This window comes from Salvelinus fontinalis, chromosome 37 (assembly GCF_029448725.1).
Source record: "Salvelinus fontinalis isolate EN_2023a chromosome 37, ASM2944872v1, whole genome shotgun sequence".
Classification (NCBI taxonomy): Eukaryota; Metazoa; Chordata; class Actinopteri; order Salmoniformes; family Salmonidae; genus Salvelinus; species Salvelinus fontinalis.
In genome coordinates this window covers 20,432,065-20,547,750 of record NC_074701.1, presented here as the reverse complement: position 1 = coordinate 20,547,750, position 115,686 = coordinate 20,432,065, and the positions used below count along the sequence as shown (strand labels likewise).

The 115,686-nt window shown below is 43.3% G+C and overlaps 3 protein-coding genes across 4 annotated transcripts; all 3 read left to right on the top strand.

Moving 5' to 3' along the window:
* The first annotated feature begins 39,558 nt into the window (after positions 1-39,558).
* Positions 39,559-78,599, top strand: LOC129835933 (uncharacterized). Its single transcript, XM_055901631.1, has 11 exons — positions 39,559-39,655; positions 39,863-39,998; positions 58,402-58,545; positions 60,806-60,825; positions 61,507-61,857; positions 62,249-62,384; positions 63,133-63,221; positions 63,375-63,415; positions 77,730-77,798; positions 78,021-78,088; positions 78,259-78,599. Exons 1-10 carry the CDS (start codon positions 39,559-39,561, stop codon positions 78,057-78,059), a joined length of 1,122 nt encoding a protein of 373 aa, XP_055757606.1. The 3' UTR covers positions 78,060-78,088; positions 78,259-78,599.
* Positions 78,600-81,061: 2,462 nt separating this feature from the next.
* Positions 81,062-84,907, top strand: LOC129836339 (CMRF35-like molecule 1). 2 transcript variants are annotated; one of them, XM_055902381.1, is made up of 8 exons: positions 81,062-81,740; positions 82,132-82,267; positions 83,339-83,427; positions 83,582-83,622; positions 84,005-84,073; positions 84,250-84,321; positions 84,492-84,560; positions 84,657-84,907. In XM_055902381.1, the coding sequence occupies exons 1-8, from the start codon at positions 81,443-81,445 to the stop codon at positions 84,780-84,782; spliced, it is 900 nt and encodes a 299-aa protein (XP_055758356.1). In that variant the 5' UTR covers positions 81,062-81,442; the 3' UTR covers positions 84,783-84,907. The 2 variants fall into 2 exon arrangements, with proteins under 2 accessions (XP_055758356.1, XP_055758355.1); XM_055902380.1 differs by having other exon boundaries at positions 84,654-84,907.
* Positions 84,908-97,979: 13,072 nt separating this feature from the next.
* Positions 97,980-101,742, top strand: LOC129836338 (CMRF35-like molecule 1). The gene is made up of 9 exons (XM_055902379.1): positions 97,980-98,162; positions 98,540-98,884; positions 99,276-99,411; positions 100,163-100,251; positions 100,408-100,448; positions 100,838-100,906; positions 101,087-101,158; positions 101,321-101,389; positions 101,485-101,742. Exons 1-9 carry the CDS (start codon positions 98,060-98,062, stop codon positions 101,617-101,619), a joined length of 1,059 nt encoding a protein of 352 aa, XP_055758354.1. The 5' UTR covers positions 97,980-98,059; the 3' UTR covers positions 101,620-101,742.
* The last annotated feature ends 13,944 nt before the right edge of the window (positions 101,743-115,686 follow it).

Genomic DNA, 115,686 nt, shown 5'->3' with positions numbered 1-115,686 from the left:
TAGTCCAAGGGAGGGTCATGTAATTTGTAATTGATCAAATTTCAATATTTCAGTTTTTAAAATGAGTTGCTTATTAGTCTATATATTCATGTGTGCCCAATGCCACCCCTCATCTCAGATTTTCTGCTGGGCGCACAATATCAAGTACCCTTATAGGCTATTTTGTGTGGTCTCAATTAAATCCAAAGCCTGTAAGCTATAGGCTACGAAGTACATGCACGGAGAAGCACAGAGCAAAGTTATATTTCTAAGATACCATAGCTGCTGGAATGGTGTAAATAAAACTAGGCTGCATTAAAACCAAAACTCGAATTGAGGGGGCATGAGAGGGTATGCCATAGACCTACCTTTAATTAAATAAAATGGCAACAACCACAGGCCTAGCCCTTGCTAGCTTAAGGTTTTGAAGAAAATAAAATGGATCAGATTATTTAAAGTGATCTATAACATCGCTTTGGTCCGCAATGCTTTATCCTAGAAACAAGCTGTAAAATATGCGGGAAAGATGTGCCTCTGATGCATATGGGGATACTGTATCATTGTCTAATTTCCATGACCTTGAGAGTCTGAGCTACAACCTGTAGCCGAGGAGGCTTTGCTTGGGAAGTAATTTAATTCTATCACTATATATTGATTAAGCTATTCACTTTCTGTACAATAGAAGATGTTTAAACCCAGACAGATTTTAAGGAAATACTTGTAACCTTCTCTCATTGGGTTAACCCACAGAAGAGGAGTAGCCAGCAGTTAAATCTTAATTATTTCTGCGTTTGTACACACTTAGAAAAAAGGGTTCCAAAGGGGTTCTTTGGCTGTCTACATAAGAGAAACCTTTCTGGCTCCAGGTAGAACTATTTTGGGTTCCATGTAGAAACCTCTGGGTAAAGGGTTCTACTTTGAACCCAAAACATTTTTTCAAAGGATTCCCCTATGGGGACAACCGAATAACACTTTTAGGTTCCAGATAGGCCTACTTTGTCTATGGTGGAAAGGTAGGCCTAACTTTTGAAAGTACCATTCTCAGAATTCTGATTTTAATTATTTTGCAAACAGGGACAGTTTCGTTGCAAACAAGACACACTGATTTGGCATTGGAGAATGATAAGATGAACACATTGGCCTATCTGTCCATTCTTAGCCTGTAATTTAGATACTTTGTGTGGCATTAAATATTCTGCTAATATGTAAAATGACATAGAATAGCATGACATTTATGTAGAAGGCGATTTTTTCCAGGGACCTGAAAATGCCATGATTGATTCATGCAATACTTTTACTCTAAAGGAGATCTTTCCACCTCTACACTTGTGGCCTGTGAACCCATATCCTTATGGCCCGCAGACCTTTACTCTATCAGAATTCCTGTGTTGCCATGTAATGCTTACAATACGAAGAACAGTTTCTAAAACTGGATATCTAAGGCTCTGGTCTGTCCAACAATTGAGGGTAAACGGTAGACATGATCTTTGTTGTTCACTTTGTTTTAATTATTATGTGGGGCATAGAGGGTCACTTGTTTTCTTTCTAGGGTTTAGGTAAAATATATTTTGGTGAAGCGAGGGCAGATTTTTTCTATGTAACTCTTATTGTAATTAATGTTCACTCCCTAATATTTTATAGACTGAACATTTTGTACTTGTATTAAACTGTCACAATTATGCCCATGTAGACACTTAACTGTACATGTGTGTTTATTCAATAAAAACGAAATAAATGCAATTGCTGCTATCTGCCACTGAGGGGGGCATTGGCAACCCAAAAAAAGCAGGAAGAGAATAACAGATAATCAGTGATGTCTATGAAGATTACGAAATAGAGTCATTTTATTCGGTGCCTCAGATCTTGACACAGGAGTCGGCATAATTAACACAAGACATACAGACTCCAAACCCACAAATGGTTCTTATACATCCCTCTCCTTCCAACTGGCTTCACCAGACTGGCTTCTCAGGTTAAACTGTTTATATCATTAAGAAGCAGTAGTGTTTTGCGTCTCTCTTCTTTTTTCAATGCATTTACTCTATACAGTTGAAGATGGACATTTACATAAACGAGTTTTAATGACTACAACATAAGTGTTTCAACCACTCCACAAATTTCTTGTTAACAAACTATAGTTTTGGCAAGTCGGTTAGGACATCTACTTTATACATGACACAAGTAAGTTTTCCAACAATTGTTTACAGACAGATTAATTCACGTATAATTCACTGTATCACAATTCCAGTGGGACAGCCTTTAAACAGCTTGGAAAATTCTAGAAAATAATGTCATGGCTATAGAAACTTCTGATAGGCTAATTGACATAATTTTAGTCAATTGGAGATGTACCTGTGGATGTATTACAAGGTTTACCTTCAAACTCAGTGCCTCTTTGCTTGACATCATGGAAAAATCTAAAGAAATCAGCCAAGACCTCAGAAAAGAAATTGCAGACCTCCACAAGTAAGGTTCTTCCTTGGGAGGAATTTCCAAATGCCTGAAGGTATCTTGAGGTGAAAAAAGTGGTGGAAAAAGCTGTGGAAAAGTACCCAATTGTCATAATTTGAGTAAAAGTAAAGATGCCTTAAAACTTCTTCAGGGTTGGTGGGTCCCCTGCGGGACGGTTGAGCTAACGTAGGCTAATGCGATTAGCATGAGGTTGTAAGTAAGAAGAACATTTCCCAGGACATAGACATATCTGATATTGGCAGAAAGCTTAAATTCATGTTAATCTAACTGCACTGTCCAATTTACAGTAGCTATTACAGTGAAAGAATAACATGCTATTGTTTGAGGAGAGTGCACAGTTTTGAACATGAAAAGTTATTAATAAACAAATTAGGCACATTTGGGCAGTCTTGATACAAAATTTTGAACAGAAATGCAATGGTTCATTGGATCAGTCTAAAACTTTGCACATACACTGCTGTCATCTATTGGCCAAAATCTAAATTGTGCATGGGCTGGAATAATACATTATGGACTTTCTCTTCTCTTCATTTCAAAGATGATGGTACAAAAAAAACTTCTTTTTTTCTTTGAATTATCTTTTACCAGATCTAATGTGTTATATTCTCCAACATTCCTTTCACATTTCCACAAACATGAACGTGTTTCCTTTCAAATGCTACCAATAATATGCATATCCTCACTTCAGGGCCTGAGCTACAGGCAGTTAGATTTGGGTATGTAATTTTAGGTAAAAATTGAAAGGGGCCGATCGTTAAAACTTCTTTAGGATAGGGTGCAGAGTTTTCACTTATGGAAAAATAGCGTGCCCAATTTCAACTTCGTTCTACTCATCCCCAGAATATAAGATATGCATATTATTAGTAGATTTGGATAGAAAACGCTCTGAAATTTTGAAAAGTACCGTGAGTTTGTTTATCTCCTATATTGAAAACAGATTGACCCGTCTTCAATTTGATCGATTATTAACGTTTACAAATACCATAGGTTGTATTACAAAAGTACTTTGAAATGTTTTGGCAAAGTTTAGAGGTAATTTTTTTGATATTTTGTCATGACTTTCTGCAAATTGAACGCTGTTTTTTTCTGGTACAACGGCGCAAAATAAATGGACAATTTGGATATATATGGACGGAATTAATCAAACAAAAGGACCATTTGTGATGTTTATGGGACATATTGGAGTGCCAACAAAATAATCTCGTCAAAGGTAATGCATGTTTTATATTTTATATCTGCGCTTTGAGTAGCGCCAGCATGGTTGAATAGGCTACACTCTCTTGTTGACATTTTGCTATCATCAGATAATAGCATCTTATGTTTTCGCCGAAAAGCCTTTTTGAAATCTGACATGTTGGCTGGATTCACAACAAGTGTAGCTTTAATTTGGTATCTTATATGTGTGATTTAATAAAGTTTGATTTTATATAATTTTTTAAAATCTGGCGCTCTACATTTTAACATGGCTGTTGGGACGCTAGCGTCCCGCTATCCCAGAGAGGTTTTAAGAGAAAATGACTCAAGTAAAAGTGAAAGTGTAACGGTCCTGACCTGTTTTATGTTGTTTTTTGTATGTGTTTAGGTCAGGGCATGTGTTTTTGGGTGGGCAGTCTATGTTATCTGTTTCTATGTTGGTTTTGGTTGCCTGGTATGGCTCTTAATTAGAGGCAGGTGTTTTGCGTTCTCCTCTAATTAAGAGTCATATTTAGGTAGGGTGTTCTCACTGTTTGTTTGTGGGTGATTGTCTCCTGTGTCGTCATATGTATGTACCATACGGGACTGTTTGGCTGTTCGTTTATTTTGATGTCGTCTGTTTCCTGTCCGTGAGTTTACGTTTAGTTATGTAAGTTTATGTTCAGGTTTCGTCAACGTCGTTTTCTTGTTTTGTATTTTTGAAAGTGTTTTGGTTTTTCGTGTTGCCATCATAGTTTTTTTCAAATAAAGAGATGGCCTATTTCCCTACTGCTGCATTTTGGTCTGATGATCCTTCTCTCCTCTCCTCGTCCGAGGATGAGGAGAGAGATAGCCCTTACAGAATCACCCACCAAATTAGGACCAAGCTGCAAGGGAAAGCTCGACAGGGCAACAAGGACTCCTGGACTTGGGACGAAATATTGGACGGGAGAGGTCCATGGGCACAGCCGGGAGAATATCGCCGTCCCAAAGCTGAGCTGGAGGCACTGAGGAGAGTAGAGGCTACCGGAGAGAGGAACCGGAGTTATGAGGGAACGCGTCTGGCACGGAAGCCCAAAAAGCCCGTAAGTAACACCCAAAAATTTCTTGGGGGGAGGCTAAGAGGTAGTGGGCCAAGGGCAGGTAGGAGACCTGCGCCCACTTCCCAGGCTTACCGTGGAGAGCGGGAGTACGGGCAGGCGCCGTGTTACGCAGTAGAGCGCACGGTGTCTCCTGTACGAGTGCATAGCCCAGTGCGGGTTATTCCACCTCCCCGCACTGGCAGGGCTAGATTGGGTATTGAGCCAGGTGTCATGAGGCCGGCTCAACGCGTCTGGTCTCCAGTGCGTCTCCTCGGGCCGGCATACATGGCACCTGCCTTACGCATGGTTTCCCCGGTTCGCCTACATAGGCCGGTGCGGGTTATTCCACCTCCCCGCACTGGTCGGGCGACCGGGAGCATTCAACCAGGTAAGGTTGGGCAGGCTCAATGCTCAAGAGTGCCAGTACGCCTCCACGGTCCGGTATTTCCGGCGCCACCTCCCCGCCCCAGCCTAGTACCTACAGTGCCTATACTACGCACTAGGCTACCAGTGCGTCTCCTGAGCCCAGTTCCTCCTCCACGCACTCTCTCTGTAGTGCGTGTATCCAGTTCGGTGCCTCCAGTTCCGGCACCACGCACAAAGCCTCCTGTGCGTCTCCAGAGCCCTGTACACACTGTATCTTCTCCCCCTACTAATCCTGATGTGCTTGTCCTCAGCCCGGTGTCACCAGTGCCGGTACCTCGCATCAGGTATAGAGTGGGCTTTGAGAGTACAGTGTGCCCTGTTCCTGCTCCCCGCAATAGTAGGAAGGTGCTTATCCTTAGCCCGGTGCCTCCAGTTCCGGCACCACGCACCAGGTCTACAGTACGCCGTATCCGGCCAGAGCCATCCGTCTCCCCAGCGCCATCTGAGCCATCCGTCTCCCCAGCGCCATTTGAGCCATCCGTCTCCCCAGCGCCATCTGAGCCATCCGTCTCCCCAGCGCCGTCTGAGCCATCCGTCTGCCATGAGCCTGCAAAGCCGCCCGTCTGCCATGAGCCTGCAAAGCCGCCCGTCTGCCATGAGCCTACAGAGCCGTCCGCCAGACAGGAGCCGCTAGAGCCGCCCGCCAGACAGGAGCCGCTAGAGCCGCCCGCCAGACAGGATCTGCCAGAGCCGCCAACCAGACAGGATCTGCCAGAGCCGCCAACCAGACAGGATCTGCCAGAGCCGCCAACCAGACAGGATCTGCCAGAGCCGCCAACCAGACAGGATCTGCCAGAGCCGCCAACCAGACAGGATCTGCCAGAGCCGCCAACCAGACAGGATCTGCCAGAGCCGCCAACCAGACAGGATCTGCCAGAGCCGCCAACCAGACATGAGCAGCCAGAGCCGTCAGCCCGCCATGAGCGTCGAGAGCCGTCAGCCCGCCATGAGCGTCGAGAGCCGTCAGCCCGCCATGAGCGTCGAGAGCCGTCAGCCCGCCATGAGCGTCGAGAGCCGTCAGCCCGCCATGAGCGTCGAGAGCCGTCAGCCCGCCATGAGCGTCGAGAGCCGTCAGCCCGCCATGAGCGTCGAGAGCCGTCAGCCTGCCATGAGCGTCTAGAGCCGTCAGCCTGCCATGAGCGTCGAGAGCCGTCAGCCAGCCATGAGCGTCGAGAGCCGTTCAGTCAGGATCTGCCTGAGTATATCAGCCGGGACCTGCCCCTTGTCCCGGTGTTGCCCCTTGTCCCGGTGCTGCCCCTTATCCCGGTGCTGCCCCTTGTACCGGTGCTGCCCCTTGTTCCGGTGCTGCCCCTTATCCCGGTGCTGCCCCTTATCTCGGTGCTGCCCCTTATCCCGGTGCTGCCCCTTGTCCCGGTGCTGCCCCTTGTCCCGGTGCTGCCCCTTGTCCCGGTGCTGCTCCTTGTCCTGGTGCTGCCCCTTGTCCCGGTGCTGCCCCTTGTCCCGGTGCTGCCCCTTGTCCCGGTGCTGCCCCTTGTCCCGGTGCTGCCCCTTGTCCCGGTGCTGCCCCTTGTCCCGGTGCTGCCCCTTGTCCCGGTGCTGCCCCTTGTCCCGGTGCTGCCCCTTCTCCCGGTGCTGCCCCTTCTCCCGGTGCTGGCCATTCATTTAGGGGATGTTAGTTTTAGGGTGGTCATTGGGAGGGAAGACAGAAGCGGGGAGTGACTATGGTGGTGTGGGGACAGCATCCAGAGCCGGAGCCACCACCGTGGTCAACTGCCCACCCAGACCCTCCCCTGGACTTTGTGCTGGTGCGCCCGGCGTTCGCACCTTGAGGGGGGGGTTCTGTAACGGTCATGACCTGTTTTATGTTGTTTTTTGTATGTGTTTAGGTCAGGGCATGTGTTTTTGGGTGGGCAGTCTATGTTATCTGTTTCTATGTTGGTTTTGGTTGCCTGGTATGGCTCTTAATTAGAGGCAGGTGTTTTGCGTTCTCCTCTAATTAAGAGTCATATTTAGGTAGGGTGTTCTCACTGTTTGTTTGTGGGTGATTGTCTCCTGTGTCGTCATATGTATGTACCATACGGGACTGTTTGGCTGTTCGTTTATTTTGATGTCGTCTGTTTCCTGTCCGTGAGTTTACGTTTAGTTATGTAAGTTTATGTTCAGGTTTCGTCAATGTCGTTTTCTTGTTTTGTATTTTTGAAAGTGTTTTGGTTTTTCGTGTTGCCATCATAGTTTTTTTCAAATAAAGAGATGGCCTATTTCCCTACTGCTGCATTTTGGTCTGATGATCCTTCTCTCCTCTCCTCGTCCGAGGATGAGGAGAGAGACAGCCCTTACAGAAAGTCACCCAGTAAAAAGTAAATGTAATTGCTAAAATATACTGAAGTATCAAAGTATAAATCATTTCAAATTCCTTATATTAAACAAAGCAGATTTAATTTTATTTACAGATAGCCAGGGGCACACACTAACACTCAGACACCATTTACAAACGAAGCATGTGTTCAGTGAGTCTGCCAGATCAGAGGCAGTAGGGATGGCCAGGGATGTTTTCTTGATAATTGTGTAAATTATACAACTTTCCTGTCCTGCTAAGCATTTAAAATGTAACGAGTATTTTTGGCTGTCAGGGGAAATATAAAGAGTAAAAAGTACATTATTTTCTTTAGGAATGTAGTTAAGTAAAAGTTGTCAAAAATATAAATAGTAAACTACATATACTTTTATTGTAAATCAGAATAATATGTTTGTGATCACAAAATATATACATTGTTTTTGTCAAAATTGCTCATACTTAGTCAATATGGTTGGGAATCATTGATGGACAGCAATATTCAAACCTTTTATATATTTTGTTGGTTTTTGCGAAAGCTATCTTTGCGGTGAATAAATGCGTTTGTGTGTTTGGCTATTGTGGTGAGCTAATATAATTGTATATTGTGTTTTCGCTGTAAAACACTTAAAAAATCTGAAATATTTGCTGGATTCACAAGATGTTTATCTTTCATTTGCTGTACACCATGTATTTTTCATAAATGTTTTATGATGAGTATTTAGGTATTTCACGTTACTCTCTGTAATTATTCTGGCTGCTTTGGTGATATTTTTGATGGTAGCTGCAATGTAAAACTATGATTTGTACCTCAAATATGCACATTTTCGAACTAAACATACATTTATTGTATAACATGTTATAAGACTGTCATCTGATGAAGTTGTTTCTTGGTTAGTGACTAATTCTATCTCTATTTTGACGGTTTTGTGAAAGCTACCTATGCGGTAGAAACATGGTGAAAATATGCGGTTGTGTGTTTGGCTTTTGTGGTTAGCTAATATAAATACATATTGTGTTTTCGCTGTAAAACATTTTAAAAATCAGAAATGATGGCTGGATTCACAAGTTGTTTATCTTTCATTTGCTGTATTGGACTTGTGATTTCATGAAAATTATATTATATGATATCCCTGTCCCGTTAGGCTAGGCTATGCTAGTCAGCTTTTTTGATGAGGAGGATCCCGGATCCGGGAGAGAGAAGCGGTAGAGGTTTTTAAGTGGCAGTTCAATTCACAAAAGTTACCCACTCGGCCTTAGATTTAGCTCGACGGAGCGAGTGAACAACTTTGCAGGGTTGTAATTCAATGAAAAGTGTAGTGACGTGTCAAACTCAAGTGACTGTAAGAGAAAATTACTATGCTTGTGTATAGATAACATTAATTTTAGCGGTGGCAAATGGGAATATGACGCTCAAAGTTACTCACACTCATAGTGAGGACCATAGATAGCTAATAGCTACATAAACATTTAAAAAAAATTATTGGAATAAATAACCAAACTATAAAGCTAGCTAGCTATGGGTAACTGCAACTAGCTACCTTACAAGAGTGCAATGTTAGCTTGCTAGGTGCATAAATAGCTTTAGGTTGGTTGTTATTAGGCAGAACGTCCAAGGTTTCTACCAAGGACATTGCCTATCAAATCATCATTCTCCCTCGCTTGGGCAAGGGAATTTGAAGGTACACTCGGATGTGACAATGTAAATCGGCATTCAAGGGCTGAGGGTTGAGTGCTGAGGGTTCTCTACTTCACGTTTGGATGGGGCTGCGTTTCAAACTCATAAAAGACACACCCTATCCCCCCAGCCCTCAAATTAAGTGGACACTTCTGATGACATATGTAGTGACGTCTGACGAGTATACACTTGCAGGGCAAGAGGTGAAGGAGGAAGGAATGATTTTTAAATGGACCGCCCTTGCCCGGAAAGTCGTTCATCCAGCGATGATTGTGTTTTCAGCCACCTGTAGCTTGTGGGTGCTTTTTATGCGCTACAGTCAAAATTGAACGGTTCAATAGTTACTTTTGGTGAGTTATTTTATGCAAATAGTTATAGTTGATAAAGATTTTAAAGATTTTTATCCTGAATGTTTTAAAGTTGGTCTTCTATCTTAATTGGCCAATAGCTACCTCTGTATTCCCATAGTTCTCATTCAAACCCATGTTGATTTATCAATATGCTAAATGGTTGTAGTTCAAAAAGTATATAAAGTATAACAAATATTTTGACCATCAATCTAAGTAAGGTCAGTCTGAACAGCTCAACATTGGTTTGGAGTTGTGGCTTAAATGGTGAAAGAGGAGATTTTTATTTATTTTACCTTTACCAATGAAAATTTCAGATGAAATAGCAGAGATGTAGCCCAAGATGTCATACCCTCTAATGTTTTGTCTAATCTGTTGGAAAAGTGGTAAACATTTCAGTTGTTTATAAGAAGTTAGAGGAAATGTCGTTGTTAGTAAAACAGCTGTATTGTTTGATTGGTAGACAATATTTTTGTTTCCAATTTCCAATTTGAATAATAGAGAAGTAGAGGAAGATTTCATGCGCTCTAGCTTTTTGTCTCAGTTGTTGGAAAAGTGGTCAAATCCACACTAATCGTACAGTATATGAGACAATGATTGTGAAAGATACAAACACAGGACATCAGTGAAGGACAGTTGGTGTTTACAGTGAATAGAATAGAATGTTGGAAGTTATGACAGCACAATGGCGCCTTTGGAATGTTGAGGAAATCCCATGAAAGTGGATGGAGGACAAAAAGATGAATAGTTTAAAAAGTATAAAATATAGAAACAAGTTGTGGCTTTTATTATGTATGAGGAGTAGAGGAGTATAAAAATAATAAGAAGCATGTTGAAGATTTAAAGAGAGGACTCCATGAATTACTGAGTTTGTCAGTGAATTGAAGATGGGGAATAAACCACATACAAATTCAGATGTTAAATGCAGTTGTATCATATTTATATATTTTACCATTAATTAAGCAGGGAGTTACCATTGAGACCAGGCTTTATTTTACAAGCCCTACGTATACAATTGCATATGAACCAACGTGCATTTGCATCATTATAGAAAGTAATGCCCTATCTTTGTTTGATGCTCCCAACCGAAATAAAGTTATTTACAACGTTTTGACCATGTTGAACGCCGTCAGGTTCAACCTCTATTTCACCAGGATGTTGCGCAGGGCACGGAGTTGCGTTAAAGACAGTGATGTCTATGTGTGAATCGGGAAGTAGAAGACACACACCAGGTCACCATTACATAAACACACACGCTTTCTCTCATCCACTCATGGCTCCACATCTCCTCCTTGTCCTGCACATCCTTTTCTTCCTCACTGGACTTTCAGGTAAGAGAGGGTACACCGTTTCTTGAATGATGTTAGTTTCAGGGCTCAGTTCCTCCAAATCAGACACTGAGTACATTCTGACATTCATTGGACTTGTAGCGTTCTGTCTACTTTGCCCAAGGACATGGTAGTCACATTGTGTCATATTTGGTCTGATGTGTTGATGAGAGCTGTTTTTAATGACAGGTCTCCACATTCAACATATGTCTTTTTCAGTCAAAAAATGAAGAAATAGAAAAGGGAAAAGCTCCCATGTATACAAATATATTTGTAGATTACAAATATTCATACTTATGTGTTTTCTAACAAATGTATAGTAACATATTATACAGTAACATATAAAAAATGTATGTTCAAGGTTGTACTTCAGTAGTACAGTATCAGAACAACCATCAAGAGTATGTTACAATATACAAAATGTTACAACAACTTCAACTCATTATTCTTTTCAAACAGCACGATGAATTAATTAAAACTAGAGATGTCTTCTTAGTTTAGGGGTGTGGTATGTCAAAGATAAGTATGATTTTTATGGTCAAAGTGTTGCCTCTGATCATGGCTTGACTTGGGTGTGACAACATCAGCACTTAAAGTAGATATCTCAGTCATTATCTGCAGTCACAACCACATTTGGCCAAATTTCCAAAGTCATTTGGTTGATCAGCTGGTGGGACTTGTTGAGTAAAATGTTTTAATTCAAAACTGTTTGTTGTTTGTTGTTGTGTCTACAGATACGCAGAGTGTGTCCACAGTGAGTCATATTTCTGTAAAGCAAGGAGGCTCCATCACCATCCCATGTCTCCATGATCAGAGCTATAGAAACAATGTGAAATTCTGGTGTAGGGGAAATGATTGGTTACGTTGCTCTACTGTTGTACGCACTGACCATCCTAAGACCAGTGGTAAGACCTCAATTTCTGATGACATCAACCAGCGAATCTTCACTGTGACCATGGCAAGTCTTAGTTCTAGTGATTCTGATTATTACTGGTGTAGTGTGGAGAGGAAGAACAAGGCAGATGATGGGGCTAGACTGCAGATATCTGTTACTCCAGGTAAGATGCACTGCTTGCATATCCAGTAATGGAGGATGAATAGTGCTCAGTAATGTTGCATGGACAACCTGATGATGAGTGTGTTACTTTTCCCTGTGTAGCTGTAGGAGGCAATCACAAATGCTTTCACCAATTAAATCCATAGAGGAATAATGCTGAATTATAAAATAGGATTGAACATACCAAACACTGCTGGTTTTTCCAATGATACAGCAAAATATGCTTTATCAAACATAGTCTGTTCTGACTCAGGAGGCGTAAACAAATAATTAATTTAATTTCATCTTGAATATATTATTTGATTATTGAAAATGGCTTCAATGCAAAAAGGCACAAAATAAGTACATTTGTCTTACAAATTTCATTCAGTATTTGATTGAAATCCATAGACAGTTGGTTGCATATTGTTATTATGAGATCATTCACTTCTGTGTTATTTTATTAGGGGCTAGTGTATCTTTGACAATATTTCTAACATTGGTGACTTTAGGAAATCTCCCAATCTTATCGGTGTGGGCTTTCATCTGACTCATCATATCACAACTTATCTCCATTGTGTTCAGATACTCCAGCACTCTATGTGGATCAACAAGAAGTGGCTGGAGTTGTAGGACAGAATGTCACTGTGCGTTGTTACTATAGTGAAGCTGGAGCCAGAGGGAGGTGGTGCAGGATGGGTGGGGGTGGGAAATGTCTGCAGAATTCTGGAATTCTAGGTAGAACATCAGTGACATTACACCAGCAGACCAATATTGTCACCAATGGCAATGTTTTAACGGTGACTATGAGTGCACTGAAGATGGTGGACACTGGCTGGTACAGGTGTGCAAATGGAGACTATCAGATGCCTGTTCATATCATTGTCAATCAGCAAACCACAAAGCAGCATACCACCACCTTCAGTAAGTACTGAGTGACAATTATTGGTAATGTGACATGTGACCATTTTCCCTGCACTCAGCCCCTCCTAAGCTTCATTATGGCACCCCTCATGTCTCTTTTTTAACTAATGATTAACAATAGTTAAAGCTCAGAAACCAAACCTATCAGTAAATAATGCTTTACTTCCCCACTTAGAAGCTAGTTTGAGAAATGCTGAAAGTACTGTATTTTTCCTCTACCTTGACACTGACAACCTTTACAATGCCAACAGCCCAAGACATCTCTGCTTGTAAATCCGGAGAATCTGCAGTCTCTTGTCAGCCGCCAGTCAACAACATCCAGACGTAAGTGTACACAAACACCCCTCATAGATCACCACTCAATTTAAATGTAAATGGCTGATATTTGGATTGATGAAAAACGTTGTTCTAGCCTACAAAAGGTCTGTGGATGACTTTACAGCAAATGTTGACACTTCTACATTGACATATGAAAACTAAGATGTTGACTGGTTATGAAATAGCTGCCAATATTCTGAGGAAGGAAAGAAAAAGTGTGATGTGTATGTTATCTCTATTAAAAAGAAAATAAGGAAGTATCCCCGGGACTGTCTAACTGTGCAATTTCCAACAGGCCAATATTCTACACAGTTTAGCGCATAAAACTTGGTAATTAACAACAATGACCATAATCCATTGTGCATCTACTTGTCCGGTCTGTGTTTCTTTTACGCCTGCTACAGAAATGGCAAAAGAATGCACAATCGTGAGGTGATATAGAGAGCAGATGTTGCTTTGCAAGGTATCTCTACCTGAAAATGCATGATCTAAGTGATTTAATAGCTGGTATTCAGCAGTCATAAAAGTATAACTTATTTACTTTGAAGATTTACAAAATAGTGATTTTGTCACACAGCACATGCAGCAGCTCTACAGAGATGAGATGTTGACTTGGAATAAAAATTTGTAATATACACAAAACTGAAATATTATTTTAAAGTAAAGTAATGTGAATAAATTGTTAATAAGTGATGAGCAGTAATGGGCAGTCACTACCATCATGGGACTTTAATGAATTGTTTTATTCTGTGTTGTTACAGCATTCAAACCAAATAATAGAAAACAAAATCGAAAACTGTGATATTTTTTAAAGGATTGAACCGAAACCGACCGGCCTCAAAAAGCACTAATTGCTCAGCACTAACTCTTCTACAGATTGGAACGTACATTCTTCTACCTGCTGAAAGTTGGTAATGCACTGCTCTTCCTCCTGTGCAACATCATTGGAGTGGTGAAGTTTAGGAAAAACCGACATCAAGCTGATACCAACGATGTATAGAAAGCAAAGAGGTCTGTCTGGAGTGATCAAGGGTCACATTTACCAACCATTTGCACCAAATGCAAGGCGTGCACCTTTTTTCTAAGTACAGGGAGGAAAAAAACTCAAATATGCCGCTGTCATTAGGCTTAACCTTTTTTCTTTACCACAACCTTCATTTGACATATTTGCATACCTTTAATGTTTAATTCCCTTAGAATAAGACTAAGGTATCAGATTATATTCCAACAACACGTTCTATTTTCTTTATCCAGCTTTATCTGTATGATTCATTTTATTCAAATGATTCTATTATTATGTACATGTGTTGTGGAATTAAATTATTGTCCGATGTGTCTCTAACCCTTTTCCTGATGGTTATTTCTCATGGTTTAATGTAACAAATCACAGCCTGGTTGATCTGTTCCATTAATAATTCCTCTAGCTTTATAAATGAAAAATATCCATGCTAATAGACTAACTTGTTGATAAACGTTGTTAATAAAGAAACTAGACCAACACAGGACTCAGGAGTTAATGCATGACTGAGGTTATCAGTGTGTTGAGGATGGGGAATAAACCACAAATAATCATCAAATTAATCAGTATATGTAGTAGCATCATTTTGACTATATCACCATTGGTCAGGTCCAACAGTTCAACACCAGTTTTACACAAGGTCTTTCACGGGGCACATAGTTGTGTTGTGTCATTAAAACAGGAAGAGCCTTAAAGAAGTGATGGATCAGGGAGTAGTGCCAGTTGCTTGGGTTTCTTGGTCCCTGACACACACCAGTGTGCCCATAAAACATAAATACTCACAGACACTCTCTCTCATCCATGGCCGGCTCCAGGTATAAGTGACATAAGCGGTCGCTTAGTGCCCAAGGCCTCTAGGGAGCCCCCAACCACCCCAAAAAACTCAGTCAAGGTCTCATCCAATTTTTCGAGAGTGAAAATAATAGAATACACAAGGCGCAAGTTCAAAATGTGGCTGTACATCAACAGTTTTTCTCTTGTTTTGTCAGTCACTTGACAGTCACTCAATTAGCCATGTCAGCTAACAATTTTTAGCTTGGTAAATTAGTCTAGCCAGCTATCTAAACTTTTACTGTATTAATCATGATCGAATATCAACCGGTCACGCAGGGCATGTCCCTAGGGGCCCTGACTTCCAGGGAGCCCCCATTGATTTAGCCTGGTAAGGAAACTGCTCGGCCTCCGACATCAAGGCACTACAGAGGGTAGTGTGTACGGCCCAGTACATCACTGGGGCCAAGCTTCCTGCCATCCAGGACCTCTATACCAGTTGGTGTCAGAGGAAGGCCCTAAAAATTGTGAAAGACTCCAGCCACCCTAGTCATAGACTGTTCTCTCTGCTACCGCACGGCAAGAGGTACCGGAGTGCCAAGTCTAGGTCCAAAAGGCTTCTTAACAGCTTCTACCCCCAAGCCATAAGACTCCTGAACAGATAGTCAAATGGCTACCCAGACTATTTGTGTTGTCCACCCCCCCCCCCCCCTTGTACGCTGCTGCTACTCTCTGTTTATTACCTATGCATAGTCACTTTAACTCTACCTCCATGTACATACAGTATTACCTCAACTACCTCGACTAACCTGTGCCCCCGCACATTGACTATGTACCCCTTGTATATAGCCTAGCTACTGTTATTTTACTGCTGCTCTTTAATTATTTTTTATTTTAATTTGTTATTTTTTACTTATCTATTTTTTACTAAAAACATATTTTTCTTAAAACAGCATTGTCATTAACATGGCATAAGTCACGGCAAAACTTGTATAAACTTAGAAAACGTAATATAAAAAATTCCAAATAATTTACAACTTTTTTCAAACTTCTGTTGAGAATTAGAATAGTACAATACACAATGTGCAATTTCGAAATTTGGTTAGTCATCAGCAAATTGTGCTACAACCAAATATCTTAGGACCCCCAAAAAGCTAGTGCCGGCCCTGCTCTCATCCACTCATGGTTCCTCATCACCTCCTTGTCCTGCGCATCCTTTTCTTCCTCACTGGACTCAGGTAAGTGAGGGAAGACATTTAGTTTTTTGATATTATTAGGCTCACTTCCTCCAAGTCAGACACTGAGACTGAATACACGCTGAACGTTATAACACTTGTAATGTCCTATTTACTTTTTCCATGGACATTTTAGTCACATTATTTTTGAGGGACTCAATATTGTACAAAATAATCCATTCAGTGTTTCAGTATCTAATAAACATGCCAGTAACTTCTTTTTTTCAAATATAACTTTGATTTGATTGAAACTAGAGATTGTCACCAAGGTTTAGGGGTGCAGTAAATGTCAAAGCTACACTATAGATACAAAAGTATGTGGGCACCACTTCATAATAGTGTGTTTGGCTATTTCAGCCACAGCCGTTGCTGACAGGTGTATAAAATCGAGCACGCAGCCATGCAATCTGGAGTAGTGGAAATGCCTTCTGTGGAGTGATGAATCACGCTTCACCATATGGCAATTCGAAGGGTGAATGTGAGTGTGAAGGATGCCAGAAGAACGCTACCTCTACCAATGCATAGTGCCAACTGTAAAGTTTGGTGGAGGAGGAATAATGGTCTGGGGCTGTTTTTTATGGTTTGGGCTAGGCCCCTTAGTTCCAGTGAAGGGAAATCTTAACGCTACAGCATAAAATTACATTCGTGATGATTCTGTGGCAAGAGTTTGGGGAAGGCCGTTTCCTGTTTCAGCATGACAATACCCCCGTTCACAAAGCGAGGTCCATACATGGTTTGTCGAGATCGGTGTGGAAGAACTTAACTGGCCTGCACAAAACCCTGATCTCAACCACATTGAACACCTTCGGGATGAATTGGAACGCCAACTGCTAGCCAGGCAATGTTCCAACATCTAGTAGAAAGCTTTCCCAGAAGAGTGAAGGCTGATATAGCAGAAAAGGGGGGACGAACTCCTTCTTAATTCCCATGATTTTGGAATGAGATGTTCAACAAGTGTCCACATACTTTTGGTCATGTAGTGGAAATATGAGTTCAATGGTAGAAGTGTTGTCTCTGTTCTCATGGTTTGACTTGTGACAACATCAGCACTTTCTGAGTCAATAACTGATGTCACAAACACATGGTGTGGCAACCAACAACAGTTTGCCTCATTTTTCTCCAGATGTCACAAGATCATTCATGCATTATGTTTGGCTAATGGGACACTAACAGTTTAGCAGACACTCTTATACAGAGCAACTTACAGTTGTGACTGCATATGTTTTTGTACTGGTCCCCTGGGAATCAAACTATCAACCCTGGTGTTGCAAGCCCCATGCTCTACCAACTGAGCCACACAGAACTCTTGAGCAGCTGCGTAAAATTAAACTGTCAAATTGTGTTTTATATTGATGTGTCTGCGGGTACACAGAGTGCATCCACAGTGAGTCATGTGTCTGCAGGTACGCAGAGTGCATCCACAGTGAGTCATGTGTCTGCAGGTACGCAGAGTGCATCCACAGTGAGTCATGTGTCTGCAGGTACGCAGAGTGCATCCACAGTGAGTCATGTGTCTGCAGGTACGCAGAGTGCATCCACAGTGAGTCATGTGTCTGCAGGTACGTAGAGTGCATCCACAGTGAGTCATGTGTCTGCAGGTACGCAGAGTGCATCCACAGTGAGTCATGTGTCTGCAGGTACGCAGAGTGCATCCACAGTGAGTCATGTGTCTGCAGGTACGCAGAGTGCATCCACAGTGAGTCGTGTGTCTGCAGGTACGCAGAGTGCATCCACAGTGAGTCATGTGTCTGCAGGTACGCAGAGTGCATCCAAAGTGAGTCGTGTGTCTGCAGGTACGCAGAGTGCATCCACAGTGAGTCATGTGTCTGCAGGTACGCAGAGTGCATCCACAGTGAGTCATGTGTCTGTGAGGAAAGGAAGCTCCATCTCCATCCCATGACTTTATGATCAGAGTGACCATGCAAAATACTGTTGCAGAGGATCTGATTGGTTTGGTTTCTCTACTGTAGAACTCACAGACCATCCTAAGAGCAATGCTACAAGCTCAATTTTGTGTGACCATGACAAGTCTAAGTGATTCTGATTAATATTGGTGTATTGTGGAGATGACGGATTGGGTAGATGATGGGGTTGGACTCCAGCTATCTCTTACTCCAGGTGAGATCCATGCACTGCTGGAATTAATTGTAGTGCTCAGTAATGTCCCATAAAGTAATGGGACATTACTGAGTTTGATGGTAGGCCTTGAAATACATCCACAGGTACACCTCCAATTGACTCAAATTATGTCAATTAGCCTATCAGAAACTTCTAAAGCCATGACATAATTTTCAGGAATTTTCCAAGCTGTGTAAAGGCACAGTTAACTTAGTGTATGTAAACCTCTGACCCACTGGAATTGTGATACAGTGAATTATAAGTGAAATAATTTATCTGTAAACAGTTGTTGGAAAAAATACTTGTGTCGTGCACAAAGTAGATGTCCTAACCGACTTGCCAAAACTATAGTTTGTTAACAAGATATTTGTGGAGTGATAGAAAAACAAGTTTTAATGACAACCTAAGTCTATGTAAACTTCTGACTTCAACTGTGGTAAAACAATTGATTGGATTGTTCTTGACATCTACTGTAGTACATTGAATGATGAGGGTATTACTTGTAAGCAGTCATGCACATATTCACCACATTAATAAATTGGTAGATTACAAACATTCCTGTGCACCTCCTGGGTCAGAACAGTCTGTCATCCACTCATGGTTCCTCATCACCTCCTTGTCCTGGACATCCTTTTCTTCCTCACTGGACTCTCAGGTAAGTGAGGGAAGACATTTTGTTTTTTGATATTATTAGGCTCACTTCCTCCAAGTCAGACACTGAGACTGAATACATGTTGAAAGTCATAACACTTGTAATGTTCTGTCTACTTTGTCCATAGTCACATTATGTATTTTCAGTACTTTGTCGTCAGGGTATTGATTCATTTTATATGATTGTATAGTGATAGTGTCCATAATATATGCTTTATCTGATACATTGCATTAGTATTTTCTGTCTCTATGAGTTCAGGTTTTCCAGGCCTTTATGTTGACCAAAAACAGGTGACTGGAATTGTACGGGGGAGTCTCACTGTCAATTATTACTATGGTAATTCTGGAGCTATGATGTGGTGCTATGAGGTGCTATGGTTCTGGTGCAGTGTTGTGATAGTGACTATGAGTGGACTATAATGAAGAACACAGGCTGGTACTAGTGTGCATTGAGAGACCTACTGATAACTGTTCATATGACTGTCAGTCAACAAACTACAAAACAGAATCCCAACACCATAATTAAAAACTGAGTGACTATGTATAACAAACCACACTTGAATCCATGCTTTACTTCCCACAAAGACAAAAATGTGGTGAAGACAGACCTCAGTGCAGTGCCTCTGAAAGCCAGTGAATGGCTAGCTGACAATAAGAGTCTATCTTGTTCGGGTCCAAAGTTCAACTGAGGAAATCCCCTAGCTTTAAGGTGGTAGTAGGTGACACAGTAGTCACAGCAAAAGAGTCAGTTCTTGGATGTGTTCTAGATAACCATCTGACAGGGGGGAATATGGTACAAATAGTTATCTCCAAATTGAATCATAAAATCCTGTTTCTGGCAAGAACTTCCACATTTTTGTTAGAAAGGAAAGCAATGGTCAAATCAAATCAAATGTATTTATATAGCCCTTCTTACATCAGCTTATATCTCAAAGTGCTGTACAGAAACCCACCCTAAAACCACAAACAGCAAGCAATGCAGATGTAGAAGCACGGTGGCTAGGAAAAACTCCCTAGAAAGGCCAGAACCTAGGAAGAAACCTAGAGAGGAACCAGGCTATGAGGGGTGGCCAGTCCTCTTCTGGCTGTGCCGGGTGGAGATTATAACCGAACATGGCCAAGATGTTCAAATGTTCATAGATGATCAGCTGGGTCAAATAATAATAATCACAGTAGTTGTTGAGGGTGCAGCAAGTCAGCACCTCAGGAGTAAATGTCAGTTGGCTTTTCATAGCCGATTATTAAGAGTATCTCTACCGCTGCTGCGGTCTCTAGAGAGTTAAAAACAGCAGGTCTGGGACAGATAGCACATCCGGTGAACAGGTCAGGGTTCCATAGCCACAGGCAGAACAGTTGAAACTGGAGCAGCAGCACGGCCAGGTGGACTGGGGACAGCAAGGAGTCATCATGCCAGGTAGTCCTGCGGCATGGTCCTAGGGCTCAGGTCCCTCGAGAGAGAGAAAGAGAGAAAGAGAGAATTAGAGAGAGCATACTTAAATTCACACAGGACACCGGATAAGACAGGAGAAGTTCTCCAGATATAACAAACTGATCCTAGCCCCCCGACACATAAACTACTGCAGCATAAATACTGGATGCTGAGACAGGAGGGGTCAGGAGACACTGTGGCCCCATCCGATGATACCCCCGGACAGGGCAAAACAGGAAGGATATAACCACACCCACTTTGCCAAAGCACAGCCCCCACACCACTAGAGGGATATCTTCAACACCAACTTACCATCCTGAGACAAGGCCGAGTATAGCCCAGAAAGATCTCCGCCATGGCACAACCCAAGGGGGGGCGCCAACCCAGACAGGAAGATTACGTCAGTGACTCAAGCCACTCAAGTGACGCACCCCTCCTAGGGACGGCATGAAAGAGCACCAGTAAGCCAGTGACTCAGCCCCTGTAATAGGGTTAGAGGCAGAGAATCCCAGAGAATCCCAGACAGCAAGGGCGGTTCGTTGCTCCAGATCCTTTCCGTTCACCTTCACACTCCTGGGCCAGACTACACTCAATCATATGACCCACTGAAGAGATGAGTCTTCAGTAAAGACTTAAAGGTTGACACCGAGTCTGCGTCTCTCACATGGGTAGGCAGACCATTCCATAAAAATGGAGCTCTATAGGAGAAAGCCCTGCCTCCAGCTGTTTGCTTAGAAATTCTAGGGACAATTAGGAGGCCTGCGTCTTGTGACCGTAGCGTACGTGTAGGTATGTACGGCAGGACCAAATCGGAAAGATAGGTAGGAGCAAGCCCATGTAATGCTTTGTAGGTTAGCAGTAAAACCTTGAAATCAGCCATTGTCTTAACAGGAAGCCAGTGTAGGGAGGCTAGCACTGGAGTAATATGATCAAATTCTTTGGTTCTAGTCAGGATTCTAGCAGCCGTAGTTAGCACTAACTGAAGTTTATTTAGTGCTTTATCCGGGTAGCCGGAAAGTAGAGCATTGCAGTAGTCTAACCTAGAAGTAACAAAAGCATGGATTAATTGTTCTGCATCATTGTTGGACAGAAAGTTTCTGATTTTTGCAATGTTACGTAAATGGAAAAAAGCTGTCCTTGAAACAGTCTTGATGTGTTTGTCAAAAGAGAGATCAGGGTCCAGAGTAACGCCGAGGTCCTTCACAGTTTTATTTAAGACGACTTTACAACCATCAAGATTAATTGTCAGATTCAACAGAAGATCTCTTTTGTTTCTTGGGACCTAGAACAAGCATCTCTGTTTTGTCCGAGTTTAAAAGTAGAACGTTTTCAGCCATCCACTTCCTTATGTCTGAAACACAGGCTTCTAGCGAGGGCAATTTTGGGGCTTCACCATGTTTCATTGAAATGGACAGCTGTGTGTCATCCACATAGCAGTGAAAGTTAACATTATGTTTTTGAATGACATCCCCAAGAGGTAAAATATATAGTGAAAACAGTAGTGGTTCTAAAACTGAACTTTGAGGAACACCGAAATGTACAGTTGATTTGTCAGAGGACAAACCATTCACAGAGACAAACTGATATCTTTCCGACAGATAAGATCTAAACCAGGCTAGAACTTGTCCGTGTAGACCAATTTGGGTTTACAATCTCTCCAAGAATGTGGTGATCGATGGTATCAAAGGCAGCACTAAGGTCTAGTAGCACGAGTACAGATGCAGAGCCTCGGTCTGACGCCATTAAAAGGTAATTTACCACCTTCACAAGTGCAGTCTCAGTTCTATGATGGGGTCTAAAACCAGACTGAAACATTTCGTATACATTGTTTGTCTTCAGGAAGGCAGTGAGTTGCTTTTTCATTTTTTTTTGAGAGGAATGGAAGATTCGATATAGGCCGCTAGTTTTTTATATTTTCTGGTCAAGGTTTGGCTTTTTCAAGAGTGGCTTTATTACTGACACTTTTAGTTAGTTTGGTACACATCCGGTGGATAGAGAGACGTTTATTATGTTCAACATAGGAGGGCCAAGCACATGAAGCAGCTCTTTAAGTAGTTTAGTTGGAATAGGGAAGTATGCAGCTTGAAGGTTTAGAAGCCATGATTATTTTCATCATTCTGTCAAGAGATATAGTACTAAAACACTTGAGTGTCTCTCTTGATCCTAGGTCCTGGCAGAGTTGTGCAGACTCAGGACAGCTGAGCTTTGGAGGAATACGCAGATTTAAAGAGGAGTCCGTAATTTGCTTTCTAATGATCATGATCTTTTCCTCAAAGAAGTTCATGAATTTATTACTGCTGAAGTGAAAGCCATCCTCACTTGGGGAATGCTGCTTTTTAGTTAGCTTTGCGACAGTATCAAAAATAAATTTTGGATTGTTCTTATTTTCCTCAATTAAGTTGGAAAAATAGGATGATCGAGCAGCAGTGAGGGCTCTTCGATACTGCACTGTACTGCCTTTCCAAGCTAGTCGGAAGACTTCCAGTTTGGCGTGGCGCCATTTCCGTTCCAATTTTCTGGAAGCTTGCTTCAGAGCTCGGGTATTTTCTGTATACCAGGGAGCTAGTTTCTTATGACAAATGTTTTTCGTTTTTAGGGGTGCAACTGCATCTAGGGTATTGCGCAAGGTTAAATTGAGTTCCTCAGTTAGGTGGTTAACTTCTCTAGGTTATGTGGGACGCTACCGTCAAACTTTCATGAAATCACAAATGAAAGACACCAAATTAAAGCTACACTTGTTGTGAAACCAGCCAACATGTCTGATTTCAAAAAGGATTTACGGCGAAAGCACACCAAATGATTATGTTAGGTCAGTAGATAGCCACAGAAAACACAGCCATTTTTCCAGCCAAAGAAGGGAGTAACAAAAAGCAGAAATAGAGATAAAATTAATCACTAACCTTTGATGATCTTCATCAGATGACACTCATAGGACTTCATGTTACACAATACATGTATGTTTTGTTCGGTAAAGTTCATATTTATATCCAAAAATCTGAGTTTAGGCGGGACGCTACTGTCTCACTTTGCAAAAAGCCAGAGAAAATGCAGAGCGCCAAATTCAAATTAATTACTATGAAAATTACTATAAAAATCTAACTTTCATTAAATCACAGATGAAAGTTACCAAATTAAAGCTACACCGGTTGTAAATCAAGCCAACATGTCAGAATTCCAATAGGCTTTTCGGCGAAAGCAAACAATGCTATTCTTTGAGGATAGCACAATAGTAAACCGAAAAGCATATTTCAACCCTGCAGGCGCGACACAAAACACAGAAAAAAATATATAATTCATGCCTTACCTTTGACGAGCTTCTGTTGTTGGCACTATAATATGTCCCATAAACATCACAAATGGTCCTTTTGTTCGATTAATTTAGTTGATATATATCCAAAATGTCAATTTATTTGGCGTGTTTGATCCAGAAAAACACCGCTTCCAAATTGCTCAAACGTGACTACAACATATCTCAAAGGTTACCTGTAAACTTTGCCCAAAAAATTCGAAACTACCTTTGTAATACAACTTTACGTATTTTTTAACGTTATTAATCGATAAAATTGAAGACGGGATGAGCTGTGTTCAATACAGGATTAAAACCAACTATAGCCAGTGTTCTGCTCACGCGCTCTATCTATCAGGACGCTTAATGTGACTCTCATTCAAGATGGCCGTACTTCTTCATTACACAAAGAAATAACCTCAACCAATTTCTCAAGACTGTTGACATCCAGTGGAAGCGGTAGGAACTGTAAGCAGGTCGATTAGAAATCTGGTTTCCCAATGAAATGTCATTGAAAAGAGAGTGACCTCAAAAAATAAAAATCTGAATGGTTGGTCCTGGGGGTTTCGCCTGCTAAATAAGTTCTGTTAAACTCACAGACATAATTCAAACTGTTTTAGAAACTTCAGAGTGTTTTCTATCCAGATATACTAACAATATGCATATCTTATCTTCTGGGGATGAGTAGCTGGCAGTTGAATTTGGGTATGCTTTTCATCCAAACGTGAAAATGCTGCCCCCTATACTAGAGAAGTTAACTGATTTTTGTCTTCTGACATCCTTGGATAGGCAGAAGGAGTCTGGAAGGGCATCAAGGAATCTTTGTGTTGTCTGTGAATTTATAGCACAACCTTTGATGCTCCTTGGTTGGGGTCTGAGCAGATTATTTGTTGCGATTGCAAACGTAATAAAATGGCGGCCCGATAGTCCAGGGTTATGAGGAAAAACATTAAGATCTACAACATTTATTCCATGGGACAAAACTAGGTCCAGAGTATGACTGTGGCAGTGAATAGGTCCAGAGACATGTCGGACAAAACCCACTGAGTCAATGATGGCTCCGAAAGCCTTTTGGAGTGGGTCTGTGGACTTTTCCATGTTTATTTATTTTATTTTATTTAACCTTTATTTAACCAGGTAGGCAAATTGAGAACACGTTCTCATTTACAATTGCGACCTGGCCAAGATAAAGCAAAGCAGTTCGACACATACAACAACACATAGTTACACATGGAGTAAAAACAAACATATAGTCAATAATACAGTGAAAAAAAATAAGTCTATATACAATGTGAGCAAGTGAGGTGAGATAAGGGAGGTGAAGGCAAACAGATATATGTATAAATAAATAAAAATATAAAAAGGCCATGGAGGCGAAGTGAGTACAACACAGCAAGTAAAATAAAAACGAAAAAAAAAAAAAAACACTGGGATGGTTGGTTTGCATTGGAAGAAAGTGCAAAGTAGAGACAGAAATAATGGGGTGCAAAGGAGCAAAATAAATTAATTAATAAATACAGTAGGTAAAGAGGTAGTTGTTTGGGCTAAATTGTAGATGGGTTATGTACAGGTGCAGTAATCTATGAGCTGCTCTGACAGCTGGTGCTTAAAGCTAGTGAGGGAGATAGGTGTTTCCAGTTTCAGAGATTTTTGTAGTTCGTTCCAGTCATTGGCAGCAGAGAACTGGAAGGAGAGGCGTCCAAAGGAAGAATTGGTTTTGGGGGTGACTAGAGAGATATACCTGCTGGAGCGCGTGCTACAGGTAGGTGCTGCTATGGTGACCAGCGAGCTGAGATAAGGGGGGACTTTACCTAGCAGGGTCTTGTAGATGACCTGGAACCAGTGGGTTTGGCGACGAGTATGAAGCGAGGGCCAGCCAACGAGAGTGTACAGGTCGCAGTGGTGGGTAGTATATGGGGCTTTGGTGACAAAACGGATGGCACTGTGATAGACTGCATCCAATTTATTGAGTAGGGTTTTGGAGGCTATTTTGTAAATGACATCACCGAAGTCGAGGATTGGTAGGATGGTCAGTTTTACAAGGGTATGTTTGGCAGCATGAGTAAAGGATGCTTTGTTGCGGAATAGGAAGCCAATTCTAGATTTGACTTTGGATTGGAGATGTTTGATGTGGGTCTGGAAGGAGAGTTTACAGTTTACAGTCTAACCAGACACCTAGGTATTTGTAGTTGTCCACAAGTCAGAGCCGTCCAAAGTAGTGATGTTGGACAGGCGGGCAGGAGCAGGCAGCGAATGAATATGTGAATATTAAAATCACCAAAAATTAGAATTTTATCTGCTATGACTACAAGGTCCAATAGGAATTCAGGGAACTCAGTGAGGAACGCTGTATATGGCCCAGGAGGCCTGTAAACAGCAGCTATAAAAAGTGATTGAGTAGGCTGCATAGATTTCATGACTAGAAGCTCAAAAGACGAAAACGTCATTTTTGGGGGGTAAATTTAAATTTGCTATCGTACATGTTAGCAAAACCGCCTTTGCGGGATGCACGGGGGATATGGTCACTAGTCTAACCAGGAGGTGATGCTTCATTTAACACAGTAAATTCATCAGGCCATGTTTCAGTCAGGCCAATCACATCAAGATTATGATCAGTGATTAGATAATTGACTATAACTGCCTTTGAAGTGAGGGATCTAACATTAAGTAGCCCTATTTTGAGATGTGAGGTATCACGATCTCTTTCAATAATGGCAGGAATGGAGGAGGTCTTTATCCTAGTGAGATTGCTAAGGCGAACACCGCCATGTTTAGTTTTGCCCAACCTAGGTCGAGGCACAGACACAGTCTCAATGGGGATAGCTGAGCTGACTACACTGACTATGCTAGAGGCAGACTCCACTAAGCTGGCAGGCTGGCTAACAGCCTGCTGCCTGGCCTGCACCCTATTTCATTGTGGAGCTAGAGGAGTTAGAGCCCTGTCTATGTTGGTAGATAAGATGAGAGCACCCCTCCAGCTAGGGTGGAGTCCGTCACTCCTCAGCAGACCAGGCTTGGTCCTGTTTGTGGGTGAGTCCCAGAAAGAGGGCCAATTATCTACAAATTCTATCTTTTGGGAGGGGCAGAAAACAGTTTTCAACCAGCGATTGAGTTGTGAAACTCTGCTGTAGAGCTCATCACTCCCCCTAACTGGGAGAGGGCCAGAGAAAATTAGTCGATGCCGACACATCTTTCTAGCTGATTTACACACTGAAGCTATGTTGCGCTTGGTGACCTCTGACTGTTTCATCCTAACATCGTTGGTGCCGACGTGGATAACAATATCTCTATACTCTCTACACTCGCCAGTTTTAGCTTTAGCCAGCACCATCTTCAGATTAGCCTTAACGTCGGTAGCCCTCCCCTCTGGTAAACAGTGTATGATCGCTGGATGATTCGTTTTAAGTCTAATACTGCGGGTAATGGGTTTTCAATTTGTCAGAGCTAATGGTGGGAAGCTTCGGTGTCTCAGACCCCGTAACGGGAGGAGTAGAGACAAGAGAAGGCTCGGCCTCAGACTCCGACTCGCTGCTTAATGAGGAAAACCGGTTGAAAGTTTCTGTCGGCTGAATGAGTGACACCGTTTGAACATTCCTACAGCATTTCCCTCCAGAAGCCATGAGAAAGTTCTCCGGCTGCGGGGACTGTGCGAGGGGATTTATACTACTATCTGTACTTACTGGTGGCACAGACGCTGTTTCATCCTTTCCTACACTGAAATTACCCTTGCCTAACGATTGCGTCTGAAGCTGGGCCTGCAGCACAGCTATCCTCGCCGTAAGGCGATCGTTCTCCTGTATATTATGAGTACAGCGACTGCAATTAGAAGGCATCATGTTAATGTTACTACTTAGCTTCGGCTGTTGATGATGCTGACGAACCATGTCCAGATAAAGCATCCGGAGTGAAAAAGTTGAATGAAAAAAAAAGTTGAGGGAAAAACTAAAAATATAAACGGTAATTAAAAAGTAAAAACCGTAACGTTGTCAGGTAGCAAAGTAAGGTTGGCAACAAAACGCACAGCAACACGTCTGCAAGTTGTGACCGGAAATGATGGGGAAAAAGTGTTAAAATGGTGTCATTGGCTGGGGCTCTTGTTCAGTGCCACTTTGATTTCGCATGCTCTTCCTAGTACAATAGTGCCCCCTAGATAATTCAAAACAAACTGCAGACATCTCAGGACAAATTAGGATTATTCGCAGATTTCCAGCACATACTGTACTCATCTTGACCACTCCCACTTTGAAAGCCTCAGAAAGATGAAAGTGGTGGAGAGAGTCCCTCAGATTAAATTGTGTATTTTTCATAAGATTGTCCCCAGTATGGTCCCCAAGTACCTATGTAACTACTCTAACTTGGTCAGAGTCCAGGGATAACCATAACTATTCTAGAGGGAGTGAAACTGACTTAGTTCCTTCAAATGTAGGTATGGGAAAATAAATCCTTTTGTACTCAGTTGTCATTATTTGGAATAGTCTTCCAAAGAACAAAATAATTAATAACCTCCCTGGTTGGTTTCACATTCTCACTGAAAATATTTGCTTAACAGCAGGAAATCTCAAACGTAGGCCTCCAGCACGTGGGTGAGAAGGTAATGCCAGGGATAGCATATGGGTTGGCTTTTGGTGCCTATTTTGTTTAATATTGTGTCAAATGTATTGTGTTAGGGGAAAATGAGACAAGGGTGATGTACCTTTCCCCTTAAAAGGACCACGATGAAAATATATGTTTTCAAGCTTCATTGTGTTATCCTTGATTAATTTTGTTATTGTATGTGGAGACGTCTCCGGCTGGATCACTCTTATGTCTGTTTTTTAAATGGTTTAATGAATTCAAATCAGTCAATCATTAGGCTTTATCTTAATGTATTTTTCTTTATCATAACCTTAATTTGTAATTTTTGTATACCTTCAACGTTTAAGTCCCTCTGGGTCTAAGAATAAACCTAGGGCATCAGATTCTATTCCCAACATTACATTCTATTTATCCAAACTCTGTCCAAACACCACACATTACCAATAACAATATCTATAATTGGTGTGTGTACTGTAGCTTTATCTGTACATGATGTATGATTAATGGGTTTATATAATTATTCTTTTCAAATGTGCATGTGTTGTGAAATAAAACTCTTGACCAATGTCTTGTTGCCAACTGGCAGTATCTTTAACCCGTCTTCTGATGGTTATTTCTTATGGTTTAACGTAACAAATCACAGCCTGGTTGAATTGTTTCATCAATAATTCCTCTAGATTTCTAAATGAAAAATAAACATGCTAAAATACTAACTTGCTGAACATGAAACTCTACTGATCTCATTTGCCTCTTAAGATTACATCTGCTTCTCTGGGACAGGGTCTAGTTTCCTGAATTTCCGCGTGACTGACGTGGCCAAAGTAAACTGCCTGTTACTCAAGCCCAGAAGCCATAATGTCTGAGACTATAACATAATTGATATGGCAGGTGAAAATCCAAAGAAAAACCAACCAGAATTGTTTTTTTAGGTCCCAGGCTCTTATAATGGAAACTTATTGTTCCTACGTAAATCCGTCTCCCAGATTGCAATTGCTTTTTAGAGTTTTAGAGTACCTGAGGATTACATAGAAACGTCGTTTGACTTGTTTGGATGAAGTTTAGCGGTAGCTTTTTGGAATCCTTTGTCTGCATGTTGAACGAGTGGATTACTGAAATCGATGACTCCAACTAAACAGACTTTTTGGGATATAAAGAAGGATTTTATCTAACAAAACGACCATTCATGTTGTAGCTGGGACCATTGGGATTGCAACCAGAGGAAGATCTTCAAAAGTAAGTGATTTATTTAATCACTATTTGTCAATTTGTGAAGCTTGTGCCTGTTGAAAAATATGTTGATGTGGGGCGCCGTCCTCAGACAATCGCATGCTATGCTTTTGCTGTAAAGCCTATTGTAAATCGGACAACACAGTTAGATTAACAAGAATTTAAGCTTTTAAATTATATAAGACACTTGTATGTTCATGAATGTTTGATATTACGATTATTTATTTGAATTGCGCGCCTTCTAATTTCTCCGGATGTTGTCGATAGGTGTCCCGCTAGCGGGACGCCTATCCCTATTAACAACCAGCTCATTCCAATAATCTGGTGACATTTGGACCTCATAAAAAATGATTTCATATGTGTATGTTTTTTTGTATTCTGTTAGAAAAGGACATGTTTGACTTTCAGAAAAACATATAGGTCAAGCTTTTTAGGTGCATTTTCCATCCTGTTAGGTTCCACCCTGTTAGGATTATGCACCTAACAGGATGGACATTTGGAACTTAAATTAGCCATAGCTCTGTGAGTGTGCAATATTGAGCTAGAATAATTTAAACTTCTTTATCAAATATATTTTAAGTGGGACATGCAGACCAACAATATGACATACAGACTAACAACATGACAAATGTAAAAATAGATACAACTGAGTGTTTATATTTATTCAGCTATGCTCCGTTGTTTTCCTATCAATAGAATTATGACACTTTATGAATGTGGTGTAATTGTAAGAAGAGGTTGTTTTCTTAAAGGAGAAAGAAGTACAACAAACTAACAGGGTAGAAAGTGATATCAGGGACACACAGAAATCTTAAATAAGAATAAATAGAATAATCATCAAAAACATTCTACAGAGAATTATTTTAACAAAGACTATGAAATAATGAAGAAAGATTTTAAACATTATTTTTGGCTTATATTTCTCATGGAAGTTGATGAATAACACCCAGGGACATGGTACAAACGTCTACATCAACTGAAAAGAAAGTGCTAAAATGAGTAAAACTTTCTTTCAAGATCCATATTTTTGTGTTTTTAAGGTAAAGGACACCTGACTTTCCATTTAAAACCTTTTGGAAACCACATTTTAAACTATTTTACACTGAATAAGAAGTGATATTTCCTGAGGACAGAAAAGCCACCTCGAAGTAGGAATGCCATTGTAACTCATTCCATGACTATAGCCAGGGTGTAAAGTGGTTATGAGGTTATCAGTGTATTAAGGATGGTGAATATTCCACAAATAATCAACATATAAACAAGCATATGTATTAGCATACATTTTGACACATTTTGACCATATCAGCCTTGGTCAGGTTTTCAACAGTTCAACATCATTGAACACACAAGGTCTGGAACAGGGCAATGGCTGAACTATGTTGTTAAAGCAGGAAGAGAGTTGAAGATAGTGATGTCTATGTGAATCAGGAAGTAGTCAGTTGCCTGGGTGCATTGATTGCTGACACACCAGTACTCCCACACAAACATAAATATTACCAGAGACGTTATCTCTCATCCACTCATGGCTCCACATCTCCTCCTTGTCCTGGACATCCTTTTCTTCCTCACTGGACTCTCAGGTAAGTGAGGGAAGACATTTTATTGTTTGATATTATTAGGCTCACTTCCTCCAAGTCAGACACTGAGACTGAATACATGCTGAAAGTCATAACACTTGTAATGTTCTGTCTACTTTGCCCACAGACATTGTAGTCACATTATGGATTTTGTGGTCAGGTGACAGCATTTTGTGGTCAGGTGATAGATACATGCTGTTTTTAAAAATGTATCTTGTGAAACAGTTGTACTTTTCAACAGTTCTATATTTCTAGTTGTTGCATAACACATTTAAATAAGACTTCAAGTGAAAGAGAACTAACATATTATTAACAAATAGAAGAGAAAAAGTGCCGGTGTCTATCAATATCAATTTTAACAAATGTGCAAGTAACATATTTTGCAGATTTTTTTTGCTGGGTACTACAGTAGATGTCAAGAACAATCCAGTCAATTGTTTTACCACAGTTGAAGTCAGAAGTTTACATACACTTAGGTTGGATTCATTAAAACTTGTTTTTCAGCCACTCCACAAATATCTTGTTAACAAACTATAGTTTTGGCAAGTCGGTTAGGACATCTACTTTGTGCATGACACAAGTAACTGTTCACAGACAGGTTATTTCACTGTATCACAATTCCAGTGGGTCAAAAGTGTACATACACTGAGTTAACTGTGCCTTTTTACAGCTTGGAAAATTCCTGAAAATTTGGTCATGGCTTTAGAAGCTTCTGATAGGCTAATTGACATAATTTGAGTCAATTAGAGGTGTACCTGTGGATGTATTTCAAGGCCTACCTTAAAAAAAAAAACCAGAAAAAAATTGTCATCCTCCACAAGCCTGGTTCATCCTTGGGAGCAATTTCCAAACACCTGAAGGTACCACGTTCATCTGTACAAACAATAGTACGCAAGTATAAACACCATAGGTCCACGCAGCCGCCATACGTATTCTGTCTCCTAGAGATGAACGTGCTTTGGCGCGAAAAGTGCAAATCAACCCCAGAACAACAGCAAAGGACCTTGTGAAGATGCTGGAGGAAACAGGTACAAAAGTATCTACAGTGATCCCTCGCCACTTCGCGGTTCACTTATCGCGGATTCGCTATTTCGCGGATTTTCATAATGCATTTTTTTGGTGCATTGTGCTCTGCATTCTGATTCGCTAAAAACTCACTCCCGCTTCTTGTATCAAAACATGCTACGAATTGTGCTATCATTTTGTCGTCTCGTGCAGTTATGTGTACGTTCATAAAACAGCTTGGCAAATTTACATTAAGTTGGCCAAATTATCTTGTAATTTCGAACATCTCCTAAACCCATAATGTCGACGAAACGCTCTGAAGAGCAGTGAAACGGCCTACACGTGAGTCACTGTATTTGTATACATGTAATAGTTGCTAATTGTAAAAAAAAAAAAAAGTTTTCTATTTCGCGGATTTCACTTATCGCGGGTCATTTTCGGAACGTAACCCCCGCGATAAACGAGGGATTACTGTATATCCACAATAAAACGAGTCCTATATCAACATAACCTGAAAGGACGCTCAGCAAGGAAGACGCCACTGCTCCAAAACCTCCATAAAAAAAGCCAGACTACGGGTTGCAACTGCACATGGGGACAAAGATTGTACTTTTTGGAGAAATGTCCTCTGGTCTGATGAAACAAAAATAGAACTGTTTGGCCACAATGACCGTTCTTATGTTTGGAGGAGAAAGAGAGAGGCTTGCAAGCCAAAGAACACCATCCCAACCCTGAAGCCCGGGGGTGGCAATATCATGTTGTGGGGGTGCTTTGCTGCAGGAGGGACTGGTGCACTTCACAAAATAGATGGCTTCATGAGGATGGAAAATTATGTGGATATATTGAAGCAACATCTCAAGACATCAGTCAGGAAGTTAAAGCTTGGTCGCAAACGGGTCTTCCAAATGGACAATGACCCCAAGCATACTTCCAAAGTTGTGGCAAAATGGCTTAAGGACAACAAAGTCAAGGTATTGGAGTGGCCATCACAAAGCCCTGACTTCAATCCTATAGAACATTTGTGGGCAGAACTGAAAAAGCGTGTGCGAGCAAAGAGGCCTACAAACCTGACTCAGTTTCACCATCTCTGTCAGGAGGAATGGGCCAAAATTCACCCAACTTATTCTGGGAAGCTTGTGGAAGACTACCCGAAACGTTTGACCCAAGTTAAACAATTTAAAGGCAATGCTACCAAATACTAATTGAGTGTATGTAAACTTCTGACCCACTGGGACTGGGATAAATGAAATAAAATCTGAAATAAATCATTCTTTCTACTATTATTCTGACATTTCACATTCTTAAAATCAAGTGGTGATCCTAACTGACCTAAGACAGGGAATTTTTACTAGGATTTAATGTCAGGAATTGTGAAAAACTGAGTTTAAATGTATTTGGCTAAGGTGTATGTAAACTTCCGACTTCAACTGTATATACTAAACATTCCCAAACTTGAAAGTTTTTTTTTAAAATATAGATTTTAGTTGATTAATTAGAGATTGTCTCTATAGTTTAGTAGTGTAGTAATTTCCATGTCAAAGCTAAATATGACTTTAATTGTTTAAGTGTTGCCTCTGTTCTAATGGATGGACATGGGTGTGTCAACATCAGCAGTTACATGTCTCAGTTACTGTCTGGTGTAACAAACACATGGTGTGATCACAGTTTGCCAATTTTTTTACAGAAGTCACAAATTACATTACAGTATGTCAAGTTGTTTGGCTGATCATATGATGGGACTTATGAGGCAGGGCTTTCTGTGGGGTCATTGTCCAAACAGCTGGAGGCAGGGCTTTCTCCTATAGATCTCCATTTTTATGGAATGGTCTGCCTACCCATGTGAGAGACGCAGACCTGGTCTCAACCTTTAAGTCTTTACTGAAGACTCATCTCTTCAGTGGGTCATATGATTGAGTGTAGTCTGGCCCAGGAGTGTGAAGGTGAACAGAAAGGCTCTGGAGCAACGAACCACCCTTGCTGTCTCTGCCTGGCCGGTTCCACTCTCTCCACTGGGATTCTCTGCCTCTAACACTGCTCACCTCTCATACCCTGGTTCCTCTCTAGGTTTCTTCCTAGGTTTTGGCCTTTCTATGGAGTTTTTCCTAGCCACCGTGCTTCTACACCTGCATTACTAGCTGTTTGGGGTTTTAGGCTGGGTTTCTGTACAGCACTTCGAGATATTAGCTGATGTACGAAGGGCTATATAAAATAAACTTGATTTGATTTGATGAGCAGCTGGGTAAAATGAAATAATCTAAATATGTTTTCTGTTGTTGTGTCTACATATACACAGATTGTGTCCGCAGTGAGTCATGTGTCTGTAAAGCAAGGAGGCTCCATCACCATCCCATGTCTCTATGATCAGAGCTATAGAAACAATGTGAAATTTGTGTAAGGAATATTATTGGTTTGGTTGCTCTACTGTTGTACGCACTGATCATACTAAGACCAGTGGAAACACCTCAATCTCTGATGACATCAACCAGCGAATCTTCACTGTGACCATGACAAGTCTTAGTGCTAGTGAATCTGATTATTACTGGTGTATTGTGGAGAGGAAGAGCAAGGCAGATGATGGGGTTAGACTGCAGATATCTGTTACTCCAGGTAAGATCCAAACACTGCTGTGTCCATTAAAGCAGAACTAATAGTAGTGCTCAGTAATGTCTCATATGTTAATGTTCCATAATAGTCCTGTTGATGAGTGTGTTACTTTTCCCTCTACAAAGCAGTCATACATATGTTCACCAAATGAAATCCATAGAGGATATTATATTGGTACATTACATCTCTGTGCACCTCCTGGGTCAGGACAGACAGTGTGTTTGATAGAATCACAAGTTGCTGTTTCATCATCAAACACACTGTATGCTCTAGTCTACATCTATTGTATATACTATCACTGACTGAACCAGTGTTTCAACTTACACTTTCTCAGTGTTATATGAATATCAATGATGACTAGGTAGTCACCAATATATATATTGGTGTATTCTTTGTCAGACTCCTCCAATTCAGGTACTCCAGAACTCTATGTGGACCAACAAGAGATGACTGGAGTTGTAGGAGGGAGCGTCACCGTGCTCTGTTACTATAGTTCATATGGAGGCAGCGGGAGGTGGTGCAGGATGGGAGGCTCTTGTGTGGCTGTGGGAAGTTCTGGAGCTTTCGATGGAACAGTTGTGAAGTTAGTGCAGGAGCAGAGAGAAACCACCAACGGTTTTGTCTTAACGGTGACTATGAGTGGATTGATGATGGAGAACACTGGCTGGTACTGGTGTGAAAAGGGAGACCTACAGATGCCTATTCATATCACTGTCAATCAACCATCCACAACACAGAGCACCACCACAAGTAAGGACAGAGCAATCCCATATAACCAAGTTCGATTCCCTTTTTATTCATCCAGTGTTGTTAGAGATTATAGAACATTGAAAGACCTTTTCTGAAACAAAGTGGAAATCTCTGGACCACACATTCTCTTGAGTTTATCCGGTCATTCATGTTAAATATCATTAAGAAAATGAACATTGTTTATCAAACTTTTCATCATATCAACCACTTATATTTGAAATGAATACTGACAATTCTAAGAATTGGATTTTAATGCATGTCACATTTGATAAGAAAGCATGATAGTGATTAGTTTCAATCAACATCACAATTACCTGATTTTATTCATATCAATCTTAATGATACAACAGTCAGTTTATTGAAGCTACTTTATCTTTTCTGCCTCTCACAGCAACACAAGCTCCAACCTCTCACCAAACCTCACTAACCAGTGCTGAGTCTAACACTTCTCCACCCACAGTTACCCCTTCTGTTACAGACAGGGACAATGTTGTAACTAATGAGAACACAGATGAGAAGCACCAGAGGTCAGTATTCATTCTTCACTATTTCCCTCACTTCTACAGTCATCCAAATAGTTGGTGATGGTGTCAGGGTGTTGGGGATAAGGTTATTATAGTAAATAGAAACGAATAATGAAAAAACTATTTAGTGAACTTCTGAAATAAAAATAATTAACACTCCCGTTTGAAAAATGTTATCTATACTGAAATTCTTTTCTAAGACTACAAAGCGAACTAAAATATAATAGAAACCATTATGATTATGTTCAGTTTTCGTTTTGGGGAAAAAAATGTAACTGTATTTTCAATGTTGTTTTATAGCTTCTGAATCTGACGGGTCACATTGAGACTGACTTTCATTTAAAGGTATACTCAGCGAGATGTTGTTGCCACCATACATTTACATTACATTTAAGTCATTGAGCAGACGCTCTTATCCAGAGCGACTTACAAATTGGAAAGTTCATACATATTCATCCTGGTCCCCCCCGTGGGAATTGAACACTGGTCCCCCCGTGGGAAATGAACCCACAACCCTGGCGTTGCAAGTGCCATGCTCTACCAATTGAGCCACACGCCACCAGCAGAAATGCAGATGTTGGTTGCGTACCCATGCTAAAATGTTGCATGTGTCAACAAACGGAGAAGTTTAGCCTCGCACTTCAACATTCCTGGTTGTTGCGACTATTGACACACTACTACTGTTTACTTTGTGCATCTATGTCATGTCGCTGAGTCTACCTTTAAACCCAATCTAACCTACGACCTGACCCATCACCTTGTGCATTACTGTCCCACAGTTGCAAGAAGTGACATCCCCAAAAACACTATACAACACATAAATGTCTCCTAACCTCCCATGCTGTGGCTACTTTCTGTGCCTAACACTAAAGCTACCGATGAAACTAAATAATATAAAAACGAAATATGAATGTTTTTATAAACTTTAAACTAAATAAAACTAGTAAATAGTAAAACATTCTGAAACTACACTGAATTTCAAATAAAAATATTAAAACCAATATCAAAACACAAAACTATAATAACCTTGGTGGAGACACCTGTGACTAGCAAGGCTGATCAAACCAGAGACCAGTGTCTGGGTTAACAATAATAACTGTAGTTCTCCACATTCCAAAACTGTCTGTTTCATTTTCAGATAAAGAAAAATATATACAAAATGAAACATCTTCCTTAAATATTCTTGCTTAAGCATTTACCACCATGCCTATGGTTATCTATATATTCCATTTTATGTTATATTCCAGTTTACTGGAAGTCCTGTTCATTCCTCTGAGCCTGTTGGTGGTGTTGATAGCTGTTACCTTGGTCACATTGAAGATGTTGAGAAAACATAGTAAGTATTTTTTTTAATTATGTAAAAAAAAAAAAATGTCTATGACTAATGTCATTTGCGGAATATTATAAATACAGGAGTGTTGTTGCTACTACAAATGAAAGGGTTGACATCAGAGTTCATTAGTACCAACATCCTCTTTTGTTTATTTCAGAGGACAAGAAGGCAAAGGACCAACCAACAAACACCTCAGTAGTAAGCTATGGTCATGTTATCTTGTCACTCATCTGTTCCTTTCCCTTCTTGTTATTCTAGGGCTCGCTTTGGTTAGTAGTTACTCATAACTAACACTTTAAATCAAACCGATCGCTTATGTGTAGTATTAAAATAAACAGTTTAAAGATCATTTAATTGTTTTACTGACAATTCAAAGATAACACATGTTCATTGGAAATAAATAATTGAAACTGCTGAAGTGAAAGTCCACACTGTCTGTCTCTCTCTGAGTTGATGTGATCATGTTGCTCTCTCTCCTCCATCACACAGGGCCTAAACTCTGAGAGCCATGGTGACTTGTACAGCACTGTCATTCCTAAGCAGCACAGGACAGCACAAAGGGTACATTTAAAACTAAATTAACACATAAGCACTGCTGGTCTTGAAGGGTTTTTCTGTCTTGAAAAGCAGAACTTATTGATTAGCTGTAATGTATTGTAGAATGTCAAATGGATGTAAATGTTTTCTGAATAACTCCATGTGTACCTGTCTACCAGCCGGACCCATTTCCTGATGATGCAGTTACATACAGAACAATGGTAAATAAAAACAAGACCCAACGAAATGTACAAAGCTAAGGCTGCTTTACTGATGTTATATTCCTTGTTTAGCTGTGTCTTAGCCACAGCTATGCTAATAGTTATCATGAACTAAGTCATGTACTGTGACTGTTTAAGCATGGTAAATATCACCTGTTAAAATATTGATTGGGCTGTCTGTCTATGAGCAGGTTCCATTACCAGATTTTGCAGTGACATACAGCACCGTGGTCACCAAGAACAAGATCCAACCAAATGTAGGCCTACATAAAAAGTTGCTCTACTGCGTTGATGATTTGACTAACTTATTCGTGCCTGTATGTGTCTACTGTGTAATGCATCAATACAGAAGGCACTGTATATCACCATTATAACTGTGTGTGTGACTGTGTGTGTGACTGTGTGTGTGACTGTGTGTGTGACTGTGTGTGTGACTGTGTGTGTGACTGTGTGTGTTACTGTGTGTGTGACTGTGTGTGTGTGTTCCTCCTCTCTTACAGGCAGCAGAACCAGATGCTGTGGTCTACAGCACAGTGGCCCAACACCAGAGATAGGTCTGTGTAAAGCATAAAAATAACATTACTCTTCAGTCATGCAGCATGTTTGCCTTTTCATTTGCTGTCATCCTTTAACTTCGTCTGACAACATGTTGCTATGATTGTGAATCCAGTAGGAAACCACACCGCACACAAATGATGGTTTTAGGTGAGTGGCTGAAGGTTCACTTTCGCTCCAGCAGGGGGTAGCAGCAGAGCAGTGACTGAATTAAATCCTTGGTCCCAAAGAACCAGACAAGCTTTATGGGGGAATATACTTGAGGATCTCAGTGTACTAAGGCATCAGAAGAAAAGTGTCCAGATTGACAGCAAAACATATAATGTTATTTTATTTGTCACCCCCTGCCCCAACCCTTTCTCCTTATTATTTTTTATTGTTCACTTTTTCTTTTTAAAGGATGAATCAAAATGTATGTAAGGGGACAGCCGAATAACCCTTTTTGGTTCGAGATGGCACATCTTTTTCTAAGCGTGTAGGCTGACTGTCTTAAGTGGAAAGGTTGGCCAAACTTTTGAAAGTACCATGCTCAGATTCCTGATATAATTATTTGCAAACAGGGACCTTTTCTTTGCAAACAAGACAAACTGATTTGGCATTGGAGAAATACGAAATATCTAAGGCTCTGGTGTGTACAAGAAGGGAGGGTAAATGGTAGACATGTTCTCTGCATCCACTTTGTTTTAATAATTATTTTGGGTATAGGGGAGGGTCACTTGTTTTCTTTAGAGGGTTTAGGTCAAATATATTTAGCTGAAGAGAGGGCCATCCAATTTAATTTCAGAGAGGTCCGATTTCCTTCATGTAACCCTTATTATAATTAACGTTCACTCCCTAATCTGTATATTTTTTGGACTGATCGTCTTGTATTAAACTGTCACAATTATGTCCATGTGGACACTTAACTGACGTGTGTTTCTTCAATAAAAAGTAAAAGTAATTTTTTACGTATGTACATTGTTCGTGTTTGGAGCATTGTTAAATGGACATTTATTAAAGGTCTCCATTACACTCAGTTTAACTCTCCTGCGCCTGACTTCCCTGCCACCTATACACACGGCTCTGACAGAATCCCTGACCCTAGCTATGAAGTCAGCAGGACGAGACACTTCGTTCATGGAGCTAGAGGAACGCGTCATGGATCAAGCGGAGGAGATTGACAGCCTGAGCGCTGCCATGGATCGCATTGTCCAGAATATGGATCGCTTGGAGAGACAGGGAGTTTTTCCAGCGCCTCTACCACCACAACCGGTATTTCCGTCGAACGCTTTTCCTCCTCCTGAAGATAACAAGATCCATTTATCCCTACCCACCGGATACAATGGAGATACTGCCAGCTGCCAGGGCTTTCTCCTAAAACTGAACTTATATCTGGCCACGGTCTCTCCAGTACCATCTGACCGTGAGAAGAGTTACGCCCTCATCTCATGCCTCACCGGGAAAGCCCTGGAGTGGGCCAGCGCTGTGCGTAGAGAGGAGTATGCGGTGTTGAACCATTTGAGGAGTTCATCCGCCATTTCCGGAAGGTATTCAACCACCCATCCGAAGGCAGATCGGCGGGTGAGCTCCTCTATCATCTGAGGCAGGAGAAGAGGAGTGCACAGGAGTTCGCCTTGGAGTTTAGGACCTTGGCTGCCGGCGCTGGATGGAGCGACAGGGCCCTGATCGACCATTACCATTGTAGTCTACGCGAGGACGTCCGTCGGGAGCTGGCCTGTAGAGACACCACCCTCAACTTCGATCAGCTGGTGGACATGTCCATCAGGCTGGACAACATGCTGGCTACTCGTGGACGTCTAGATCGGGGTCTGGTTGTTCCATCCTCCCGCACCCTCTCTCCCGAACCTATGGAATTGGGAGGGATGGTGCGCAGGGAGACCGGAGGGGGTTCCAGCTCGAGCACCATCTATGATCGCAGAGATCACACTGCTGATCGGTGCCGGGTTGGTTCCTCTGGGAATAGAGAAGGCAGGCAGGGCACTCTCGCATCACCCCAGGTGAGTAGGCACCATTCTCATCCAGAGCCCTCTGTCACACTAATGTTTGTCTCTGTCACTTTTCCGGATTTTTCCCTGCATTCCCAGTATAAGGCGCTAGTAGATTCAGGCGCAGCTGGGAATTTCATTAATAAAGATTTAGCTTATAGTTTAGGGATCCCTATTGTTTCTGTGGATATGCCTTTCCCTATTCATGCCTTAGATAGTCGACCATTAGGTTCAGGGTTTATCAGGGAGGTCACCGCACCTTTGTGTATGATAACGCGGGAGTGTCACAAGGAGAAGATTAGTCTTTTCCTTATTGATTCTCCTGCGTATTCTGTGGTGCTAGGCCTACCCTGGTTAACTTGTCATAACCCCACTGTTTCTTGGCCACAGAGGGCTCTCACAGGGTGGTCGCGAGAGTGCTCAGGCAGGTGTTTAGGGGTTTCCGTTGGTGCTACTACGGTGGAAAGTCCAGACCAGGTCTCCACCGTGCGCATTCCCCCTGAATATGCCGATTTGGCTCTCGCCTTCTGTAAAAAGAAGGCGACTCAATTACCACCTCATCGACGGGGGGATTGTGCGATAGATCTCCTGGTAGACGCTGCATATCCCAGGAGTCACGTGTATCCCCTGTCGCAAGCGGAGACGGTAGCTATGGATACATATATCTCTGAATCCCTGTGTCAGGGGTTCATTCAGCGATCCATTTCACCAGCCTCTTCGAGTTTCTTTTTTGTGAAGAAGGATGGCGGTTTACGCCCGTGCATTGATTATCGAAATCTCAATAAAATCACGGTGAAATATAGTTACCCGTTACCTCTGATAAATACAGTTATTGAGTTAATGAACGGGGCACGCTTCTTCACAAAATTGGATCTCAGGAGTGCGTACAATCTGGTGCGTATTCGGAAGGGTGATGAGTGGAAGACAGCATTTAGCACCACCTCAGGTCATTATGAGTACCTTGTCATGCCATATGGGTTGATGAATGCTCCATCAGTCTTCCAATCATTTGTAGATGAGATCTTTAGGGACCTGCATGGGCAGGGTGTAGTGGTGTATATCGATGATATTCTAATATACTCCGCTACACGCGCCGAGCATGTGTCCCTGGTGCGCAGGGTGCTTGGTCGCCTGTTGGAGCATGATTTATATGTCAAGGCTGAGAAATGCTTGTTCTTCCAACAATCCATCTCCTTCCTAGGGCATCGGATTTCCACTTCAGGAGTGGAAATGGAGAGCGACCGCATTACAGCCGTGTGTAATTGGCCGACTCCAACCACGGTAAAGGAGGTGCAGCGTTTTTTAGGGTTTGCCAATTACTACCGGAGATTTATCCGGGGTTTTGGTCAGGTGGCTGCTCCCATTACCTCACTGCTAAAGGTGGGCCCGGCGCGCTTGCAGTGGTCGGCTGAGGCGAACAGGGCTTTTGGACACCTGAAGACTCTGTTTACCTCGGTGCCTGTGTTGGCTCATCCGGATCCCTCTTTGCCATTCATAGTGGAGGTGGACGCATCCGAAGCTGGGATAGGAGCAGTGCTCTCTCAGCGTTCGGGTGTGCCACTGAAGCTTCGCCCCTGTGCTTTCTTTTCGAAGAAGCTCAGCTCGGCGGAACGAAACTATGATGTGGGGGACCGGGAGCTGTTAGCTGTCGTACAGGCCTTGAAGGCGTGGAGGCATTGGCTTGAGGGGGCTAAATACCCTTTTCTCATCTGGACTGACCACCGCAATCTGGAGTACATCCGGCAGGCGAAAAGACTGAATCCTCGTCAGGCAAGGTGGGCCATGTTTTTCACTCGTTTTGTGTTTACCCTTACTTACAGACCAGGCTCCCAGAACGTCAAGGCAGACGCATTGTCTCGGCTGTATGACACAGAGGAGCGGTCCATGGATCCCACTCCCATACTCCCAGCTTCGTGTTTGGTGGCGCCAGTAGTGTGGGAGCTGGACGCGGACATTGAGCGGGCGTCACGTGCAGAGCCCTCTCCTCCTGAGTGTCCAGCTGGTCGTCTGTACGTTCCGTCTGCTGTCCGCGACCGATTGATCTATTGGGCTCACACGTCACCCTCCTCTGGTCATCCTGGGATAGGTCAGTCGATGCGCTGTCTTGATGGGAGGTACTGGTGGCCCACTTTAGCTAAGGACGTGAGGATTTATGTTTCCTCCTGCTCGGTGTGCGCCCAGTGCAAGGCTCCTAGACACCTGCCCAGAGGTAAGCTTCAACCTTTACCCGTTCCTCAACGGCCATGGTCGCACCTGTCGGTGGATTTTTTGACTGATCTTCCACCTTCACAGGGTTACACCACGATCCTGGTCGTTGTGGATCGGTTTTCGAAGTCCTGTCGTCTCCTCCCGTTGCCCGGTCTCCCAACGGCCTTACAAACTGCAGAGGCCCTGTTTACACACGTTTTCCGGCACTATGGGGTGCCTGAGGATATAGTGTCTGATCGGGGTCCCCAGTTCACATCAAGGGTCTGGAAGGCGTTCATGGAACGTCTGGGGATCTCGGTTAGTCTTACCTCAGGTTTTCACCCCGAGAGTAATGGGCAGGTGGAGAGAGTTAACCAGGATGTGGGCAGGTTTTTGCGGTCCTATTGCCAGGACCGGCCAGGGGAGTGGGGGAAGTTCGTGCCCTGGGCAGAGATGGCCCAGAATTCGCTACGTCACTCTTCCACTAACCTCACTCCTTTTCAATGTGTATTAGGGTATCAGCCGGTTCTGGCTCCTTGGCATCAGAGCCAGACCGAGGCTCCTGCGGTGGACAATTGGTTTCGGCGCGCTGAGGAAACCTGGGAGGCAGCCCACGTCCACCTTCAGCGCGCCATAAGGCGCCAGAAAATTGGCGCAGACCGTCGCCGCAGTGAGGCCCCGGTGTTCGCACCTGGGGACAGGGTCTGGCTCTCGACCCGAAACATGCCCCTCCGCCTGCTCTGCAGGAAGCTGGGTCCGCGGTTTGTGGGGCCGTTTAAAGTCCTGAGGAGAGTGAACGAGGTATGTTATAGGTTACAACTGCCCACTAATTACCGTATTAACCCCTCGTTCCATGTGTCTCTCCTCAGGCCGGTGGTGGCTGGCCCGCTCCAGGAGGCTGAAGTGCGTGAAGTTCCTCCGCTTCCTCTTGACATCGAGGGGGTCCAGGCGTACTCTGTTCGATCCATTTTGGATTCGAGACGTCGGGCGAGGGGCCTTCAGTACCTCGTGGACTGGGAGGGGTACGGGCCGGAGGAGAGATGCTGGGTTCCAGTGGAGGACGTTTTAGATCCTTCCATGTTAAAAGAATTCCACCGCCTCCATCCGGATCGCCCTGCACCTCGCCCTCCGGGTCGTCCCCGAGGCCGGTGTCGACGCGCGGCTGGAGCCGCGCGTCAGGGGGGGGGGATACTGTCACGACTTCTGCCGAAGTCGTTGCCTCTCCTTGTTCGGGCGGTGTTCGGCGGTCGACGTCACCGGTTTTCTAGCCATCATCGATCCATTTTTCATTTTCTATTGCTTTTGTCTTGTCTTCCCACACACCTGTTTTCAATCCCATCCATTACCTCTTGTGTATTTAACCCTCTGTTTCCCCTCATGTCTTTGTCAGGGATTGTTTTATGTCAACTGTTGTCTTTTGATGTATAGGTGTGCGACGGGTCCCCGTACCATGTTGATTTTTTACGTATGTACATTGTTCGTGTTTGGAGCATTGTTAAATGGACATTTATTAAAAGTCTCCATTACACTCAGTTTAACTCTCCTGCGCCTGACTTCCCTGCCACCTATACACACGGCTCTGACACTTCTCCAGACTCTCAGGTTAAACTGTTTATATCATTAAGAAGCAGTAGTGTTTTGATTCTCTCTTCCTTAATCAATGCATTACTCTATATATATATACATTCCCCTACATACTGTAAGTATTTGGACAGTGAAGCTAAAACTTTTATTTTGGCGCTATACACCAGCATTTTGGGTTTGAGAAAAAAAAAAATGTAATCATGAGGCGACAGTAAGGCAGTGGTGGAAAATGTACCCAATTGTCATAACTAAGAGAAAGTAAAGATACCTTAATAGAAAATGACTCAAGTAAAAGGGAAAGTCACCCAGAAAATACTACTTGAGTAAAAGTCTGAAAGTATTCGGTTTTAAATATACTTAAATATCAAAAGTAAATGTAATTGCTAAAATATACTTAAGTATCAAAAGTAAAAGTACAAGTATAAATCATTTCTAATTCTTTATATTAAGCAAAGCAGACGGCCATGTTTTCAAGATTGTATTTTATTTACAGAGAGCCAGGGGCACACTCCAACACTCAGACACCATTTACTGTACAAACAATGCATGTGTTTAGTGAGACTGACAGATCAGAGGCAGTAGGGATGACCAGGGATGTCCTCTTGCTAAGTGTGTGAATTAGACCATTTTCCTGTCCCGCTAAGCATTTAAAATGTAACAAGTCCTTTTGGGTGTCAGGAGTAAAAAGTACATAATTTTCATTAGGAATGTAGTGAAGTTAAAATAAGAGTTGTCAAAAATATAAATAGTAAACTACAGATACCCCCAAAAACTACTTTAAAGTATTTTTACTTAAGTACTTTACATCACTGCAGTACAGCATGTCACCTTTTATTTGAGGTATTTCAGACATATTTATTTTACTGTTAAGAAATGAACAGACTTTAGGTATCTAGTCCCCCCATTTGAAGGTGTCATAATTATTTGGGCAAATTAATTTATATGTGTATTAAAGGCTAAAAGATACATAGACACTGACCCATGCAGGGGAGTAAATAGATAAGAGACAAGTCAGACACACCACTGTAAACCACACGGGAATGGAACATTACTGCTGATCCCTTAGAAAACACTGGACTATTGTTTTCTCCTGCAAGTGTGTATAACTGTATATGCATGGGCTTGGTCTCATGAGTAGAAGATGTTGACGTAGGCAGTTACATCACTAGGGGTTGACTGCAAGTATATTAAAGCAACTTTGACCTTTTTTATTTTGCAGAACTTACTCTGAAACATACATGTTTCCATTGTCAACTTCTGTCTGCAATTGCATTAATAAAGGTTTTATTAATTTACATAACTTCTTATGGGCAGGTGGGATGGTAGCGTCCCACCTGGCCAACATCCAGTGAAATTGCAGAGCGCAAAATTCAAACTACAGTATTATAAATATTTAACTTTTATAAAATCACAAGTGTAATAAATCAAAATAAAGCTTAACTTCTTGTTAATCCAGCCGCTGTGTCAGATTTCAAAAAGCATACCATGCGATTATCTGAGGACAGCGCCCCACATAAAAACACATGAAAAACATATTTCAATCAGGCCGGTGCGACACGAAAGTCAGAAATAGAGATATAAAAAATGCCTTACCTTTGATGATCTTCTTCTGTTGGCACTCCAAAAGGTCCCAGTTAATTTTGCGTCCCAGGGGTCCCAGTTACTTTAGGGTCCCAGGTCCTTTTGTTCGATTATGTCCTTCTTTATATCCATAAAAACTCAGTTTAGCTGGCGCGCTTCAGTCAATAATCCACCCAGTTTCCAGCAAATCTTGACAGTGACCTGGATCCAGGGGACACTGGATATTACTGGTGTGACCTTGGTATCAAAGGAGGAGTGGATGACAACGTAAGAGTGTATACGATCTATATACTGCTAGCATCTCTGATCAGTGAAGCAGAATGAATAGGATGAAGTAATGTTACATGAACAGTCCTATATAATGTGATGAATATGCTACTTTTCCCATTACCCCACACTGTCAACACTTCACAGAAACGATTACTCAACTTGAGTGGGTTGAGTGAATGACGTGATCCTCCTTTTTTGCGATCTTCGGTTTTGCGCTCCCCTCGGGCTAGTGTGGTGGAGGATATCGTTCGTGGGCTATACTCTGCCTTGTCTCAGGGTAGTAAGTTTGTGGTCTGTTGATACCCTCTAGTGGTGTGGGGGCTGTGCTTTGGCAAAGTGGGTGGGGTTATATCCTGCCTGGTTGGCCCTGTCTGGGTGTATCGTGGGACAGGGCAACAGTGTCCCCTGACCCACCCTGTCTCAACCTCCAGTATCTATGCTGGAATAATCTATGTGCCCGGGGGCTAGGGTCAGTCTGTCCTATCTGGTGAAATTCTCCTATTCTATCCTGTGTGAACTTAAGTATGCTCTCTCTAATTCTAGCATTTATCTCTTTCTCTCTCCCCTCCTGGAGGACCTGAGACATAGGACCATGCCTCGGGTCTACCTGACCTGATGACTCCTGGCTGTCCTCATCCCCAGTCCACCTGATCGTGGTGCTGATCTAGTTTTTGCTGTTTTACCTGTGGCTATAGAAACCTGACCTGTTCACCAGATGTGCTACCTTGTACCGGACCTTCTGTTTTCAACCCTCTCTATCCATCTCCCTCCCTCTCGCTCTCCTTCTCTACTGCCGTCTCGACCTATGAATGCTCGGCTAAGAAAAAACACCTGACATTTACTCCTGAGGTGCTGACCTATTGCACCCTCTACAACCACTGTGATTATTTGACCACGCTGGTCATATATGAATGTTTTAACATCTTGAAGAACGATCTGGCCTTAATGGTCATGTACTCTTATAATCTCCACCCGGTACAGCCAGAAGAGCACAGGCCATTCCTCAGAGCCTGGTTCCTCTCTAGGACTATCTTAAATTACAGAGTGATAAAGAGGCCGCATTGACCTACGAGTCCCTCTGAGGGATATCATAACAATCTGTTTAAAACACAGTGCTACTGGACATTTGATTGGAGAGAGGGAAACCTTGACCGAGACAAAACGTCCAAAAAGGCAACATCCTTTATTTTCTAAGGAGAAATGTAATCAAAATGGGGCTAAAAGGAAAGCGAGAACCATAAAACAAAACGATGACAACCTACACATCCTAGGTCCCTGCCTTTCTAGGGAGTTTTTCCTAGCCAGCGTGCTTCTACATCTGCGGTGATTGCTGTTTAGGGTTTTAGGCTGGGTTCTGTATAAGCACTTCCTAACATCTGATGTAAAAAGGACTTTATCAATAAATGTCATTTCAATTTGAAGAAATGTTTGATTGAATAGTTATGGTGTCCATGTCATATAGTTTCTCACACATAACCTGTATTTTTGTCTCTGAGAGTCCAGTTATTCCAGGCCTCTATGTTGACCAACAACAGGTGACTGGAATTGTAGGAGGGAGTCTCACTGTCAATTGTTATGGTAATTCTGGAGTTATAAGTGCATGCTGGGTGAGTCGTGTGGAGAGTAGTAATTGGGAATTTAGATGAAGCATCAGTAGAACTAAAGCGGATCATTGATGCCAATGGTAAAATAGTCGTAACAGTGACTATGAGTGGACTAAAAATGAACACATGCTGGTACTAGTGTGCATTGAGAGATCTACTGATAACTGTCCGTATGACTGTCAGTCAACGAACCACAAAACAGAATCCCAACACCATAAGTAATAACTGAGTGACTATTTACAACAAACCACACTTTAATCCATGCTTTACTTACTATTTTAGAAGCTAGTCACAGAAATGCTGAAAGTAGTGTTAATTTCTTAAAACCTTTCCAGCAATGCAAATTCCAGCAACCCAAGACGTCTCTGCAGTTATGACTGGAGATTCTGGCTTCAGTCAACAACATCTGGAGCCCAGATGTAAGTATCAGGTATCAAGGTAAGACCCAAGTGCAGACTGTGTAAAGTAACAATGTTTATCGTAACAGGGGCAGGAAAACGACAGGTCAAGGCAGGGGTCGATAATCCAGAGGTGGAGCAAAGGTACAGGACGGCAGGCAGGCTCAGGGACAGTGGTCAGACGGGCGGGTACAGGGTCAGGACAGGCAAGATTCCAAAACCAGGAGGACGATAAAAAGAGCGACTGTACAAAGACAGGCGCTGACAGGACAAACGCTGGTAAGCTTGACAAACAAGACGAACTGGCACAGACAGACAGAAAACACAGGTATAAATACCAAGAGGATAAGTAGGGAAGATGGGCGACACCTGGAGGGGGTGGAGACAAGCACAAGGACAGGTGAAACAGATCAGGGTATGACAGTAAGTGTACAAAAACACCCCTAAAAGATCACCACTAATGTTAAACTCAATGTAAAAAATATAGAGGCCTGACAATTGGATTGGTAAAAGTCATGTTTTCTATAGATAAATAAAGTAGTTCTTGCCTGCGCAAGGTCTGTGGATGACACTTCTAAGTAAATACACTTCTGCATTGAAATTATGAAAACTAAGATGTTAGTGGTTCAAAAATAAATAACCAGATATGCAAATATATCCTAAAAAAGGACCCCTGCTAAAATGTTGCATGTGTCAACAAACAGAGAAGTTTAGCCTCGTACTTCAACATTGCGACCTACTGTATCTCTGGTGTTGGGCCACTGTGCTGTAGACCACAAACTGGTTCTGCTGCCAGTAAGAAAAGAGGAAAAGAAACACACACACATTAATAGGTAGTCATATCATCAACACAGTAGAGCAACTTTTTATGTAGGCCTACATTTGGTTGGGTCTTGTTCTTGGTGACCACGGTGCTGTATGTCACTGCATCATCCGGAAATGGGTCCTGCTGGTAGACAGTAACACAGGGAGTTATTCAGAAAACTCTGATATCCATTTTGAATCCATTGTACATTCTACAACACATCAGAGCTGCCAATTCAAGTTCTGCTTTTCAAGACAGAAAACATTTTCTATAAGACTAGCTGTGCTTATGTGTTTATTTAGTTTAATGTTTACCCTTTGTGCTGTCCAGTGCTGCATATGAATCACATTGCTGTATAAGTCACCATGTCTCTCAGGGTTTAGGTCCTGTGTGATGGAGGAGAGAGAGCAACATGATCACATGAACTTAGAGAGAGACAGACAATGTTTACTTTCACTTTGAGTTGGGTTGGAGTGGGCTGGGTTGAGTTTGAGGTGGGTTAAGTTGGTTTGCAGAGGGTTTAGGTTGGGTTGAAGGGGGGTTTGGTCAAAGGGGTTTGGTTTAACCTGTTGTGCTGTTCCTCTGATGTGACTCACAGTGCTGTAGGTAATGTCCTGCTCAGGGTCAGCAGGCTGCTGAAGGAATGGAACCGTGTTAACGTTTAACAGTTTTACAATACAAAGTACCAGACGAGATGTTGGGGAAAATACTGGAGGATCTCAGTGTACTAGGGCATCAGAACAAAAGTCTCCAGATTGAGTAACATATAAAATTATTTTATTTCTCACCTCCTGCCCCAACCCTTTGTCCTCATTACTTTATTGTTCTATCTATCTTGTTAATCTGCATATGTTATAGACTAAAAGTCTTGTACTTATAATAAACTGTGCCCATGTTGACACTTAACTCTTTTTTTTCAATAAAGAATATCAAATAACTAAACAGAATAAACCTGAATGTTTTCCTTTATATAAATATAGAATAAGACCCTTGTGTCAAAACTAGCCCATTAAATGCAAGTGTTGCTATCTGCAGTTGGGGGGGTGTAACGATCGTCCTGGGAAGAATGAGACCAAGGTGCAGCGTTCTTTGAGTTCCACATAATTTTAATCACGAAGTGAAACTACGACACAACAAAACAATAAAGAATACGGCGACCGAACAGCTACGCCGTGCAACCTAGCGGCACACAAACAAAGAACAAGATCCCACACAGAAAGACGGAAAAGGGCAGCCTAAGTATGGTTCTCAATCAGACACAACGATAGACAGCTAACTCTGATTGAGAACCATACCCGCCTAACACATAGAAATAGACCACATAGAACCAAGACATAGAATGCCCACCCAAACTCACGCCCTCACCAAACCCAAAGAGAGACATAAAAAAGTATCTCTAAGGTCATGGCGTATGTAACGTCCTGACCAGAGTTCTTATGTGTTTTGCTTGTTTAGTGTTGGTCAGGACGTGAGCTGGGTGGGAATTCTATGTTGTGTGTCTAGTTCGTCTGTTTCTGTGTCCAGCCTAATATAGTTCTCAATCAGAGGCAGCTGTCAATCGTTGTCCCTGATTGAGAATCATATATAGGTGGCTTGTTTTGTGTTGGGGATTGTGGGTGGTTGTTTCCTGTCTTTGTGTTTTGTCTGCTCCAGCTAGGACTGTGACGGTTAGTTTGTTTTGTCATTTTGTATAGTGTTTTGTGTTAATTAAATCATGGAAAATTACCACGCTGCACATTGGTCCTCAGATCCTTCTCACCTCTCCTCGTCTGAGGAGGAGGACGACTTAGACTGCCGTGACAGGGGGGCATTAGGACCCAAACAACAGCAGGAAGAGAATTACACATAATCAGTTTTGATGGTGACCATAAGTGGACTGAAGATGGAAAACACTGGCTGGTACTGGTGTGCAGTGGTAGACCTACAGATGACTGTTCACATTACTAAAGCAATAAGGGACAAGGGGGTGTGGTATATAGTCAGTATACCATGGCTATGGGCTGTTTTATGCGCAACGTGGAGTGCCTGGTTACTGCCCTTAGCCGTGGTATATTAGACATATACCACAAGCCCCGGAGGTGCCTTATTGCTAATATAAACTGGTTTCCAACGTCATTAGGGAATTAACAATAAATTATTTGTCATACTCGTGGTATGCGCGCTCTGATATATCATGGCTTTCAGCCAATCAGCATTCAGGACTCTAAATACCCAGTTTATAATGTCAAACAACCAATCACAGCACAAAGTACCAAAAGTAAACACAAAAGTAGGTATCATCTTGTTTGGGTTTCATGTGTACCAATCAGATGTTCAAATTGAGTCTTACTATACAGCTTGATTTGAAGGGGCTTTCTTTGCTGAAATAATGTTTTTGTAATTGAAACATGTTACTAATGACGATGATGATCTAATCTATGACGGCTTATTTTTCATACACTACGGTTCATGCTGTCTTTCTGGTATACCAGCTATATAATGTTGCTCCAACCCAGTGGCGGTTCTAGCTTGTATGGCACCCTGGGCAAACATCCCCTTCTTCAAAATGATGTAACAAAGACAACTAGAAACAATTGTGTTGATTTGGCACTCGAGCATCAATACATTACCCATCCCCCAACACTGTCAACCAAGAGTCAAGACTAAACCAATTCACCTTGGTGGTGTGCAGACTGATTTTATATCATTCTTAACGATCCTGCAGTATGTCTGTGAAACTATGTATTCACATATTATGAATGAATTGTGGTTCATTTGGTAGCATTTTGTAGTGTGAATGACTTCGACAAGGTTAATTGACACACAGTCCCACATGGTGACATGATATCATTGACGTGACGTGTAAATGAGCAATAAAAAAACGATTGCGTAATTGTCACCATTCCGAATTCTTTTGTGCGGGCGCCCCGTGCCGCCCCCGGCAAGATGCCGCCCTGGGAGACTGCCCATGTCGTCTGTACCTAAATCCGCTACTGCTCCAACCACTCAGCAACCCTCTGCCACTCCAACTTCTCAGCCTGCAGTCAACCCTTCTATTCTTGAACACAACACTTAGCTAGCTAAGTGTAAGCAGATCTTAGCTAGCTACATAGCCGTCTTTGTATCATAGATAATTGTGTAGTTTAGAGTAATTATCTAGGTTAGCTAGCCAGCTATTTTCGTCCTTCTAACGTAACGTAACGTAGTCAACACTGCTAGCTAGCCAGCTAGCCAGCAAGCCACCGAATAGCAGCACTGTAGAAACTATTACATTCAACGGAACAACGGAACGACTTGATTAGTGTAGTGTTAGCTAGCTACATAGTTGTCTTTGCTGTCTCTGTATCTAAGATAATTGTGTAGTTTAGAGTAATTATCGGTTAGCTAGCCAGCTATTTTCGTCCGCCGCGCTGCCGTTCTCCTACCTAGTCAACACTGCTAGCTAGCCAACTTCTACCGAATAGCAGCACTGTAGAAACTATTACATTACAACGGAACGATTTGATTAGTGTAGTGTTAGCTAGCTACATAGTTGTCTTTGCTGTCCTTGTATCTAAGATAATTGTGTAGTTTAGAGTAATTATCTAGCCAGTTATCGTGGTTACCTAGCCAGCTATCGAGGTTACCTAGCCAGCTACACTTTCAAACAAAGTCAACAATGCAGCCACTGCTAGCTAGCCTACTTCAGCAGTACTGTATCATTTTAATCATTTTAGTCAATAAGATTTTTGCAACGTAAGCTTAACTTTCTGAACATTCGAGACGTGTAGTCCACTTGTCATTCCAATCTCCTTTGCATTAGCGTAGCCTCTTCTTTAGCCTGTCAACTATGTGTCTGTCTATCCCTGTTCTCTCCTCTCTGCACAGACCATACAAACGCTTCACACCGCGTGGCCGCGGCCACCCTAGCCTGGTGGTCCCAGCGCGCACGACCCACGTGGAGTTCCAGGTCTCCGGCAGCCTCTGGAACTGCCGATCTGCGGCCAACAAGGCAGAGTTCATCTCAGCCTATGCTTCCCTCCAGTCCCTCGACTTCTTGGCACTGACGGAAACATGGATCACCACAGATAACACTGCTACTCCTACTGCTCTCTCCTCGTCTGCCCACGTGTTCTCGCACACCCCGAGAGCTTCTGGTCAGCGAGGTGGTGGCACCGGGATCCTCATCTCTCCCAAGTGGTCATTCTCCCTTTCTCCCCTTACCCATCTGTCTATCGCCTCCTTTGAATTCCATGCTGTCACAGTTACCAGCCCTTTCAAGCTTAACATCCTTATCATTTATCGCCCTCCAGGTTCCCTTGGAGAGTTCATCAATGAGCTTGATGCCTTGATAAGCTCCTTTCCTGACGACGGCTCACCTCTCACAGTTCTGGGTGACTTTAACCTCCCCACGTCTACCTTTGACTCATTCCTCTCTGCCTCCTTCTTTCCACTCCTCTCCTCTTTTGACCTCACCCTCTCACCTTCCCCCCTTACTCACAAGGCATGCAATACGCTTGACCTCATCTTTCCTAGATGCTGTTCTTCCACTAACCTCATTGCAACTAACCTCCTAGTCTCCGACCACTACCTTGTATCCTTTTCCCTCTCGCTCTCATCCAACACTTCCCACACTGCCCCTACTCGGATGGTATCGCGCCGTCCCAACCTTCGCTCTCTCTCCCCCGCTACTCTCTCCTCTTCCATCCTATCATCTCTTCCCTCTGCTCAAACCTTCTCCAACCTATCTCCTGATTCTGCCTCCTCAACCCTCCTCTCCTCCCTTTCTGCATCCTTTGACTCTCTATGTCCCCTATCCTCCAGGCCGGCTCGGTCCTCCCCTCCTGCTCCGTGGCTCGACGGCTCATTGCGAGCTCACAGAACAGGGCTCCGGGCAGCCGAGCGGAAATGGAGGAAAACTCGCCTCCCTGCGGACCTGGCATCCTTTCACTCCCTCCTCTCTACATTTTCCTCTTCTGTCTCTGCTGCTAAAGCCACTTTCTACCACTCTAAATTCCAAGCATCTGCCTCTAACCCTAGGAAGCTCTTTGCCACCTTCTCCTCCCTCCTGAATCCTCCTCCCCCCCCCCTCCCTCTCTGCAGATGACTTCGTCAACCATTTTGAAAAGAAGGTCGACGACATCCGATCCTCGTTTGCTAAGTCAAACGACACCGCTGGTTCTGCGCACACTGCCCTACCCTGTGCTCTGACCTCTTTCTCCCCTCTCTCTCCAGATGAAATCTCGCATCTTGTGACGGCCGGCCGCCCAACAACCTGCCCGCTTGACCCTATCCCCTCCTCTCTTCTCCAGACCATTTCCGGAGACCTTCTCCCTTACCTCACCTCGCTCATCAACTCATCCTTGACTGCTGGCTACGTCCCTTCCGTCTTCAAGAGAGCGAGAGTTGCACCCCTTCTGAAAAAACCTACACTCGATCCCTCCGATGTCAACAACTACAGACCAGTATCCCTTCTTTCTTTTCTCTCCAAAACTCTTGAACGTGCCGTCCTTGGCCAGCTCTCCTGCTATCTCTCTCAGAATGACCTTCTTGATCCAAATCAGTCAGGTTTCAAGACGAGTCATTCAACTGAGACTGCTCTTCTCTGTGTCACGGAGGCGCTCCGCACTGCTAAAGCTAACTCTCTCTGCTCTGCTCTTATCCTTCTAGACCTATCGGCTGCCTTTGATACTGTGAACCATCAGATCCTCCTCTCCACCCTCTCCGAGTTGGGCATCTCCGGCGCGGCCCACACTTGGATTGCGTCCTACCTGACAGGTCGCTCCTACCAGGTGGCGTGGCGAGAATCTGTCTCCTCACCACGTGCTCTCACCACTGGTGTCCCCCAGGGCTCTGTTCTAGGCCCTCTCCTATTCTCGCTATACACCAAGTCACTTGGCTCTGTCATAACCTCACATGGTCTCTCCTATCATTGCTATGCAGACGACACACAATTAATCTTCTCCTTTCCCCCTTCTGATAACCAGGTGGCGAATCGCATCTCTGCATGTCTGGCAGACATATCAGTGTGGATGACGGATCACCACCTCAAGCTGAACCTCGGCAAGACGGAGCTGCTCTTCCTCCCGGGGAAGGACTGCCCGTTCCATGATCTCGCCATCACGGTTGACAACTCCATTGTGTCCTCCTCCCAGAGCGCTAAGAACCTTGGCGTGATCCTGGACAACACCCTGTCGTTCTCAACTAACATCAAGGCGGTGGCCCGTTCCTGTAGGTTCATGCTCTACAACATCCGCAGAGTACGACCCTGCCTCACACAGGAAGCGGCGCAGGTCCTAATCCAGGCACTTGTCATCTCCCGTCTGGATTACTGCAACTCGCTGTTGGCTGGGCTCCCTGCCTGTGCCATTAAACCCCTACAACTCATCCAGAACGCTGCAGCCCGTCTGGTGTTCAACCTTCCCAAGTTCTCTCACGTCACCCCGCTCCTCCGCTCTCTCCACTGGCTTCCAGTTGAAGCTCGCATCCGCTACAAGACCATGGTGCTTGCCTACGGAGCTGTGAGGGGAACGGCACCTCAGTACCTTCAGGCTCTGATCCACCTCTGGCCTGCTCGCCTCCCTACCACTGAGGAAGTACAGTTCCCGCTCAGCCCAGTCAAAACTGTTCGCTGCTCTGGCACCCCAATGGTGGAACAAACTCCCTCACGACGCCAGGACAGCGGAGTCAATCACCACCTTCCGGAGACACCTGAAACCCCACCTCTTTAAGGAATACCTAGGATAGGATAAAGTAATCCTTCTGACCCCCCCCCTCCCCCCTTAAAAGATTTAGATGCACATGTAAAGTGGCTGTTCCACTGGATGTCATAAGGTGAATGCACCAATTTGTAAGTCGCTCTGGATAAGAGCGTCTGCTAAATGACTTAAATGTAAATGTAAATGTACAACACAACCCTGGGAGCTAAAGGGGACATAGATGACAACCACCATAGGTCAGCCCGCTCTCAGATACATCTCTCAATTACTAATCCAAACAAATTATATAAAATATATTGATTTCATTTTCAGATACAATTTTTAGAAAAACATCATTTGAAAATGGTATTCTAGTAGCCTATCCATTTGTGACAGCAGCATATCTCATAGACTATACGTACTTTCGCTTCATACAGTTACAAACATTCTTCATTACAGAATATCATTCATGGTAATACTATCATCATAATAAATCATAAAAAAGGTTATGATTCTATTAACGACAGTGAATCTAATTTCATTCATAATCATCATAATAAAGCTGAAATCTACAATCAAAGGTTAGAATCAACGGGAGTGAGTCTATCAAAAACACACACGCAAGGGATCTGTAGATTCAGAGGTGGATAAATCTCTCAATGTTTAACCATTGTTTCCTTAGCTCTTACCACAATTGAGTTGCATTGCACTGTCCCTTGGACATCTACTTAGTCAAAACATAAAAGCTGTTGTTTAACAAATCTGCTAAGACCTTCAAAAAGTTGGTGCTGACTTATCAGCTCAGTGTTCCAAGTAAGAGAAACATATTATTGGTTTAGATGACAACTTTTTAAAGGAAAACAACCTTCAATCATCACTGCTCATCCTTCTCTACAGGGGAAATGGAAGCTCATCCAGAGTAGGCAGCTCATCAGTCTCACCATCCTCTTGAGTAGCATAAAACATGACAGCTGCTGAGATCTTATTAACGAGAGGCACAGACAGCCTTACAGCATGTTAATAACACCATTAGGCAAAATAAGCAAAAAAAACTCACTGCAGCCCATTGGACAATTTGGGATCCCCAACTTCCAATCAGGGATTCCAACCAAGTTGCATGCACCCACTCTGGTTTTGGGGAATTATTCTTAGCAACAGTGGCAATGTATTTGGCAAGATCAGTCACATTAGAAGAGTGATCTCAGACAAAAGTACAAAGTACTCATGCCAGGAGGGTTATAGTCTCTAAACAGAGCCTTCAGATCCCTCTCATTATTTGGAACGGTTCTCATAGCTGTCACCACAAACCCAACAATACAAGTACTTCCCTAGTTCAAGGGAAGGCTATAGTAAGCCATCTTACCAAACAGCCAATAGGTTCCATTCGGAGCTCCTCTTAAAGGGATAATAACACTATAGACTGAAATACCATAAGTAACATTACCAGGTTCCCCATGTCGGCATTGTTAACAGTTAGCTTACACGCATTGGATTCATTGTAATGCATTGTACAATTACATTCTAGTTCACCCAAATGATTACCTCCTTCTCGTCTAATACACCCAGGAGCTGTCATCACTCCTGCTACTGAAATGGGTGGGTGTAAAGTATTTTCTGGCCTAGCAAAATATGGTGGACCTGTGTGTTTGAATAATGCAAAAATCACCATGGGATCAGGGTTACGTAGCATCTTTACTACAAATGGTACACTCATATGCATAGTCAACTGTACCCCTATGGGAACTCCCACAAGAGGTAAACCTGCTCCTACTTAATCTGGCCCCAACCCACACACACAACAGTCTTTTTCTCTGGATGTCAGATTAGCAACCATTACTGCTCTAGATAAGAACAAATTCATGGTTGTGAGGGCCCAACAGGGTTCTCTTTCGACAATGACCATCTGCTTCTGGGCCCCTACTCTGGGCCTGCGTTGGCCCCTTTGGCTTGGGACTTATCTCACCTTCTGTCAGGTTTCCCACAGCGGACAATCTTCCATCTTTTTCTGGATCAGGAACTCGTATGCAGTGCGACACGTGGATCTAGGTATCTCTCTCAGCAACCTTCACCGCAGTGGGGGTGGTCAGAAGAACTAGGCCTGTACGCCTCTCCAACAGGGGTCCTTCCAACTCTTTCTCCTGAAATCTTTCACCTCCACAAAATCCCCTGGCATCAACAGTATTCAGCTCCACCTGCTAGATTTGGCAAAGACGCCTTCACCCAGGGGAAAAGAGTCTTAAGAACACCATTAAGGGTGACACAATACTCAACCATGTCTTCCTCCATTCCTTGCAGGGTCAACCTGTTCTGGGGAAAAGGTGTATTTGTCATCCTCATGGGACGGCCAGTCTGAACCTCGTGTGGAGAAAGACCAGTGACTGTATGGGATCTGCTTATCATACTCATCAGTGCCAATGGAAAAACCAGCATGAAGCGTCACACATGACACAGATTGAACAACTACACACACAGACATGGGGGGAACAGAGGATAATATACACGTAGAGTGATGAGGGGATGTAAAACAGGTGTGCGGAAAAACAAGACAAAACAAAAGGAAAATGAAAGGTGGAGCGGCGATGGCTAGAAGACCGGTGACGTCGACCGCCGAGCGTCGCCCGAATAAGGAGAGGAGCCGACTTTGGCGGGAGTCATGTCACAGTTATTGTTCGCCCAGCTGGTCCAGGAGTGTTTTTTGTTAGTTTTTTGTTTTGTTGGTGACATCGGGGTGGATTCCGCCGCCGATGGAACCGAGGGTGCTTAAGCCAGCCAGTCGGGCTTCTACGCCCTGGCCTGCTCGAGAGGTTTCCTTGCCTCGGTTGGCTCGGCGGCTCCCCATCCCACGTCACTCTCCACCAGATCATCGGGCTCCCACTCTGCAGCGGGATCATCAGGCTCCCATGCCTCAGCCGGCTCGCCAGGCTCTCACGCTCCTACCGGTTCATTGGGCCTCCACCCCCCAACCGGCTTGCCCAGCGCCCATGTCCCGGCCGGATTGCCCAGGTGGGATGCCGGGTGGAGCCCCAAGGGGGGTGGGGGGGTACAGTCATGTCTGCTCCCGCTCTTCCCCCCCTGGAGCTTGAGGGCGCCAGGCTGCCCTGCATCACGCACTCCTGCTATCCATTACACACACCTGCCTTCCCTCGTCACTCGCATCAGCGTTATTGGACTCATTCATCATCTGTTTATTTCCTCCCCTATATTTGTCAGTTGCCCTGCTCTGTTCCCTGCTGCTGCATTGATTGTCATTTGTTTGTATTACTAGTTTGTTGACGCTGTTCCTGTCTTGTGCCATGTCCGTTATTCATTAAATGTTTTACTCCCCGTACCTGCTTCGTCTCTCCAGCGTCATTCCATGTGACAATTGCATTCATGTCTAAAATGTTCTATTTAAATATAGCTTGATTTGATTTGCTATCAGTAATACAGAAAACCTTAAATAAGATTAAATACAATAATCATGAAAAAACGTTATTGATGAGAGAATTTAACTAGGACTATGAAATAATGAATTTTATGGCTTGATTAATGACACTCTGGGACATAGTAAAAACTTCTACTTCCACAGAAGAAAAAAAATGTAAATGCATTTTTGTGCTTTTAAGGTAAAGGACACCTGCCTTTCTATTTAAAGCCTTTTGGAATCCACACTTTTAACTGTTTTGCACTAAATAAGAAGGGATTTTTCCTGAGGACAGAAAAGGCACCGCAATATAGGAATGACCAACTAGCAAAATGACATTTTACATATATCTGTACCATTGTAACTCATTCGATGGCTATAGCAAGGGTGTAATGGGTTGAATCAAGTGATATGACATACACTATTTATAAAGATCTGTGAGAATATGGATCAGCAATACTGACAGGTTCTTCTTAGCAGTAACACCAGTGAAGGCTGCATTCATAGCTCATTACTATCAGACAGGAACAGACCAACACAGGACTCAGGAGTTAATACATGAGATTATCTGTGTATAGAGAATGGGGAATAAACTACAAATAATCATCATATAAACAAGCATTCTGTATGTATTAGCAGACTTTTTATAACATTTTGACCATTTCAGCCTTGGTCAGGTTTTCAACTGTTAAACATCAGTGAACACACGAGATCTTGCTCAGGGCACTGGTTGCATTATGTCTTTAAAACAGGAAGAGTTAAAAAAGTGATATCTATGTGGATAAGGAAGTAGTCAGTTGCCTGGGTGTCTTGGTCCCTGACACAGCAGTTTGCCCATACAAACATAAATACTACCAGAGACGTTATCTCTCATCCACTCATGGCTCCACATCTCCTCCTTGTCCTGGTCATCCTTTTCTTCCTCACTGGACTCTCAGGTAAGTGAGGGAAGACATTTTATTGTTTGATATTATTAGGCTCACTTCCTCCAAGTCAGACACTGAGACTGAATACATGCTGAAAGTCATTACACTTGTAATGTTCTGTCTACTTTGCCCACAGACATTGTAGTCACATTATGGATTGCAGTATTAGGGTGGCAGGTAGCCTAGTGGTTAGAACGTTGGGCCAGTAACTGAAAGAGTTGCTAGATTGAATCCCTGAGCTGACAAGTTAAAAATCTGCCGTTTTTCCCCTGAACAAGGCAGTTTACCCACTGTTCCTAACTGACTTGACTAGTTAAATGAAGGTTACATTTTGTGATCGATGGGTGCTGTTTTTAATGATTTATCTTGTGAAACACTAGTACTTTTCAACAGTTCTACATTTCTAGTTGTTGCAAAACACATTTAAATAAGACTTCAAGTAAAAGAGAACCAACATATTATTAACAAATAGAAAATCAAAAGTTCCTGTGTCTATCAATATCAATTTTAACAAATGTGCTTGTAACTTATTTTGCACAAACATTTTTGTGGGATTCAATGTACTACAGTAGATATCAAGAACAATCCAGTCAAATGTTTTACTATATACAAATGTATTAAACAGAAATGTTATTGAAACCAGAGATTGTCTCCATATTTTAGGGGTGTAATAATTTCCATGTCAAAGCTACTTTAATTGTTGCCTCTGTACTCATGGCTGGACGTTGGTGTGACAACATCAGCACTTACATGTATCAACTACTGTCTGGTGTCACAAACACATGGTGTTACAACCACAGTTTGCCAAATTTTTCTACAAAAGTCACAACTTCAAGAATTATGTCAAATTGTTTGGTTGATCATCTGATGGGACTTATGAGCAGCTGGATAAAATGTAAGTATTTAAATGTGTTTTCTGTTGTTTTGCCTACAGATACACAGAGTGTGTCCACAGTGAGTCATGTGTCTGTAAAGCAAGGAGGCTCCATCACCATCCCATGTCTCTATGGTCAGAGCTATAGAAACAATGTGAAATACTGGTGTAGGGGATCATTTTGGTTAGGTTGCTCTCCTGTAGTACGCACTGATCATCCTAAGACCAGTGGAAACAACTCAATCTCTGATGACATCAACCAGCGAATCTTCACTGTGACCATGACAAGTCTTAGTCCTAGTGATTCTGATTATTACTGGTGTAGTGTGGAGATTAAGAATGAGGGAGATGATAGGGCTAGACTGCAGATATCTGTTACTCCAGGTAAGATGCACTGCTTTCATATCCAGTAATACAGGATGAATAGTGCTCAGTAATGTTGCATAATAGTCCTGTTGATGAGTGTGTTACTTTTCCCTCTACAAAGCAGTCATTCATATGTTCACCAAATGAAATCCATAGAGGATATTATATTGGTACATTACATCTCTGTGCACCTCCTGGGTCAGGACAGACAGTGTGTTTGATAGAATCACAAGTTGCTGTTTCATCATCAAACACACTGTATGCTCTAGTCTACATCTATTGTATATACTATCACTGACTGAACCAGTGTTTCAACTTACACTTTCTCAGTGTTATATGAATATCAATGATGACTAGGTAGTCGCCAATATATATTTTGGTGTATTCTTTGTCAGACTCCTCCAATTCAGGTACTCCAGAACTCTATGTGGACCAACAAGAGATGACTGGAGTTGTAGGAGGGAGCGTCACCGTGCTCTGTTACTATAGTTCATATGGAGGCAGCAGGAGGTGGTGCAGGATGGGAGGCTCTTGTGTGGCTGTGGGAAGTTCTGAAGCTTTCGATGGAACAGTTGTGAAGTTAGTGCAGGAGCAGAGAGAAACCACCAACGGTTTTGTCTTAACGGTGACTATGAGTGGATTGATGATGGAGAACACTGGCTGGTACTGGTGTGAAAAGGGAGACCTACAGATAACTGTTCATATCACTGTCAATCAACCAACCACAACACAGAGCACCACCACAAGTAAGGACAGAGCAATCCCATATAACCAAGTTCGATTCCCTTTTTATTCATCCAGTGTTGTTAGAGATTATAGAACATTGAAAGACCTTTTCTGAAACAAAGTGGAAATCTCTGGACAACACATTCTCTTGACTTTATCCGGTCATTCATGTTAAATATCATTAAGAAAATTAACATTGTTTATCAAACTTTTCATCATATCGACCACTTATATTTGAAATGAATACTGAAAATTCTAAGAATTGGATTTTAATGCATGTCACATTTGATAAGAAAGCATGATAGTGATTAGTTTCAATCAACATCACAATTACCTGATTTTATTCATATCAATCTTAATGATACAACAGTCAGTTTATTGAAGCTACTTTATCTTTTCTGCCTCTCACAGCAACACAAGCTCCAACCTCTCACCAAACCTCACTAACCAGTGCTGAGTCTAACACTTCTCCACCCACAGTTACCCCTTCTGTTACAGACAGGGACAATGTTGTAACTAATGAGAACACAGATGAGAAGCACCAGAGGTCAGTATTCATTATTCACTATTTCCCTCACTTCTACAGTCATCCAAATAGTTGGTGATGGTGTCAGGGTGTTGGGGATAAGGTTATTATAGTAAATAGAAACTAAACGAAGTTTAGCCTCGCACTTCAACATTCCTGGTTGTTGCGACTATTGACACACTACTACTGTTTACTTTGTGCATCTATGTCATCTCACTGAGTCTACCTTTAAACCCAATCTAACCTACGACCTGACCCATCACCTTGTGCATTACTGTCCCACAGCTGCAAGAAGTGACATCCCCAAAAACACTATACAACACATAAATGTCTCCTAACCTCCCATGCTGTGGCTACTTTCTGTGCCTAACACTAAAGCTACCAATGAAACTAAATAATATAAAAACGAAATATGAATGTTTTTATAAACCTTAAACTAAATAAAACTAGTAAATAGTAAAACATTCTGAAACTACACTGAATTTCAAATAAAAATATTAAAACCAATAGAAATAAAAACTAATATCAAAACACAAAACTATAATAACCTTGGTGGAGACACCTGTGACTAGCAAGGCTGATCAAACCAGAGACCAGTGTCTGGGTTAACAATAATAACTGTAGTTCTCCACATTCCAAAACTGTCTGTTTCATTTTCAGATAAAGAAAAATGTATACAAAATGAAACATCTTCCTTAACTATTCTTGCTTAAGCATTTACCACCGTGCATGTGGTTATCTATATATTCCATTTTATTTTATATTCCAGTTTGCTGGAAGTCCTGTTCATTCCTCTGAGCCTGTTGGTGGTGTTGATAGCTGTTACCTTGGTCACATTGAAGATGTTGAGAAAACATAGTAAGTATTTTTTTTAATTATGTAAAAAAAAAAAATGTCTATGACTAATGTCATTTGCGGAATATTATAAATACAGGAGTGTTGTTGCTTCTACAAATGAAAGGTTTGACATCAGAGTTCATTAGTACCAACATCCTCTTTTGTTTATTTCAGAGGACAAGAAGGCAAAGGACCAACCAACAAACACCTCAGTAGTAAGCTATAGTCATGTTATCTTGTCACTCATCTGTTCCTTTCTCTTCTTGATATTCTAGGGCTCGCTTTGGTTAGTAGTTACTCACAACTGTCACGGCTCCTCCTCTGCAGTGCAGGGGGCGGTTCCTCCTGCAGGCAGAGGAGGGTCGTTAGTGATTGGAGCCACCTGGGCTCAGGGTATAAAACTGCTTACTAATCACCTCTCTCTCTCTCTCTCTCTGCTCCTCCAGGTATGCTCATGATTTGTTTGTTCCTTTTTAGTTTTGCATAGTTTTCACTCAGTCATGTTCACACACACATATTCATGCACCCATGCACTTTACATACACCTTACATTATGATACATCCACACCTCATTCCTATTTCTTAGTTTAAGTTAATAGTTTGTTTAATAATAAAGAACACTTTTGAATTGGCCTATACCTGTTGTTCGTGTCCCCTCATTTTTGTCACAGGCTATGAGCCGGCTTGTGACAAGTGGGGACTCGTCCGGGATAGTAGTTAACTTGGGTTAGTTTAGTTCAGATTGACAATTTTTTTTGTTTGAGTGGATGTTTTGGTTGGGCCAATTTTGTTTAAGAGAGAGTTGAGAACCATGTGTTCTTTTGGTTCAGTTAGCTTGGTAGCTAAGCAATTCACTTTGTGTTTTTCTGGGTTTTGTTCAGGTGGGAGTCCTCTCCTGTTCAGGCATATCAGCAAGTGTCCATAGGAGGCTTGTGGTGTTTTTGTTTTAGGTGGCAGTGAACGTGGGTAGAGCATCCCTTTCCCTTTTCCCCTACATCGGCTCGGGAGCACCTCCGTGATTATGGGAGGGCCGCCAGTTTCTGGTTGTCTTTTCCACTCCACTGGTTTTGTGTGCATAAAACCCCACCACATGTGACTGCACGAAGACCAGGGCCAGTTAGTTAGTAGTTTTTGGAGGATAGTGGGGTGTGGCTCCTGTCCTTGAACCCAGATTGACAGCAGGTGAGTTGTGTTTTTTTGGAGCATTTGTAATAGTTGTATTGGTTGAGGAAAATGTCTTCCATTTTGTGTAGTTTTGTTCAAGCTCCTTCAGAGGTAGCCTTAGAGTTGTGTACTAAGGAGCAGTTAATTGAAATTGCTGAACATTATCAGATTGAGATTGTTGATAAAATAAATAAAGAGACTGTTAACTAGCTTAAAGCAGGGTCTTAGGGAAATGGGTGTTTTTGGCGGTCAGTCTGCTAGTAGTGAGGGTGCAAGTTTTCAGTCTAGCCCTTCATTAACCTGTTGGGGATGGGGGCGCTGTTTAGACTACTTATGCTAATTTGGCTAATTTTTTAAACGGCTTCCCACAAAATCCTTGATCGTACAATATGCTTATTATTATTATTGGATAGAAAACAGTCTATAGTTTCTATAGGAGTTGAAATTTTGTCTCTAAGTGGAACAGAGCCCATTCTACAGCAATTTCCCTGACATGGAGTCAGATTTGAGAAATGTTGGCCACTGTTCTGAAGTCATTTAAAAGGGCACTGTCGTTGCTATGACTATACGGACACTTCTTACGTCTTCCCCTGGATGCCTTTACGTGATGACGATTCCAACGGGGTCGATTGCGCGTTCACAGGCCCTACAAATGAAAAAACCCTGAAGCTAGTCATTCTTTGGGAGCTGCGTCATGAGCCAAGAGGACACCGGCGCGCACTTGTTCCAAGCGTTAGTTTAGCCTGTTATATTTCTCCGGTCATCTTTTCACTCGTTATAGGAGTTAAAAACATCATAAGGTAGTTAATTTAAAGCGTTTTATAGCAATTTATATCCGTTTAGTGCGATTTTGGGACATTTATTTTTGCAACGATGTGAAAAGTTGGGCACGCTTTTCAGTTCATCCCGAACTCAGTTGACATTTCCACATGGCAAGAGGACAGCTTTCCACCAAAAGACGATTTCTCCCAAGAAAGGATCCTTTGCCCAAGATACTGATGGAAGAACAGCTCAAGGTAGGACATTTTTATTATGATAAATCGTGTTTCTGTCGAAACATTTTAGTGGCTTAGGACGCCATGTTTTTTGACGTAGCTTCGCTTGGCGCAAACTGTATTGAAAAGTAAGGATAAATTAAATGTAATAACGCAATTGTATTAAGAATTAAATTGTCTATCAATCCCTGTCCACCCTGTATTTTTTAGTCACGTTTATGAGTATTTATGTATAAGAGTAGATCACTGTCTAAGTGGCGCAAGGACATTTTCTGACCAACTGAGCTACATTTCACATTGTCTAACCATGATTTTGGGGGCTAAATATAAACATTTTCGATCAAACTGTATATGCATGTTGTAATGTGATGTTACAGGAGTGTCATCGGAAGAATTCTGAGAAGGTTAGTGAAAAAATTAATATCTTTTGGCGATGTTGACTTTTATCGCTCACTTTGGCTAGAATCAATGCTGGGCTGCTAATTGCTATGTGCTAAGCTAATATAACGATTTATTGTGTTTTCGCTGTAAGACACTTAGAAAATCTGAAATATTGTCTGTATTCACAGGATCTGTGTCTTTCGATTCGTGTATGCTGTGTATTTTTACGAAATGTTTGATGATTAGTAAGTAGGTAAACACGTTGCTCTAAGTAGTTTTTCTATTCCATTTGTGACGGTGGGTGCAATTGTAACCTATGCCATCTACCTGAAATATGCACTTTTTTCTAACAAAACCTATCCCATACCATAAATATGTTATCAGACTGTCATCTAATGAGTTTTTTTGTTGGTTAGGGGCTATAAATATCTTAGTTTAGCCGAATTGGTGATGGCTACTGGTGTTGGTGGACAAATAAAAGATGGTGGATTATGCTAATGTGTTTTTAGGTAATAGATGTACATCTTTACATATTGTGTCTTCCCTGTAAAACATTTTAAAAATCGGAAATGTTGACTGGATTCACAAGATCTGTGTCTTTCATTAGCTGTATTGGACTTTAATGTGTGAAAGTTAAATATTTAAAAAAAAAATTTTTTTTGAATTTCGCGGCACTGGTTTTTCAGTGGGGGGGGGGGGGTGTGCCGCTAGCGCCACGCTGATCCTAGACAGGTTAACCTTTGAGCAGCAGAGGGAACGGTTGCAAATGCAATTAGAGATAGAGCGATTGAGAAATGCTAATAGACCGGAAAGACTACCACAGTTTGATGTTTCACAGAATCTTCGTTTGTTGCCTAAATTTGATGAGTCAGATCCAGACACATACTTTACTTTATTTGAGCGTATTGCGGAAGCTAGAGCTTGGTCAGATTTGGACATGACTATGTTGTTGCAATGTGTACTTACAGGTAAAGCACGTGAGGCTTTTGCAGCACTGAGTGTAGCTGACAGTAAAGTTTATGCTAAAGTTAAATCAGCAGTTCTGAAGGTCTACGAGCTTGTGCCAGAGGCATATCGTCAACGTTTTCGTTACAGGAAAAAGTTAGATTTACAAACCTATTCTGAGTTTGTTTGTGGTTTGACTTCTGCATTTAATCGTTGGTGTACAGCTTCTGAAGTTAGTACTTTTGAGGGTCTGTCTAATTTGATTGTGTTAGAAAAGTTCAAAAATTCTGTTTCTTACCAGGTTGCTACATACCTGAATGAACGTAAAGTTAAGTCTCCAAGTGATGCAGCCATCCTTGCAGATGAGTACAGGCTAACACATAAAAGACATTTTGAGTCAAACAGTGACATGTACCATGAAAATAACTTTACTCCTAGGAATAGTAGGTCACCTTTTTTGGGGGCTTCTTTCCAAAGGCCTCGGCAGAAGTTTAAGTCTGGAGGACTTAAAGGACCGGTTAATGCTAATACTTGTCGCTACTGTTTAGTTGAAGGACATTGGAAGAAAGATTGTCCTCGGCTTCATTCAAAACAGTCAGGTCAAGCTAAACCTGCTATGATGGCAGCTCCTGTTACAGCCTCTGACCACCAGGGTGAGCTGTTTCAGCCACTAGTTGAGTTTGATTCTCAGTTTTCCCGCTGTGATTTTTCAGCCTTTATTTCAGATGGTGTAGTGTCCCTGGTAGATGGCAACCAGAATGTTAAAATCAAGATCCTAAGAGACACTGGAGCTTTAGATTCTTTTATTCTGGAATCTGTTTTGCCGTTTCTTTAACCTGTCTAGGATCAGCGTGGCGCTAGCGGCACTCCCCCCCCCCCCCCACTGAAAAACCAGTGCCGCGAAATTCAAAAAAAATATTTTTTTAAATATTTAACTTTCACACATTAAAGTCCAATACAGCTAATGAAAGACACAGATCTTATGAATCCAGTCAACATTTCCGATTTTTAAAATGTTTTACAGGGAAGACACAATATGTAAAGATGTACATCTATTACCTAAAAACACATTAGCATATTCCACCATCTTTTATTTGTCCACCAACACCAGTAGCCATCACCAATTCGGCTAAACTAAGATATTTATAGCCCCTAACCAACAAAAAAACTCATTAGATGACAGTCTGATAACATATTTATGGTATGGGATAGGTTTTGTTAGAAAAAAGTGCATATTTCAGGTATATGGCATAGTTTACAATTGCACCCACCATCACAAATGGACTAGAATAATTACAATGAGCAACGTGTTTACCTAACTACTAATCATAAAACATTTCGTAAAAATACACAGCATACACGAATCGAAAGACACAGATCCTGTGAATACAGACAATATTTCAGATTTTCTAAGTGTCTTACAGCGAAAACACAATAAATCGTTATATTAGCTTAGCACATAGCAATTAGCAGCCCAGCATTGATTCTAGCCAAAGTGAGCGATAAAAGTCAACATCGCCAAAAGATATTAATTTTTTCACTAACCTTCTCAGAATTCTTCCGATGACACTCCTGTAACATCACATTACAACATGCATATACAGTTTGATCGAAAATGTTTATATTTAGCCACCAAAATCATGGTTAGACAATGTGAAATGTAGACAAGCTGGTAAAGAAAACGTCCTTGCGCCACTTAGACAGTGATCTACTCTTATACATAAATACTCATAAACGTGACTAAAAAATATAGGGTGGACAGGGATTGATAGACAATTTAATTCTTAATACAATTGCGTTATTACATTTTTTAATTTATCCTTACTTTTCAATACAGTTTGCGCCAAGCGAAGCTACGTCAAAAAACATGGCGTCCTAAGCCACTAAAATGTTTCGACAGAAACACGATTTATCATAATAAAAATGTCCTACCTTGAGCTGTTCTTCCATCAGTATCTTGGGCAAAGGATCCTTTCTTGGGAGAAATCGTCTTTTGGTGGAAAGCTGTCCTCTTGCCATGTGGAAATGTCAACTACGTTCGGGATGAACTGAAAAGCGTGTCCAACTTTTCACATCGTTGCAAAAATAAATGTCCCAAAATCGCACTAAACGGATATAAATTGCTATAAAACGCTTTAAATTAACTACTTTGTGATGTTTGTAACTCCTATAACGAGTGAAAAGATGACCGGAGAAATATAACAGGCTAAACTAACGCTTGGAACAGGAGAGGGTCGGTGTCTTCCACGCGCGTTACGCAGCAAGAAAAGACTTGCTAGCTAAAGGTTTTTTTCATTTGTAGGGCCTGTGAACGAGCAATCGAGCCCGTTGGAATCGTCATCACGTAAAGGCATCCAGGGGAAGACGTAAGAAGTGTCCGTATAGTCATAGCAACGACAGAGCCCTTTTAAATGACTTCAGAAAAGTGGCCAACGTTTCTCAAATCTGACTCCATGTCAGGGAAATTGCTGTAGAATGGGCTCTGTTCCACTTAGAGACAAAATTTCAACTCCTATAGAAACTATAGACTGTTTTCTATCCAATAATAATAATAATATGCATATTGTACGATCAAGGATTTTGTGGGAAGCCGTTTAAAAAATTAGCCACATTAGCATAAATAGTCTAAACAGCGCCCCCATCCCCAACAGGTTAAGAGTTTGATACTGGCCGTTGTGTAATGGTATGTGGTATGGGTTTAGTTCCATTCTCTTGTCCTTTACATGAAGTTACCCTAAAATTTGGTCTGGTAGAGGGTGATGTAGATGTTGGGATTAGACCTCAGTTGCCAGTAGAGGGAGTGCACATGATTTTGGGGAATGACTTGGCAGGTAGTAAGGTGTGGGCAGATGGCAAATTAAACATCTGTAAGAAGCAACCTTCAGTGCCACCTGCAAGGGAATCTCCGGATCAGAACTGTGTGTCTCCTGAGGTATTTCCAGTTTGTGCGGTTACCCGCGCAGCCTCTCGTAAGGAGATTGAGAGTAAGCCAGAAAGTCTTGAGTTGCCAGTCAAACTCCAGACAGAACAGTTGACTAGTTCTAGAGATTCATTGATGGCTGAGCAAAAAGCCGATACTACTTTGGCTGATCTGTTTGATAAAGTGGTTCCTGATTCAGTGGTGAGGAATAGTGCTCAGTGTTATTTTCTTCTTGATGGGCTGTTGGTCAGGAAATGGGTTCCACACTATGATAAGGGTTTAGGAGAACCAGTCTTTCAAATAGTTGTACCTACTACTTTGCGAAATAAAGTGTTGCAAACTTCACATGGTGATGTGGCAGGTCATATGGGTGTTCGTAAAACTTATGATCGCATACTTCGTTATTTTTTCTGGCCACGTTTAAAGCGGGATGTATCTCAGTTTATTAAAACTTGTGATACGTGTCAGCGCACAAGCAAGCCAAATCAGGTTGTAAAGCCTGCACCGTTGTATCCAATACCAGCCGTAGGGCAACCTTTTGAGCATCTTATTATCGATTGTGTTGGGCCATTACCAAGGTCCAAGTCAGGTCATAGCTACTTATTAACTGTTATGTGTCAAGCAACCAGATATCCGGCAGCTTTTTCCTTGCGTACCATAAAGCTTTAACTACTGATTTTGAAGTTAACTCAATTTATTTCAACATTTGGGATTCCAAAAACCATCCAGTCAGATCAGGGGTCTAACTTTACCTCATTTATTTGCTCAGGTTCTCAAACAGCTTAAAGTTAAACACAACAAGTCTACTGCGTTCCATGCCCAGAGCCAGGGAGCTTTGGAACGTTTTCATTAAACTTTAAAATCCTTGCTTCGTGCATATTGTACGGAACTGTCTGTCGACTGGGAGGAGGGGTTACCTTGGCTGTTACTAGCTGCTCGTGAAGTAGTGCAGGAAAGCACAGGGTTTAGCCCAAATGACTTAGTGTTTGGCCATAAGGTGCGTGGGCCTTTAGCAGTGTTGCAGGATGGTTGTTTGCCTGAGGAACCACCTCGGAACCTTATTGACTATGTAAATGGCTTTAGGGGTAAGTTGTATAGGGCTGGTGAACTAGCGAAAGATAAACTAAAATGTTCTCAACGGAAAATGAAACTGAAATATGACGGACAGGCTGAGCTGCGTGAGTTTAGTCCCGGTGATCGGGTACTTGCTCTTCTGCCTCTTGTAAGTTCACCTTTTCAGGCAAAATACTGTGGTCCTTTCACTGTGTTGCGTAAAGTGTCAGATTTGAACTATCTTATTGAAACCCCTAGTCATAGGAAGTCCTCTAAATTATGCCATGTGAACCTGTTAAAATGTTATCACTCCCGTGATCTAAGCAAAGTTGAAGGCACTCCAGCAGTGAGGTCAGTGTTGACTGCTGCCCCAGTCCCTGCATCTTGTGGCTTTAATTTGGTGGAGGGGGGAGGAGAGGAAGTTAAAGTTTCAGATGAGGTCTTACAAGGTCGGTTGAAACTCTCACTTTGCAAAACCTTGGGGTTTTGGTAGATCATTTAGACCCTGAGAAACGTGATGAATTGGTAGCTCTTATTAGAAACTACCCTGTTTTGTTTTCTGACACTCCATCACAAACCCACTTAATTGAACATGATATAGACATCGGAGATGCTAAGCCTATCAAACACAGATTTTATCGTGTATCTGAGGAGAAGAGACTAAAACTGGAAACAGAGATGCAGTCTGTTGGACACAGGTATTGATTTGGCAAAATGTGAGTTTGCCAAAGCTACAGTCACATACCTAGGCAAGGTTGTGGGTCAGGGATTTGTCTGTCCCGTGGAAGCCAAGGTTCAGGCTGTGAGGCAGTTCCCACAGCCATCTACAAAGAAAGAACTGATGCGCTTCCTGGGAATGGCGGGGTACTACCGTGCTTTTTGTAAACTTTTCGGTAGTAGTGTCCCCACTGACCAATCTGTTGAAGGCCAAGGCTGAATTTATCTGGTCCACCCAGTGTCAAGAGGCATTTGATGCAGTTAAGACTCTTTTGTGTTTGGCACCTGTGTTGGCAGCACCAAATTTTGGGAAACCTTTCAAATTGCAGGTAGACGCCAGTCAAATCGGTGCTGGGGCTGTGCTTCTCCAGGAGAATGACGACAAGGTTGAGTGTCCAGTCAGTTTCTTCTCCCGAAAATTTAATAAGTATCAGAAAAACTATTCTGTAATTGAAAAGGAGGCTTTAGGTCTCATTTGGGCTTTACAGCACTTTGAGGTCTATGTTGGTTCTGGTTTGACCCCTTTAACTGTGTTCACTGACCACAACCCACTTGTTTTTCTGAGGTCTCTGCAAAACCCAAACCAGCGCCTGATGCGTTGGGCTTTGTTCTTGCAACCTTTCAACCTTGATATTAGACACATTAGTGGTAAGGATAATATCATTGCTGATGCTCTGTCCCGTGCTCCTTTAACCTGTTGGGGATGGGGGCGCTGTTTAGACTATTTATGCTAATGTGGCTAATTTTTTAAACGGCTTCCCACAAAATCCTTGATCGTACAATATGCATATTATTATTATTATTGGATAGAAAACAGTCTATAGTTTCTATAGGAGTTGAAATTTTGTCTCTAAGTGGAACAGAGCCCATTCTACAGCAATTTCCCTGACATGGAGTCAGATTTGAGAAACGTTGGCCACTTTTCTGAAGTCATTTAAACGGGCACTGTCGTTGCTATGACTATACGGACACTTCTTACGTCTTCCCCTGGATGCCTTTACGTGATGACGATTCCAACGGGCTCGATTGCTCGTTCACAGGCCCTACAAATGAAAAAAACCTTTAGCTAGCAAGTCTTTTCTTGCTGCGTAACGCGCGTGGAAGACACCGACCCTCTCCTGTTCCAAGCATTAGTTTAGCCTGTTATATTTCTCCGGTCATCTTTTCACTCGTTATAGGAGTTACAAACATCACAAAGTAGTTAATTTAAAGCGTTTTATAGCAATTTATATCCGTTTAGTGCGATTTTGGGACATTTATTTTTGCAACGATGTGAAAAGTTGGTCACGCTTTTCAGTTCATCCCGAACGTAGTTGACATTTCCACATGGCAAGAGGACAGCTTTCCACCAAAAGACGATTTCTCCCAAGAAAGGATCCTTTGCCCAAGATACTGATGGAAGAACAGCTCAAGGTAGGACATTTTTATTATGATAAATCGTGTTTCCGTCGAAACATTTTAGTGGCTTAGGACGCCATGTTTTTTGACGTAGCTTCGCTTGGCGCAAACTGTATTGAAAAGTAAGGATAAATTAAAAAATGTAATAACGCAATTGTATTAAGAATTAAATTGTCTATCAATCCCTGTCCACCCTATATTTTTTAGTCACGTTTATGAGTATTTATGTATAAGAGTAGATCACTGTCTAAGTGGCGCAAGGACGTTTTCTTTACCAGCTTGTCTACATTTCACATTGTCTAACCATGATTTTGGTGGCTAAATATAAACATTTTCGATCAAACTGTATATGCATGTTGTAATGTGATGTTACAGGAGTGTCATCGGAAGAATTCTGAGAAGGTTAGTGAAAAAATTAATATCTTTTGGCGATGTTGACTTTTATCGCTCACTTTGGCTAGAATCAATGCTGGGCTGCTAATTGCTATGTGCTAAGCTAATATAACGATTTATTGTGTTTTCGCTGTAAGACACTTAGAAAATCTGAAATATTGTCTGTATTCACAGGATCTGTGTCTTTCGATTCGTGTATGCTGTGTATTTTTACGAAATGTTTGATGATTAGTAGTTAGGTAAACACGTTGCTCATTGTAATTATTCTAGTCCATTTGTGATGGTGGGTGCAATTGTAAACTATGCCATCTACCTGAAATATGCACTTTTTTCTAACAAAACCTATCCCATACCATAAATATGTTATCAGACTGTCATCTAATGAGTTTTTTTGTTGGTTAGGGGCTATAAATATCTTAGTTTAGCCGAATTGGTGATGGCTACTGGTGTTGGTGGACAAATAAAAGATGGTGGAATATGCTAATGTGTTTTTAGGTAATAGATGTACATCTTTACATATTGTGTCTTCCCTGTAAAACATTTTAAAAATCGGAAATGTTGACTGGATTCATAAGATCTGTGTCTTTCATTAGCTGTATTGGACTTTAATGTGTGAAAGTTAAATATTTTAAAAAAATATTTTTTTTGAATTTCGCGGCACTGGTTTTTCAGTGGGGGGGGGGGGGGAGTGCCGCTAGCGGCACGCTGATCCTAGACAGGTTAACCTAGCTTGTATCTTTTCTCTGCTGACCCCTACGGGCTGTCTGCGCCTCTTTCCTCTTAAATTGCTCCTCAGGTACCAAGGCTGCTGAGTTTGAGGGGCGGACAGTCAGATGGGGGACACGGGGCTACTGCTAGGAGCCGGGATTGGTATTTTTGTTGTTTATTTGTTTTTTGGGAAATTTGAATTATTTTGAATATGTTGGAGGAAGTTGGGTTGAGGGTGGGACCCTCATTTTAAGGAGGGGGGTGTCACGGCTCCTCCTCTGCAGTGCAGGGGGCGGTTCCTCCTGCAGGCAGAGGAGGGTCGTTAGTGATTGGAGCCACCTGGGCTCAGGGTATAAAACTGCTTACTAATCACCTCTCTCTCTCTCTCTGCTCCTCCAGGTATGCTCATGATTTGTTTGTTCCTTTTTAGTTTTGCATAGTTTTCACTCAGTCATGTTCACACACACATATTCATGCACCCATGCACTTTACATACACCTTACATTATGATACATCCACACCTCATTCCTATTTCTTAGTTTAAGTTAGTAGTTTGCTTAATAATAAAGAACACTTTTAAATTGGCCTATACCTGTTGTTCATGTCCCCTCATTTTTGTCACAGGCTATGAGCCGGCTTGTGACACAACTAACACTTTAAATCAACCCGATCGCTTATGTGTAGTATTAAAATAAACAGTTTAAAGATCATTTAATTGTTTTATTTAGTCCTGCACTAAGTGTACATCTTTAGCCAGAACAGACTTCCTCAAATCACTCACCACAACTACTGACACTTGAAGAATAACACATTTTGTGTTATCATTGGGGGAAAATTAAATATCAAAACATGTTATAATTCATGTCACTATGCATGAGGTACAACATCCTTCTATGTGTAATGGCAGATTTCCTCCTCTTCGTCTGATCGGACCAAAACGCAGAGTGGAAAGTGTCCATGTTTTATTATGAAATAAACTGAACACTAAACGAAACAAAATAACAAATTGAATCTACCCGAACAACAGTCCCGTGTGGCACGAACACTGACACGAATACAAACACCCACAAAACACACGTGAAACCCCGGCTGCCTAAGTATGATTCGCAATCAGGGACAACGATTGACAGCTGCCTCTGATTAAGAATCATACCAGGCCGAACACACAAAAACCCCAACAAAATATCACACATCGACAACCCACCCAACTCACGCCCTGACCATACTAAATCAATACAAAAACAAGGGAAAACAGGTCAGGAACGTGACAGAACCCCCCCCCCTCCCTTAAGGTGCGAACTCCGGGCGCACCACCTAAAACTCTAGGGGAGGGTCTGGGTGGGCGTCTGTCCGCGGTGGCGGCTCTGGCGCGGGACGTGGACCCCACTTAACCAATGTTTTTTCCCGCCTCCTTAATCGCCCCCGTGGCCTCCTAACCACAACCACCCTCCATATCACCCCCACTGAACCAAGGGGTAGCACCGGACTGAGGGGCAGATCCTGGCTGGCGGGCGGTTCTGGCAGATCCTGGCTGGCGGGCGGCTCTGGCAGATCCTGGCTGACTGGCCTTTGCAGCTCCTGGCTGGCTGGCTCTTGCAGCTCCTGGCTGGCTGGCTCTTGCAGCTCCTGGCTGGCTGGCTCTGGCAGCTCCTGGCTGCCTGGCTCTGGCAGCTCCTGGCTGCCTGGCTCTGGCAGCTCCTGGCTGGCTGACGGCACTGGCAGCTCCTGTCTGGCGGACGGCTTCGGCTGCTCCTGTCTGGCGGGCGGCTCTGGCTGCTCCTGTCTGGCGGGCGGCTCTGGCTGCTCCTGTCTGGCGGGCGGCTCTGGCTGCTCCTGTCTGGCGGGCGGCTCTGGCTGCTCCTGTCTGGCGGGCGGCTCTGGCTGCTCCTGTCTGGCGGACGGCTCTGGCTGCTCCTGTCTGGCGGACGGCTCTGGCTGCTCCTGTCTGGCGGACGGCTCTGGCTGCTCCTGTCTGGCGGACGGCTCTGGCTGCTCCTGTCTGGCGGACGGCTCTGGCTGCTCCTGTCTGGCGGACGGCTCTGGCTGCTCCTGTCTGGCGGACGGCTCTGGCTGCTCCTGTCTGGCGGACGGCTCTGGCTGCTCCTGTCTGGCGGACGGCTCTGGCTGCTCCTGTCTGGCGGACGGCTCTGGCTGCTCCTGTCTGGCGGACGGCTCTGGCTGCTCCTGTCTGGCGGACGGCTCTGGCTGCTCCTGTCTGGCGGACGGCTCTGGCTGCTCCTGTCTGGCGGACGGCTCTGGCTGCTCCTGTCTGGCGGACGGCTCTGGCTGCTCCTGTCTGGCGGACGGCTCTGGCTGCTCCTGTCTGGCGGACGGCTCTGGCTGCTCCTGTCTGGCGGACGGCTCTGGCTGCTCCTGTCTGGCGGACGGCTCTGGCTGCTCCTGTCTGGCGGACGGCTCTGGCTGCTCCTGTCTGGCGGACGGCTCTGGCTGCTCCTGTCTGGCGGACGGCTCTGGCTGCTCCTGTCTGGCGGACGGCTCTGGCTGCTCCTGTCTGGCGGACGGCTCTGGCTGCTCCTGTCTGGCGGACGGCTCTGGCTGCTCCTGTCTGGCGGACAGGCAGCTCTGACAGCGCTGGGCAGGCAGTTCAGACAGCGCTGGGCAGGCAGGCAGTTCAGACAGCGCTGGGCAGGCAGGTACACCTGTAGGGAGGAGACGGAGAGACAGCCTGGTGCGGGGGGCTGCCACCGGAGGACTGGTACGTGGAGGTGGCACCGGATATACCGGACCGTGAAGGAGGACACACGCTCTTGAGCACCGAGCCTGCCCAACCTTACCAGGTTGAATGGTCCCCGTAGCACTGCCAGTGCGGCGAGGTGGAATAGCCCGCACTGGGCTATGCTGGCGAACCGGGGACACCATTTGTAAGGCTGGTGCCATGTACGCCGGCCCGAGGAGACGCACTTGAGGCCAGATGCGTTGGGCCGGCTTCATGACACCCGGCTCGATGCCCAACCTAGCCCTACCAGTGCGGTGAGGTGGAATAGCCCGCACTGGGCTAAGCACGCGTACTGGGAACACCGTGCGCTCCACCGCATAACACGGTGTCTGGCCAGTACGACGCCCTCTCACTCCACGGTAAGCACGGGGAGTTGGCTCAGGTCTCCTACCCGGCTTTGCCACACTCCGCGTGTGCCCCCCCCCAAAGACATTTTTGGGTCTGACTCTCGGGCTCCCAACCGCGTCGCCGAGCTGCCTCCTCATACCAGCGCCTCTCTGCCTTCGCTGCCTCCAACTCCGCCTTGGGACGGCGATATTCCCCTGGCTTAGCCCAGGGTCCCTTGCCATCCAGGATCTCTTCCCAAGTCCAGGAGTCCTGTGTCTGTTTCCGCTGCTGCTGCTGTCGCTGCCCTTTTCCACTCTGCTTGGTCCTTTGGTGGTGGGTGTTTCTGTAACGGCAGATTTCCTCCTCTTCGTCTGAAGAGGAGGTGTAGGGATCGGACCAAAACGCAGAGTGGAAATTGTCCATGTTTTATTATGAAATAAACTAAACACTAAACGAAACAAAATAACAAATTGAATCTACCCGAACAACAGTCCCGTGTGGCACGAACACTGACACGAAATACAAACACCCACAAAACACACGTGAAACCCCGGCTGCCTAAGTATGATTCTCAATCAGGGACAACGATTGACAGCTGCCTCATTGAGAATCATACCAGGCCGAACACACAAAAAACCCCAAAAAAATATCAAACATCGACAACCCACCCAACTCACGCCCTGACCATACTAAATCAATACAAAAACAAGGGAAAACAGGTCAGGAACGTGACACCATGGCATATTGTAAAACTGTTAAATGTTAACACGGTTTGTGTTCCATTCCTTCAGCAGCCTGCTGACCCTGAGCAGGACATTACCTACAGCACTGTGAGGTACATCAGAGGAACAGCACAACAGGTTAAACCAAACCCCTGTTGACCCAACCCCCCTTCAACCCAACCTAAACCCTCTGCAAACCAACTAGACCCACCTCAAACTCAACCCAAACCCCTGCAACACAACCTAAACTCTCTGCAACTCAACCCAACCCACTCCAACCCAACTCAAAGTGAAAGTAAACATTGTCTGTCTCTCTCTAAGTTCATGTGATCATGTTGCTCTCTCTCCTCCATCACACAGGACCTAAACTCTGACATGGTGACTTATACAGCAATGTGATTCCTAAGCAGCACTGGACAGCACAAAGGGTAAACATTAAACTAAATAAACGCATAAGCACAGCTAGTCTTATAGAAAATGTTTTCTGTCTTGAAAAGCAGAACTTGAATTGGCGGCTCTGATGTGTTGTAGAATGTACAATGGATTCAAAATGGATATCAGAGTTTTCTGAATAACTCATTGTGTTACTGTCTACCAGAAGGACTCATTTACCGATGATGCAGTGACATACAGCACCGTGGTCACCAAGAACAAGACCCAACCAAATGTAGGCCTACATAAAAAGTTGCTCTACTGTGTTGATGATTTGATACAGTAGGCCGCAAAGTACCAGACGAGATGTTGGGGAAAATACTGGAGGATCTCAGTGTACTAGGGCATCAGAACAAACGTCTCCAGATTGAGTAACATATAAAATTATTTTATTTCTCACCTCCTGTCCCAACCCTTTGTCCTCATTACTTTATTGTTCTATCTATCTTGTTAATCTGCATATGTTATAGACTAAAAGTCTTGTACTTATAATAAACTGTGCCCATGTTGACACTTAACTGTGTTTTTTCAATAAAGAATATCAAATAACTAAACAGAATAAACCTGAATGTTTTCCTTTATATAAATATAGAATAAGACCCTTGTGTCAAAACTAGCCCATTAAATGCAAGTGTTGCTATCTGCAGTTGGGGGGGTGTAACGATCGTCCTGGGAAGAATGAGACCAAGGTGCAGCATTCTTTGAGTTCCACATAATTTTAATCACGAAGTGAAACTACGACACAACAAAACAATAAAGAATACGGCGGCCGAACAGCTACGCCGTTCAACCTAGCGGCACACAAACAAAGAACAAGATCCCAGACAGAAAGAGGGAAAAGGGCAGCCTAAGTATGGTTCTCAATCAGAGACAACGATAGACAGCTAACTCTGAGAACCACACCAGGCCAAACACATAGAAATAGACCACATAGAACCAAGACATAGAATGCCCACCCCAACTCACGCCCTGACCAAACCCAAAGAGAGACATAAAAAGGATCTCTAAGGTCAGGGCATGACAGGGGGGCATTAGGACCCAAACAAAAGCAGGAAGAGAATTACACATAATCAGTTTTGATGGTGACCATAAGTGGAATGAAGATGGAAAACACTGGCTGGTACTGGTGTGCAGTGGTAGACCTACAGATGACTGTTCACATTACTAAAGCAATAAGTGACAAGGGGGTGTGGTATGTAGTCAATATACCATGGCTACGGGCTGTTTTATGCGCGACGCCACGTGGAGTGCCTGGTTACAGCCCTTAGCCGTGGTATATTGGACATATACCATAAACCCCTGAGGTGCCTTATTGCTAATATAAACTGGTTTCCAACGTCATTAGGGAAGTAACAATAAATTTGTCATACTCGTGGTATGCGCTCTGATATACCATGGCTTTCAGCCAATCAGCATTCAGGACTCTAACTACGCAGTTTATAATGTCAAACATCCAATCACAGCACAAAGTACCAAACGTAAACACAAAAGTAGGTATCATCTTGTTTGGGTTTCATGTGTATCAATCAGATGTTCGAATTGAGTCTTACTATACAGCTTGATTTGAAGGGGCTTTCTTTGCTGAAATAATGTTATTGTAATTGAAACATGATGCTGATGACGATGATCTAATCTATGACGGCTTGTTTTTCATACACTACGCTTCATGCTGTTTTTCTGGTATACCAGCTATATAATGTTGCTCCAACCCAGTGGCGGTTGTAGCTTGTATGGCACCCTGGGCAAACACCCCCTTCTTCAAAATGAAGTAACAAAGACAACTAGAAACAATTTTGTGTTGATTTGGCACTCGAGCATCAATACATTACCCATCCCCCAACACTGTCAACCTAGAGTCAAGACTAAACCAATTCACCTTGGTGGTGTGCAGACTGATTTTATATCATTCTTAACGATTCCGCAGTATGTCTGTGAAACTATATATTCACAGTATTATGAATGAATTGTGGTTCATTTGGTAGCATTTCGTAGTGTGACTCCGACAAGGTTAATTGACCCACAGTCCCACATGGTGACATGATATCATTGACGTGAAAAAAATTGACGTGTATCATTGACGTATCATTGACGTGAAAAAAAACGATTGCGTAAATGTCACCATTCCGAATTTTTTTGTGCGGGCGCCCCGTGCCGCCCCCGGCAAGATGCCACCCTGGGAGACTGCCCATGTCGTCTATACCTAAATCCGCTACTGCTCCAACCACTCAGCAACCCTCTGCCACTCCAACTTCTCAGCCTGCAGACAACCCTTCTATTCTTGAACACAACACAACCCTGGGAGCTAAAGGGGACATAGATGACAACCACCATAGGTCAGCCCGCTCTCAGATACATCTCTCAATTACTAATCCAAACAAATTATATAAAATATATTGATTTCATTTTCAGATACAATTTTTAGAAAAACATCATTTGAAAATGGTATTCTAGTAGCCTATCCATTTGTGACAGCAGCATATCTCATAGACTATACGTACTTTCGCTTCATACAGTTACAAACATTCTTCATTACAGAATTTCATTCATGGTAATACTATCATCATAATAAATCATAAAAAAGGTTATGCCTCTATTAACGACAGTGAATCTAATTTCATTCATAATCATCATAATAAAGCTAAAATCTACAATCAAAGGTTAGAATCAACTGGAGTGAGTCTATCAAAAACACACACGCTGTCACGAACATTACCGAAGGTGGCTCCCCTTCCTGTTCGGGTGGCGCTCGGCGGTCGTCGTCGCCGGTCTACTAGCTGCCACCGATCCCTTTTTCCCTTTTCGTTTGGTTTTGTCTAATTGTTTTCACCTGTTCATTGTTTGGTTGTTAGGGTGGTGTTATTTAAGTTCGTTTAGCCCGCTTCTGTTTGTGCAGGCTTGTCTTCTGTTTTTGTATGAGGTGTTCGTGTTTTGATGGGGGTTTTTTTTCGCTGTCCGGATTATTACCAGTGTGTACTGTAGTGGAGTATATTTTACGCCTATGTTTTGGCGTTACCAGTTATACTTCTGGTTGGACATTAAAGTGTGGTTTTTCCCCGTATCCCAGGTCACCACCTGCAGAATCACTCCTTTTTTGGGGGTGTCTTGCTAATTGCCTATAATTTCCACCTTTTGTCTATTCCATTTGCACAACAGCATGTGAAATTTATTGTCAATCAGTGTTGCTTCCTAAGTGGACAGTTTGATTTCACCGAAGTGTGATTGACTTGGAGATACATTGTGCTGTTTAAGTGTTCCCTTTATTTTTTTGTTTTGAGCAGTGTATATTGGTATATTCTTTGTCAGACTCCTCCAATTCAGGTACTCCAGAACTCTATGTGGACCAACAAGAGATGACTGGAGTTGTAGGAGGGAGTGTCACCGTGCTCTGTTACTATAGTTCATATGGAGGCAGCGGGAGGTGGTGCAGGATGGGAGGCTCTTGTGTGGCTGTGGGAAGTTCTGGAGCTTTCGAAGGAACAGTTGTGAAGTTAGAGCAGAGAAAAACCACCAACGGTTATGTCTTAACGGTGACTATGAGTGGATTGATGATGGAGAACACTGGCTGGTACTGGTGTGAAAAGGGAAAACTACAGATGCCTGTTCATATCACTGTCAATCAACCAACCACAACACAGAGCACCACCACAAGTAAGTACAGAGCAATCCCATATAACCAAGTTCGATTCCGTTTTTATTCATCCAGTGTTGTTAGAGATTATAGAACATTGAAATACATTTTCTGAAACAAAGTGGAAATCTCTGGACCACACATTCTCTTGAGTTTATCCGGTCATTCATGTTAAATATCATTAAGAAAATTAACATTGTTTATCAAACTTTTCATCATATCAACCACTTATATTTGAAATTAATACTGAAAATTCTAAGAATTGGATTTTAATGCATGTCACATTTGATAAGAAAGCATGATAGTGATTAGTTTCAATCAACATCACAATTACCTGGTTTTATTCATATCAATCTTAATGATACAACAGTCAGTTTATTGAAGCTACTTTATCTTTTCTGCCTCTCACAGCAACACAAGCTCCAACCTCTCACCAAACCTCACTAACCAGTGCTGAGTCTAACACTTCTCCACCCACAGTTACCCCTTCTGTTACAGACAGGGACAATGTTGTAACTAATGAGAACACAGATGAGAAGCACCAGAGGTCAGTATTCATTCTTCACTATTTCCCTCACTTCTACAGTCATCCAAATAGTTGGTGATGGTGTCAGGGTGTTGGGGATAAGGTTATTATAGTAAATAGAAACGAATAATGAAAAAACTATTTAGTGAACTTCTGAAATAAAAATAATTAACACACCCGTTTGAAAAATGTTATCTATACTGAAATTCTTTTCTAAGACTACAAAGCGAACTAAAATATAATAGAAACCATTATGATTATGTTCAGTTTTCGTTTTGGGGAAAAAAATGTAACTGTATTTTCAATGTTGTTTTATAGCTTCTGAATCTGACGGGTCACATTGAGACTGACTTTCATTTAAAGGTATACTCAGCGAGATGTTGTTGCCACCAGCAGTAACGCAGATATTGGTCGCGTTTCCCTGCTAAAATGTTGCATGTGTCAACAAACGGAGAAGTTTAGCCTCGCACTTTAACATTCCTGGTTGTTGCGACTATTGACACACTACTACTGTTTACTTTGTGCATCTACGTCATCTCGCTGAGTCTACCTTTAAACCCAATCTAACCTACAACCTGACCCATCACCTTGTGCATTACTGTCCCACAGTTGCAAGAAGTGACATCCCCAAAAACACTATACAACACATAAATGTCTCCTAACCTCCCATGCTGTGGCTACTTTCTGTCCCTAACAATAAGCTACAAATGAAACTAAATAATATAAAAACGAAATATGAATGTTTTTATAAACCTTAAACTAAATAAAACTTGTAAATAGTAAAACTTCCTGAAACTAAACTTAATTTCAAATAAAAATATTAAAACCAATAGAAATAAAACAAATATCAAAACACAAAACTATAATAACCTTGGTGGAGACACCTGTGACTAGCAAGGCTGATCAAACCAGAGACCCAGTGTCTGGGTTAACAATAATAACTGTAGTTCTCCATATTCCAAAACTGTCTGTTTCATTTTCAGATATAGAAAAATGTATACAAAATGAAACATCTTCCTTAAATATTCTTGCTTAAGCATTTACCACCATGCCTGTGGTTATCTATATATTCCATTTTATTTTATATTCCAGTTTACTGGAAGTCCTGTTCATTCCTCTGAGCCTGTTGGTGGTGTTGATAGCTGTTACCTTGGTCACATTGAAGATGTTGAGAAAACATAGTAAGTATTTTTTTAAATTATGTTAAAAAAAAGAAGTAATGTTTATGACTGTCATTTGCAGAATATTATAAATACAGGAGTGTTGTTGCTTCTACAAATGAAAGGTTTGACATCAGAGTTCATTAGTACCAACATCCTCTTTTGTTTATTTCAGAGGACAAGAAGGCAAAGGACCAACCAACAAAAACCTCAGTAGTAAGCTATGGTCATGTTATCTTGTCACTCATCTGTTCCTTCCTCTTCTTGTTATTCTAGGGCTCGCTTTGGTTAGTAGTTACTCATAACTAACACTTTAAATCAAACCGATCGCTTATGTGTAGTATTAAAATAACAGTTTAAAGATCATTTAATTGTTTTATTTAGTCCTGCACTAAGTGTACATCTTTAGCCAGAACAGACTTCCTCAAATCACTCACCACAACTACTGACACTTGAAGAATAACACATTTTATGTTATCATTGGGGGGAAATTAAACATCAAAACATGTTATAATTCATGTCACTATGCATGAGGTACAACATCCTTCTATGGCATATTGTAAAACTGTTAAATGTTAACACGGTTCCATTCCTTCAGCAGTCTGCTGACCCTGAGCAGGACATTACCTACAGCACTGTGAGTCACATCAGAGGAACAGCACAACAGGTTAAACCAAACCCCTTTCACCCAACCCCCCTTCAACCCAATCTAAACCCTCTGCAAACCAACTTAACCCACCTCAAACTCAACCCAACCCACTCCAACCCAACTCAAAGTGAAAGTATACATTGTCTCTCTCTAAGTTCATGTGATCATGTTGCTCTCTCTCCTCCATCACACAGGACCTAAACCCTGAGAGACATGGTGACTTATACACCACTGTGATTCCTAAGCAGCACTGGACAGCACAAAGGGTAAACATTAAACTAAATAAACACATAAGCACAGCTAGTCTTATAGAAAATGTTTTCTGTCTTGAAAAGCAGAACTTGAATTGGCGGCTCTGATGCATTGTAGAATGTACAATGGATTCAAAATAGATATCAGTGTTTTCTGAATAACTCCCTGTGTTACTGTCTATCAGCAGGACCCATTTCCGGATGATGCAGTGACATACAGCACCGTGGTCACCAAGAACAAGACCCAACCAAATGTAGGCCTACATAAAAAGTTGCTCTACTGTGTTGATGATATGACTACCTATTAATGTGTGTGTGTGTTTCTTTTCCTCTTCTCTTCCTGGCAGCAGAACCAGCTTGTGGTCTACAGCACAGTGGCCCAACACCAGAGATATAGTAGGTCGCAAAGTACCAGACGAGATGTTGGGGAAAATACTGAAGGATCTCAGTGTACTAGGGCATCAGAACAAAATTGAGTAACATATAACAGTATTTGTCACCTCCTGCCCCAACCCTTTGTCCTCATTACTTTATTGTTCTATCTATCTTGTTAATATGCATATCTTATAGACTAAAAGTCTTGTACTTATAATAAACTGTGCCCATGTTAACACTTAACTGTGTTTTTTCAATAAAGAATATCAAATAACTAAACAGAATAAACCTGAATGTTTTCCTTTATATAAATATAGAATACAAGCCTTGTCAAAACTAGCCCATTAAATGCAAGTGTTACACCTGCAGCTGAGGGGGTGTAACGATCGTCCTGGGAAGAATGAGACCAAGGCGCAGCGTTCTTTGAGTTCCACATAATTTTAATCACGAAGTGAAACTACGACACAACAAAACAATAAGACGACCGAACAGCTACGCCGTTCAACCTAGCGGCACACAAACAAAGAACAAGATCCCAGACAGAAAGAGGGAAAAGGGCAGCCTAAGTATGGTTCTCAATCAGAGACAACGATAGACAGCTAACTCTGATTGAGAACCACAACAGGCCAAACACATAGAAATAGACCACATAGAACCAAGACATAGAATGCCCACCCAAACTCACGCTCTCACCAAACCCAAAGAGAGACATAAAAAAGGATCCCTAAGGTCAGGGCGTGTGTAATGTCCTGACCAGAGTTCTTATGTGTTTTGCTTGTTTAGTGTTGGTCAGGACGTGAGCTGGGTGGGAATTCTATGTTGTGTGTCTAGTTCGTCTGTTTCTGTGTCCAGCCTAATATGGTTCTCAATCAGAGGCAGCTGTCAATCGTTGTCCCTGATTGAGAATCATATATAGGTGGCTTGTTTTGTGTTGGGGATTGTGGGTGGTTGTTGACTGTCTTTGTGTTTTGTCTGCACCAGCTAGGACTGTGACGGTTAGTTTGTTTTGTCATTTTGTACAGTGTCTTGTTTTGTGTTAATTAAATCGTGGAAAATTACTACGCTGCACATTGGTCCTCAGATCCTTCTCGCCTCTCCTCGTCTGAGGAGGAGGACGACTTAGACTGCCGTGACAGGGGGGCATTAGGACCCAAACAAAAGCAGGAAGAGAATTACACATAATCAGTTTTGATGGTGACCATAAGTGGACTGAAGATGGAAATCACTGGCTGGTACTGGTGTGCAGTGGTAGACCTACAGAGGACTGTTCACATTACTAAAGAAATAAGGGACAAGGGGGTGTGGTATATAGTCAATATACCATGGCTATAGGCTGTTTTATGCGCAACGTGGAGTGCCTGGTTACTGCCCTTAGCCATGGTATATTAGACATATACCACAAGCCCCTGAGGTGCCTTATTGCTAATATAAACTGGTTTCCAACGTCATTAGGGAAGTAACAATACATTTGTCATACTCGTGGTATGCGCGCTCTGATATACCATGGCTTTCAGCCAATCAGCATTCAGGACTCTAAATACCCAGTTTATAATGTAAAACAACCAATCACAGCACAAAGTACCAAAAGTAAACACAAAAGTAGGTATCATCTTGTTTGGGTTTCATGTGTATCCATCAGATGTTTGAATTGAGTCTTAATATACAGCTTGATTTGAAGTGGCTTTCTTTGCTGAGCAAATGTTATTGTAATTGAAACATGCTGCTAATGACGATGATGATCTAATCTATGACGGCTTATTTTTCATACACTACGGTTCATGCTGTCTTTCTGGTATACCAGCTATATAATGTTGCTCCAACCCAGTGGCGGTTCTAGCTTGTATGGCACCCTGGGCAAACACCCCCTTCTTCAAAATGAAGTAACAAAGACAACTAGAAACAATTTTGTGTTGATTTGGCACTCGAGCATCAATACATTATCCATCCCCCAACACTGTCAACCAAGAGTCAAGACTAAACCAATTCACCTTGGTGGTGTGCAGACTGATTTTATATCATTCTTAACGATTCTGCAGTATGTCTGTAAAACTATGTATTTACATATTATGAATGAATTGTGGTTCATTTGGTAGCATTTTGTAGTGTGAATGACTTCGACAAGGTTAATTGACCCACAGTCCCACATGGTGACATGATATCATTGACGTGACGTGTAAATGAGCAATAAAAAAACGATTGCGTAAATGTCACCATTCCGAATTCTTTTGTGCGGGCGCCCCGTGCCGCCCCCGGCAAGATGCCACCCTGGGAGACTGCCCATGTCGTCTGTACCTAAATCCGCTACTGCTCCAACCACTCAGCAACCCTCTGCCACTCCAACTTCTCAGCCTGCAGACAACCCTTCTATTCTTGTACACAACACAACCCTGGGAGCTAAAGGGGACATAGATGACAACCACCATAGGTCAGCCCGCTCTCAGATACATCTCTCAATTACTAATCCAAACAAATTATATAAAATATATTGATTTCATTTTCAGATACAATTTTTAGAAAAACATCATTTGAAAATGGTATTCTAGTAGCCTATCCATTTGTGACAGCAGCATATCTCATAGACTATACGTACTTTCGCTTCATACAGTTACAAACATTCTTCATTACAGAATTTCATTCATGGTAATACTATCATCATAATAAATCATAAAAAAGGTTATGCTTCTATTAACGACAGTGAATCTAATTTCATTCATAATCATCATAATAAAGCTAAAATCTACAATCAAAGGTTAGAATCAACGGGAGTGAGTCTATCAAAAACTCACACGCAAGGGATCTGTAGATTCAGAGGTGGATAAATCTCTCAATGTTTAACCATTGTTTCCTTAGCTCTTACCACAATTGAGTTGCATTGCACTGTCCCTTGGACATCTACTTAGTCAAAACATAAAAGCTGTTGTTTAACAAATCTGCTAAGACCTTCAAAAAGTTGGTGCTGACTTATCAGCTCAGTGTTCCAAGTAAGTGAAACACATTATTGGTTTAGATGACAACTTTTTAAAGGAAAACAACCTTCAATCATCACTCCTCATCCTTCTCTACAGGGGAAATGGAAGCTCATCCAGAGTAGGCAGCTCATCAGTCTCACCATCCTCTTGAGTAGCATAAAACATGACAGCTGCTGAGATCTTATTAACGAGAGGCACAGACAGCCTTACAGCATGTTAATAACACCATTAGGCAAAATAAGCAAAAAAACTCACTGCAGCCCATTGGACAATTTGGGATCCCCAACTTCCAATCAGGGATTCCAACCAAGTTGCATGCGCCCACTCTGGTTTTGGGGAATTATTCTTAGCAACAGTGGCAATGTATTTGGCAAGATCAGTCACATTAGAAGAGTGATCGCGGACAAAAGTACAACATTCATCGCCAATGATTACACAAGATAGTCAAGAAGATAGTCAAGAGCCGCTCTGTTTTGCAGAGCTAACTTACGCAATTATTTTAGTTTCCTATTCAATTGTTCCAGTGCATTTCTAGCAGCATTGCCAATTTTCTCTACGTGTTTAGAGACGTCACGAATACCCAGGGAAAAACACACCAAAGAACCTGGAGGCAGGTGCCTGAGTGTGAGTGATGTCAACTTGAGACCTCTTATCTCTACTCATGCCAGGAGGGTTATAGTCTCTAAACAGAGCCTTCAGATCCCTCTCATTATTTGGAACGGTTCTCATAGTTGTCACCACAAACCCAACAATACAAGTACCTACTCGTTCGAGGGAAGGCTATAGTAAGCCATCTTACCAAACAGCCAATAGGTTCCATTCGGAGCTCCTCTTAAAGGGATAATAACACTATAGACTGAAATACCATAAGTAACATTACCAGGTTCCCCAGTGTCGGCATTGTTAACAGTTAACTTACAAGTATTGGATTTGTTGTAATGCATTGTACAATTACATTCTAGTTCACCCAAATGATTACCTCCTTCTCCTCTAATACACCCAGGAGCTGTCGTCACTCCTGCTACTGAAAGGGGTGGGTGTAAAGTATTTTCTGTCCTAGCAAAATATGGTGGACCTGTGTGTTTGACTAATGCAAAAATCACCATGGGATCAGGGTTACGTGGCATCTTTACTACAAATGGTACACTCATATGCATAGTCAACTGTACCCCTATGGGAACTCCCACAAGAGGTAAACCTGCTCCTACTTAATCTGGCCCCAACCCACACACACAACAGTCTTTTTCTCTGGATGTCAGATTAGCAACCATTACTGCTCTAGATAAGAACAAATTCATGGTTGTGAGGGCCCACCAGGTCTCTCTTTCGACAATGACCATCTACTTCTGGGCCCCTACTCTGGGCCTGCGTTGGCCCCTTTGGCTCGGGACTTATCTCACCTACTGTCAGGTTTCCCACAAGAGGACAATCTACTGTTCTTATTAGCACTCCTGTGCTAATGCAGAGGAGGGCCACACTATAACAACGGAACTGGCGAGGCCCCATCTTCTTCTGGATCAGGAACTCGTATGCAGTGCGACACGTGGATCTAGGTATCTCTCTCAGCAACCTTCACCGCAGTGGGGGTGGTCAGAAGAACTTGGTACAGACCTCTCCAACAGGGGTCCTTCCAACTCTTTTTCCTGAAATCTTTCACCACCACAAAATCCCCTGGCATCAACAGTGTTCAGCTCCACCTGCTAGATTTGGCAAAGACGCCTTCACCCAGGGGAAAAGAGTCTTAAGAACACTATTAAGGGTGACACAATACTCAACCATGTCTTCCTCCATTCCTTGCAGGGTCAACCTGTTCTGGGGAAAAGGTGTATTTGTCATCCTCATGGGACGGCCAGTCTGCACCTCGTGTGGAGAAAGACCAGTGACTGTATGGGATCTGCCTCTCATACTCATCAGTGCCAATGGAAAAACCAGCATGAAGCGTCACACATGACACAGATCGAACAACTACACACACAGACATGGGAGGAACAGAGGATAATATACATGTAGAGTGATGAGGGGATGTAAAACAGGTGTGCGGAAAAACAAGACAAAACAAAAGGAAAATGAAAGATGGAGCGGCGATGGCTAGAAGACCGGTGACGTCGACCGCCGAGCGCCGCCCAAATAAGGAGAGGAGCCGACTTTGGCGGGAGTCGTGTCACAGTTCTTGTTCGCCCAGCTGGTCCAGGAGTGTTTTTTGTTAGTTTTTTGTTTTGTTGGTGACATCGGGGTGGATTCCGCCGCCGATGGAACCGAGGGTGCTTAAGCCAGCCAGTCGGGCTTCTACGCCCTGGCCTGCTCGAGAGGTTTCCTTGCCTCGGTTGGCTCGGCGGCTCCCCATCCCACGTCACTCTCCACCAGATCATCGGGCTCCCAATCTGCAGCGGGATCATCAGGCTCCCATGCCTCAGCCGGCTCGCCAGGCTCTCACGCTCCTACCGGTTCATTGGGCTTCCACTCCCCAACCGGCTTGCCCAGCGCCCATGTCTCGGCTGGTTTGCCCAGGTGGGACGCCGGGTGGTGCCCCAAGGGGGGGGGGGGGGGGGGATGGGTACTGTCATGTCTGCTCCCGCTCTTCCCCCCCTGGAGCTTGAGGGCGCCAGGCTGCCCTGCATCACGCACTCCTGCTATCCATTACACACACCTGCCTTCCCTCGTCACTCGCTTCAGCGTTATTGGACTCATTCATCATCTGTTTGTTTCCTCCCCTATATTTGTCAGTTCCCCTGCTCTGTTCCCTGCTGCTGCATTGATTGTCATTTGTTTGTATTACTAGTTTGTTGACGCTGTTCCTGTCTCGTGCCATGTCCGTTATTCATTAAATGTTTTACTCCCCGTACCTGCTTCGTCTCTCCAGCGTCATTCCATGTGACAATTGCATTCATGTCTAAAATGTTCTATTTAAATATAGCTTGATTTGATTTGCTATCAGTAAGACAGAAAATCTTAAATAAGATTAAATACAATAATCATGAAAAAACGTTATTGATGAGAGAATTTAACTAGGACTATGAAATAATGAATTTTATGGCTTGATTAATGACACTCTGGGACATAGTAAAAACTTCTACTTCCACAGAAAAAAAAATTTAAATGCATTTTTGTGCTTTTAAGGTAAAGGACACCTGCCTTTCTATTTAAAGCCTTTTGGAATCCACACTTAAAACTGTTTTGCACTAAATAAGAAAGGATTTTTCCTGAGGACAGAAAGGCACCGCAATATAGGAATGACCAACTAGCAAAATTACATTTTACATATATCTGTCACGTTCCTGACCTGTTTTCTCTTGTTTTGTATGTGTTTATTGGTCAGGGCGTGAGTTTTGGGTGGGCAGTCTATGTTTTCTATTTCTATGTTGGGTTTTTGTGTTCGGCCTGGTATGATTCTCAATCAGAGACAGGTGTGTATCGTTTGTCTCTGATTGAGAGTCATACTAAGGCAGCCAGGGTTTCACTGGTGTTTTGTGGGTGTTTGTTCCTGTGTCAGCGTTTGGGCCACACAGGACTGTTGCAGGTTAGTCACGTTTGTTGTTTTGTTCATTTGTAGTGTTTGTTGGTTTGCCATTAAAACATGAATACCTACTACTCCGCATCTTGGTCCGATCCATGCTCCTCCTCGTCTGAGGAGGAGAACGACTACGACAACCTTTACAATATCTGTACCATTGTAACTCATTTGATGGCTATAGCAAGGATGTAATGGGTTGAATCAAGTGATATGACATACACTATTTATAAAGATCTGTGAGAATATGGATCAGCAATACTGACAGGTTCTTCTTAGCAGTAACACCAGTGAAGGCTGCATTCATAGCTCATTACTATCAGACAGGAACAGACCAACACAGGACTCAGGAGTTAATACATGAGATTATCTGTGTATAGAGGATGGGGAATAAACTACAAATAATCATCATATAAACAAGCATTCTGTATGTATTAGCAGACTTTTTATAACATTTTGACCATTTCAGCCTTGGTCAGGGTTTCAACTGTTAAACATCAGTGAACACACGAGATCTTGCTCAGGGCACTGGTTGCATTATGTCTTTAAAACAGGAAGAGTTAAAAAAGTGATATCTATGTGGATAAGGAAGTAGTCAGTTGCCTGGGTGTCTTGGTCCCTGACACACCAGTACTCCCACACAAACATAAATACTACCAGAGACGTTATCTCTCATCCACTCATGGCTCCACATCTCCTCCTTGTCCTGGTCATCCTTTTCTTCCTCACTGGACTCTCAGGTAAGTGAGGGAAGACATTTTATTGTTTGATATTATTAGGCTCACTTCCTCCAAGTCAGACACTGAGACTGAATACATGCTGAAAGTCATTACACTTGTAATGTTCTGTCTACTTTGCCCACAGACATTGTAGTCACATTATGGATTGCAGTATTAGGGTGGCAGGTAGCCTAGTGGTTAGAACGTTGGGCCAGTAACTGAAAGAGTTGCTAGATTGAATCCCTGAGCTGACAAGTTAAAAATCTGTCGTTTTGCCCCTGAACAAGGCAGTTTACCCACTGTTCCTAACTGACTTGACTAGTTAAATGAAGGTTACATTTTGTGATCGATGGGTGCTGTTTTTAATGATTTATCTTGTGAAACAGTTGTACTTTTCAACAGTTCTACATTTCTAGTTGTTGCAAAACACATTTAAATAAGACTTCAAGTAAAAGAGAACTAACATATTATTAACAAATAGAAAATCAAAAGTTCCTGTGTCTATCAATTTTAACAAATGTGCTTGTAACTTATTTTGCACAAACATTTGTGGGATTCAATGTACTACAGTAGATATCAAGAACAATCCAGTCAAATGTTTTACTATTGTCAACGTTGTGTGTATAGGTGGCAGGGAAGTCAGGGTGCAGGAGAGTTAAACGAAGTGTAAATGGAGACTTTTAATAAATGTCCACATAACATGCTCCAAACACGAGAATACACATACATCAAATAAACATGGGTACGAGGACCTGTCGCGCACCTATACACCAAGAATCACCACTTGACATAAAACAATCTCTGACAAACACATGAGGGGAAACAGAGGGTTAAATACACAACAGGTAATGAATGGGATTGACAACAGGTGTGTGGGAAGACAAGACAAAACCAATGGAAAATGAAAAAGGGATCGATGGCTAGAAGGCCGGTGACGTCGACCGCCGAACACCGCCCGAACAAGGAGAGGCAACGACTTCGGTAGAAGTCGTGACATTACACCCCCCCCCATTACACCCCCCCCCCACGGCTCCAGCAGCGCGTCGACACCGGCCTCGGGGACGACCCGGAGGGCGAGGTGCAGGGCGATCCGGATGGAGGCGGTGGAATTTTTTAACATGGAAGGATCTAAAACGTCCTCCACCAGAACCCAGCATCTCTCCTCCGGCCCGTACCCCTCCCAGTCCACGAGGTACTAAAGGCCCCTCGCCCGACGTCTCGAATCCAAAATTGATCGAACAGAGTACGCCGGGACCCCCTCGATGTCTAGAGGAGGCGGAGGAACTTCACGCACTTCAGCCTCCTGGAGCGGGCCAGCCACCACCGGCCTGAGGAGAGACACATGGAACGAGGGGTTAATACGGTAATTAGTGGGCAGTTGTAACCTATAACATACCTCGTTCACTCTCCTCAGGACTTTAAAACGGCCCCACAAACCGCGGACCCAGCTTCCTGCAGAGCAGGCGGAGGGGCAGGTTTCGGGTCGAGAGCCAGACCCTGTCCCCAGGTACGAACACCGTGGCCTCACTGCGGCGTCGGTCTGCGCCAATTTTCTGGCGCCTTATGGCACGCTGAAGGTGGACGTGGGCTGCCTCCCAGGTTTCCTCAGCGTGCCGAAACCAATTGTCCACCGCAGGAGCTTCGGTCTGACTCTGATGCCAAGGATCCAGAACCGGCTGATACCCTAATACACATTGAAAAGGGGTAAGGTTAGTGGAGGAGTGACATAGTGAGTTCTGGGCCATCTCTGCCCAGGGCACGAACTTCGCCCACTCCCCCGGCCGGTCCTGGCAATAGGACCGCAGAAACCTGTCCACATCCTGGTTAACTCTCTCCACCTGCCCATTACTCTCGGGGTGAAAACCTGAGGTAAGACTAACCGAGATCCCCAGACGTTCCATGAACGCCTTCCAGACCCTTGACGTGAACTGGGGACCCCGATCAGACACTATATCCTCAGGCACCCCATAGTGCCGGAAAACATGTGTAAACAGGGCCTCTGCAGTTTGTAAGGCCGTAGGGAGACCGGGCAAAGGGAGAAGACGACAGGACTTAGAGAACCGATCCACAACGACCAGGATCGTGGTGTAACCCTGTGAAGGTGGAAGATCAGTCAAAAAATCCACTGACAGGTGCGACCACGGCCGTTGAGGAACGGGTAAAGGTAGAAGCTTACCTCTAGGCAGGTGTCTAGGAGCCTTGCACTGGGCGCACACCGAACAGGAGGAAACATAAATCCTCACGTCCTTAGCTAAAGTGGGCCACCAGTACCTCCCATCAAGACAGCGCATCGTCCGACCTATCCCAGGATGACCAGAGGAGGGTGATGTGTGAGCCCAATAGATCAATCGGTCACGGACAGCAGACGGAACGTACAGACGACCAGCTGGACACTCAGGAGGAGAGGGCTCTGCACGTGACGCCAGCTCAATGTCCGCGTCCAGCTCCCACACTACTGGCGCCACCAAACACGACTCTGGGAGTATGGGAGTGGGATCCATGGGCCGCTCCTCTGTGTCATACAGCCGAGACAATGCGTCTGCCTTGACGTTCTGGGAGCCTGGTCTGTAAGTAAGCGTAAACACAAAACGAGTGAAAAACATGGCCCACCTTGCCTGGCGAGGATTTAGTCTCTTCGCCTGCCGGATGTACTCCAGATTGCGGTGGTCAGTCCAGATGAGAAAAGGGTGAATAGCAACAGCTCTCGGTCCCCCACATCATAGTTTCGCTCCGCCAGGCTGAGCTTCTTCGAAAAGAAAGCACAGGGGCGAAGCTTCAGTGCCACACCCGAACGCTGAGAGAGCACTGCTCCTATCCCAGCTTCGGATGCGTCCACCTCTACTATGAATGGCAAAGAGGGATCCGGATGAGCCAACACAGGCGCCGAGGTAAACAGAGCCTTCAGTTGTCCAAAAGCCCTATTCGCCTCAGCCGACCACTGCAAGCGCACCGGTGACCCCTTTAGCAGTGAGGTAATGGGAGCTGCAAACTGACCAAAACCCCGGATAAATCTCCGGTAGTAATTGGCAAACCCTAAAAAACGCTGCACCTCCTTTACCGTGGTTGGAGTCGGCCAATTACGCACGGCTGTAATGCGGTCGCTCTCCATTTCCACTCCTGAAGTGGAAATCTGATGCCCTAGGAAGGAGATGGATTGTTGGAAGAACAAGCATTTCTCAGCCTTGACATATAGATCATGCTCCAACAGGCGACCAAGCACCCTGCGCACCAGGGACACATGCTCGGCGCGTGTAGCGGAGTATATCAAAATATCATCGATATACACCACTACACCCTGCCCGTGCAGGTCCCTGAAGATCTCATCTACAAATGATTGGAAGACTGATGGAGCATTCATCAACCCATATGGCATGACCAGGTACTCATAATGACCTGAGGTGGTGCTAAATGCCGTCTTCCACTCATCACCCTTCCTAATACGCACCAGATTGTACGCACTCCTGAGATCCAATTTTGTGAAGAAGCGGGCCCCGCGCATTGACTCCATTACTGTATTGATCAAAGGTAACGGGTAACTATATTTTACCGTGATTTTATTGAGATCTCGATAATCAATGCACGGGCGTAAACCGCCATCCTTCTTCACAAAAAAGAAACTCGAAGAGGCGGGTGAAATGGATGGCTGAATGAACCCCTGACGCAGGGATTCAGAGATATGTATCCATAGCCACTGTCTCCGCTTGCGACAGGGGATACACGTGACTCCTGGGATATGCAGCGTCTACCAGGAGATCAATCGCACAATCCCCCTGTAGATTTGGTGGTAATTGAGTCGCCTTCTTTTTACAGAAGGCGAGTGCCAAATCGGCATATTCTGGGGGAATGCGCACGGTGGAGACCTGGTCTGGACTTTCCACCGTAGTAGCACCAACGGACACCCCTACACACCTACCTGAGCACTCTCGCGACCACCCCGTGAGAGCCCTCTGTGGCCAAGAAACAGTGGGGTTATGATAAGTTAGCCAGGGTAGGCCTAGCACCACAGAATACGCAGGGGAATCAATAAGGAAAAGACTAATCTTCTCCTTGTGATCCTCCTGCGTTATCATAGACAAAGGTGCGGTGACCTCCCTGATAAACCCTGACCCTATTGGTCGACTATCTAAGGCATGAATAGGGAAAGGCATATCCACAGAAACAATAGGAATCCCTAAACTATGAGCTAAATTTTTATTAATGAAATTCCCAGCCGCGCCTGAATCTACTAGTGCCTTATACTGGGAATGCAGGGAAAAATCCGGAAAAGTGACAGAGACAAACATAAGTGCAGCAGAGGGCTCTGGATGAGAATGGTGCCTACTCACCTGGGGTGATGCCAGAGTGCCCTGCCTGCCTTCTCTATTCCCAGAGGAACCAACCCGGCACCGATCAGCAGTGTGATCTCTGCGACCATAGATGGTGCTCGAGCGGGAACCCCCTCCGGTCTCCCTGCGCACCATCCCTCCCAATTCCATAGGTTCGGGTGAGAGAGTGCGGGAGGATGGAACAACCAGACCCCGATCTAGACGTCCCCGAGTAGCCAGCATGTTGTCCAGCCTGATGGACATATCCACCAGCTGGTCGAAGTTGAGGGTGGTGTCTCTACAGGCCAGCTCCCGACGGACGTCCTCGCGTAGACTACAACGGTAGTGGTCGATCAGGGCCCTGTCGCTCCATCCAGCGCCGGCAGCCAAAGTCCTAAACTCTAAAGCGAACTCCTGAGCACTCCTCGTCCCCTGCCTCAGATGATAGAGGAGCTCACCCGCTGCTCTGCCTTCGGATGGGTGGTCGAATACCTTCCGGAAATGGCAGATGAACTCCTCAAAATGGTCCAACGCCGTATCCTCTCCACACACAGCGTTGGCCCACTCCAGGGCTTTCCCGGTGAGGCATGAGACGAGGGCGGAACTTTTCTCACGGTCTGATGGTACTGGAGAGACCGTGGCCAGATACAAGTTCAGTTTTAGGAGAAAACCCTGGCAGCTGGCAGTATCTCCATTGTATCCCGTGGGTAGGGATAAATGGATCCTGTTCTGTTCAGGAGAAGGAAAAGTGTTCAAAGGAATTCCAGGTGTTGGTGGTGGAGGTGCTGGAAAAGCTCCCTGTCTCTCCCAGCGGTCCATATTATGGACAATGCGTTCCATGGCAGCGCTCAGACTGTCAATCTCCTCCGCTTGTTCCATGACGCGTTCCTCTACCTCCATTAGTGAAATGCCTCCTCCTGCTCACTTCATTTTTATGGTCAGAGATTCTGTCAACGTTGTGTGTATAGGTGGCAGGGAAGTCAGGCGCAGGAGAGTTAAACGAAGTGTAAATGGAGACTTTTAATAAATGTCCACATAACATGCTCCAAACACGAGAATATACATACATCAAATAAACATGGGTACGAGGACCCGTCGCGCACCTATACACCAAGAATCAACACTTGACATAAAACAATCTCTGACAAAGACATGAGGGGAAACAGAGGGTTAAATACACAACAGGTAATGAATGGGATTGACAACAGGTGTGTGGGAAGACAAGACAAAACCAATGGAAAATGAAAAATGGATCGATGATGGCTAGAAGGCCGGTGACGTCGACCGCCGAACACCGCCCGGACAAGGATAGGCAACGACTTCGGCAGAAGTCGTGACAACTATATACAAATGTATTAAACAGAAATGTTAATTGAAACCAGAGATTGTCTCCATATTTTAGGGGTGTAGTAATTTCCATGTCAAAGCTACTTTAATTGTTGCCTCTGTACTCATGGCTGGACGTTGGTGTGACAACATCAGCACTTACATGTATCAACTACTGTCTGGTGTTACAAACACAGTTTGACAAATTTTTCTACAAAAGTCACAACTTCAAGAATTATGTCAAATTGTTTGGTTGATCATCTGATGGGACTTATGAGCAGCTGGATAAAATGTAAGTATTTAAATGTGTTTTCTGTTGTTTTGCCTACAGATACACAGAGTGTGTCCACAGTGAGTCATGTGTCTGTAAAGCAAGGAGGCTCCATCACCATCCCATGTCTCTATGGTCAGAGATATAGAAACAATGTGAAATACTGGTGTAGGGGATCATTTTGGTTAGGTTGCTCTCCTGTAGTACGCACTGACCATCCCAAGACCAGTGGAAACAACTCAATCTCTGATGACATCAACCAGCGAATCTTCACTGTGACCATGACAAGTCTTAGTCCTAGTGATTCTGATTATTACTGGTGTAGTGTGGAGATTAAGAATGAGGGAGATGATGGGGCTAGACTGCAGATATCTGTTACTCCAGGTAAGATGCACTGCTTGCATATCCAGTAATGCAGGATGAATAGTGCTCAGTAAGGTTGCATAATAGTCCTGTTGATGAGTGTGTTATTTTTCCCTCTACAAAGCAGTCATACATATGTTCACCAAATGAAATCCATAGAGGATATTATATTGGTACATTACATCTCTGTGCACCTCCTGGGTCGGGACAGACAGTGTGTTTGATAGAATCACAAGTTGCTGTTTCATCATCAAACACACTGTATGCTCTAGTCTACATCTATTGTATATACTATCACTGACTGAACCAGTGTTTCAACTTACACTTTCTCAGTGTTATATGAATATCAATGATGACTAGGTAGTCGCCAATATATATTTTGGTGTATTCTTTGTCAGACTCCTCCAATTCAGGTACTCCAGAACTCTATGTGGACCAACAAGAGATGACTGGAGTTGTAGGAGGGAGCGTCACCGTGCTCTGTTACTATAGTTCATATGGAGGCAGCGGGAGGTGGTGCAGGATGGGAGGCTCTTGTGTGGCTGTGGGAAGTTCTGGAGCTTTCGATGGAACAGTTGTGAAGTTAGAGCAGAGAGAAACCTCCAACGGTTTTGTCTTAACGGTGACTATGAGTGGATTGATGATGGAGAACACTGGCTGGTACTGGTGTGAAAAGGGAGACCTACAGATGCCTGTTCATATCACTGTCAATCAACCAACCACAACACAGAGCACCACCACAAGTAAGTACAGAGCAATCCCATATAACCAAGTTCGATTCCCTTTTTATTCATCCAGTGTTGTTAGAGATTATAGAACTTTGAAATACCTTTTCTGAAACAAAGTGGAAATCTCTGGACCACACATTCTCTTGAGTTTATCTGGTCATTCATGTTAAATATCATTAAGAAAATTAACATTGTTTATCAAACTTTTCATCATATCGACCACTTATATTTGAAATTAATACTGAAAATTCTAAGAATTGGATTTTAATGCATGTCACATTTGATAAGAAAGCATGATAGTGATTAGTTTCAATTAACATCACAATTACCTGGTTTTATTAATATCAATCTTAATGATACAACAGTCAGTTTATTGAAGCTACTTTATCTTTTCTGCCTCTCACAGCAACACAAGCTCCAACCTCTCACCAAACCTCACTAACCAGTGCTGAGTCTAACACTTCTCCACCCACAGTTACCCCTTCTGTTACAGACAGGGACAATGTTGTAACTAATGAGAACACAGATGAGAAGCACCAGAGGTCAGTATTCATTATTCACTATTTCCCTCACTTCTACAGTCATCCAAATAGTTGGTGATGGTGTCAGGGTGTTGGGGATAAGGTTATTATAGTAAATAGAAACTAAACGAAGTTTAGCCTCGCACTTCAACATTCCTGGTTGTTGCGACTATTGACACACTACTACTGTTTACTTTGTGCATCTATGTCATCTCACCGAGTCTACCTTTAAACCCAATCTAACCTACGACCTGACCCATCACCTTGTGCATTACTGTCCCACAGTTGCAAGAAGTGACATCCCCAAAAACACTATACAACACATAAATGTCTCCTAACCTCCCATGCTGTGGCTACTTTCTGTGCCTAACACTAAAGCTACAAATGAAACTAAATAATATAAAAATGAGATATGAATGTTTTAATAAACCTTAAACTAAATAAAACTTGTAAATAGTAAAACTTCCTGAAACTAAACTTAATTTCAAATGAAAATATTAAAACCAATAGAAATAAAACAAATATCAAAACACAAAACTATAATAACCTTGGTGGAGACACCTGTGACTAGCAAGGCTGATCAAACCAGAGACCAGTGTCTGGGTTAACAATAATAACTGTAGTTCTCCACATTCCAAAACTGTCTGTTTCATTTTCAGATAAAGAAAAATGTATACAAAATGAAACATCTTCCTTAAATATTCTTGCTTAAGCATTTACCACCATGCCTATATCTATATATCTATATATTCCATTTTATTTTATATTCCAGTTTACTGGAAGTCCTGTTCATTCCTCTGAGCCTGTTGGTGGTGTTGATAGCTGTTACCTTGGTCACATGGAAGATGTTGAGAAAACATAGTAAGTATTTTTTTTTATTATGTAAAAAAAAAAAAAAATGTTTATGACTAATGTCATTGGCGGGATATTATAAATACAGGAGGGTTGTTGCTTCTACAAATGAAAGGTTTGACATCAGAGTTCATTAGTACCAACATCCTCTTTTGTTTATTTCAGAGGACAAGAAGGCAAAGGACCAACCAACAAACACCTCAGTAGTAAGCTATGGTCATGTTATCTTGTCACTCATCTGTTCCTTTCTCTTCTTGATATTCTAGGGCTCGCTTTGGTTAGTAGTTACTCATAACTAACACTTTAAATCAACCCGATCGCTTATGTGTAGTATTAAAATAAACAGTTTAAAGATCATTTAATTGTTTTATTTAGTCCTGCACTAAGTGTACATCTTTAGCCAGAACAGACTTCCTCAAATCACTCACCACAACTACTGACACCTGAAGAATAACACATTTTGTGTTATCATTGGGGGGAAATTAAACAGCAAAACATGTTCTAATTCATGTCACTATGCATGAGGTACAACATCCTTCTATGGCATATTGTAAAACTGTTAAATGTTAACACGGTTTGTGTTTCATTCCTTCAGCAGCCTGCTGACCCTGAGCAGGACATTACCTACAGCACTGTGAGTCACATCAGAGGAACAGCACAACAGGTTAAACCAAACCCCTTTCACCCAACCCCCCTTCAACCCAATCTAAACCCTCTGCAAACCAACTTAACCCACCTCAAACTCAACCCAACCCACTCCAACCCAACTCAAAGTGAAAGTTAACATTGTCTGTCTCTCTCTAAGTTCATGTGATCATGTTGCTCTCTCTCCTCCATCACACAGGACCTAAACCCTGAGAGACATGGTGACTTATACAGCAATGTGATTCCTATGCAGCACTGGACAGCACAAAGGGTAAACATTAAACTAAATAAACGCATAAGCACAGCTAGTCTTATAGAAAATGTTTTCTGTCTTGAAAAGCAGAACTTGAATGTGATGTGTTGTAGAATGTACAATGGATTCAAAATGGATATCAGTGTTTTCTGAATAACTCCCTGTGTTACTGTCTACCAGCAGGACCCATTTCCGGATGATGCAGTCACATACAGCACCGTGGTCACCAAGAACAAGACCCAACCAAATGTAGGCCTACATGAAAAGTTGCTCTACTGCGTTGATGATTTGACTAAGTTATTCATGTGTGTGTGTTTCTTTTCCTCTTCTCTTCCTGGCAGCAGAACCAGCTTGTGGTCTACAGCACAGTGGCCCAACACCAGAGATATAGTAGGTCGCAAAGTACCAGACGAGATGTTGGGGAAAATACTGAAGGATCTCAGTGTACTAGGGCATCAGAACAAAAGTCTCCAGATTGAGTAACATATAAAATTATTTTATTTCTCACCTCCTGCCCCAACCCTTTGTCCTCATTACTTTATTGTTCTATCTTGTTACTCTGCATATTTTATAGACTAAAGGTCTTGTACTTATAATAAACTGTGCCCATGTTGACACTTAACTGTGTTTTTTCAATAAAGAATATCAAATAACTAAACAGAATAAACCTGAATGTTTTCCTTTATATAAATATAGAATACAAGCCTTGTGTCAAAACTGGCCCATTAAATGCAATTGTTGCTATCTGCAGCTGAGGGGGTGTAACGATCGTCCTGGGAAGAATGAGACCAAGGCGCAGCGTTCTTTGAGTTCCACATAATTTTAATCACGAAGTGAAACTACGACACAACAAAACAATAAAGAATACGACGACCGAACAACTACGCCGTGCAACCTAGCGGCAAACAAACAAAGAACAAGATCCCACACAGAAAGAGGGAAAAGGGCAGCCTAAGTATGGTTCTCAATCAGAGACAACGATAGACAGCTAACTCTGATTGAGAACCATACCCGGCCTAACACATAGAAATAGACCACATAGAACCAAGACATAGAATGCCCACCCAAACTCACGCCCTCACCAAACCCAAAGAGAGACATAAAAAAGGATCTCTAAGGTCAGGGCGTGTGTAACGTCCTGACCAGAGTTCTTATGTGTTTTGCTTGTTTAGTGTTGGTCAGGACGTGAGCTGGTTGGGAATTCTATGTTGTGTGTCTAGTTTGTCTGTTTCTGTGTCCAGCCTAATATGGTTCTCAATCAGAGGCAGCTGTCAATCGTTGTCCCTGATTGATAATCATATATAGGTGGCTTGTTTTGTGTTGGGGATTGTGGGTGGTTGTTTCCTGTCTTTGTGTTTTGTCTGCACCAGCTAGGACTGTGACGGTTAGTTTGTTTTGTATAGTGTCTTGTTTTGTGTTAATTAAATAATGGAAAATTACCACGCTGCACATTGGTCCTCAGATCCTTCTCGCCTCTCCTCGTCTGAGGAGGAGGACGACTTAGACTGCCGTGACAGGGGGGCATTAGGACCCAAACAAAAGCAGGAAGAGAATTACACATAATCAGTTTTGATGGTGACCATAAGTGGACTGAAGATGGAAAACACTGGCTGGTACTGGTGTGCAGTGGTAGACCTACAGATGACTGTTCACATTACTAAAGAAATAAGGGACAAGGGGGTGTGGTATATAGTCAATATACCATGGCTACGGGCTGTTTTATGCGCAACGTGGAGTGCCTGGTTACTGCCCTTAGCCGTGGTATATTAGACATATACCACAAGCCCCTGAGGTGCCTTATTGCTAATATAAACTGGTTTCCAACGTCATTAGGGAAGTAACAATAAATTTGTCATACTCGTGGTATGCGCGCTCTGATATACCATGGCTTTCAGCCAATCAGCATTCAGGACTCTAAATACCCAGTTTATAATGTCAAACAACCAATCACAGCCCAAAGTATCAAAAGTAAACACAAAAGTAGGTATCATCTTGTTTGGGTTTCATGTGTACCAATCAGATGTTCGAATTGAGTCTTACTATACAGCTTGATTTGAAGGGGCTTTCTTTGCTGAAATGTTATTGTAATTGAAACATGCTGCTAATGACGATGATGATCTAATCTATGATGGCTTATTTTTCATACACTACGGTTCATGCTGTCTTTCTGGTATACCAGCTATATAATGTTGCTCCAACCCAGTGGCAGTTCTAGCTTGTATGGCACCCTGGGCAAACACCCCCTTCTTCAAAATGATGTAACAAAGACAACTAGAAACAATTTTGTGTTGATTTGGCACTCGAGCATCAATACATTACCCATCCCCCAACACTGTCAACCAAGAGTCAAGACTAAACCAATTCACCTTGGTGGTGTGCAGACTGATTTTATATCATTCTTAACGATTCTGCAGTATGTCTGTGAAACTATGTATTCACATATTATGAATGAATTGTGGTTCATTTGGTAGCATTTTGTAGTGTGAATGACTTCGACAAGGTTAATTGACCCACAGTCCCACATGGTGACATGATATCATTGACGTGACGTGTAAATGAGCAATAAAAAAACGATTGCGTAAATGTCACCATTCCGAATTCTTTTGTGCGGGCGCCCCGTGCCGCCCCCGGCAAGATGCCACGTGGGAGACTGCCCATGTCGTCTGTACCTAAATCCGCTACTGCTCCAACCACTCAGCAACCCTCTGCCACTCCAACTTCTCAGCCTGCAGACAACCCTTCTATTCTTGTACACAACACAACCCTGGGAGCTAAAGGGGACTGTCACGATCGTCAAAGGGACTGAGTGAGGACCAAGGCGCAGCGCGTGAAAAGAACATCTTCTTTTATTATTTATAGAAGGAACAAACAAAACAAAACAACAAACAGACGACCCTGAAGCTATAAATACAAAATGGTGCTGACACTGACCAATACACAATGACATAGACAATTCCCCACAAACAGCTAAAGCCTATGGTTACCTTAAATATGGCTCCCAATCAGAGACAACAATAACCAGCTGTCTCTAATTGAGACCCAATTCAGGCAACCATAGACTTTCCTAAACACCTACACTCAACCATAGACACAGCTAGACAACTATACTAAACATAAACCCAACTACTCTAAATAAACCCCCTAAACCTTACAACCACCCTAGACACTACAAAACCCACATAAATTACCCATGTCACACCCTGACCTAACTAAAATAAAGAAAACAAAGAATACTAAGGCCAGGGCGTGACATAACCCCCCCCTTAAGGTGCGAACTCCGGGCGCACCAGCACATAGTCTAGGGGAGGGTCTGGGTGGGCGTCCTTCCACGGCGGCGGCTCCGGTACTGGTCGTGGTCCCCACCCCACCATAGTCACTACCCGCTTACGTAGCCTCCTCCAAATGGCCACCCTCCCCCTCAACCCCACTGGATTAAGGGGCAGCACCGGATTAAGGGGCAGCACTGGACTAAGGGGCAGCACCGGACTAAGGGGCAGCACCGGACTAAGGGGCAGCACCAGGGTAAGGGGCAGCACCAGGATAAGGGGCAGCACCAGGATAAGGGGCAGCTCCGGACTGAGGGACGGCAGCTCCGGACTGAGGGACGGATCCTGGCTGGATGACTGCTCTGGCGGATCTTGGCTGGACGGCTCTGGCGGATCCTGGCTGGACGGCTCATGGCTGGCTGACTGATCTGGCTGCTCATGGCTGGCTGACGGATCTGGCTGCTCATGTCTGGTTGGCGGCTCTGGCAGATCCTGTCTGGTTGGCGGCTCTGGCAGATCCTGTCTGGTTGGCGGCTCTGGCAGATCCTGTCTGGTTGGCGGCTCTGGCAGTTCCTGTCTGGTTGGCGGCTCTGGCAGATCCTGTCTGGTTGGCGGCTCTGGCAGATCCTGACTGACAAATGGCTCTAGCGGCTCCTGACTGATTAACGGCTCTGACGGCTCGGGACAGACGGGCGGCTCTAATGGCTCGGGACAGATGGATGGCTCAGACGGCGCTGGGCAGACGGATGGCTCAGACGGCGCTGGGCAGACGGATGGCTCAGACGGCGCTGGGGAGATGGATGGCTCAGACGGCGCTGGGGAGACGGATGGCTCAGACGGCGCTGGGGAGACGGATGGCTCAGATGGCGCTGGGGAGACGGGTGGCTCTGGCCGGAATAGGCGCACTGTAGGCCTGGTGCGTGGTGCCGGAACTGGAGGCACCGGGCTAAGGACACGCACCTTCAGGCTAGTGCGGGGAGAAGGAACAGGGCATAGTGGACCCTGGGAACGCACATTAGGCCTAGTGCGTGGTGCCGGAACTGATGGTACCGGGCTGGGGACACGCATCTCAGGGCTAATGTGGGGAGCAGCAACAGGATGCACAGGACTCTGGAGACGCACAGGAGGCTTGGTGCGTGGTGCCGGAATTGGTGGTACTGGGCTGGAGACACGCACCATAGGACGAGTGCGTGGAGGAGGAACAGGGCTCTGGAGACACACTGGAAGCCTGGTGCGTGGTGTAGGCACTGGTGGAACTGGACTGGGGCGGGAAGGTGGCGCCGGAAATACCGGACCGTGCAGGCGTATTGGCTCCCTTGAGCATTGAGCCTGCCCAACCTTACCTGGTTGAATGCTCCCCGTCGCCCGACCAGTACGGGGAGGTGGAATAACCCGCACCGGGCTATGTAGGCGAACCGGGGACACCATGCGTAAGGCTAGTGCCATGTAAACCGGCCCGAGGAGACGCACTGGTGGCCAGATATGTAGGGCCGGCTTCATGACATCCGGCTCAATACTCAATCTAGCCCTGCCAGTGCGGGAAAGTGGAATAACCCGCACCGGGCTATGCACACGTGCAGGAGACAACGTGTGCTCTACTGCGTGTGTAACACGGTGTCTGCGCTCTCCACGGTAAGTACATGGAGTAGGCGCAGGTTTCCTACCTGACTTCGCCACTCTCCCTTTAAGCCCCCCCCCAAGAAATTTTTGGGGTTTTCTCACAGGCTTCCTACCGCTTCGTCGTGCTGCCTCCATCCGCCGGTATCCCTCCTCGCACTGCGCCAGAGAATCCCAGGCGGGCTCGGCACTCTCCCTGGGTTGATCGCCCACCTGTCGATCTCCTCCCACGTAGTGTAGCCCAGATCCTTTTCCTGCCTCCGAGCTAGCTCCTCATATCGCTGCCTCTCTGCTTTCGCTGCCTCCAGCTCAGCTTTGGGGTGGTTATATTCTCCTGGTTCCTCCCGGTCCAGAATTTCCTCCCATGTCCATGAATCCTTGCGCTGCTCCTGTTGCCGCTTTTCGCGCTGCTTGATCCCGCATTGGTGGGGAATTCTGTCACAATCATCAAAGGGACTGAGTGAGGACCAAGGCGCAGCGCGTGAAAAGAACATCTTCTTTTATTATTTATAGAAGGAACAAACAAAACAACAAACAGACGACCGTGAAGCTATAAATACAAAATGGTGCTGACACTGACCATTACACAATGACATAGACAATTCCCCACAAACAGCTAAAGCCTATGGTTACCTTAAATATGGCTCCCAATCAGAGACAACAATAACCAGCTGGCTCCTTATTTGAGACCCAATCAGGCAACCATAGACTTTCCTAAACACCTACACTCAACCATAGACACAGCTAGACAACTATACTAAACATAAACCCAACTACTCTAAATAAACCCCCTAAACCTTACAACCACCCTAGACACTACAAAACCCACATAAATTACCCATGTCACACCCTGACCTAACTAAAATAATAAAGAAAACAAAGAATACTAAGGCCAGGGCGTGACAGGGGACATAGATGACAACCACCATAGGTCAGCCCGCTCTCAGATACATCTCTCAATTACTAATCCAAACAAATTATATAAAATATAAATAATATTGATTTCATTTTCAGGTACAATATTTAGAAAAACATAATTTTAAAATGGTATTCTAGTAGCCTATCCATTTGGGACGGCAGCATATCTCATAGACTATACGTACTTTCGTTTCATACACTTACAAACATTCTTCATTACAGAATTTCATTCATGGTAATACTATCATCATAATAAATCATAAAAAAGGTTATGCTTCTATTAACGACAGTGAATCTAATTTCATTCATAATCATCATAATAAATCTAAAATCTACAATCAAAGGTTAGAATCAACTGGAGTGAGTCTATCAAAAAAACACACGCAAGGGATCTGTAGATTCAGAGGTGGATAAATCTCTCAATGTTTAAACATTGTTTCCTTAGCTCTTACCACAATTGAGTTGCATTGCACTGTCCCTTGGACATCTACTTAGTCAAAACATAAAAGCTGTTGTTTAACAAATCTGCTAAGACCTTCAAAAAGTTGGTGCTGACTTATCAGCTCAGTGTTCCAAGTAAGAGAAACATATTATTGGTTTAGATGACAACTTTTAAAGGAAAACAACCTTCAATCATCACTCCTCATCCTTCTCTACAGGGGAAATGGAAGCTCATCCAGAGTAGGCAGCTCATCAGTCTCACCATCCTCTTGAGTAGCATAAAACATGACAGCTGCTGAGATCTTATTAATGAGAGGCACAGACAGCCTTACAGCATGTTAATAACACAATTAGGCAAAATAAGCAAAAAAACTCATTGCAGCCCATTGGACAATTTGGGATCCCCAACTTCCAATCAGCGATTCCAACCAAGTTGCATGCGCCCACTCTGGTTTTGGGGAATTATTCTTAGCAACAGTGGCAATGTATTTGGCAAGATCAGTCACATTAGAAGAGTGATCTCGGACAAAAGTACAAAGTACTCATGCCAGGAGGGTTATAGTCTCTAAACAGAGCCTTCAGATCCCTCTCATTATTTGGAACGGTTCTCATAGCTGTCACCACAAACCCAACAATACAAGTACCTCCCTAGTTCGAGGGAAGGCTATAGTAAGCCATCTTACCAAACAGCCAATAGGTTCCATTCGGAGCTCCTCTTAAAGGGATAATAACACTATAGACTGAAATACCATAAGTAACATTACCAGGTTCCCCAGTGTCGGCATTGTTAACAGTTAACTTACAAGTATTGGATTTGTTGTAATGCATTGTACAATTACATTCTAGTTCACCCAAATGATTACCTCCTTCTCCTCTAATACACCCAGGAGCTGTCATCACTCCTGCTACTGAAATGGGTGGGTGTAAAGTATTTTCTGGCCTAGCAAAATATGGTGGACCTGTGTGTTTGAATAATGCAAAAATCACCATGGGATCAGGGTTACGTGGCATCTTTACTACAAATGGTACACTCATATGCATAGTCAACTGTACCCCTATGGGAACTCCCACAAGAGGTAAACCTGCTCCTACTTAATCTGGCCCCAACCCACACACACAACAGTCTTTTTCTCTGGATGTCAGATTAGCAACCATTACTGCTCTAGATAAGAACAAATTCATGGTTGTGAGGGCCCACCAGGGCTCTATTTCGACAATGACCATCTACTTCTGGGCCCCTACTCTGGGTCTGCGTTGGCCCCTTTGGCTTGGGACTTATCTCACCTTCTGTCAGGTTTCCCACAAGAGGACAATCTTCCATCTTTTTCTGGATCAGGAACTCGTCTGCAGTGCGACACGTGGATCCAGGTATCTCTCTCAGCAACCTTCACCGCAGTGGGGGTGGTCAGAAGAACTAGGCCTGTACGCCTCTCCAACAGCGGTCCTTCAAACTCTTTCTCCTGAAATCTTTCACCACCACAAAATCCCCTGGCATCAACAGTGTTCAGCTCCACCTGCTAGATTTGGCAAAGACGCCTTCACCCAGGGGAAAAGAGTCTTAAGAACACTATTAAGGGTGACACAATACTCAACCATGTCTTCCTCCATTCCTTGAAGGGTCAACCTGTTCTGGGGAAAAGGTGTATTTGTCATCCTCATGGGACGGCCAGTCTGCACCTCGTGTGGAGAAAGACCAGTGACTGTATGGGATCTGCCTCTCATACTCATCAGTGCCAATGGAAGCACTTTCACGCATGTCAGGCTTGTTTCACCATATCAATTTGGTTAAATTAGTTTTCAACGCTTGGTTCGTCCTTCGACCGCAGATTGAGGATGATAGGCACAATGTGCTCTCAAATCAATCTGCAAAGCCTCTGACAGGGACTGAACAATCTCATTCGCAAATACCGACGATTGTCAGAATACATTTTTGATGGCAGACCCCACCTGGGTATAATTTCTCTCACGAGTGCTTTCACCACAGCAGCCGCTGTGGCTCGCCTGCAAGGGAAAGCTTCAATCCGTTTAGAAAACATGTCAACAAATCACCAAACAATACCTATTCCCTTCACAAGGGTTCAACTCAATGAAGTCCATCATGAAGTTCTCAAAAGGTTCTTCAGGCCTTGGAAGGGACCCGGGGATACTGAAATGCTGTGTCCAACATTGTTAATCATACAAATCAAACATTTATTGCAGAAATGTTCTGCAAACACAGTTAAACCTACTGTACACCAATATTTATTTACAATATAAATAAATATGGTGGGGTTGTAACATGAAGGTAATTGCTCTTACCTCTTCTCCGAACTTTACAGCATCTTTTTCTTGGTCAGTGACATCATCCACTACTGCTTAAATTTAGTCAAAATCCCACGGCTTTTCCATTTCCAGCATGTCACCACCATTAGGGTTTTTCTCCTTTTTCATATCTTTTCTGGTTTTGCCCTTGTTGCTGTCCTCGCTGCTGCTCGTTTTATGTTCTTCATCTTGGCTACTTTCTTCTTCACTGACATCATTCTTCCTGGTTGCACAACCTTCATTTTCCACTTGTTTTTCAAACATTCTCTTCTCTTTTTGTCTCTAACATTTCTCCAATACTTTTCTGAGTTCCTCTAGTGCTTCTTCTTCACTCTCTCCTCCATTACTCTCAGCTTGTTTGCTCTGGTTCTTGTTCTTGTTCTTTCCTTCCAGCACCCTCTGCAGCTCCTCCGACAGCTTCTAATCCCCCGGCTCCTTCACCGGGCACAGGTCACTCCTAACTGGGGTGGAAGGCCACCACCTCCATCAGCTGGTGGAGGATTTGTCAGTGGTGGATACCATGTGGGGCCCCATGAAAGGGTTCCCCTCCGAGAAGGGCCAGCCAGGCTTCTTGTTCTTGTTTTGTTCATTATCCTCTTTCTTATTTTTCCAAGATGGCAGCTCAGTAGCACTTGTATATCTGTCTTTGTCTTATCCAGTGACTTTTTTGTATATATCTTAGTCTCACTTTCTATCTACGAACTAAATATACTTTTCTGCAACCCGCCTCACCCAATGTGGTACGGATCTGCTATTTTAATTCCTTATAACTGGAACTTTCATCAGGAGCTAACCAGCTAACTAGCTACTAGTCTTTGGTAGTCACGACTAGCGGTCGTAGCGCCTTTTTTCCCTTGCATCAGCCAGCCTTAGCTCGAACAACACTTGCCAGTCTGCACAGTGCGATATCAACCCAGAGCATATCGGACTGCTTCTCTCTACCATATCACTGGATTCCTGCCGCTCTGGATCATTACACCGGATCATTACTCCAGATCATTGCCGCTAGCTAGCTGCAAACGAGTGGCTACTGTTAGCTAACGCCTCTGTCCCGACTTCCGAACAGCACCCTGACTCACCCATTGCTGCTCTTTTGACCCTATGATCACTCGGCTACCCAGCTGATTCCCCCTGGACTATTTTAATAACACAGTACCTCATTTTGTTCACCTGTCGGCCCCAGCCTTAAACTCAGGTCCTGTATGTACCTAACTGACCTGCTGTGCCCATTCATCGCCATTTACCCGTTGTTGTCTTAGCTCTCCTGATCAACACCTGTGATTGTTTTATGCCTCTCTCTAATGTCAATATGACTTGTCTACTGCTGTCTTGGCTAGTTTTATTTGTTTTATTTCACTGTAGAGCCCTTGGTCCCACTCAAAATGCCTTATATAGCTCTTTCGTCCCACCCCACACACATACGGAGACCTCACCTGGGTTAACTGATGCCACCAGAGACGAAACCTCTCTCATCATTACTCAACGCATAAGTTTACCTCCACTGTACTCACATCCTACCATACCCTTGTCTGTACATTATGCCTTGAATATATTCTACCACGTCCAGAAATCTGCTATTTTTATTCTCTGTCCCTAATGCACTAGACGACCAGTTCTTGTAGCCTTTAGCCGTACCCTTATCCTACTCCTTCTCTGTTCCTCTGGTGATGTAGAGGTTAACCCAGGCCCTGGAGCCCCCAGTTCCACTTCTATTCTCCAGGCTTTATCATTTGTTGACTTCTGTAACCGTAAAAGCCTTGGTTTTATGCATGTTAACATTAGAAGACTCCTCCCTAAGTTTTATTCACTGCTTTAGCACACTCTGCCAACCATGATGTCCTAGCTGTGTCTGAATCCTGGCTTAGGAAGGCCACCAAAAATTCTGAAATTCCCATCCCCAACTACAACATTTTCCACCAAGATAGAACTGCCAAAGGGGGTGGAGTTGCAATATACTGCAGAGTTCTGTCATGCTATCCAGGTCTGTGCCCAAACAGTTCGAGCTTCTACTTTTAAAAATCCACCTTTCCAGAAATAAGTCTTCACTGTTGCCGCTTGTTAAAGACCCCCCTCAGCCCACAGCTGTGCCCTGGACACCATATGTGAATTAATTGGCCCCCATTTATCTTCAGAGTTTGTACTTCGTTAGGTGACCTAAACCTGGGATATTCTTAACACTCCGGTCGTAATAGAACCATACAGGGTTCTTCGGTGTGTGTCCATAAGATAACCCTTTTTTCTGCTGGGTAGAACCCTTTGCAGAGGGTCTTCATCAACCTGTTTGGGATAGGGGGCAGTATTTTCGCGTCCGGATGAAAAGCGTGCCCAAAGAAAACTGCCTGCTACTCAGGCCTAAAAGCTAGGATATGCATATAATTTTTTGATCAAAAACACTATGAAGTTTCTAAAACTGTTTGAATAATGTCTGTGAGTATAACAGACCGATATGGCAGGCAAAAACCTGAGAAAAATCCATCCAGGAAAAAAAATATTGAGGTCACTCTCTTTTCAATAATTTTTCTATGGGGATCTAAATTTCTGTGGCACTTGCTTGCAGTTCCGATCGCTTCCACTGGATGTCAACAGTCTTTAGAAATTGATTGATGTTTTTCCTTTGAGAAATGAAGAAGTAGGGCCGTTCAGAACGAGGATCGAGTGTAGTGTACTGTTTGTTAGAGGTGCGTGACCTGAAAGCTGGTTCCACTTTGTTTTTATCCGCTATTGAACGCAGTTTATCCCGTCTTAAATTTTATCAATTATTTACGTAACAAAATACCTAAAGTTGTATTAGGAAAGTTGTTTGAAATGTTTGGAACAAGTTTACAGGTAACTTATTAGATATTTTGTAGTCATGTTGGGTGAGTTGGAACTGGTGTTTTTCTGGATCAAACGCGCCAAATAATTGGACATTTTGGAGATATAATGACGGAAATATTCAAACAAAAGGACCATTTGTGATGTTTGTGGAACATATTGGAGTGCCAACAAAAGAAGATCTTCAACGGTAAGGCATTAATTATATCGTTATTTCTGCGTTTTGTGTCGCACCTGGCGGGTTGAAATATGAATGTCATGTGTTTGTGTGGTGGGGTGCTATCCTCAGATAATCGCATGGTTTGCTTTCGCCGTAAAGCCTTTCTGAAATCTGAAATCAACAAGTGTAGCTTTAATTTGGGGTATTGCATGTGTGATTTCATGAAAGTTTCATATTTAAAGTAATTTAATTTGAATTTGGCGCTCTACCATTTCACCGGATGTTGTCGAGGGGTTCCGCTAACTGCCTCTAGCTCAGGCCCAGAAGCAAGGATATGCATATTCTTGGTACCATTTGAAAGAAAACACTCTGAAGTTTGTGTAAATGTGAATTGAATGTAGGAGAATATAACACAATAGATCTGGTTTAGATAATACAATGAAAAAACCATACGTTTTTTATTTTTAATTGTTGTATCATCATCTTTAAAATTAACAAGATAAAACAAACATTCAGATATGAATATGGGGACAATTTCAGTGAAAAACATAAGAGGGCAACAGTACTTGTGCAAAGTTTCAGAATGATAACTTCCAAAATGAGTGTGCTACATGACATTTATCATGAAGTCACCCAGGTGTCCCACACAAGTAGCCCAAATGTACCCAAGTGGCCAAATTTGTGAAGGTATACATTTTGAAACAAATAACTATATACAAAATACCAAAATGGTATTCTAACACACTCCCCCAAAAAATGTAGAGAAAAAAAAATGGGGGAAAAAAAATGGGATTTTTTTTTTTGAAAAACAAATACGAAGAAAAAATATATATACATTTACAAAATAACATGCGTAACTATTTACACACTTTCAATATTTGGAAGACCCTCAGTCCTCTATCAAATCAAATCTATTTATATAGCCCTTCGTACATCAGCTAATATCTCAAAGTGCTGTACAGAAACCCAGCGTAAAACCTCCAAACAGCAAGCAATGCAGATGTAGAAGCACGGTGTCTCGGAAAAACTCCCTGGAAAGGCCAGAACCTAGGATGAAACCTAGAGAGGAACCAGGCTCTGAGGGGTGGCCAGTCCTCTTCCAGCTGTGCCGGGTGGAGATTATAAGAGAACATGGCCAAGATGTTCAAACGTTCATAGATGACCAGCAGGGTCAGATAATAATAATCACAGTGGTTGTAGAGGGTGCCTCAGGAGTAGATGTCAGTTGGCTTTTCATAGCCGATCATCCAGAGTTAGAGACAGCAGGTGCGGTAGAGAGCGAGTCCAAAACAGCAGGTCCGGGATAAGGTGGCACGGCCAGTGAACAGGTCAGGGTTCCATAGCCGCAAGCAGAACAGTTGAAACTGGAGCAGCAGCATGACCAGGTAGACTGGGAACAGCAAGGACTCATTAAAAACTTCCCCAGTTCCTGGTTGATCCTCTTCACCTGCCTGTTAGACTGAGTCATGTACCCGGATGTGAGGCTGACCGTGGCCCCCAGCTTCTCCTTAAAAGCTTTCCAGACACACAACATGAATTAGGGACCACGGTCGAAAATTATGTCCTCCGAAAGGCCATAGTGCCGGAAGACCTTCTGGAAAAGTGCCTCGGCAACCTGGAGAGTGGTAGGTAGACCAGTGAGAGTGATAAAATGGCAGAATTTAGAGAATCTGTCAACAGCAACCAGAATAGTGGTAAAACCCATCAGAAAAGGGGAGATCTGTTACAAAGTATATGGACAGATGTGGCCAAGGCCAATGAGGCACTGGAAGGGGAAGAACTTTCTCTGCTGGAGCGGGCAGGGGAGATTTGGATTGAGTACATACCAAACATGAGTTGACATAGTGGGTGACCATCAGGTGGACCATCAGTATTTATCGGAGAGGGATTGGATGGTGCGGGGGATACCTGGGTGTCCAGCAGCGATGGATGTGTGTGCCCAGGTCAACTGCTGATCTCTCACCCCCGTGAGTACTTATGTGCGCTCTGGAGGGCAGGTGGCAGGAGTGGGTTCCTTCTCCAGAGCCTGGCGGATGTCCACATCTACGCTAACAAAACACAGCGCCAACAAAACGGGAGGACCGATTGATGGGCTGGAGGACACTCACAGGATCCTCCACCGACGTGGAACCACAGGGTGCAGGAAAGCAAGTCCTCCGGCGTCCTGGTCCTCAGGTGGTGATTCTCATCTTTGACCAGGAGATGGCGGGGTCATGAAATTAGATCCACGGGAGGCCGAGGATAACTTTGTATAAGGGTGTGGTGAGGCTGAGGGTAAGTGGTAAACGTGTGTAGTTGTGCTGGATCCCAATGGTCGCAAATCCAGGGCTTGGAGATTACGTCCCGTCAGCAGGGAAATTATTGTATGATTGTGGCAACCTTTGACACCTCGATGGTGGGGGCTCACGTCTGATAGGCGAAATAGAGGGAGTAGGTAGCACTGGAGTAGGAAGCGACAGCATTTCGATGGCGTACTTTACCCCGGAAGAAACAGTCGGGTGATGCTGACCTGGGTGGCTGGCTGGGTAGACTGAGGGACTGGCTCACTGTGGTCCCTTCGTTAGAGGTATGTAGAACCTTGCTGGTGGTGTCGAGGCGGTGGAGAACGCAGAGGACCTTCTTCATGGTCGTACCCAGTAGAAATAGCTGGTTGTGGTGTTGATGGAGAAGATGACCCTGTTCCTCGACCATCTGGAAGATGGTATAATCTATTGCTGCTTCCATAATTTCTGAGGTAGTATTCTTTAATGTATACGCAGCGAGTCAGGAAGCTGGCGCAGAAGGTGAGTTTATAATAATAAACATGAAGAAAATACATAACAGGAGAAGCGTACAGAACGTAACCAAAACCAATACTGCCGGATGACTGAGGCTGCTGGGGGCTATATGAAGGGAGAGTAATCAGGGCGGTGAGGAAGTCCAGGTGTGCTTAACAATGGGGGACAGGTGTGCGCAATGTGGGTTTCCAGGACAGGTGGTTAGTAGACCGGCGACGTAGAGCGCCAGAGGGAGGGAACAGGAGTAGGCAT

Coding starts and splice junctions, on each gene's coding strand:
- LOC129836339 (XM_055902380.1), top strand. CDS start 81,443: ATGACTGGAGTTGTAGGAGGGAGTGTCACCGTGCTCTGTTACTATAGT. Junction 81,741..82,131: donor AACACAGAGCACCACCACAA/GTAAGTACAGAG, acceptor TGCCTCTCACAG/CAACACAAGCTCCAACCTCT. Junction 83,428..83,581: donor GAAGATGTTGAGAAAACATA/GTAAGTATTTTT, acceptor TGTTTATTTCAG/AGGACAAGAAGGCAAAGGAC.
- LOC129835933 (XM_055901631.1), top strand. CDS start 39,559: ATGAAGTCAGCAGGACGAGACACTTCGTTCATGGAGCTAGAGGAACGC. Junction 58,546..60,805: donor GTCCCGGCCGGATTGCCCAG/GTGGGATGCCGG, acceptor TTTTGCCTACAG/ATACACAGAGTGTGTCCACA. Junction 61,858..62,248: donor AACACAGAGCACCACCACAA/GTAAGGACAGAG, acceptor TGCCTCTCACAG/CAACACAAGCTCCAACCTCT.
- LOC129836338 (XM_055902379.1), top strand. CDS start 98,060: ATGACAAGTCTTAGTCCTAGTGATTCTGATTATTACTGGTGTAGTGTG. Junction 98,163..98,539: donor GCAGATATCTGTTACTCCAG/GTAAGATGCACT, acceptor ATTCTTTGTCAG/ACTCCTCCAATTCAGGTACT. Junction 100,907..101,086: donor TCAGAGGAACAGCACAACAG/GTTAAACCAAAC, acceptor TCCATCACACAG/GACCTAAACCCTGAGAGACA.